Source organism: Leucopleurus acutus, assembly GCF_964270905.1.
Source record: "Leucopleurus acutus genome assembly, chromosome: 14".
NCBI lineage: Eukaryota > Metazoa > Chordata > Mammalia > Artiodactyla > Delphinidae > Leucopleurus > Leucopleurus acutus.
The window spans coordinates 36,689,608-36,832,403 of NC_139156.1; the positions used below are offsets into that span (position 1 = coordinate 36,689,608).

The 142,796-nt window shown below is 42.2% G+C and overlaps 5 protein-coding genes across 6 annotated transcripts; 2 read left to right on the forward strand and 3 right to left on the reverse strand.

Annotated features, from left to right (window-relative positions):
- Positions 1–7,945: 7,945 nt before the first annotated feature.
- IFIT5 (interferon induced protein with tetratricopeptide repeats 5) lies at positions 7,946–19,696 on the reverse strand. Its single transcript, XM_082854139.1, has 2 exons — positions 19,628–19,696; positions 7,946–11,986 (listed from the first exon to the last, which is right to left on the reverse strand). Exons 1-2 carry the CDS (start codon positions 19,630–19,632, stop codon positions 10,543–10,545), a joined length of 1,449 nt encoding a protein of 482 aa, XP_082710265.1. The 5' UTR covers positions 19,633–19,696; the 3' UTR covers positions 7,946–10,542.
- Positions 19,697–19,836: 140 nt separating this feature from the next.
- LIPA (lipase A, lysosomal acid type) lies at positions 19,837–121,577 on the forward strand. 2 transcript variants are annotated; one of them, XM_082854142.1, is made up of 10 exons: positions 19,837–19,935; positions 88,491–88,602; positions 90,662–90,779; positions 106,421–106,619; positions 107,742–107,851; positions 109,392–109,528; positions 112,263–112,409; positions 113,294–113,365; positions 119,819–119,890; positions 120,765–121,577. In XM_082854142.1, the coding sequence occupies exons 2-10, from the start codon at positions 88,492–88,494 to the stop codon at positions 120,996–120,998; spliced, it is 1,200 nt and encodes a 399-aa protein (XP_082710268.1). In that variant the 5' UTR covers positions 19,837–19,935; position 88,491; the 3' UTR covers positions 120,999–121,577. The 2 variants fall into 2 exon arrangements, with proteins under 2 accessions (XP_082710268.1, XP_082710267.1); XM_082854141.1 differs by lacking the exon at positions 19,837–19,935 and adding an exon at positions 85,698–85,775.
- Positions 26,548–50,244, reverse strand: LOC309971251 (interferon-induced protein with tetratricopeptide repeats 1-like). The gene is made up of 2 exons (XM_082854140.1): positions 50,101–50,244; positions 26,548–28,152 (listed from the first exon to the last, which is right to left on the reverse strand). Exons 1-2 carry the CDS (start codon positions 50,103–50,105, stop codon positions 26,715–26,717), a joined length of 1,443 nt encoding a protein of 480 aa, XP_082710266.1. The 5' UTR covers positions 50,106–50,244; the 3' UTR covers positions 26,548–26,714.
- LOC309971781 (interferon-induced protein with tetratricopeptide repeats 2-like) lies at positions 57,077–60,541 on the reverse strand (the record flags this gene model as incomplete). Its single annotated transcript, XM_082855165.1, is given in 4 exon segments — positions 57,077–57,526; positions 57,530–57,597; positions 57,600–58,279; positions 60,495–60,541. Coding segments are annotated over 4 exon segments (1,245 nt in total).
- Positions 121,578–127,013: 5,436 nt separating the features above from the next.
- CH25H (cholesterol 25-hydroxylase) lies at positions 127,014–129,227 on the forward strand. Its single transcript, XM_082853832.1, has 2 exons — positions 127,014–127,299; positions 127,706–129,227. Exon 2 carries the CDS (start codon positions 127,824–127,826, stop codon positions 128,634–128,636), a length of 813 nt encoding a protein of 270 aa, XP_082709958.1. The 5' UTR covers positions 127,014–127,299; positions 127,706–127,823; the 3' UTR covers positions 128,637–129,227.
- Positions 129,228–142,796: the final 13,569 nt, after the last annotated feature.

Below are 142,796 nucleotides of genomic sequence, written 5' to 3' on the forward strand. Positions count from 1 at the left end.
CTTTGGGCGTCTGAATTGCAGGCTAAAACTCTTCCTGCTTCGTTCCCAGCCCCGATGTGGTCTATCTACCTGAAGCTTAAGGAGGTGTCAAATAAGTGAAAAGTGCTTCTGAATTCTGGGAGAGAGTGATCACTATTACTTTCATTATTCCTCGTAATTATTTAAGTGTCAGAGCCCTCTTTGAGGGGTCCAGGACCTAGGATTGGTCTAAAATTAAATACAAAGCACTTTTTTTTTTTTTTTTTTTTTTTGCGGTACGCGGGCCTCTCACTGTTATGGCCTCTCCCGTTGCGGAGCACAGGCTCCGGACGCGCAGGTTCAGCGGCCATGGCTCACGGGCCCAGCCGCTCCGCGGCATGTGGGATCCTCCCAGACCGGGGCACTTACCACTGAGTCCAGTGCCTAATTCATAGACACTCAATAAACACTTGGTGAATGAGTGAAAACAATAAGTGAGCAAATGAAAAAAAGAACGAAGGAAGAAACGGCTAAAGAGCATTATACTGCAGCAAGGGTAGGGCTGACTGAAGGTCAGGTTTGCTTGAAGTCGCTCTTGCACCCAGAATGCATAGGAAATGTTAGATGTTCCCAATTCAGTGGCCCTAAATAGGACACCTGGTAAGAAGTGTCACGTAAATAGCAGGAGCTCCAGAGCACTGAGTATCATGGGGCAGGTTTGGGAAAGGGAATAAAGGTGGCAAAGAGAAGAGTTGGTAGAAATATATTAATTAAAACTTTAGATTAAGGCCTGAATGTAAAAATGATACAACTGTGTTGAACCCAGACAGACGTAATTAAATAGCTCTGTTGTGATCAAATTGAGTGGGAGGCCTGGGCAAGAGGCACTGCCCGTGCAAAGGAGCCCTGGAATATTGGGAAAAGGTGGAGCGCAGGAGTCTCATCGTGAAAAGATGGGGTTTCAGTTACAGGGACCACACAAGCTGCTTTTACTTTACATGAAAACCCTGCTCCAGGATTTGGCCGGGAGCAGAAGCCCCTGACTGGCGTCTTGCCCGGTACTGTGGCTGGCCTCTAACTCACAGGGCATGACTGAAAATCAGATGGCGTACTGGCTAACTTTTTTAAGAGTTGGTGAGAGGAGTTAATCAACCAAAACTATTTATTAAGCACCTCCTTGGAATCTGGCACCATGTTATATATGGTGGGGAATTCAAAATACACGTACCACCCCTTCCATGATCTCAGGTGTACTTCCTAATTGGTAAATTGAAACTAACTCAGGTGAGAATAATCCCAAGAGGTGTTTAAACGCTGACTGAGGCTAAGGGCGTTGGTTCTCTGGGCGTCAGGAGAGGAAGAATTCGCGCTCTGCCAGAGAAATTTGAGATGATTCCGAGGAACTCAGGTATGGAATTGAGTGGGTTGGAAACAGCCTCTACTCTTTTCAGGGGTAGAAGCTGGGGAGTAAGGGAAGAGGATGTGGGGAAGCCTCTTTATGTGGCTACCTGAAGTTCTAGTCGATTCCTAAGGCCAATGCAAAATCAAACACAAGCTGACACTAATAAATGTTCTGGTGAGGGGATCCACAAAGGTGTCTGGAACTTTGGGGACTGCTGGGATTTGGGGCTGCATTTGGCTAAATTAAAAACAGGGATTTTCAGGGCCTGGGGTTATACTTTAACAATTACCTCTCAACTCTAAAAAGGAATCATGTAGGGCTTCCCTGGTGGTGCAGTGGTTGAGAGTCCGCCCGCTGATGCAGGGGACACGGGTTCGTGCCGCGGTCCGGGAAGATCCCACATGCTGCGGAGCGGCTGGGCCGGTGAGCCATGGCCGCTGAGCCTGCGTGTCCGGAGCCTGTGCTCCGCAACGGGAGAGGCCACAACAGTGAGAGGCCCGCGTACCGAAAAAAAAAAAAAAAGGAATTATTTGTAAGTTTTTTCTTCTTAAATAGTCCAGAGATTCAAGAAAATTTTTGTTTTGGTTTGTTTTGTTTGTTTTGTTTTGTTTTTCAAATAACTACATGTTATGCAGCGCTGCCATCTGCTGGAATTAGACCACTTCCCAAAAGTTGGTGATGCCTCCAATTACAGTTTAATTGGACAAGGCCAGCCTTAGAACAAAGTTTGTTGTTCCTTTCTCTTCCCTCCCCTAGTCCCTGCTCACTACCCATCCCACATGTATCCTCTTCCTCTTGCAAGTACAAATATAGGGATAAAGATGCTGTGTTGTATTTTTCAGGATATATTTTCATTGCCTAGGTCACTTCTCTATGTAGAATATCAAAGTTAATATGAGTGATAATTTTAATTGACTTAACTAGGGCTAACCATAGGTAAAATTTAATGTGAAAAAAAATATTTTGAGCCCTCTGTGGCCTTCTTTGGGAATTCAGATTGCCATCCTGGGTCCCATTCTTGGTCCCCTACTATTGTGTTAATTGATTTGAGTTGAAAAAGGATTAAGTTAAAGTGTAAGATGAAATCTCAAACACATACCAGAAGTCAAATTTTGAGAAATGTTGAAACCAAATGACATAGGGGAGTGTATTCTGTATAATTTGGAAACATAAAATGTCATGCTGGTTATACTGTATACCAATTATGACAGATTTAGTGATTGAATTTACTTTTAAATGTGTAGTTCCCATGAAATTGTGAAGGGATGCTATTTATAGCAACAATTGCCTTCAAAGAGAGTGTATCATGTTAAAATGAAAGACTCTTTTGTTGAACTAAGCAACTAAATGAATTTGGTTATGCATAAGTGTGTCTGTGGCTGTATATGAGGATAAGAGAAAACTGAATTACTCTGTTTCAGGAAAACGGTGGAATTGTTTTTTTTTCAGGAGAAGAGTAGAGATAGGGAAGGAGATAAGGCCCAGAATCACGGCAAGAGGCAGGAATATCAAGAAATGGTTGAGGGTGTTTCCTTCTTTCTTTCTCTTTTCCCTTCAATCCATCTCTCTCTTTTCTTTCTTTCCTTCTTTCTTTCTCCCCATCTCCTCTCCTCTCCTTCCTTCTATGCTTTCTCCTGCTCTCTTCCTTAAAAAAGTGATTATATAATATTAAATTACTAAGTTGTGGATTCTCCTCTCCTAAACTTTATCAATAAAGTGTTTTTATATACAAATGGCCTGTAAATGGCTTTCATTTTTGGTGTTTGTTTGGTTTTTATGTTTGTTGTTTGTTTTGGTGAGATTGAGGTGTAAGGTTACCGGTGTTAAGGTGGTATGGAAAAGGGAAATCATGTGAAGAGGTGAAGTGCCTCTTAAACTAAATTAGTATTCAGTGGAATTAGGGGCTCAGAGCTACTTTCCAAAGTCCATGGCTTGGAGGCTCAAGGCAAACTCAGGGGATATTAAGGGGCAGGTGATCCCAGCCTACTTCTTGTCGTTTCATGAGTTACAGCACCCTCCTTCCTTGCCTTCTTGTGTTGTTCTCCACACTGGGTAAAGTTCTGATTCTGGTTGGTATGTGCATGGGAGATATATCCTACTTCCCAAGGGCAAAGAATGGGATATTCTGGCTTCTAATTGTTTACTGGTTTTTCAACCTTCCAAAGTAGGTTTGCTTCCTTTTTCGAGGAATTTATTCCAAATCTCTGATTTCTAACATCCAACTCTTAAGCCCCTCCCTTAGACTGAGTCCCTTGATTTCTCAGGCCATTCTCTCCAGGGGTTTCAGAGCAGCTTTTTTTTTTTTTTTTTTTTCGGTACGCGGGCCTCTCACTGTTGTGGCCTCTCCCGTTGCGGGGCACAGGCTCCGGACGTGCAGGCTCAGCAGCCACGGCTCACGGGCCCAGCCGCTCCGCGGCATGTGGGATCTTCCCGGACCAGGGCACGAACCCGTGTCCCCTGCATCAGCAGGTGGACTCTCAACCACTGTGCCACCAGGGAAGCCCTCGGAGCAGCTTTTAATCCCTTTCACAATTCCTTCCAGGGAGTTCTGGGACTCTGTGAAAGTGTTGGGTGACCTATGATTGTAGAATGTCTGTGCTTTGTGTGATTCTCTGTAGCATTCTCCTACAGTTTCTGTAAAGATTGGTCCTATCGTCCCATATCCTTCATTACAAATTTTAAAGCTATTTAGAAAATATTGATTAGTGGTTAAATGTTAGATTCTAGAACCAGATACCCAGGGTTTGAATCTCTTTCTACCTCTTATTAGCTACGTGACCTTGGGCTTACTTAATCTCTCTCAATTTCAGTGTACTCATATGCAAAAGGAAATAACAAAAATGCTTATCTATAGAGATTTTGTGAGGATTTTATAAGTTTAATACATGTAATGCACTTAAAACAGCACCTAGTACATATTATATTCTATGTAGCTATGAGTTAGCTATGGCTATTCACATGACACTATAGTCTATATATGTGGCTGAACTAGGATTCCCTCCTTCCTAGGGCTTTGCTCCAATCTGGTGGTGAGTTAGGGACATGTTTGGAGGAATTTGACCTATAGGCTCACTTTTGAACTCTTGGGTATTCATCTCTTTCTTCCTCACCCCATTTTACCCTTTATCAAATTGGAATGGAAGAAGTTTCAACAGGAATGGCTTTTCCTGAAGAATAGGAAAGGCCAGTGTGTTCAGTGTCTTTGGTGTTAAATCCAAGTGACATCAATCCATGCTTGTCCTTCAGAGTTTATCCACGAGGCATCTGTGTGCTCCCATGAGATTTGGCTTTCCCAAAGCTTACACATCTCACCTTCATTATTTTGTTGTTTTCTCTTCCTAGAGCCCATCATGAAAGGAGATATTGAGAATTCTAGTTCATCACTTACAAAGGACCCCTAGGTTCTGAGCAGATAGAATATATACATGGCATTTCTGTGCATGTTCCTAGTAATTAGATCTGTTTTTTAATTCACTTAAAGTGAAGTACAACGAAACACTTAACAAATTTATCTTAGCAAATAAGACACTGCCAGAGAAGGTGGGAGTTTTGTTTGGGGTGGGATAGGTATGTGTGGCTTGATACAGGAAAAGAGGAAGCTAAGGCAGAAAAGAAACCACATCTCAGTGATCCAGAGAACTTTGGCTAAGAAGAGAATTGCAGAGGAATGGGAGGCTGTGGTCCTGGGAGAGAAGTGGGAGAGAAGAGTGGAGAGGTAAGATCCTCCCCAAACCTCTGATTCTACATTATTCTTGCTTATTCCTTGTTATTTCCCCTAACCTTTTTATTCAGAGAGCTTCCACATAACAGGGTAAAAGTTGTATCTAAACTTGGGCTGTTGTTAACTTTAACCTAACATATGTAGTTTCCCTTAGGATTTCTACTTACAAATGGAATGCATAGGATGTAGAGCAGACAAGGCCATCCCCCCAAAGTTATTACAGTCGTTTCCTTACCTAGATGATCCTCAGAATCCCTTTGGGTGCTTTACAAATATATAGGCCCCACCCCTGGAGGTTCTAGTTTAGTAGGTCTTTCATGGGACCTGGGAATTTGATATTTAAAAAACTTCACCAGTGGTTCTGATTTAGGGTTAGGTTTATGAACCACTGATACAATGCAGAGAGAGTGGACTGTAAATGAGGTCAGATCTGGTCCTAGCGCTACCACTTAGTAACTAAGTAGCCTGTGTGATTCTGATAATGTTAACTAACTTCTGAGCGTTGCTCTATTTATTTGCAGTGTTGAAATAGTTAAATAAGGTATAATATTAAAGTATCTTATAATTAATGCAAAGCAGTTATTTTTATATGGGCCTTTACCATTACATATACATATATATATATATATATATACACACACACACACACACACACACACACACACACACATATAGCTGTACATATATATGTACAAGCTGACCACGTGGGTAATCTGGCTGTCCTTTGATGTCTAGGTCATCCCATACTCACTTTTATCATCTACCTTTTCCACTTTGAATTTGGACAAGTCCAGTTCAAGGCCTGTAGACCTCACAGCAGCTGTGAATAAGCTGGTGATGGCTTCTTCAGCCTCTGCTCAGCTTTATTGGATATAAGTCATTATTTCAGTCAACACAGCCATCTTTGGTACTTCAGATACATTCACAGCCATAATTCTACCTATTTCTAAAAATTTTATTTATTTATTTATTTATTTATAGCTGCGTTGGGTCTTCGTTGCTGCACGCGGGCTTTCTCTAGTTGCAGTGAGCAGGGGCTACTCTTCGTTGCAGTGCGTGGGCTTCTCATTGCGGTGGCTTCTTTTGTTGTGGAGCACAGGCTCTAGGCACGCAGGTTTCAGTAGTTGTGGCACGCAGGCTTCAGTAGTTTTGGCTCGTGGGCTCTAGAGCGCAGGCTCAGTAGTTGTGGCGCACGGGCTTAGTTGCTCCGTGACATGTGGGATCTTCCTGGACCAGGGCTCAAACCTGTGTCCCCTACATTGGCAGGCGGGTTCTTAACCACTGCGCCACCGGTGAAGCCCATAATTCTACCTATTTTTTGAAGTTGTCTGAATTACAGTTGGTAGCAGTTGCTACAATGTGAGTATAACTTCTTCCCTTGCTCCACTTTCCATACCCCACTCCCCCTACCCATGATGCTGAGAACAGATCTGTAGGAATAAAGAGGAATAAGAGAACCAGACTGAAATCTCAACAGAAAAAGTTTACTGGGGGCTTCAGTAATGACTAGAGCTAGAATGACTACCTCCTTTTTGAAATACTTCACTTGCTATAGACATGTATGGAATGGGAAAGAAGACAAAATTTGAATCTACATGACTTTGGTATTTTTGGCTGCCAGTATCCAATCCCGATTTTCTCGATAATTCCATCCCTGCACCTTGCAGTCCATGCTTCTAAGGAAGTTAACTTTCTCCTCATTCCTGTCTTTCTGTGCCAGCTATGTCTCAGGCCTAACTAATGAACATGGTCTCTTCCTCTCTGGCCATGATGACTTATTTGAAAATGGTTCCATAACCTATGACAGTCCTATCACACTGCAAACCTGGACTTCTGAGATGGTTCAGGGAAGAGATGTGCTCTTTTCCACTGCATAGAGACAAGAGTGCATGTGGCAGCCATCTTAGGATCACAAAGGTAGTTTTCTCAGAATGGAGCCAAATTTGATAAATCAGTGCCGAGAAGTAGAGACAGTGATTGTGTCTCGGCCACAGTGCTTTGAAAAGATTAAGCCTTGTTTGAAAACACGATTTACTTTTGTTTCTTACTGGTTTAAAGACAGATTATGCCAGGTTTTCTATTTTCTGTCATTTACAGTGGATAGCATCTTATATACAAATATTTATACAATTTCTTTAAGAGATGTGGGTCATCTGAATTGAAGTACTGAATGCTACCAAGGAACATAAAACACTTTCAAAAGCCAAATGGTCAGGTATAGGATATGTAAGGCATGCCTTAAAACGGCATGTGTGGAAAAACCTACACATAAGTAGATAGGAAGTGGATGTTATTATTTTGGCTACATTAATATACATATAGTTCATAGAAAAGATAAGGGATAATTCTACCAGAGTCCTAAAACCTCACTTTAGGTATGAAGTTAAACCCTGTGCACAAACCCTTGCCAAAGGATAAAGACAATTTGGAGAGAATTCAAAATAACCATGATGGGGAGGAGACTGCAATATGTCTTATGGCGGTGGGTGAAAGGAAATGGAATGTTTAACTCAAGTTTCAGGGGACACAGGGCAATTGTCTTCAATTACTTTAAGATATGTGTAGTAGACATTTGGTTTTTGGCAACTCAGTGTCACGACTTCACATAACAGCCATATGTATTTGGTGATTCATTTGTTCCTTCAAATTTATCTGAAATTAGTGCTGCCCCTGGACTATTAAATTACATCATTCATTATATTTTCATTTTTGCTTAGGTCAGTTTAGCTGAGTTTTTTGATTTGCAATTAAGAGTTTTAACTAATACAAAATGTCATCTCTAAAAAGCATTAGATCTTTGAAGTCCCTAAGGACAGACCAAAATGTGTAAACTACACGCTAGAAGTCTTCAGTTAAATGGCAGAAACAAATTTTATTTTTTTAATAAATTTATTTTTGGCTGCATTGGGTCTTCGTCGCTGCGCGCGGGCTTTTTCTGGTTGTGGCGAGCGGGGGCTACTCTTCGCTGTGGTACGCAGGTTTCTCATTGCGGTGGCTTCTCTTGTTGCAGAGCTCAGGCTCTAGGCGTGCGGGATTCCGTAGTTGTGGCTCACGGGCTCTGGAGTACAGGCTCAGTAGTCGTGGCGCACAGGCTTAGTTGCTCCGCGGCATGTGGGATCTTTCTGGACCAGGGATCTAACCCGTGTCCCCTGCATTGGCAGGTGGATTCTTAACCACTGCACCACTAGGGAAGTCCCAAATTTCTAAGAATAAGGACTATCTGAAGACAAAAATTATCGTTTAGGAAGATAATTCAACCTTCAAATTTTGATGGTTAATTAATAAAGGTGAATTTTGAGGTCTTTTTTAAACTGAAGAGTCTATGAAAGTATCTCTAAATAAAGTTTAGGAAGGCAAGCACAATACTGACAAAATTTAAAGTTATTATAAATATTAATTTTAGTTCAACTTATATAGTTGTATTATTCATATGCTGATTTTATACTTTCTTAGTGTTATGCTTCTTATATATTTCAATATTTTAATATCTAGTGGATTTTAAAATCACTTAATAGACCTTAAAGTCTAATGTTTAAATAGAGAGGCTTGTATAGTTGTATCTTTGTTTTGATATCACAACTGTAATTTTATTGCATATGAAGTCTCTACTTGGGAACATAACCTTAATCGTAACATTATTCCCAATGGGAGAAAATGACTTGCTGCAAAATAAGCTATTTGCTGCAAAACAGGACAAATGCTTCTACTGATAGGTTAGGACTTCAGTCCTGAATTACTGAAATACTTAAAGATCATTCCCTTGCCTGTTCTTAATTCTTGAATAAACAAGTGAAATCAGCGAAATAAATAAAACCAGCAGGGAGATAAGTAAAACGAACCTTAAAAAAAATTTAATTCATGAGATACACTGCAGTATTTATGTATGTTTGAATATGCTGAGAAAAAAATATCTGGAGGGATACCTATCAAATTATTAACAGTTTACCTTGGGCATGTGGAACTGGGGTAGGGCGAAGGAAGTGCTCTTTTAAATTCATATACTTTAGTATTGTTTGAAATTTTACAATGAGAGTTCACTACTTCTATAATAATCAAAACTATAATAGAAATTTAAAAAATAAAAATAGTAACAAAAAGTAAAAAACACAGTAGTTTTAGGAGGTATGGAGAATATATACAGTATATATTACAGTAGTTTTAAGAGCTACATTGAAGGTATGGAAAATTAAATCATATGGCATATTTTTCCACTAACACTGTGGTGGTAAATATAACTGTGTAGTCTATAATCAAGGAAACAACATTAAAGAAGCCACTCTGAGCAACATCCCGATTTAAAAAGTCCTCTGGGGTAAAAGCCCTTAAGCAGTGACCCTTCAAAGTGGATATTAAAACTGAAAACAGGGCTTAACTATTCCTAGAGGATCTACAGGAAAACATGTCAATCTGAAAACTTCAGACAAAAGGAAAAGCTTCATAGAAGTAACTTTGGAATACTAAAACAGTTAACCAAAGGCCAGAAATTGTGTGGATGAGAATTCCAACCAGTCCAGACCCAAAACTAAATCACTGAAATCTTGGTAATCTGGGGATGTAGGTTAGGGGCATCTACTTTACCCATTTGTTTATCATTTCTCCCAACTTCTCAATTGGTCCGCTTTTTATCTCAATGATTTTAACCTAAAAATACTGCAATTTTAATTGGAAGGAATAAAATTAATTCCATCTAGATTAACTTTAGGTTTATTCTTCTAGTTAAAAGAACTAGAAAAATTTGAAACTAATGATTTTCCATTATCCATTTTTTTCCTCATCACTATTTCTAGCTACTTAATGAATATTTTGGGAGGTAATACTTTGGATTTCTCATGGGTCCCTGAAGTTCTGTATATGGGGAAATCTTTTTTCTCATGTTCTAGTGTTTTCTCCTTTTATTGAAGTCATCAGGGATGACAAACTTCTATTATAAACTTTTTTCTTCCAACAAAGAGGATTCGTTAGGTAACTATCATGTTGATGGTTAAATATCCTCAAAGTTGGAACATCTGTAACTAGAGGTTTCCGTCTTTTGCAAGCTACATAGTTAAGTGCTTAACTAATATAATTTTGCACTCCTTAAAAGACTGTTCCTGACGTAGGTGTCAAAGGCATGTGTAGGATTATACTCGCAGCATAAGGAAGTGATATGGAAAACTTCACAAAATCTAATCAGAAAATTATTATAAATAGCAGAGATAAAGGATATAAAGTCATAATGACCATACTTTATAAAGTTACAACAGCTGGAATTTTGCTGTTTCTCAATGGATTACTGTATTTTAATTAAAAAAAAAGATTCATCATAACTAAATATATAAAGTATTTAGCATGATGCCAGATACAAAATAACAATTCAATAAAACTTAGCTCTATAATGAACAATGGATTAAAACAATAAAGAAAAATATAAGAAACCAAAATGGAGGAAAAAAGCTTAGAACTAATTTCCTGGAGTATGTATTTAAATGGAAAGTCGAAGCTCACAGAGAGCAGTAAGAAATTCTGCATTTTCTGGATCTATCTTTTGGGCCCTTTCATAGTACTCAGCAGCTTGCCTCTTTTCTCCCTCCAGCTTGTAAACAAACCCTAGGGCACTTAAACTCTGCACATCTGAATCATTGTGACCAAGTCTCTTGGAAGCCAATTTCTTTAGAGCACTTGTCAGTTTAGTACGCAGAGATGACCTGTCTTTGACCTTTAAGGCTTCTAAATAATGGTGGATGGCAGTATTTTCTGATTTACAGTGAAATTCCTGAAAGCGGCCATAGTGGTAGTGGATCTGATGTTTGTGGTCATCAGTTATGTTCTCCAGACGAAGAGCTTTCTGAAAAATGTCTTCAGCGTTGCCATACTGGCCTCCCTCAGCATACATGTTGGCCAGGTCCGTGTAGGCAAATGCAAACATAGAATCTCGCTCCACAGCTTCTTTGAAATGAAATATAGCTGATGTAATCAGCTCATCAACTTTCAGTTTATCCTTTCCTTTAGGTCTGTTGCGAGTGGCCTTCTTGATTTGGATCATTTGTGCCCTATAGCAAAGTCCCATTTGGTGATGCAGGAAAGAAGAGGTTGGTGTTGCCTCTAAGGCCTTTTTCAAAAGTTCAAGAGCTTTGTCCCAGGAATTTTTTCTCCTATAGAATTTGGCTGCATAACGAAGAACGTAAGGTTGGGATGATATTTGGTCCAGGATTTCTTCAATATACTTTTCCCCTTCGGCTTCTGCATGTACATCTTGAAGCTTCAGCGCCAGAAAAACCTTAATATAGGAATTATCTGGGTTCAGGGTAACAGCTTTCCGCAGGGGGCCCAGAGAAAAGCTCTTTATAGACCCTTCTCTGTCAGAATCATCCAGGCGATACACTGTGATGGCATAGCCGATGTTAAATTCTGGATTGTCGGGTTCTGCTTCCAGAGCCTTCTCAAAAGCTGCTTTAGCCTTTTGGTAATACTTTCCTCCAAATTTCAAGAGTGCCCACCCTTTCTCACAGTCAATCTCTGGACGCTCCAACTTGTAGTCAGAAGGACTGGACAATTTCTTGCAGACGTTCCCTACCTTGTCTATATACTTCTGAGCTTCTTTAAGCTGGTCCATGTGATAATAAACCCAGGCGTAGTTTCCCCAAGTGACCAGACTTTGTACTTCTTCTTTGTCCGAGTGTTCTCGCTGTATTATTTCTTCTGCTTGTTTCAAGCACTCTAGAGCATCTTTATTTTGGCCCTTTAGGTGTTTCACATAGGCCAACAGGTTATAAAGAGTGAGTCTGGATTTTGTGGTAAGAAATTCAAGCTGTTGCCCAATTGTATCTTCTACATCAAACAGATCAATGTCTTCCTTAAGTAAGTTCCATGTGAAGTGACATTCTAACTCCAACAGAATGGCCTTCAATGAGTCCTTAGGAATTTCACTGTCAAAGATAAAATCCTTTTTAATTTTTGAAGAAATAAAGGAAATAATAAATTTTTAAAGCTTAAACAGGTTGTTAAGCAAAGAACTATATTTTATCTATTTGATCTTACAGTTAAAACACCAGGTTTCTATAACTCTATACACAGAGGAAACTAGTATAGTTATGTCCTAAAATATTTCATTAAATTCACATTATTTATTGCAAAACCAATTCTGGAGAGATGACAGCATTTTCTATGTTATAGGGTATCTATTTCCTTTTGGCAGTCACTAACCCACAAGGACCACCTATTTTTAGAGAGGGGAATTTAAAATATCGTATTTACTAGTTCTGAAAATTAATAATAATAGATATATACACAGTTAATAAACAACATAAAAATTTCTTTTCTGTATTATGAGTAGTGAAGGGAAAGAGGAGAAGGTGAGAAATAAGAAAAATAAGTACACTGAAGGAGAGAGAAGCCACATGAATATATAATTTTTGCAGAGAAATAAAGAAACAAACAAAGGAAACCCCACAGAGAAAAAAAAGACACAGAGTCAGAAAGGAACAGGAACAGGAACACCAAGAGACGGGAAGAAGTATAGGTTTGAGATATAACAAAGATGTAGAGAAAAAATGGGGAAAAAGCAAAAGGAGGGTTAGTAGGTTTTGATGTTATGTGGAATATCCTTCTGACCTTTAGGATTGTGGGCATAAATAAAGGCTACCACCTATTATTAACTTAACATGACCCTTAATGTTCACTTCACAAATATTTGTTGAACTCCCTTTGTGTGAAGCACAGTGTTCTCTCTGCAGGGCCTAGTTTCATCTCTGAAACTAGGAAGCTGAAAGGGAAAGGAAGGGACAGGAAGTATTTATTCATTACCGAAAGACTTTTATGTGCAAGATGTTCTGAATAACCCTGAGGATGTAACTGTGAATAAGACACAGCCCTGCTTATACAGAGCTTATAAGTACACTAAGTACACAGTCAATTACAACTCAGCATTCCAGTAAAGTTCCATGGAAGTGACTCAGGAAGGGCACATAGACCAGTGTTGTGGACATCTGGGGCCTTCATTTGGTGGAACATCTCCCCCTACTCTCAGTCCATGTGATCTGAGACAGGCTGTCTACACTTTCTTCCAGTCTGTAGGAAAGCACACATATTCCAGCCATTCCTTGGACCCAGTGATATATTCAGAGATAATCCAATTAAAATATAATTTTGCTGAAATGGGGCTTTGCTGGAACTCTCTTCCAAAAATTTTAAGCTTGTAGAATATAAGCTGGAGTTGCTGGTGGCCATCTTTCCAAACTCTTGGGGACAGCCTGCCTGAGAAAGAATCAAGCATAGAGGAAAGCAGGGCTTAGACAGGAATAAAGACAGACTGCTTGTGGTGCTGATTAAATACCTGGATCACCCACCCTGTCCATCCCTGGACCGCTACTTTTTTAAGGAAATAATCTCTCTTTTTGCTTAAGCCAGTTTGAACTGGGTTTCTCCTGTCTGCAACTGACAAAATCCTGATTAATAGACCTAGTTTTGCTGATGGTAGTGGCGAGGCAGTCAGGAAAGACTTTCTAAATCTACAATCGGCCACAATTAAGGGTTGAAAGAAATTTACAGAAAAAGAAAAGCTACTTAAGGCTTCTCTCAAAGAGGGAAATATTCTAATTATCGGATGAATAATGTACAGTGTGTGTGTATTTCCCTTTATGCTGTGCACAGGACTCTCCTCCTTATATGTATGTATGCATATTTGTATAAATGTTTATGGGAACTATAGTATTTCTATCAAGAAACATTTATTGGGGACTTTCCTGGTGGTCCAGTGGTTAATAATCCGCCTTCCAATGCAGGGGATGCGGGTTCGATCCCTGGTTGGGGAACTAAGATCTCACATGCCGCGGGGCAACTAAGCCCGCACGCCGCAGCTACTGAGCCCGCACCACAACCACTACTCTGGAGCCCACGCACCACAACTAGAGAGAAACCCGCACGCCGCAATAAAGAGCCCACGTGCCACAACGAAAGATCCCACATGCTGCAACGAGGATCCCGTGTGCCGCAACTAAGACCCAATGCAGCCAAATAAATGAAAAAAAGAAGGAAACATTTATTGATCACCTCATGTCATACGTGCCAGGCAATATGCTGGTTGTAGTGAATACAGTAATGAGCAAGATAGAAAAAGGCCTTTTCTTCATGGTAATTCTATTATAGGAGAGGAGGGAACAAAAGGGGTTGACAGAAAATAAACATGTAAACAAATCAACAGACAACATAATTCCAGACAGTAATAAGTGTTAAGAAAAAAAAAAATCAGAGTAATGGGATTATGTGGTGGTGGTGGTAGTGGTGGTGTACTTTAGTTATGATTGTCAAGGAATTCTTTTAGTTGGGGCTGACCTGTGCACTGCAGGATATTTAGTAGCATCCCTGGCCTTGACCCAGTAGATGTAACTAGCATTCCTCCGGTGGTGACAACCAAAACTGTCTCCAGACATCACCAAATGTCCCCTGGGGGAGCAAAAATCACCCTGGTTGAGAAGCACTGGCTTAGACCATTCTGCCCGCAGATCTTTTATGACTTCCTCCTTTTCATTGTTGAGATCTTACTTCAACTCAATTGCCCCTTTCTAATCTTAATAATCAGTAGGGGAGCAGATAAACCAAGAAATCTGGTGTCATGAAAGCCTAAGGAAGAAAATGTTGATTTCGAAAAAAGAGAGAGAAATGTTTAATGTGCACAATGATCCTAAGAGGTTGAGAAAATGAGGACAGAGATCACTGTTTGGGGAGGAGTAAAGTTGTGGGGGAACTTGTTTTAACAGAACGGTAGGGATGAAAATATTACTGGAGTGGGTTGAGGGGATAATGGGAAGAGGAGAAGAAGTGGATATGGGGAATATAGGTCACTCCTTCAAGGAATTTTACTATGAAGGGAGTAGAGAAACAGAGGCAAATCTGAGGAAACTGTCAAAAATTTTTTCATATTTTTAATGACTTAATGATATGTCAAAGGGAAATGATCCAGTATTAAGGGAGAAAATGATTCTTGTGGGAGAGATGGGGATAATTGTGAGAAGGACGGAATATGAAGCAGAGTGAAACTATACACTGTTAATACTACTCAAATCTTTATCTCCAGCCCCAAACTCCTAACCATGGTTACTATGCCCTTTACCATCTGGCCCATGTCTACTTCTCTAACCTCATTTTGTACCACTTTCCTCATGCTCACTGCACTCCAGTCATACAAGCCTTTACAAAATTTTATTGTTTATTATTTCTTATGCCAAGTATGCACCTACGTCAGGGCATTTGTACCTGCTTTTTATTCCCTCACTCTGTGAATTCTTCCTAAGAGAGTACTAGGGTTTAATTATTCTCATAATTCTGGGCTTGGCTCAAATCTCAGCTCTTGAAAGAAGGCTACCCCTGACCACTTTAGCTCAAGCTGCATCTCCACCTTGCCTGCCATCCTACAGTCTTGTCTATCACATTTTCCTATTCTTCACAGCACCTTTATCAATATTTTCTGGGAGTTGGGAAGGAAGAGAAGAGTGCTTTGAATCAAATATGAGATTGAGGTTTTAAAATGAATTGGGCTGAGTCTTCAGGAACTGGAAAGAGGCTGTCCTAATAGCCAAAAGTGGCAGAAGAGTCAGAGAACTGGACTAAGTACACAATTAGCAGTAGTGACTAGAAAAATAAAACCACTTCATATTTATAATCTAATCATATACTTCATGACATGTTTTCTAATTTTATAAATACTAAATTTAAACATTAATAGCTAACTTAGTATTATATTTAGTAGACATTTACATTCACTTATAATTACTAATTTTAATTTTATAAATTTTTCATATTTATTCTCTTGTGTGGTCTGTATATACATATAAACACATATATACAGGTCCCACATTTTAGTGATTGCAGGTTCTAGACCAGAGCTTTCTAACAGAACTTCCTGCCACGATGGGAATGTTCTTATCTGTGCTGCACAATGTGATAGACACTAGCCACACGTGACCACTGATCACATGCAATGTGGCTAGGATGACCAATGAACTGCTTTTTATATTTTATTTACTTTTAATTAATTTGAATAGTCACGTATGACTAGTGGTTACTGCATGGGACAGGACAGTTGAAGACACTGGGCCTATAGAGCTTAATGTATAAAAAAGCCTCAAGCCCAACAGGCTAGACCTCTACTCTAACTTGAAATTTTCCATATTTTATTCACAGTGAGGGCTAAATTAAATGGCAAACAAGGATATATATGAGAAAACAACTTTATGCATAAGACCTAGGTTCACTACAGATTCAGCTCAATAGTATAAATGTTACACTTGTACAATATATTTCTAGAATCAGATGAGAGGTCAAAAAAAACACCCCCCAAAACCATTCACTTGCCACACTGCACATGTCAGGCAGTCTGCCAAGCACTTTACACAAATTACATTTAATTTTTATAACAGTGTCTTATTATTTTCACAATTTTATGGATGAGGGCTGGGAAACAGGGTTTAAATTACATGTCCAAGGTTACACAGCTATAAAGTGTCCAAGCACAGATTCAAACCTAGTTCTGCCTGACTTAAACAAAAGGTTATGCCTTTTAACCATAATGCTATACTACCCCTTTCACATAAAAATTGGAGCTGTTTTTTTTTTTTTAAGAATAGTTTGCTTTAAAATATAGGATATGTCTAATGTGTGCAAAATTCACTTTGCCTGGGAAGGACTTAAAAGGAAACGAGATTTTAGAGCAGCTTAAAGAGCAGGTAAGAGGTTGTGTAACTGCCCATTGGAAAGGACATGTCAGACAGTTAAAGGTCTCAGGATAAGAAAACAGTGGTTTCAAATACGAGCCCTCAATCTAAAGTCATAGCATTCTGCATTGTTGGAGCTGTTTTGAGATGGAGCTGCTTCTCACTAGGACACGCTGTGGAGGGGCAGAGAGGGTGATTAATGATTCTTTCAAATAACAAAAGAGCTGGGTGGAAATGTATTAAAAATGATCTGAAGGAAGGACAAAAATCTTAGTTATCAAAGATATAATTATCATCATTATTCATGTAAGGGAATTAAAATACCTTTTTTTCCATAATCCAAAGATATGCTGATGATCTTCCAAGGTATTTCTTCTATCTCTGATCTCTCCCCTGAATTCCAGACTTATCTAACTTTTAGTTTACACCTTCAATTAGAAGTTCAGTTGGCATCTCAAGTAAATATAGAAATTATAGAAATCTGGGTTCCTTGAGCCTGTTCCTCCCTTGGTTTTCCCTTGTTCGGTACCTCTTAGTTCCACAGGCCAAATAACCTAGGAGTCATCTTTGATTCCTATTCTTCAATAGGAAGTCCTGTTAATTCTATCACCCAAATACATCTCAAATCCATCCACTTTTTTCCATTTCCACTGCTAGTCTAGGAAAATAGGAAAGACTATTACCTTTCCTCTGAGCTGTGGCAAAAATCTGGTATCTGTTTCCACTCTTGGTCCCCATACAGTATTAGTAAACTTTTGAAAATGTAAACCAGATTACGTCAGTCTTCTGGTTTAAAATCTCCCAATAGCTTCCCAACACCCTTAGATTTTAATCTAGCCTTTGCCATGTCTTACAAGTCCCTAAAGGAGCTGGACTTGTCTACCCACCCAACCTTGTCTTCTCCTACTCTCCTCCTCGTTAACTGTGTTTTAGACATACTGACCTTCTTCCTATCTTGAACATATCAAGTTCAAGGCCTTTTACACCTGTTGTTTTTACTCTACTTAAAAAGCTCTGCTCCTAAATCTTTGTATGACTAGCTCCTTCCTTTAACTCAGCTCAAATATTCCTTACCCAAGAGGCCGCCTGTGGTAGAGCTATCTAAAATCACCCCCTCCATTCTAGGTCACTCGCTTAGCACTATTTTATTTTCCTTATAGCTCTTATCACTTTCTGAATTATGTTGATTATTTACTCATTCATTCTTGGTTGTCTATTTCCCCCATTTAAATGAGAATAAGGACCTTACTCCAGTTTTATGTTTTTCACCTCTGTGTCCCCAGCATCTGTGATTGCAGGCATATAAGAGAAACTCAATAATAAATATTTGTTGAGTGAATGCAGTTATATACTGGTAGCTTCTGGCATTTCCAGCCCAGAGGCATGAGCCTAGCATTAAAAAAAAAAAAGCACCTGAATTTCAGATGAGGGAATTCCTGCTAGCTCTTCCCATCTTGCTAATGGCTCCAAACTTTCTGCCACTTCAGTCTCCCCTATCCAACATGGGCTTACCAGCCCTCTGCCCAACCACAGAGTAAAATGAACATCTGCCTCTGCACAAGGACGATGAGGACGGAGGGCTGCCCCAGGCATTATGATGTGGCTGTGAGATCTCCAAGGGACATTCAGTTAGCCGTGTAAGTGCTTTGCCCACACTCTGGAATTTATGCACAACTGGACACTTATGACAAGTTTTACTTTTTCAACTATGTCTACTTAATTTTTAAACTTTGTCTCTGGGGAGCTGGCAGAGAGAGGCTATTGTGGCTCAAGAGGCAACATCTATCTTCAGGTAATTTTGTGTGTGTGTGTGGGGGGGGGTGTTTTTTGTTTTTGTTTTTTGCCAGGAAGGAGTAGTCTTTCATTTTTCTTGGGAGACAGTTAGTGCCCAATGGGGTCCACCCCTCTTCCACACCAACCTGCATCTACACACTGTGCACCCGCCTTTCCTTCCCTATTTCTTCAGGCTCCTTCCTGATACTTCCCACCTCCCTCCCTTCTTACAAATGGTAGAAGTGAGGCATTTATTAAATATTTTTAGTCAACATTTGCAAATATTATGTGCCCCCTTCTACAGTCCTAAGAGATGGATGCTATCAATTTCTACAGGTAAGAAACAGACCCACCGAACTGAAGAAACTTTGCTTTGGGTCACCCAACTCGTAGGTGGTCAAAGTCAGGATTTAGAACAAAGGGCTCTACGGGCTTCAGGGGCCCAAGGTCGGAATCTCCCACTCCTCAGCTTCCCGATGGAGAGCGTTAACTACCCACGTGCAGGGCAGGGGACCGGATTACATGGGTCAGCCTAGGACCACCCACCACACGCCAGTCAAGGAGACGAGAAAGAAAGCCTCATAAAACGGTGGATGGGGTGGAACTAGAGCAATCTGTCCACGGTACAAAGGAGGGGGAGAAGTCAGACCCAGGATTCAGAAGGCAAAATGGCAGGAACGGACGCGTGTGACGCCGGGCGCTGAGGCCTGCAGGGACCGGCCACGCAGAAGCCGCCCGCACCGGTCCGGGGCCGGCGACGACCAAAGCCGCAGGGAGGTGACAGGCCCGCGGGACGCGTCGCCCGGCACCCCCAGCCCCGCCGCCCCCCGGCCCGACAGTCCCGACCGCGGACGCCCGGGGCTCCAAAGAAGGGTCCGCTCGGCCACCCTCCCCAGCAGGCCCGCCTTCAGCCGTCCCGGGCCCGGACGGGGCTCCCGGGGAGCGCCGCCAACGCAGATGCCTGGCGGCCGGGCTCGGCCCCTTCAAAGGCCGCAGCGCTGCGCTGGAAATGGAATACGCGAGAAACGCGGGTGTGCCACAAAGGCCCCACGGAGTTGGGGAGAAGAAGCGGGCAGAAGCCCTCACCTCATGGTGGCTGGGCTCTGCGTCCGTCTTGGGAGGCGCCGGTCCTCTCCGCTTCTCCCCTCCGCGCTCGGCTGCAGCGCGGACTGAGCGGCCCCCTGCGTGTGCGCGCGCGCGAGCAAGATGACCGCAGCGCTAGTCCGCGCGCGCGCGGGGGCGTCCGCTTTGTTCAAGGCAGGACCCGAGCGGGAAGAGGAAACTAGAAAGTGAATCTGATCCCCGACTAGGCGGAGTCCAGCCCCGGAAAACAGAAACTTCTGGAAGAGCTAGTTGAGTGGGCCCCGGAGCCGGCTGAGGAGTCTCAGTGAGAGGTTTGCGCAGCACGGGGTCGTTCGGGGTGGGATTTACAGCTGGGCCTCGAGACTTCGGTATTGGCTCTCACCTATCTCGCTGAGGCCACTTGCCTCAAGATTAGCTTTCTTGGGGGTGGTTGTTTGTTGTTGTTGTTGTTTTAACTAAAATGACAGGAGATTGCTCAGCGTTATTTTGGTTGGGTGGAGGCGATGCTCTTTACAGCTTTCTGCATCCTAGGCTGGAACTCAAGTCTTGATTCAGCCAACAGAGGTGCAGTGCCGTGCACTTGTGCCATGATTTCCATTGGGTAAATCTAGAGAAACTTGGGGGCCAAAATGTGTATACATTCAACATTTTGGTAGCTATTGCCGAATAGCTTTGAAAAGATGTTTATACACCCCCCACCCACAATTGTATGAAAGTTCCCTTGCCTTCCATGCCCTTGCCAACCGAGCTTCCTATAATAAGGTCCCAATAAAGATGAGGTGGTATTAGGAATCTAAGCAGAAAATAGCGAACGCCAATACACTAAAAATTTTGTCCCCTTCGAATTCAATCATTCATTTCTTCAACAAGTTTTATTAAATAACTGCTAAGAGCCAGACATTGCTGAAGGCCCTGTCAATATAGCTGGGAATAAAAGAGACAAGGGGCAAGCCCTAACCCGTGCACCGTCTTCTGCATTTTGTTCCTGGTTGTGCACAGAGAGGGGAGATAATTCTCAAACTTTGAGAAAACGTGTTCATCATCGAAACGTTTCAAAGGCACCAGCTTATCACTTTTATACCATCCTAGTCACTTTGCTTTCAAATGAATGGGCCGTGATGTACAGTTTTTACTATGTGGTCACTAGTTTTAAAAGTGCTGACTTTTTCATTCAGTTTTGCTGGAAAAAGGGGCCTGTAGATAAAGTCAGTTCTTGCTTCCCCAGAATCACGGCAAACATGGCTAACAGTGTAGGTACAGAAGTGTAGTTAGTTGTGCGTTTGTGATTTTATTGCTCTCCTATTTGTTTGGAGATAATTTCTAGTGTGAGAGGTAAAGATAAAGAACATATAAAACATTTTTTGTTAGGTGGTGCTATGGAGAAAAAGCAGAGAGAAGGTTGGAGTGCAAGGTGTTTTGCTGTTATAAATACCTTGGTGAGGGAAGGTTTCACTGAGAACGTGACAGTTGAGCAAAGATCTGAAGGGGGTGAACGAATGAGCACTGTAGATATGGGGCTAAGGAAGAGCGTTCCAGGCTGGGGGAACGGTAAGTGCAAGGCCTGGAGGTGCAAGCATACTTGGCAAGCGCAGATGGTGTGGTTGGAGTGCAGAGAGCAGGGAAAACGTCCTAAGAAATGAGGCCGGAGCGGTAATGTGGATGCAGTGGGTGTGTAGTCTGTTGTAATGTTTAAGTGGGAAGCCACATTTTAGAAAAAGTACTGAATGGTTTATTTGGAGGTAGAAAAATAAGCCCAGAATTTCCTCCTTCCTAAGGATGTAGAACATTTAATAGAGCTCTGTTTGAAAAAATTTCCAGTGCGTAGGTAGTGTTTTTTCTTCCTTGTTCGTACTCCTTTCCTTTCCTTTCTTTTAGCTGTATCTGGGCCAAGAGATAGTCTTTGCTTATTAAGGTTTGCGTGGACAGCAACTAAACAACCAATGATAAAAACCAAAAGGGAAAAAAGGATCCTGGTCATCACCTTATATTGTTTAGGAATTCAAATTCAGAAAGACAAAAACCGTCTATAAAAATTTTAAAGGAATATACACTTTCAGGATTGGGAAGAAGCAAAGACCCGACTGTTGAGTAGGTGTTGAACATGCTGAAAGTACTGGATGGAATTTGAATCTCAGTCTGTTTTTCACAGACTGTTGGATTGGGTGGATTCTTGGGAAAATTAATCGTGTATTACCTTCTGAATTTATTCTCATCAACCTGTGAAACACAGCAACTAGAGAAAAAGAGAAATAGAACATGAAACATGGCAGCTGATCAAAAATCTGCTTGGGAAACTGAAACTTAAGTAATAACTCTTCCAAGAAATAGATATAAGCCAGAGTTTCTCAACCTTGACACTATTGACAGTTTAGGATGTTTAAGCAGCAATCTTACATCTCTCCACTAGATGTCAGTAGCACCCTGCAGTTGTGACAAATGAAATTGTCTCCATATAATGCCAAATCCAACTTTTTTTGTTTTTTGTTTTTGTCCCGAGGGGCAAAATCCTCCTCTTCCCTCTTCCCCACAGTTGAGAATCATGTAAGTAATACCCTCATGTATATACCTAATTTATTTGAATTAGTCTTCCAGCACAGCCCGAAAGAAAGAGGAGGTGGACTTTAGGTAGGAGAGGGAAAGTGGATACAGATCAAGGGATGTTGGGGGTGATACTGGAGTTCAAGAGATGGCCTGGGTGAGAGGATTGATATCCAGGGGAATGGCAGTAAAGGCCTACTCCCTTCAGCATGGGCTTCAAAGTGGAGGTGCCTGTATCACATTTGGTCTGGCTGGGGACAAGATACAGAGCTATGGACACAGACTGAGGGTGGGCAGTTCAAGCTGGAGCAGGCTGTAGGGTAGAGGCTTTTAGTCCCAATGCAGTTCCAGCTCTAGCAGCATCGTGAGAATGGAGACATTGGTGGCCAGGATGATCCTCAAGGAGGCAGAGCCAGTGGTGGTGGGTAGACAGCAGTTAGCAAGGACTTGGGCTGGGGCACCTATAATAGTAGTGAATGGCAGGAGCTATGGCTTGGCTTGATTCAGGGTACATGAGAGACCCCCTCTGGGCACCTGGGGGGAACTCTAAATAAGGACACCGACTGATGTTCTGTCAGTCATTTCCATGGGAGTAACAAGCTCCTGAAATTCAGCTGTCAATCTAAAGCCATCAGTTACCGCTTGGTAATCCCTGGATATATTCATTTGTAAGCTTGGCAATAGTATCTTTAGTACCAAAGAGCATCTGTTTTCCTGGATTTGCTGCTTGTTGTTTTCCTCTGCAAACATCCAGGCTGTCACACATTTTAGTTTTACTGAGCTCCGGGAAGTGCAGAGATCTCTTCCAGAGTTGGGAAGGATGGGAGAGAGAGGTGGTATTAGGTTATAAGTTATACACACTTAAGTAAATGTGATCTCTGAAGGTTGTCAAACACATCTCACACAAACACCTTACATAATCCAGAGATTTATTTTACTTTATTTATTTTATTTTACTTTATTTATTTTATTTTATTTTATTTTATTTTTAATTTATTATTTAATTTTTAATTTATTTATTTTATTTTTAATTTATTTAATTATTTATTTTAATTTATTTTATTTTAATTTATTTTAATGAGCTCTGCTTTCTGGGTACAAATGATGTATAACAATACCTGGGAAAAACTGCCTAGTTGAGAATTGACCACTTATCCAATAATTATTTACTTTTAATATTTCTGACTCGGGGAGTTGGCAGTGAGTTAGACTTATTTTAGTACCTTACAGCCTCCTCCCACCAACACAAGCACTTTAAGTTATGTTTTTGTTAATCTAATAAATCTCTTGTTTTAGTGATAAGGAAATTGTGAAGATTGCTTCTATGTAACTCTGATGCCTGCCCCTCAATGATATAAATTTTGCTCACTTCATTTCCTACAGAATTTCAGTAGAAATCCAAAGCCTTGCCCAATATTTCTGGGAATTCCCTGGGGACTTGTATTTTCTGTGGATTAGGGGTCCGCACCAGGAAATACAGGCAGCCTCCAGAATCTGGAAAAGGTACCAAAAGAATTGTCCCCTAGAGCCTCTGGAGGGAATTTGTGCCAACACCTTGATTTCAGGCCAAGGAAACCAATTTCAGACTTCTCATCTCTAGAACCGTAAGATAATAAATTAGTGTGGTTTTAAGCCACCAAGTTTGTGGTAATTTATTAGAGCCACGACAGGAAATTAATACATCCTCCCCCCCAGACACACACAAGAATGAAAAAACAATAACATTGCTTCCTTAATTTTCCTTTTAAAAACATTATTTGTTGTGCATTGTCTATCAATAAAATGTCATAATCAAAGATGATTGCTACAGACGGTCTCTCAGATCCTTTAGCATCCTTTTAATATTTCTTTTTTCTTTTTTTTAACATCTTTATTGTTAAAGAGTATAATTGCTTATTGCTTATTGTTAAAGAGTATAATTGCTTTACAATGGTGTGTTAGTTTCTGCTTTATAACAAAGTGAATGAGCTATACATATACATATATCCCCATATCTCTTCCCTCTTGTGTCTCCCTCACTCCCACCCACCCTCCCTATCCCACCCCTCTAGGTGGTCACAAAGCACCGAGCTGATCTCCCTGTGCCATGCAACTGCTTCCCACTAGCTATCTATTTTACATTTGGTAGTGTATATATGTCAGTGCTACTCTCTCACTTCGTCCCAGCTTACCCTTCCCCCTCCCCATGTCCTCAGGTCCATTCTCTACATCTGAGTCTTTATTCCTGTCCTGCCCCTAGGTTCTTCAGAACCATTTTTTTGTTTTAGATTCCATATATATGTGTTAGAATATGGTATTTGTTTTTCTCTTTCTGACTGACTTCACTCTGTATGACAGACTCTAGGTCCATCCGCCTCACTACAAATAACTCAATTTCATTTCTTTTTATGGCTTAGTAATATTCCATTGTGTATATGTGCCACATCTTCTTTATCCATTCATCTGTCGATGGACACTTAGGTTGCTTGCATGTCCTGGCTCTTGTAAATAGACCTGCAATGAACATTGGGGTGCATGTGTCTTTGAATTATGGTTTTCTCTGAGTATATGCCCAGTAGTGTGATTCCTGGGTCATATGGTAGTTCTATTTTTAGTTTTTTAAGGAAACTCCACACTGTTCTCCATAGTGGCTGTATCAATTTACATTCCCACCAACAGTGCAAGAGGGTTCCCCTTTCTCCACACCCTCTCCAGCATTTATTGTTTGTAGATTTTTTGATGATGGCCATTCTGACAGGCGTGAGGTGATACCTTACTGCAGTTTTGATGTGCATTTCTCTAATGATTAGTGATGTTGAGCATCCTTTCATGTGTTTGTTGGTAATCTGTATATCTTCTTTGGAGAAAGGTCAATACCAGCAAATGACTGAATCAATAACACTTCAAACAAAATGGCATAAAACAAGAGAAACTACTTGGCACAGTTCGACAATGAATTAAATTTCAAACATCTTCATGGGGAAAGCTGACCTTTAATTGACTGTGTATTTGTTTTACTGTCTTTCTCACTAGATTGTAAGCTGCATGAGGTTTGGGGAAAATGTCTGCTTTGTTTCACTGAAGGGTAGCAGAATATGCCACCCCCAAATATGCCACCTTGCCATAGGATTATTTTGAGCTAAAGGCAGTTGAAAAGAAGCAGATATAAGGAAAGCTCTCTGCTCTCCCCCGTCTTCCTGAAAAAAATGTCTCTCCTCCTCTACGGGGAAGGAGAGAAGTTGATCACCTGAGACAACTCTAGTCCCTAATCAACCCAGAGACACAAACAGAAAAATATACATAACAAACCTTATAAGCAGGCTATTATCTTCCATTAGTTTCCCTCATATATTTGCCTTCCTATAATTTGCCACTTAGAAACTAAAGTTCTTTGCCTTTGCCTTATCACTTCTCTAAAAATGTATTGTTTGTTTGTTAGGATGCTATGTAAACCCACCCCTTTGAATTACTCATCACTGGGTACTCCCCTGGGTATGCCCAATGCATGTGTTAATAAACTTGTTTGTTTTTCTCTTGTTAATCTGTCTTTTTTCAGTTTAATTTAAGGCCCAAGCCAATGAACCTAAGATGGGTACAGGAAAAAGAATTTTCCCTCCCCTACATCACCATAGTATTTTTGGTATCTAGCACTGAAAACTATTTATTGATAAAATGAATGAATTGAACATTTTATTTTACGTAAGTCCAGTGGGTTTTTTTTTTAATAGATCTTTATTGGAGTATAATTGCTTCACAATACTGTGTTAGTTTCTGTTGTACACCAAAGTGAATCAGCCATATGCATACACATGTCCCCATATCCCCTCCCTCTTGAGCCTCCCTCCCATCCTCTGTATCCCACCCCTCTAGGTCATCACAAAGCACCGAGCTGATCTTCCTGTTCTCTGCAGCTGCTTCCCACTAGCTATTTTACAATCAGTGGTGTATATATGTCGATGCTACTCTCACTTTACCCCAGCTTCCCCCTCCCACCCCATGTCCTCAAGTCCATTCTCTATGTCTACATCTTTATTCCTGCCCTGCAACTAGGTTCATCAGTATCATTTTTTTGTTTTAGAGTCCATATATAGTTAGAATACAGTATTTGTTTTTCTCTTTCTTACTTACTTCACTCTATATGACAGACTCTAGGTCCATCCACCTCACTACAGATAACACAATTTCATTTCTTTTTATGGCTGAGTAATATTCCATTGTTTATATGTGCCACATCTTCTTTATCCATTCATCTGTCGATGGACATTTAGGTTGGTTCCATGTCAAGGCCAGTGTTTTACTTGCTACAAATCTACTCAACAAACTTTTTTTTTCTACTATATAACATTCACAGAGAAATGGTTCTTCTCTCTCTTCCTCTCTCTCTTTCACACACAGAGACCTGTATAGTCTGTTTCACTATTTTCCCAATACAACCAATGTTTTATCAGGTTTGACTAACTGTTCAAAGATTACATCATTGCAGTGAATTACATGTTTCTGAAAGCAGCAAGCAGAAAAGATGATTAGTATATGTTGATGTAAAATCAAATGATATGTAAGAGTGGTCCATATTTCAGTGCGTACAGGTCACAAACACAGAGTTCTCCAAGACAGGATCCAGCCTCAGGGCCTGCTCGTAGTACTCCAGGGCTTCATTCATTTCTCCTCGTACTTTGTGGATGAACCCAAGGATGCACAAGCTTTCTATATCGGATGCATCTCTCTGAAGTTTCTTTAAAGCAAATTTCTTCAAAGAACTGATACTTTTATTCCTTGCTAATGATGCCATTTCTATTTTTACTGCTTTTAAATAATGGCTGATTGCATCAACTTCAGATTTTTTGTGAAATTCCAGAAATTGGCCATAGTGGAAATGTACCTGTTGCAGCATATATTTGCTGAGTGATTCCATGCATAACACCTGTTGATAAGCATCTTCAGCTTTTTTGTGGTCACCTGCTTCTGTGTACATTTCTGCCAGGTCTATGTAAGCAAACTCAAATGTGGGCTTTTGTTGCACAGCAAATGCAAAATGAGATATGGCTGATTGTATTATTCTGTTGATGTTTTCTTTATCCTGTCCTTTAGGCTGCCAGTTTGTAGCTCTCTTTATTTGGATCATTTGTGACTTGTAGCAAAGCCCCATCTGGTGATGCAGCATGACAGAGGAGGGTGTTGCTTTCAAGGCCAGTTTTAAGAACTGAAGAGCTTCATCCGGAGAGCCTTTTCTTCGGTAAAACGTGGCAGTATATCGGAAGACATAGATCTTTGAGGACCTGTTGGTCAGTGCTTCTTTAATGTATTTTTCTCCTTCAGCTTGTCGTCCTGCACCTTGAAGCTCCAGGGCAAGGAGAGCCTTAATATATGCATCTTTTGGGTTTAGCCTGACAGCCTGTTGTAGGGTATTCAGACAAAATTCCCCAGTACGCTGTGCTGCTTTGTTAAAGCTCTCCAGGCGATAGACGGTGATTGCATACCCAGTGCTGAATTCAGGGTTTTCAGGGTCCACTTCCAGAGCCTTTTCAAAGCAGACCTTGGCCCGTTCATAATTCTTTCCTCCACATTTCAGCAAGGCCCATCCTTCCTCACAGTCCATATAAGGACACTCCATTCTATAGCTGGAGGAATTTGCAAGCTTCCTGCGAGTGTTCTTCACCTTGTCCAGGTAAATCTGGGCTTCTGCATGTCGGCCCATGTGGTAATGCAGCCAGGCATAGTCGCCCCAGGTAACCAGACTTCTCATGTCTGAGTGGTTGGCATGTTCTTGCTGGGTTAAGTCTTCAGCTTCTTTCAAACTCTTCAAGGCTTCCTCATTCTGGCCTCTCAGGTGTTTCACATAGGCCAGTAAGTTGTATATTCCCGCTTTGTATGTGTTGTCTAGGAACTCAATCTCCTCCAAGACCCTGTTTTCTAATTCAGGTATTTCAGTGTCGTCAATGACCAACTCCCATGTAAAGTGACATCTCAACTGTTCCAGTTTATCCTTGATCTGATCTTCATCAGCATTAGTACTATAAAAACAAAAGCAGATTTTCTTTGTTAGGTGACAAACAGCCAATAGAAATAAGCTAGACAAAACACTGCGTATTTAGAGCTTAGCCTTGAAAAGGGCACGCCTGCTTTGATCTTCCTTTGAGTTCCTGTATTTCTAAGATCCCTGTGGCCTTTAAATGCAGTTTGCTTGGCTTCATACACTGGCCCCAGCACTTTCTACCCATGCAGCCTCTCTGTGCTTCAGAGTCTCTTTTGTAAAGTGGGGAAAATAATAGACTTATCACACAGGATTTGGTGAGAATTAATAAGCCTATCTATGGAAAGCACTTAGAGCATACAGATTTCATGCTATGTAAGAGTTTCCTAGGAGACTGGTTCAAGATGGCAGAGTAGAAGGACATGCACTCACTCCCTCTCGCAAGAGCACCGGAATCACAACTAACTGCTGAACAATCATCGACAGGAGGACACTGGAACTCACCAAAAAAGACACCCCACACCCAAAGACAAGGGGGAAGCCACAGTGAGACGGTAGGAGGGCCACAATCACAATAAAGTAAAATCCCATAACCGCTGGGTGGGTGACTCAGAATCTGGAGAACAATTATACCACCGAAGTCCACCCACTGGAGTGAAGGTTCTGAGCCTCACGTCAGGCTTCCCAACCTGGGGGTCCGACAAGGGAGGAGGAATTCCCAGAGAATCAGACTTTGAAAGCTAGTGGGATTTGATTGCAGGACCTTGACAGGACTGGGGGAAACAGAGACTACACTCTTGGAGGGCACACACAAAGTAGTGTGTGCATCAGGACCCAGGGGAAGGAGCAGTGACCCCATAGGAGACTGAACCAGACCTACCTGCTAGTGTTGGAGGGTCTTCTGAAGAGCCCAGGGACAGCTGTGGCTCACCGGGGGAACAAGAACACTGACAGCAGAAGTTCTGGGAAGTACTCCTTGGCGTGAGCCCTCCCAGAGTCTGCCATTAGCCCCACCAAACAGCCGGTAGGCTCCAGTACTGGGTCACCTCAGGCCAAACAACCAACTGGGAGGGAACTCAGCCCCATTCATCAGCAGACAAGTAGATTAAAGTTTTACTGAGCTCTGCCCACCAGAGCAACACCCAGCTCTACCCCCCACCAGTCCCTCCCATCAGGAAACTTGCACAAGCCTCTTAGATAGCCTCATCCACCAGAGGACAGTCAGCAGAAGCAAGAAGAACTACAATCCTGCAACCTGTGAAAGGAAAACCACATTCACAGAAAGATAGACAAAATGAAAGGCAGAGGACTATGTACCAGATGAAGGAACAAGATAAAATCCCAGAAAAACAACTAAATGAAGTGGAGATAGGCAACTTTCCAGAAAAAGAATTCAGAATAATGATAGTGAAGGTGATCCAGGACCTTGGAAAAAGAATGGAGGCAAAGATCGAGAAGATGCAACAAATGTTTAACAAAGACCTAGACGAATTAACCAACCACTAGAAGAATTAAAGAACAAACAAACAGAGACGAACAATACAATAACTGAAATGAAAAATATACTAGAAGGAATCAGTAGCAGAATAACTGAGGCAGAAGAACGGATAAGTGACCTAGAAGACAGGTTGGTGGAATTCACTGCCATGGAACAGAATAAAGAAAAAAGAATGAAAAGAAATGAAGACAGCCTAAGAGACGTCTGGGACAACATTAAATGCACCAACATTCACATTATAGGGGTTGCAGAAGGAGAAGACAGAGAGAAAGGACCCAAGAAAATATTTGAAGAGATTATAGTCAGAGACTTCCCTAACATGGGAAAGGAAACAGCCACCCAAGTCCAGGAAGCGCAGAGAGTCCCAGGCAGGATAAACCCAAGGAGAAACACTCCGAGACACATAGTAATCAAATTGACAAAAATTAAAGACAAAGAAAAATTATTGAAAGCAACAAGGGAAAAACAACAAATAACATACAAGGGAACTCCCATAAAGTTAACAGCTGATTTCTCAGCAGAAACTCTACAGGCCAGAAGGGAGAGGCACAGTATATTTAAAGTAATGAAAGGGAAGAACCTACAACCAAGATTACTCTACCCAGCAAGGATCTCATTCAGATTTCATGGAGAAATCAAAAGCTTTACAGACAAGCAAAAGCTAACAGAATTCAGCACCACCAAACCAGCTCTACAACAAATGCTAAAGGAACTTCTCTAAGTGGGAAACACAAGAGAAGGAAAGGACCTACAAAAACAAGCCCATAACAATTAAGAAAATGGTAATAGGAACATACATATTGATAATTACCTTAAACATGAATGGATTAAAGGCTCCAATCAAAAGACACAGGCTCAGTGAATGGATACTAAAACAAGACCCATATACATGCTGTCTACAAGAGACCCACTTCAAGCCTAGGGACACATACAGACTGAAACTGAGGGGATGGAAAAAGATATTCCATGCAAATGGAAATCAAGAGAAAGCTGGAGTAGCAATACTCATATCAGATAAAATAGACTTTAAAATAAAGAATGTTACAAGAGACAAGGAAGGACACTATATAATGACCAAGGGATCAATCCAAGAAGAAGATACAACAATTATAAATATATACACACCCGACATAGGAGCACCTCAATACATAAGGCAACTTCTAACAGCTATAAAAGAGGAAATCAACAGAAACACAATAATAGTGAGGGACTTTAATACCTCACTTACACCAATGGACAGACCATCTAGACAGAAAATTAATAAGGAAACAGAAGCTTTAAATGACACAGTAAACCAGATAGATTTAATTGATATTTATAGGACATTCCATCCCAAAACAGCAGATTACACTTTCTTCTCAAGTGCACACGGAACATTCTTCAGGATAGATCACAACTTGGGTCACAAATCAAGCCTTAGTAAATTTAAGGAAATTGAAATCATATCAAGCAATTTTTCCGACCACAATGCTATGAGATTAGAAATCAATTACAGTGAAAAAAAACGTAAAAAACACAAACACATGGAGGCTAAACAATAGGTTACTAAATAACCAAGAGATCACTGAAGAAATCAAAGAGGAAATCAAAAAATACCTAGAGACAAGTGACAACGAGAACACGACAATCCAAAACCTATGGGATGCAGTGAAACTAGTCCTAAGAGGGAAGCTTACAGCAATACAATCCTAACTCAAGAAACAACAAATATCTCAAATAAAGAATCTAACTTTACACCTAAACGAACTAGAGAAAGAACAAACAAAACCCAAAGTTAGTAGACCTACGGACCTATGGACAAATTTAGTAGAAGGAAAGAAATCATAAAGATCAGAGCAGAAATAAATGAAATAGAAACAAAGGAAACAATAGCAAAGATCAATAAAACTAAACGCTGGTTCTTTGAGAAGATAAACAAAATTGATAAACCATTAGCCAGACTCATCAAGTAAAAGAGGGAGAGGACTCAAATCAATAAAATTGAAATGAAAAAGGAGAAGTTACAACAGACACTGCAGAAATACAAAGCATCCTAAGAAACTACTACAAGCAACTCTATGCCAATAAAATGGACAACCTGGAAGAAATGGACATATTCTTAGATGGGTATAACCTTCCAAGACTGAACCAGGAAGAAATAGAAAATATGAACAGACCAATCACAAGTAATGAAATTGAAACTGTGATTTAAAATCTTCCAACAAACAAAAGTCCAGGACCAGATGGCTTCACAGGTGAATTCTATCAAACATTTAGAGAAGAGCTAACAGCCATCCTTCTCAAACTCTTCCAAAAAATTGCAGAGGAAGGAACACTCCCAAACTCATTCTATGAGGCCCCCATCACCCTGATTAGAAAAACTGCACAAAGATACTACAAAAAAAGAAAATTACACACCAATATCACTGATGAATGTAGATGTAAAAATCCTCAACAAGATACTAGCAAACAGAATCCAACAGCACATTAAAAGGATCATACACCGTGATCAAGTGGGATTTATCCCAGGGATGCAAGGATTCTTCAATATATGCAAATCAATCAATGTGATACACCATATTAACAAACTGAAGAAGAAAAACCATATCATCATCTCAATAGATGCATAAAAATCTTTTGACAAAATTCAACACCCATTTAGGATAAAAACTCTCCAGAAAGTGGGCATAGAGGGAACCTACCTCAACATAATAAAGGCCATATATGACAAACCCACAGCAAACATCATTCTCAATGGTGAAAAACTGAAAGCATTTCCTCAAAGATCAGGAAAAAGACAAGGATGTCCACACTCGCCACTATTATTCAACACAGTTTTGGAAGTCCTAGCCATGGCAATCAGAAAAGAAGAAAGAAATAAAAGGAATACAAATTGGAAAAGAAGAAGTAAAACTGTCACTGTTTGCAGATGACATGATACTATATATAGAGAATCCTAAAGATGCCACCAGAAGACTACTAGAGCTAATCAATGAATTTGGTAAAGTTGCAGGATAAAAAATTAATGCACAGAAATTTCTTGCATTCCTGTACACTAACAACAAAAGATCAGAAAGAGAAATTAAGGTAACAATCCCATTCACCATTACAACAAAAAGAATAAAATACCTAGGAATAAACCTACCTAAGTAGGTGAAAGACTTGTACTCAGAAAACTATAAGACACTGATGAAAGAAATCAGAGATGACACAAACAGATGGAGATATATACCATGTTCTTGGATTGGAAGAATCAATATTGTGAAAATGACTGTACTACCCAAAGCAATCTACAGATTCAATGTAATCCCTATCAAACTACCAATGGCATTTTTTTCAGAACTAGAAAAAAATCTTAAAATTTGTATGGAGACACAAAAGACCCCAAATAGGCAAAGCAATCTTGAGGGAAAAAAACGGAGCTGGAGGAATCAGACTCCCTGACTTCAGACTATACTACAAAGCTACAGTAATCAAGACAATATGGTACTGGCACAAAAACAGAAATATAGATCAATGGAACAGAATAGAAAGCCCAGAGATAAACCCACACACCTATGGTCAACTAATCTATGACAAAGGGGACAAAGATATACAATGGAGAGAAGACAGTCTCTTCAATAAGTGGTGCTGGGAAAACTGGACAGCTACATGTAAAAGAATGAAATTAGAATGTTCCCTAACACTATACACAAAAATAAACTCAAAATGGATTAAAAACCTAAATGTAAGACTGGACACTATAAAACTCTTAGAGGAAAATTTAGGAAGAACACTCTTTGACATAAATCACAGCAAGATCTTTTTTGATCCACCTCCTAGAGTAATGGAAAGAAAAACAAAAATAAACAAATGGGACCTAATGAAACTTAAAAGCTTTTGCACAGCAGAGGAAACTACAAACAAGACAAAAAGACAACCCTCAGAATGGGAGAAAATATTTGCAAATGAATCAACGGACAAAGGATTAATCTCCAAAATATATAAACAGCTCATACAGCTCAATATCAAAAAGCAAACAAACCAGGCTTCCCTGGTGGCACAGTGGTTGAGAGTCCGCCTGCCAATGCAGGGGACACAGGTTCGTGTCCCGGTCCAGGAAGATCCCACATGCCGCGGAGCGGCTAGGCCTGTGAGCCATGGCCGCTGAACCTGTGTGTCCATAGCCTGTGCTCCGCAATGGGAGAGGCCACAACAGTGAGAGGCCTGCGTACCGCAAAAAAAAAAAAAGCAAACAACCCAATCAAAAAATGGGCAGAAGACCTAAATAGACATGTCTCCACAGAAGACATACAGATGGCCAAGAGGCACATGAAAAGTTGCTCAACATCACTAATTATCAGAGAAATGCAAATTAAAACTACAATGAGGTATCACCTCACACCAGTTAGAATGGGCATCATCAGAAAATCTACAAACAACAAATGCTGGAGAGGGTGTGGAGAAAATGGAACCCTCTTGCACTGTTGGTGGGAATGTAAATTGATACAGCCACTATGGAGAACAGTATGGATGTTCCTTAAAAAACTAAAAATAGAATTACCGTATGACCCAGCAATCCCACTACTGGACATATATACCCAGAGGAAACCATAATTCAAAAAGTCTCATGCACCCCCATGTTCACTGCAGCACTATTTACAATAACCAAGTCATGGAAGCAACCTAAATGCCCATCGACAGATGAATGGATAAAGAAGATGTGGTACATATTACTCAGCCATAGAAAGGAACGAAATTGGGTCATTTGTAGAGACGTGAATGGACCTAGAGATTGTCATACAGAGTGAAGTAAGTCAGAAGGAGAAAAACAAATATTGTATATTAACGCATATATGTGGAATCTAGTAAAATGGTACAGCTGAACCGGTTTGCAAGGCAGAAATAGAGACACAGATCTAGAGAGCAAACGTATGGACACCAAGGGGGGAAAGTGGGGGTGGGGGGGTGGCGGGGTGGGATGAATTGGGAGATTGGGATTGACATGCATATACTAATATGTATAAAAATAGGTAACTAATAAGAACCTGCTGTATAAAAAATAAAGTCAAAGCACAGGTTCCTGAGATCACACAGCTGCATGAGTGGCAAAATCAGGACTCAGGCCATTAAAAAAAAAAAAAAATGTTTCCTATTTTTGTGATTAGGATAGAGACCAGTAAGAAATGCAGAGCCTTAGGAAACATTATTGACCTTAGGAACTTAGTCTGCAGATTATGCAACAAATTAAGACCACCTAAAAGCAATAATATTTGGCCCATTTATTTGGAAATAATAATGGATTCACAGAAATTTGCAAAGATTGTACATAGGTCCAGTGTATCCTTCACCCAGTTTCTCCCAAAGATTATATCTTATCTAACTATGTCAAAACTAGGAAATTGGCAGTGGTACAATATGCATACAGTTCTGTCATTCTATCACATGTGTAAATCCATGGAACCATCATTTGATCAAGTTAGAGAACTACTCCATCATCACAAACATCTCTCTCATGCTGTTTCTTTAGAGTCAAAACTGTTGCCTCCCTCCATTTCCAAACATTTCTAGCCTCTGGTAACTACTAACATGTTTTTCATCTCTATAATTTTGTCATTTCATGAGTGTCATATACATGGAGTCATATATTATGTAATCTTTGGAGATTGCCCTTTTCACTCATCATAATGCCCTTGACATACATCCAAGGTGTTGAGTTTTATCAACAGTTCATTCCTTTCTACTGGGGGGTCATTTGCCATGGTATGGGAGTATCACAGTTAACTATTCATCTGTTGTAGGACATTTCAATTGTTTCTGGTTTTGGCTTATTACAAATAAAAGTGCTATGAAGAGTTGTATACAGGCCTTTACATGGACATACGTTTTCATTTCTCTGGGATAAATGTTGAGGAGTGCAATTGCTAGGTCATGTGGTAGGTGTATGCTTATGTTTTTAAGAAGCTGCCACACTGTTTTCCAGATGAATAGTATCATTTTTCATTCCTACTAGTAATGTATGAATGATCTAGTTCTTTGCATTCTTACCAGAATTTGGTATTTTCACTTTTTTTTTTAATGTTAGCCCTTTTAATAGACATGTAGTGGTATCTCCTTGTGGTCTTAATTTGCATTTCCCTAATGGCTAGTGGTGTTGAACATATTTTTATGTGCTTATTTGCCATCTACATATCCTCTTTCATGAAATATCTCTTCATATCCTTTGCCTATTTTCTAATTAGGTTTTTTTTATTGTTGGGTTTCAATAACTCTTTATAGGTTCTAGATATGAGTGCTTTGTGATGTTTTCAAATATTTTCTCTCAGTGTGTGGCTTGTCTTATTATCCTTTAATAAGGTCTTTTGAAGAGCAAAAGTTTTTACTTTTGATGAAGTATAATTTATTGATTTTTTTTCTCTTATGGGTCATGTGTTTGGTATCATGTCCAGGAACTCTTCACCAGGCCCTAAGTTCTGAAGATTTTCTCCTGTATTTTCTTCTACAAGTTTTATAATTTTACATTTAAATCTGTGATCCATTTTGAGTTAATTTTTGCATAATGTATGAAGATTAGGTCAGTGTCTCATTTTTCAGCCTAATGATATCCAGTTGCTCCAGCGGCATTTGTTGAAGACTGTTCATCCTCTATTGAATTACTTTTGCACCTTTGTCAAAAATCAGTTGGCTGTGCTCGTGTGGGATTATTTCTGGGTTCCTTATTCTGTTCCACTGATCTGTGTGTTTATCCTTCCACCAATACCATACAATCTTGTTTACTGTGTGTAATCAATCTTAAAACTGGGTAGGGTGATTCCTTTCTATTTTTCTTTTCCAAAATTGTTATTCTAGTTCCTTTGCTTTTCCATATAAATTTTAGATTAATATTTTCTATATCTATAAAAAATCTTGCTGGAGTTTTGATAGGAATTTTATATCAGTTGGGGGAGAATTGACATTGTTGCTATGCTGAGTCTTCTAATCCATGAACATTCTGTATCTGTTTATTTAGATATTCTTTAATTTCTTTCATTAGCATTTTAATAGTTTATAGGCATTGAAGTCCTATGCATGTTATGTTAGATTTACACTTAAGTACACTTATGTGTTTCTTTTTGTGCAATTTAAAATTATATTGTGTTTTTAACTTAATTTTTACATGTTCCTTGCTAGTATATAGAAATACAATTGACTTTTGTATGTAAATCTTGTATTCTGTAACCTCGATGAACCCACTTTTTAGTTCTAGGAATTGTTTTATAGATACCTTGGGATTTTCTATGTAGACCATCATGGCATCTATAAATAGGGACAGTTTTATTTTTTCTTTCTGATCTGTATACCTTTTATTTCCTTTTTTGCTCACTGGAAAAATTTCTTTAGCTATTCCTTAAGGGTAGGTCTGTTGGTGCCAAATTCTCTTAGCTTTCCTTCATTTGAGAATGTCTTAATTTCCTATTTATTCCAGAAGGATATTTTTGCTGGATATAGGATTCTAGGTTGAAAATTCTTTTCTTTCAGCACTTGAAAAATGTTATGCCCCTTTCTTCTCAACTCCATGGTTTCTAACGAGAAATAACTTGCCATTAGACTTGTGTGTATGTTTTTCCCTTCCTTATAGCTGAGGTGTCATTTCTCTCTACTGCTTTCATGGGTTTTCTTTTTGTCTTTAGTCTTCAGAATTTTAACTGTGACGTGTCTTGGATTTCTTTGGGTTTATCATCTTTGGACTTTGGTCAGCTACTTGAAATTAGAATCACATTGGATAATTTCTATCATTCTGTCTTCAAGTTCATGAATTCTTTCCTCTGTCCTTTCCATCCTGTTTTTGAGCCCACCCCCTGGGTTTTCATTTTGGTTATTGTACTTTTCAATTCTAAAATTCCCATTTGGTTCTTCTTTATATCTCCTTTTCTTTGCTGAGACTTTTTATATTTTCATTTGTTTCAAGTGTGTTTGCAATTGCCCATTGAACCATTTTTACGATGGCAGCTTTAAAATCCTGGTTAGACAATGCTAATATCTGTGTCATCTCAGTGTTGTTGTCTGATGATTATTCTTTCTCATTCAAGTTGAGATTTTCCTGGTTCTTGGCATGATAAGCAATTTTTAATGAAAACCTGGGCATTTGGGTATTATTATATATTATAGGACTCTGAGTTACATATAAATCTGTTTTAGCAGGCCTCCTCTAATACTGTTGTTCTAGGGAAAGGGGAAGGACACCTCATTCCACACTGCCAGATCAAGGTGGAATCCTGTTTACTCACTTGTCTTTCATTAACACTTTATGGGGAGCCTGGGCTCCTCATTACTGCTGGATGGGGGTGGGAGTTCAGGATCCCCCAGGCCTCTGCTGATACCACCCTGGCTTGAAGGGGTAGGTGTGCCTTGTTACTCTTCTCCATGTGGCCTTTACTGATGCTGGGAAGGGAGGTGAGTGGGGAAGAGTGACCTTATTACCTCTGGATGGTGGTGAAAGTCCTGAACTCCACTAGGCCTCTCTGATACCACCTCAGTGGGGAGTGGGAGGATACCTCATTACCACTAGGTGGGGGCTGATGTCCACACCTCCTTTGTGGTCTTCACTCCCTCACTGCAGAGAGAGGGACTCTTGTTACCACCCTGGTGGGGATGGAAGTCTTTGCATTCCACTTGCCCTTCTCTGGCATCATCCATGGGGGTAGGGGGAGGGTGAGAGTTGGGATGCCTAGCTATAGCCTGGTGAGGGTAGAAGTCTAGGCTACCCACTCAGCCTTTGCTGGCAAAGTTCGGAATGGGGCTTTAGTTTTTATTTGATTTTTTCCTGTGTATTTGGCTGGAGTAGAATGGTTGTTCATAAATTTTTTGTCTTGCTAGGCTGTCCCCTCCTTGGTCCTTTGGCTAGAGATAGCAGGCTTTTCATGGGACTTTTCTGTCTATGCCTGCTGGCATTTCTAGGTTGCTGGCTTCTCCAGCACTCAGTCTGGGATATATGCAGAAAAGAGGAATATCCATATACAAGAGAATGAAGTTGGACCCCTACCTTATACCGTATACAAAAAATGAAATCAAAATGCATCAAAGATCTAAATGTAAGACCTAAAACTATAAAACTCTTGAAAGAAACAGGGAAGAAACTCCATGACATTGGATTTGGCAACAATTTCTTGGATATGACACCAAAAGCACAAGTAACAAAAGTAAGAATAAATAAGTTGAACTTCATCAAAATTAAAAACTTTTGTGCCTCAAAGGGCACTATCAATAGAATGAAGAGACAACCCACAGAATGGGAGAAAATATTTGCAAATCATGTACCCGATAAGGAATTAATATCTAGACTATATAAGCAATTCCTACAACTCAACAGCAAGAAAAAAACAACTGATTAAAAAATGGGTAAAGGACTTGAATAGATATTTCCCCCCCAAAAATATACAAATGGCCGGTAAGCAGATGAAAAGATGTTCAACATCACCAATGTTAGTGAAATGCAAATCAAAACCATAAGATATCTCTTCACACCAATTGTGATAGCTGTTATCAAAAACACAGAAAATAACAAGTGTCGCTGAGGATGTGGAGAAATTAGAACCCTTGTGCACTTCTAGTGAGAATGTCAAATGGGGCAGCTGCTGAGGAAAATGGTGGTGATTCCTCAAAAAATTAAACATAGAATTACCATATTATTCAGCAATTCCACTTTTGGGTATATACCTAAAATAAATGAAAGCACAGACTTGAGTAGATATTCATAGCATTATTCACAATAGTCAAAAGGTGGAAGCAACCCAAGTGTCCATCAGTGGAAGAATGGATAAACAAAATGTGATCTATACATACAATGATATATTATTCAGCCTTAAAATGGAAGGACGTTCTGACACATGCTTCAAAATGGATGAACCTCGAAGACATTATGAAAAGTGAAATAAGCCAGCCACAAAAGGCCATGTGTTGTATGCTTCCATTTATATGAAATATCAATGATAGGCAAATCCATAGAGACAAAAAGCAGATTAATGGTTGCCAGGCCTAGGGTGAAGGATGAGTGGGGAATGGCTGCTCAGAGTGACAAAAATGTTCTTGAAGTAGATAGTGGTGATGGTTGCACAACACTGTGGTTGTATTAAATACCACAAAATTGTATACTTAAAAATAGTTAAAATGGTAAATTTTGTCTTACGTGTATTTTATCACACAAAAAATCATATTACTAACTTGAATAGAAATTCTACAAATTATATATGTCTGTGTGTGTATATATATATATATTTCTAGTACATGTTGAAATAAACACAAAAGCATTAAAACATAAAAGCTAATTACCATGCCATCTGAAATGAGCTCATGAACCTCCACTGGTACCCTTTAAGAAACATTTGTTTAAAGGTTAAATAAGATATCATTGAATAGAGACTCTGGTTCATGTCTCAGCTCTATCACTTATTATCTGTGTAGCCTCAACATTTCTTAATTTAAAATTCGTATTGCAAAATAAGTATAATAGGAGTACCTGCCTCATAGGTTTCTTTTGTAAATGTAGTAATTTACGTAATACTTTGGAAGCCAGGTTGGCCCTTGATAAGCATTCAGGAAGTGATATCTACTTTATCATTATTATTACTATTTTCTTAATTATCAGTGATAGTCCACTCTTATCTGTCTGTGGACCAAAGGAGGGGAGAAGGGTTGATAATAGGCCCATAATTATATGCATTTTCTGAAGCTGTTGCCCCTTCAAAATTTTGCCCACTGGAGCACTGAAGGGGAATTTGCAGGTTGATACAAATTAATGTTTTTTTGATCTGCTGATATCAAGAGTTATTTGAATGAAGATTCAGTTTGGGTAATATAGAAATGTTCACATTAGGCCCTTTACCTAAGGAAGATGAGGGAGTTCCCAAGCACAGAACTCTAGCCAAGCCAGGAGGCTGTCAAACATCTGCAGACCACATGGCTTCCCCAGAGGACACGTAATCTGCTAATCTTAAATCCAGTCAGGTTGAGAAGGCCCAACATAGGAACCCGGCAGTGCAGATAGTGAGACCAGAAGCCAACAGAGAAAGGTCTTATTCTCTAAGCAGTGAGCTTCTCCTACTCTTCCCACACAATATTTCCCTCAAGACATCTGAGCCATGACTATGGCTCACACAGCTGTGTGGGTCCTACTTTTTTCCCTGTTGTGGAGCCAGAGAGCAATATTTCTATCCAGACAAACTGTCCATTCCCTCCCTAGGTCAGACAGAAGTGAGGTTGGTGAAAAATTACTTCAGAGATTGGGATCATTTTCTCCTTTCCTCCCTTCCCATTTCCCTCCCCTTCTTTGGGTTTTAACATCTTCCTCAGGGAGTTGCTAAGAAAAATAAAGATGTCTGAACTAATAAAACAGTTTATGTGTGTGTATGAATGTGCATGTGTGTGAGCACACACGTGTGCGCGTGCGCGCGCGCACACACACACACACACACACACACATTCAGTCCAAAGCAGATGATCAGATAGAAGAATAAGGGAATGTCATCACTGAAACTAAGTTTGTTTAGATAGTATGATTAACGTGTTTTCTAGAAACTTTACACAGAAAGTAGAAAGTGAAATTAAAGTAGGCAGAGTGGTAGAAAACGAAACTTAAACAGTTATTGCTTCCTTTGTTCTGTATTGAAAACGGATTGAGAAAAGGCTGGTGGAAAGCAGTTTTATTGATGTGCTAATTCGTCTCTCAGACTCCATAAGGCCTTATAGAAACCCAGGAACCAAGAGATGCCAGTAATGTAGAGTCCACTGAACCTACAGCCAGGGAGACCCGTGAAAATTGGCTCTGTGAACTTGCCAAGGTCATGCACCCAATCTGTGCCTTTGTTTGCTCATCTGGAAACAGAAATTCTTCTTTTTATGGTATAAAATTCTGCAAATCACTAAACTAGAGCCTTAACTCAAATTTGTTCCAATTCTCTGAGAGGTTGTATCTTACTAATTATTTTGTGCCTTTGCATACCCTTCTTTCTGGAGAATGGTCAAGGATAAAAAGAGTTCTATAACTTCTTCTTTATTCATAGGAACAAAGAAAGTGTAAGTGCTAGCATCTTGAGACATCAAACAAAACATGTTGGGCCTTAACGAAAACATTTCCTTATTCTTAATGCTCTCTCTTGTAGTCATCTAAAGTGTTCTCATTAACCAGACATGATTACCATACCTGTGCAAGAGAGTATCCTCTTGGTGCCCGTGGCATCCAGTTCTACCCCATCCTGACCCATACAGTCTTCTGTAGTCGTGGTGCTTGTGTTAAGAGGTTGGGAAGAATAAGTGCTGAGACTATGGTCCTGGGTACAGATTACGCTCCTATTACTGGTGTTCTCTGAGCTCTTGTTTTCCCTACTTTGTATTGGAAATTGCCCTACTCTCCTGATACGTGTAGTAAAGTGGTGATTCCAGCAGATTTTGCAAAGCAAATTTCTCCCCAATCACAGTTAATTTAATCACTGGAAGGCCCCTTATTGAGAGGAGACAATTAGACTTGCTTCCCTGAGAAGCTGAATCTGTTGAGCTTGACATATATATATTTGGCTACCATTGTTAGCTATATTTTTCCATGGCACCTGACAATAATAAAAACAGAGGAAGTTTATTCACAGAGAAGAATATCAAGTGGTTGAGAGGAGTGAAACAGAATTTGAGATAAGCGATGGAAGGTTTTGATGACGCCTTCTGTCCATAGCTTCACCGTGAAGAGTCAAGAGGCAAGGAGTATCTTATGGGATTTCAGGGTGTGTACCGAGTTGTATGAACCCAGATTACCAACGACTGTGGACCTGGGACCATATTGAGGGTTGTTCCTAGTGCTGCAAAAACCCAGGGACTGGCAAGGGTTTGGAACCAGATCTGCCTCCTACCCTAAAGGAGAGCGTCAGCCCATTGTTACCTATCATGAAGGTTGGTGGCTAGGTTCTCGATGACTGCGTAGAAAAAGGAGAGTTGAGGGAGGTAGCCTCATTTTTAGTTACTCTCCTGTATATAGAAGGCTATGAAATATAAAAACCTACTCCTAATGAAGTGGCCAGGATTCTGGTCATTACTTTTGGTTTCAGATTGACAGAAATAAACAATCCACCTAGTTCAGAAACGAAGGAAATATGCCAGATACCAAGAAAGCCTCCTGATCTTTGATCACTTGAGCAGAAGGTAAAAGTAAGATGCTCTGGAATAGAGAGCTCTCTGATGCTGCAGAAGGACACCTCAGTCAAATTCCAACTCAACTGTAGTTCATGGAACTTGAATTTAAATACTTAGCAACTACCTGGCACATAGAAGCATGCAAATAAAAGGTGACTATTGGGAGATTGGGATTGACACATATATACTAATATGTATGAAATGGATAACTAATAAGAACCTTCTGTATAAAAGATAAAAAAATAAAATTCAAAAATTTTAAAAAAAGGTGACTGTTGGTGGTAGCAGTAGTAGCAGCAGCAGCTGCAGCAGTATTTTCAGTCATCAAGTTTAAATAGTGCTTTCTTTAAAAAAAAAAGCTTCCTATACTTTTTCTTTTAAAATAAGAAACAGAAAAGGAGCAGCTGCAAGAACGTTTTCCTCTTAGAAACACTTCATCAGACACCCTGTCAGATCCAAAAAGTTTCTGCTCAGCCCCTCCTGCCCAGCTCATCTCCCATGCCAGCCCTCACCAATGCTATAAGCTTCCACTGAGACATCCTGAACTGGTTAGAAAGTTCTACACAAATAAAAATTTCTGAATAAATAATACAGGTTTATCTGTGTGTTCTGATAAATGTTCAGGCTATAAGCAAACGCTGAAATAACTGAATTAGAAAAGCTCTCTTTTTGGGGAGCAGGGTGTCTTTGGAATCCTTGTGGAGAAAAGTAGTTGGGTTTGTAATTTTCCAATGTACTAGATAGAATGTAGAGAAGCAGACGAAGTGTTTATCTTGTCATTGCCATGAACTTGCCAGCAGTTCTGGTTCTATGGGGCTCTGGCTTGGGCTGATTAGGTATTCAGAATCTTGCCTACTGTCTCTGTGGATTAAACAGAGCTGTGAGCAATACAAGACAGAGCAGTAGAGAGGAAACAGCCAAGAGTGTGTGTGTGTGTGTGTGTGTGTGTGTGTGTGTGTGTGTGTGTGTGTGTGTGTCCCCAAACATGTGCTTACAGTTAGGAAAACAAAACAAGAACTGGAGAAAATGATGCTTATAGAAAATGAAATTTCAGCACTATGCTGTAAGTCCATCCCCAGGAGTCTAGGACCAGCTAGCTCCCTGAGTGATTGGCCAACTATGATAAGCTACTTCACCTCTATAAGCCTCAATTTCCTCAACTGATACATAAGTGATTTGGAATAGATTATCGAATCTCTACCCTCACTGCACACTAGAATCATCTAGGGAGGCTCCAAGAATAATGCCAATCAGGCCCTGTCCCAGACCAATTGAATACACCCCTGGGAATGGGCCCCGCCTCTCAGTATTAAAACGGAATGCTCAGGTGATTTTGATGTGCACCTGGGCTAGAACCAGGACCTTGATGATCCCTGGTGTCTGTTGTTTGACAGAAATTCTCTGACTGAGTGATCTGGGACTCAGTCCCTGGACCTACTTCCCTTTCTGTGAGTCCCGGGTTCAGTCTCTTCATTACTCTGCGCCTTGTTTCCCCACCTGCACGGTGGGCAATGAGCTCCTCAGTCTCTTCCTGATCCACAGGATGGATGGAAAAAGAATGGGATTCTGAGTGCTTTGGCCACTACCAGAGGGGAAGGGGGATCGGGGGAGGGCAAAATGGGTAAGGGGGGAACTCTGTGGTGACAGATGGAAACTAAACATTTGGTGGTGAGTACACTGTAGTATGTACAGAAGTTGAAATATAATATTGTACATATAAAACTTATATAATGTTATAAACCAACAACAAAAAAATGTGTGTTCCTTTTGAGATTATTTCTAAATACTTCTGATCACATCCATGGAGAAGAACTCAGAGACAACAGAAGTCCTTTGTAGTGAATGGTCTGATGATTTTCACATTTTCTCATGGGTTTTCAAGGGTCCACTCAGCCCACCTTAACCCACAGTTTGGCTTATTGCAACACAGTCAAGTACTGAGTTTTTATCATTTCCTCCTTTACATTTCAGGCTTATTTTGAAATAATTACAGACTCACAGGAAGTTGCAGGAAGAGTCTTGTGCAGCCAACCCCTGACCCCCCCAGTAGCAACATCTTGTGTAACTGTAGTACAATATCAAAACCAGGAAAATGACATTGGTACTGTGTGTATATTTTAAAGATAAAATATATTATGATTTCATCTTACAAATTCAAATTTACAGGATTTTTACTTAACCTAATTGATCCTACATCTGTGTATTTTTTCCTCCCAAATTGAATATCTCTTTTCTATGTGATACCAGCGTACATATGATCTATTCCACAATACACTGACAACAGTCTCAGAATAACAAACTCAGAACACCTTCAAAATGATTGCTGAGTAGAGTTTAGCGGTTTTGTTTTTGTTTTTGTTTTTTGCTGTTCTTTCATCGTAAGATATAACCTTCTAAAGATGTAGAGTCGAATTACAATGTATTAAAAAAATCACTTGGAATACTTCTCTGTGCGGTTTTATCCTTTATCTCACATATATTTTGGTTCATTTGCCTCATTTTGATTTACTTCTAGAATACTTCTTTTTTTTTACTTTTTTATCCTAACATTTTATTATGAACATTGTTAAACATAGAGTTCAGAGAATTTTCCAACAAACACTAATACACTCACCACCTAGATTCTACAGTTAACATTTTACCATATTTGCTTTATTACGTATCTATTCAGCCATCAATTTCTCTATCCACCCATGACTTTATCTTATTTTTTTGTTGTGTAAGAAGGTAATCAGTGCAATTAATTGATAAAACATTTCAGCATGCATATTGTTGTAACTTTAGTCAGACCTTGTTTACAAGGAAAAGACGATATTCCTGCTCTAGTAGTTTTCTTCTGGTTAAATCTAATAAATCTGCTCTTAGTTTAGTATCAAAGTTGAAATGGGTTTTGCTTGTGTGTTCCCCAGGTATCATCTGAATGACCCCACTCAAAACTCCCTTACCCTCTGCCATTGGTCAATTCCAGCTCTCAGGGATCAGGTAGCATAAGTCAACCTTTTAATTCCATGGCCTGTAGAAGTAAATCCACCCCCACTCCCAATATTTAAAAAAATTAGGGAGAGAAAGGAGAAGATTATATCACATACCACAAAGCAAACACTTAAAAGATACATGAAGGTATTTGTGTCATTTTTAGCTTGCACATCCTAAACAGGTTTTTCCCTTACTTTGCCTTTCCACAGTACATTTTAACTTTTCTTAGGTGTGAATAAATGTCCAGCCAAGTGTTTGGAGCACATAGGTCTCTCATGATTGCCAGTAGCTGGACAAATGTAAATTTTAAAGTTTGAATTTATTTTGAGGTTATAGACTTGGCTCACTAACCAGCAAATCTGGGAACTCAATCACATCTGAACCCTGTTTTCTAAATCAGATATTTGTGTCTTCAATTAGCAACTCCCATGTAAAGTGACATCTCAGTTGACCCAGGCTATGTTCCATGAGATTTCCATTTGATTCATCACTGTATTTGTATTTTTTAGGAGGATTCAATCTAATGGAAATGAAGCCAGTACTTTCAATACTCAAATATTATCCGTCCCCCGTGTCCTTGCCTTCTTTATCTGTTGCCTCCCAGGATTCTATGGTCACGTCATTAGGACAAAAAGCACGTTGGTGTAAAAACCCTGAGGAAATGCTAATTACTTCATGGTGCCAACAGGCAGGTAATATGAAGTCTAAAAGGCAGCTGGAAAGAAATTAATTCTGCGAATGTTAAAATAATTTCAGCATCACCCTCAACACTGCAAACCCCTTCTTTCCTTCTGCCCCCGCTCAGCATTGTAGTACACCACTAATGCTGTCAGAAGAAATGTGGAGAGAGGGTTCACAGAAGTGTAGATTCCTAACTCATCTTTTCCATATTCCCAACACATAAACATGTTTTGGTTTTCTCACTTCCCAGGAAGGGTTCTGAGTGAAACATGAGAGCCAAATATGCAGGGCCTAGTAATTTGCGTTCTAATAGAGCACTCAGGTCGGGTGTGGTGCGGGGAATATGCCACGCAGTTTGAGAGACTCTGTGACACTTACTCCCTGTTCATAGTTCACACGGGAGGTCTAGCAGGTAAGAAGACGGTTCACGTAGACAAATCCCCCAGTCCTGCCAGAGCATATTTCAAGGCAAAAGCGACTTCATTATGAAGTTTCATAGTTGCTGAACTAATCCTTAGCGCGTTTGCTGAGAAGTAAGCGTGCTTTTAAAATAACCACAGCAACCACAACAAAACACACAAAGCTCTGATTTTGTCCTTTCAAATATAAGAAACAAAAGGGGCACCGGGACCTGCAGCAACTTTCCTCCAGGCCCCAGCTCTCATTGACCAGATTTTGCCTGAAAGGATCTGAGCATGCCCTCCTGGGCTCTCTCAACATCCCTTCCCAGCTGCCCGCTCTGCTGGGAGCACATCCCTCAGCGCCTGACTCTGTAAATCGGGAAGAGCCACAGAAATAAAAGTGCATGAATTGGTAACATAGGTTAGATAGATGATTAGTGAAATGCACATTTAATCTACTAGCAAAAACTGACTCAGCATAATTCAGGAAGTTGCACTCAAGAACAAGATTTGGGAGAGATTCTCAACTTCCTATCAGAGAACCAGGGAACATTTACCTCATGATGGCTGTTTCCCTGCAATTCTGAAAAGCTGGGGTTCAGGCAGATTTTATTTTCTGCTGTGGGTTGCAAGCAGATGCAGAGGAGGTTTCCACTCAGGATGCTAGCTGTTAGGTCTGTGCTTTTATAAAATAGAAAAGGAAAACAAAACTGAGGGAATGCTATCAAGATTCCTGCTGAGGAGAAACTGCAACTGAACATGCAGAGCTGAGCTCAGTTCTCCACTGGGAGTACCATTCTACACAGATTCTGCAACTGTGCTTGAGAATTTGAAAGAAGGCATTGTCGATGCCATGCACATTATAGGCCCTCCTCCCAGAGATTCAGATGCAACCTAGGGGCGGGCTTGGGCTCCGGACTCTGCATTTTAACAAGCACCCTGGAAATTCTGTTGCAGAAGTCCCTGTATTGTGTTTTGAGAAGCATAGTCCTGGAGGTATTTTGTTTTCTGTTTTGTTTTGTTTTTTTTGGCAGTACAGTATGCGGGATCTTAGTTCCCCCACCAGGGGATTGGACTCATGCCCGCTGCAATGGAAGTGAAGAGTATTAACCACTGGACTGCCAGGGAAGTCCCTGGAGGTATTTTGAAAAGCAGTTTCCCATTTACTTGTAGGAGATCATGTAAGTATCAAACAGTGAGTCAGACATCTAGAAGAAAGGAAGATAACCACAGAAAGCCTGGACTTCGGTTTTCTCTTTGACCAGCTCTGGGGTATTTCTTGAATCACATCACAGCCTCATTTCCTCACTTCTAAAATGGCCTGGAATAAATTTCCTTTTTTCTTCCATCCAAATGATAGGAAACTGTGCTGTAGGGAGATGCACTTTTACCTTCATCTCAGGTGTGGCTCTGGGCACTCTAAGGACTGATCTTCCCTCTCCAAATGGGGACCCGAGGGTCCAGACCTCCCAGTCCCTGCCCCTCCTCTCTAATGTGAGCATAATTAAAAGCATTAATACATTTCACCCGTTTGGCCTTTGTACCCAGAAGAAGCCCAGCCCTGGAGTTTGGCACCTTAGTAACCACCCTGCTCTGACACACTTTCTATATGACTTCTTGGCCAAGTAATTTGCCCTCTGAGGCCCATTTTTCTCATCTAGAAAGTGAAGCTAATAAAAAATAATAGCGTTCCCTTCCTAGGGCTACTGGGAGGATGATGATAGATAATGCGTGTAGAGCCCTGGACAGAGTGCACTTCCAACTGCAAGGAAACTGTTACTGCCATGATAACTGGCATATCAGTGTTATCATTTTAAGTGAATTCTGAGTGTGCAAAGGGGCCAACAGATTTCCTCAGTGGATGGGGCAGAGGAGGGCACTCATTAGCCAGCCAGCAGGTATGAGGTGTTTCCCCAGGTGGCTTCCCCGTTTGGAAATTTTTAGCACAGCCGAGAAGGAACAGCCTAACTTGCCCCTGTCCCTACAGCCTCTGGGAACAGGGCACCTTGATGTGGGCCTCAGTCCAGCATAGTCCAGAGAGCCTCCCTCAGAATTCCTCAGGTCCGTGGCTCTGGACACACCCAAGCACAGATCACTGCCAAACTTCTTAGGCAGACTGGCTACCAAGGCACTGGGCAGGGCTAGGTTTTTCTGGTCAACTCACTCATGCAGACATGATTCACATCACTCATGCCTGGGAGCCCATCACATAGGGGAAGTGACCTGAGGCATTTAGCAGTGAATTCCTCATATCCACCCCATCCCCAGATACAAGCCTGCAGAGCATTTGGGAGCCCTTGGGTCGCCCTGTCCTCATTCCCTGAATGGTCACTAGGGTGCTCCCTCCCCAGCCAGTCAACCCCTCGATCCCTTCCCAGGTGTTTGATGGGAAAGTTTTCCTTTCCTCTCAGCTGTTTTTTTCCTGAGGCTCTAACTGATGTTAGAACTCAAGCAGGTCTATATGAATCTTTGAAAATCAAATTTACTAAGATTATGCTTTACATTTAATAAAATGAACCCATTTAAAGTGTAGTTTGATGAATTTTGACAAACATATATACCCATGTAACCACCACCACTATCTCTCTATAGACTATTTGCATCATCCCCTGTGTACCCTCCTCGTCAAGCCCAGTCTCACCCTCCACCAACCCCAGGCAACCGTTGCTCTGCTTTCCTTCATTAGAAATTAGATCAGTATTAGGAAAGAGATTAGGTCATTATGTTTTGAAGAGAAATTATTTTCTGCTGCTCACAAGTTCTCATTACAGCAATAAAAATAAACTCCCAGCTTCCGGTTTGTTTTCCTATAAGAAATGGAAAAAATGTCCATCTGTAAGGATTGTTTTTTCCACTTCTCACCTTGAAGTGATCAAACTTTCAGGGCAAAATTCCCAACATGAGTTGCCTTTTTACTACCAATTTCATCTTTAATAACATCTGCTGAAAAGAAATGCTTCCTTTTAAAATGACAAGAAGAAAGCCTCTTAGTTCTTTCCAAGAAAACAACAGAAAAAACCTCAAAAGAGTAATTTGCTTAGATCTGACTTTGAACCAGCAAACTTTGTAGCTGATTGGATCTAACCACTCCTGCCAAGCCTCCCTCACATCCGGCTCCTGGCTCCCAGCTCCACCGGTGAAGCTTAGGGAGTCGGAGTGCACACACCAGAAAAAGTCACAGAAATAAAAAGTACCCATATTGGTAAAGGCATGTTTAGTCCACAAGCAACAGGACAACTCTGGAACTTGCCTGCACCCAAGAAGCTCAGCTTACAATTTGGTTTCAAGATCGAGGGTGCTTGCAAGGTATCTCACTGACCTCATGATGGTGATCTGTTCTCTGCTGTTCTGAAAAGCTGGGGTCCAAGCTGATTTGCTCTTCAGAAATCTTTCACGTCTGCCTCAAGTAAATACTGAAGGGGCTATAAAAGAGGGATGTGGGGTAGGGAGAATGCATCAGCTGATATTTTCTCCCAATCTCTGAGTGACTGCCTTTATGAAACCGAAGAGGATTTGGAAAGTGAAACTGATTTAAAAATCAAGAGGAGGAAAAAGAAACTTAAGAATCTGTCATGACCCAGTAGAAGTAAATCGTTTAAAAATCATGACTGGGCACTTCCCTGGTGGTCCAGTTCTCCCAATCTCTGAGTGACTGCCTTTATGAAACGGAAGAGGATTTGGAAAGTGAAACTGATTTAAAATCAAGAGGAGGAAAAAGAAACTTAAGAATCTGTCATGACTCAGTAGAAGTAAATCGTTTAAAAATCATGACTGGGGACTTCCAGTGGCGGTCCAGTGGTTAAGACTCTGTGCTTCCACTGCAGGGGGCGTGGGTTCCATCCCTGGTGGGGGAACTAAGATCCCACAAGCCTCGGGGCACAGCAAAAAAAAAAAAAAAAAAATCGCACTCCCAGGAATCTGACCCTAACTCTAGGGTGGGTCCCAGGAAATTGCTTTTTTAATGAAGTCTGTAGGAGATTCTGGTGTAGGGGTTTCTGGGAGCACATATTGTGAAAGACTGCTCCAGAAATATGTTGTAAAAAGTAACTTCGTCAAGTCAATTTACTTGTGGGAGACAATTTGCACCTTGAGACCTGGATTTAATTCTGTGTGTTATTTACTAGCTCTGGGATTATCCATGAGTCAAATCACTGAGCCTGATTTTTTTTCCCCCGTGCTAAATGTAAGAAGCCAAGCCCTGGAGTAAACCCTGAGCACTTTCAATCTCTGAGGTCTAAGGCAATCGTTCAGTTCTTCCAGCTATAAAATGGGAAATAGTAACACATATAATATTGTTGGCAAGCTGCCTAGCTGATAAATTTACATATTTATGCTTTAAGCTCTGAAGAAGTGATAATACCCTGAGAGATTTTTTTAAATAAAATTTTCTATGATGTAAATATCCGTGAAAATATAGGGAATATAGTTCTCATGGCTGATTTGAAGATGCAAGAATTGTCAGTTGCGTAGGAGAAAGGCTCCCTCCATTCTGAAGCTGCAGAAGGTGAGAGAGAGAGATGCTTGTGTAACAAAACTGACACCTGTTTGTTTTTTCCCAACAATGGGAGCACCATAAGATACTTCGAGTTCAGAGACTGTGTTATGTCCAGCCAAAGTAACCTGCAACTGGGAAGGTCTGTAATTCTGTTGGTTGTCTGACTTAACAGTTTGTTATCCTGGTAGTGATAAAGTGACATCCCTTTATATCTTTTATAGTGTCACCCAGGTAAGAGGGGCCCCTGCTTTTGGCCCTGTGCTTTAGAGCGCCCACATACCACAGACACACAAGATGTAAATTTGTGAAGGAATACATGGCATCTCTGTTACTGAGAATCCAGTACTTAATCCTGGCATAGCGAGACTTGAAACCTTAAACGTCCCACATGCCACAGACATACAAAATGTAAATTTTTTAAGGAACACATGGCATCTCTGTTACTGAGAAACTGGTGCTTAATCCTGGCATAGCGAGACCTGAAACCTTAAACATCCAGCCCAGGGAAAATGTGTCTCTATCTCTTGCCTTCTTTGCTCAAAGAGAAAGGAAATTGTGTCATAAAAATGTCTGTGTGGTGAGGGTGCTGATTTTAGGGCTAGACACTGCTTTGAAGTGCGGAAATGATCGGAAGTGATTAGATCAGAGAAAAGGCAAAGTTACTGAACTGGCCAAAGCCTTCCTCTCAGCCTGAATGCAGTAGATCTTACATTATGAAGTTATTTTCCAGTACAGTTGCACCAGCTGCCCATTTCTTGCTGCTTTTCTTGTTCTAATTCCTGGCTTACGCAGCACTCATGAATTAGCATGGTATTTGCAACAGCTGCCTATGGTAGTTGAATAACATTCTGTGTGTGAAGAAATTCATAGTGTGCTTAAATTTGTACACATGTACATTTAGACTTACACGGTGAATCACATTTTCTTCTGCTTTTAAACTCTTCCTTTGTGCCAATTTGCTGATGAATGGTTCCTGAGAATGGGTATTTAAAAATAAAACAAGTGGGACCAGATTTTCATACCCACACCCTACTCAGAAAATAGAATATAGAATTTCTCCAGCATGTCTCTTGGGTGCAAAAGTAATGATGGTACTTAAAATGTTAGTAATAAGAAGGGCACAACACAGTGCCAACAAACTTAGAGGTTAAAAATAGAAGGTGATGAAAGGAAAGCTTGCTTTCTTTATATACATTTATAACAAGAGTACTCATTCTTTTTTTAAATAGCCATATTGAAATATAATCCACATACCATACAGTTCACCCATTTAAACTATACAGTTCAATAGTTTCAGCATTTCACAGAGCTGTGCAACCGTCACCACAGTCAATTTTACAATATTCTCATTACCCCAAAAAGAAGCCCTACCCCCCTTTGCTGTCACCTCCAGTCCTTCCATCCCTCCCAGGCCTAGGCAACCACCAATCTACTTTCTGTCTCTTATAGATTCACCTACTTTGGACATTTCGTATAAATAGAATCATACAATATGTGACCTTTTGTGACTGGCTTCTTTCATTTAGCATAATATTTTCAAATTTCATCCATGTTGTAGCATGTATCAGTAAGTACTTTATTTTTATTGCTGAATAATATTCCACTGTACGGAGATACTTTATTTAATACATCAGTTCATCAGTGGATGGATCCACCTTTCGGCTACTGTGAATACTACTATAAACATTCATGTACAGATTTATGTGAATGTGCGTTTCCATTTCTCTTGGGTATATACCTAGGAATAAAATGGCTGGGTCCTGTGGTAATTTTCTGTGTCTAACCATTTGAGGAGCTGCCAAACTGTTTTTCCAATGGCACTGTACCATTTTTACAGAGAAGATTTTAGTCAGTTTCCCTCTTTGTGGCCTCCCAAGAAGGTATAGATTACCTTCTTGGGAGGCAACTATGCTGTAAATCATAAGGAAATTTTGTAATTAGTCAAAGCAAGTTACTTCTCCCCAAAAGAGCTGATGGGGGAAATGGTGGAGGAAGGGAGGGAACAGGAGTGCGTGGTCTCTAGTTGGAACCCACATTTTTCCACACTGGCATCCAGGGTTGACCCTGCAATGTAGGGACCCTATCTGTGTTTATCTTCAGGATTCTCACACGTCCATGCTTCCAGCTGCCCTGGACACACATTGTGCAAGTCAGCTGACATGAAGTGGAAAGAAAGATGAAAGTTCTGTGGAAAAGGGGGCTGGGGGCAGAGGCTGATGAATCTTTTGCTGAGGACTCTGAGGCTGAGGCATAATTAGTATCACTTAGAACCCAAGCAGGATGAGAGAAATTCTCCTCATGCCTTCATGGGCATCAACACACTTGAGAACGTCTTTGGCAGGGATATCAGTACTCCCCAGGTGACAATCAAATACAGAGAATGACGAGCTGTATTGAAGCAGTTTTGTGGGCAGAGGACATTGTGGGTGCTGGAGCCATGCAAGAAGCAGATGTTATCAGATAAGTCTGACAGACTTGTTCATCCACACTTAGGAGACACCTGTTGGGGGCTTGTTATTTATCTGGTGAGTATCTGAGGGGAGGAAAATGCACTGAGAGAGACGGTTAAGAGCCAGGGAATTACAAGTCATTCCAATTAATGTGGCTCCATTTGTTATTTCTGGATACTGAGATTTCAGGAAACAAGAGCTACATACATAATTGTTCTGATTGTTTTCGAATCATGTCTCTTAGCTTTAAGTCCTCGAATAAATATTAAGTGTAATGTGACATACATCTCTTCCCTACCCTTTCTACCTTTTCTCATTTCGGGCTCCTGTTCCAGCTAGGGTTTTGGTGGCATGACATGCAAGGACAAGGTCACGTACACCTGGGGTACCTTCTTTAGCACTCTGCAGGCACCGATGGTCCTCTCTCAAGGTCAGCATGCCTGCCCATCTTACCCTCCACTCAGAACACTCGCAGTTTTTCTCCCCAGGCACCAGATCCGATAATAAGTTACTCAGGCCAAGTTAGCTAAATCTTCGCCTGCAACGGACACTTGTCCAAGTCAGTGCCATAGAATAAGTTTACCTTTGCGGCTGGTATGAATTGTATTTTCCACCGGAGGCCTCTTGAGAAACAAGAGAGACTTCACGGCTTCCTGTCTCTCTCTGTTCTTCACTTAACAGAAAAAATTCTCCCACGTGTGTTTAGATTGCCTCCAGGATGGGGCCTACCACAGAATTGGAGATACTCCTCCTTTCTCGTAATGGACATCAGAAGAGGAGAGAGAATGTGGGTGGAAGCACAATATGTTAACAAGATCTAGCAGAGAGAAGGGCAGCAGGCCACCTGCTTCCCTATGGGGGCAGGGTGTTTATGTACACGGGGTGCTTGGTGGTGGTGTCAGGGTGTAAGCTGAAGCCCTGGACTCTTAAAGCTGTAGAAGAAATGGTGGTTCTATTCAGTGGTCATGAAGTTAGACCAGTCCGTGTTACATGGAGCCAGTTCATGCTCAGTGTAACATTGTATTTATCAGTAGTTGAGTCTGGAAGATTTAAGGTACAGTAAAATTTCAGAAAAAACAGAACACGCCTTTATGTCCCATCGCACCTAAGTTATTTATTAATTAAATCGATGACTTTTTCAGGCATTCACACTATGTATACTGATGATCTCAAGTGCACACCGCGCTGTTTTTAAAACAAAAAATATTCACTATACTGTGCATTAAACCTCCAGGTCTTATTTATCTACCAGTTGGAAGCTTATACCCTTAAACTACATCTCTCCTCTGCCCCCCCACACCCCAGCCCCTGACAACCACCATGTAAATTTAAATTAATTCCAACAGGCAATCATTTTGCAACCCAGAGGGTGACGGGTGGTCTCATGCTGGGTCAGCTGACTGTTTTGATTCACACCAACCTTGATGTCTGTCCCTGGCCATTCAATATTTACCCAGAAAATCCCAACTGCCCCAGGCGTACCATGCCTTTTGTGATTTCCCTCAAGATTTTCAGGGTTAAATGACGTTTTATATCACCTAATATACAATATTTCTAATGGGGGAAAAAAACCTCCATTATTATTTCCTAAGACCTTTCACTAGGTCCTTAACCACCAAATAATTCCTCTGTCCAGCCGCTTTCCTATCATCTTGAACCTGCGCTCATCAAAGCATTTTTGAATAAAGCAAGTCTTCATGTTATAAAGAAATTTTCCCAATAGTGGCTAAGAAAATGAAATTCTCTCCATATGATTATAATGTACAATGACAACCCAGCATTCTTCTCTCCTTCTCTTCTGCCTACTCTTCCCCCATTCCTACTGGTAAGACATTTTTCCATATAAGTTTTAAAGAAAAGTATTTTTTTGGTTTCTAGCATATTGTACAGAATCTACTTTTTAATCCTTCACATGCTGTGTTATGATTACGGGGCGGGGGGCAGAAAGGAGGTGAAATCTCCCCACATGCCTCCTGAAACTCTTGTATTGTGGTTGCCTGACCCCATTTCTTTTAGATATGTTCCTTCTAGATTTGACCTGTTCTCTGCTCTCTTTTTCTAAAAACTCTCCTCCCCCTTCAGTGAATGGGACAGTTGAACTCATGTTGTTTGTAGAGTTTGTAGAGACAATCCTAGATGGAGGCTTTTCTGAGGAGATGGGGGGAAAAGGCAGAAGGTAGAGAGAGAGGACAACCAGCCCTCTCTAGGCTTTGGTCCCCCAGCCTTTGGATGGACACAACACATTCGTGTCTATGCAGGGTGTTGGGGAGGGGAAATTTCGCCTTACCCTTTGGGGTTCCTCTGGCTGATCTAATAATTAAATTGACACAAGACAAATGAACAGGAGAAAATCTAAGTTACTTTCATACATATGGAGGTCTCATAGATACAGCCTAAGAAGTGACCAAAGCAAGCAGCTTTTATATCTTTTAGGCAAAGAAAAAATAAACTTGTGAGGAATTGACAAGGCAAAGAAACTTGGGCTTGGGGACTAATTAGTGGAGAATCTAAGCAGACCTGGTTTACATAGCCTTCTCAGCCCTCAATTCCCTATCTCTGGCAACAAGGCTGTCTCGCTACCTCCTGCTACAGTGAGGGTACCTTTCACGTGGGAGATTTATTTCCTGCTTTCAGAGGAGGGTCAGAGTGTTCTTCTTGCACTGGCTGTTTTCTCAAGCAACAAATTCAAAATAATCAATATGCCACTGGCATATTTTGGGGCAGCCTGCGTTGAACTGTATCACAGGGCCAATCTGTACAGGATCTAAAATGACTCCAAGGATGGAAAAAACATTGCTAAAAAGGACCACAGTGTTACAGGTGTGAGGTATCTGACTGCTTTATAGAAACATAGAAAAAAACCCCAAGACATCACCCCACAGAGGGAATGTCACAGTGCCAACTGCTCCCAAGAGGTCAATCGGGAAATAGCCCCTTTACTGAGCCCCAGGACCTGCCCCCAGTCTAGTCCCCCTCCCAGAACTCCCTGAGCAATTCAAGTGTTAACACTTGCCTAGCAGAGTTCCTCCTTAACCCTGATCCAGTACTGTGGCCAGGGTCTAAGTCCATGCCTAGGCCACACCAGTTGTTAAATATTTTGAATACCAACTTGGTGGAAGGGTTTCAGCTCCCTTCCAGCAGTAGCCCTATGGGTACCACATTCCGATTCCTTATTCCTCAGCTAAAGATGCTAAAGGGATGAGGTTTCCAGAGTCCAAACCCCTCTCAGAGATTTTCTCTGCTGGCTGCATTTCTCCATTCAGTTCCTGAAGAAACGCCAAGAGATGCAAAGCCTGAGGATCTGCTCCGTTTTTTGAGAGCTTGATTTTGGCAAATTTTTGCAGTCTGTTTTACATTTTTTCTCTCTCCTTTGACTCCTGGTTTATTTTCACACCCGTCGTAAAATGGTGGATGGCCTTGTCTTCACACTTCATTTGATACAGCTGAAAGTTGCCATATCGCAGATGGAACGCTTGTTTGGCTACAGGAGGAAGCTCTTTGCTGAATTCTTTTTGAAAGTAATACTCTGCTTCTTCATACCAACCAGCTTGTGAAGAGAGGCAGGCGAGATAGAAGCAGATGTGGAAGAAATTTCCATCACTCTCATCCGCTCTCTTTAAATGACCTAGAGCGTGTCCTATTAGTTCCTGTAACTTCTCCCTTTTCCCACCCATTTTCTGTATTTCAAGGACTTTGGCCCTATAGTAGCACCCAATGTGGCAATGCAGGTAGGTGTTGTTTGGCACGCATTTTAGAGCCTTTCTCAGGAGTTCTATAGCTTGGTCCAGGTCACCTTTTCTTCAATACAGCTTTGCTGCCCCACGAAGCACATGTGTTGCCAATGGGGCTTTCTCCAAAGCTTCTTTGACCTCTCTCCTTCACCTTCTCTATTAATCTTTTGAAGTTTCAGGGCCAGGAGGACTTTGACATACTGGTTGTCAGGATTCAGCTGAATGGCTTGCCTCAAAGGGTCAACGGGATTCTGAGACGGTGGCCAGTTATCCAGATGGTAGCTCGCGATGGCCAGTCCAGAGGAGAATTCTGGGTTCTTGGGTTTCTTTTCCAGAGTCTTCTCAAAACACACCTTGGCCCTTTCATTTTGGTTTCCTCCACACCTTAACCGTGTCCACCCTCCCTCACAATCCATCTCAGGACTCTCAGTTCTGTAGGGGCTGAAATACTTCCGGCATACTTGTTGCACCTTGTCTACATAAACCTGAGCTTCTGAGAATCTTCCCAGGTGGTAGTAGACCCAGGCGTAGTTCCCCCAGGTGACCAGGCTTCTGATCTCTGCCTGGTCAGCGTGCTCTCGCTGGATGAACTCTTCAGCCTGCTGTAAGCATCCCAGGGCTGCCTTGTGCTGGCCTCTGCAGTGTTTTATGTAGGCCAATATGTTGCACATTGTGGCTTGGAATTCGCTGTTCTGAAACTCAATCAGGTTACACACTCTGTCTTCAAAATCATCCAAGGAATTTTCTCCCTCTACCAAGTTCCAGGTGAAATGGCATTTTAGTTGCCGTAGGCTGCTGTCCAAGGAGTTCTTTGTGGTCTCTCTGTGGGGGGAAAAAACAGAAAGATGAACACTCTGAGACATAGCACAGATTCACCAGACAAGAAATGGGGAGCATGACAAATAGCATTCTCCTTCTCCTAAAGGGTGTCAACCCCAATCAAAAAAGAATATTCTATTGGAAGACTGGGATTGAAACATATACACTATTGATACTATGTATAAGATAGACAACTGATGGGAACACACTGTATAGCACAGGGAACTCTACATAATGCACTGTGGTAACCTAAGTGGGAGGGAAGTCCAAAAGGGAGGGGATATCTGTATGTGTCTGGCTGATTCATTTTGTTGGGCAGTAGAGGCTAACACAACATTGTAAAGCAACCATACTCCAATAAAAGTTAATTTTAAAATTTTTTTTTAAGGAATATCCTTTCCAGGCTTCCCTGGTGGCGCAGTGGTTGAGAGTCCGCCTGCCGATGCAGGGGACACAGGTTCGTGCCCTGGTCCGGGAAGATCCCGCATGCCGCGGAGCGGCTGGGCCCATGAGCCGTGGCCGCTGAGCCTGCGCGTCCGGAGCCTGTGCTCCGCAATGGGAGAGGCCACAACAGTGAGAGGCCCGGGTACCACAAACAAACAAACAAAAGTGATGAAGTAAATGCTCCTTTGGGATGAGTTGAGAAAACAAGAAGTGAGGAGATAGTTCCTCTGAGAAGTTTCGCTGTAAAGGCAGGAAGTAGGGTGGCTATGGCTGGAGATGGCTGAGGGGAGATTATTTTTGAAAGTGGGTGGTATTAGTGAATGTTTATGTGCTGATGAGAGTGATGCAGTAGGGATGGAAAAACTGATACCAAAGAGCTGATAATTGCTGTAGAGAAGTCTTTAACGAGGTGAAATGGGATGTGAACTAGGACAAAATTATGATGCTCAACCATTTTTTTAAAAACACTAGGGATAATTCATCCAAACTATGGAGGGGAAGGCAGGCTGAAGGCATAGATTTAGGCAGGTAGAAGATTTGGTAGTGACATGTGAGGGTGGTTCTCTAAGTTTGCTTCTTAGGGAAGGTATACACCAAAATGTTAGCAATACTTTTTATCTTTATTTATTTCTCTGTGTTTCCTTCTCCTCTACCTCTAAGTTTTTGCTTTTGAGCATGCATTTTGTAAACCGAGAAATGTAAGCATTATGACTCCATGGAGTCAGGACTCAATAGTTTCCACTTGCCCCTTCAGATCCACTCTGCAACCTTCCCCACCAGACTGTCACCGTCAGAGAGGGAGCTCCATGGTCTCTGGCTTCCCAGTGGGTTTGGCCAAAGGGAGACACAAGAGCTCAGAGGGAGGGAGTGGTATCCTCGAGTATTCACTTCTGGGGCTTCCACCCTGCAGAACGTTCCTCTCCTGAAGCCCACAGGTGCTGTCAGTTGGCCTTCTGTTTACAATTCTTTTTTCAGGTTCCTATAACTTCTCCTTTCTCTTGTGGCTTGGGAACCTAGTGTGTTATTAGCCCCAGGGTATTACATCATCTCTTCTTATCTCTGAACCCAAACCACTTCTTATTCAACTTTCTTTAATTACTCAGCTTGAGTTCAACATCAGTTTCCTGCCAGGAACCTGATTTACACAGAAAATGAAAGGAAACCTTAAAAACCAGGACTCAGGACCTGAGAACTAATTGGCAGATGAAATTAGCACATTCTTTTTGTGACCTTGTGCAAGTTGTTTAGCCTTTCTGAGCTTAGATTTCTTGTATCTTTTGTGAGGATTAAATGAGATACATATGAAGTGCCTGTAACATTGCCTGGCACATGGAAAGCATCTGAAAATGTTATTTGTTACTACTGTTATCATTATGGGTAACAACAAGCTACATTAATCAAGTGAGGCCATTCACAGGGATCATCTTATTTGATATTCACAACAGGCCCAGGAGGTAGGTGGTCAATAACCCCATTTTCAGATGAGGAACTGAAAGAGCTAGTTTCTTACACAGTATCACACAGCAAATACACTGCCATTTCAGTCAACCAAATGTGTGTGTGTGTGTGTACAGGAAAAGAAACGTCATTGTTGAGCAATGCATTCTTGATTTCTGGGATGATGACAGAAGTCCTAGCACCAGAAGGCTCTGCTAATAATAGCAGCAGCACCAAGAAATGAAACCATTCTGCATCGATCCTCAGGGAAGTCACCTCCCTTCCATCAGACATAGAAATGACAGTTCTTGCTGGGAGCCCCAGACCCCATCCTTACCCATAGTCTCTTGTCATGGTCCAAGGATCAGGGGAAATTTTCTTCATCTTGCCAGATTTCAGTAGCATAAACAGTATTGTTGTTTGAGTCAATGAATACAAGATCCAGGATGCTAAGGGACAGACATCAGTCAAAAATGATTTTTTTAAAAAAATCCCTTTATTTCCTAATTAAGAATCTATGAAGACATGATCTGCCCTGGTTAGCTGTCCAACACAGAGGTCTCTCTTTTTAACTTGTGGGCTGCTTTTGGGGACTGAGCAGAGCAGAGACTTGAGCATCCCCCCTTTTAAGAGGACCCACACCAAAGGCTGCCTGGAATCAGGCACTGTGGACCTATCCTATGTCCGTGGATATGGTCCCTTCCCTCAAGATCATCTGTCTCCTTCTCTAATTATCCCCAAATGACTGGCAATGACGACGTCCATATATGTCTCTCATTTTCACTTGGGTTTCCATTCTCTCTTCTCTAACAAAGACAGTTCAAAGCAACAAGTGTGCAAATATTCTTACAGCAGAATGCAAGACCAGAGGCAATCCTTTGCTCTATTTTAGATTCCTGTTATTATTTAATTAAAGTATGTCTCATAGGAAGCATTGAAACATTTCAAATAACCAAAAAATACCCCAGAGGGTGTCTGCACTTTTGTCCAGGGGTCCCTGGCACACCATCAGCAGTTTCTACCATCTGGTGAGTCTCAAGGATCCCAGGAATGGTAATCACAGCTATAATAATGTTCTCTAGCAGAGATTGCTAACATTTTTAAAGGGCCAGATAGTAACTATTTTCAGCATTGTGGGCAACACAGTCTCTGTCTCAACCCCTTAACTCTGCTGTTACACGACAAAAGCAGTCATAGACAACACATGTTCCAGTAAGACATATTTATGAAAGCAACTGGCAGTAGGGTGTTAGTCCTTGCTCTATGGCCCAATACATTCTTCATATTCACAGAGCATCTTGAGGAAATGGCACATAGTGCTATTCACTCTACCTCCTTTTACTTCAAATTTCTGGTTTTTTTTAAATTTATTATTATTATTATTTTGGTAATTTTCGGCTGCGCTGCACGACATACAGGATGGTTCCCTGACCAGGGATCGAACCTGGGCCTCTGCAGTGAAAGCGCCACATCCTCACCACTAGGCCACCAGGGAACTCCCAAATTCCTGTAATTACAACAAATGACCTACAGGAATATCTCATTGAACATCCCAAACATACCATCTCCATCTATACATTGGCTAAATCTTTTGACTAAGTGATTGATAAAGTCCTGACAATTGTGGCCTGGTCCTCTCCTTAGCAGGCTCCTCGCTGCTCCCCACTTTACAGTATTTTTCTTAGCAGACTTCTTTCCTGGCTGTCAAAAATGTGATCTGATTGATACTTAGGTAAATTGGGGCAGACTTGGTTTCTTAAACAGGAAACAAAAAGCAGTAACCATGGAAGAAGTCTTGGTGGCAAAACACTTGCTAGGGTTTTACTAAAAGGTGCAGAGTGCTGTGAAGATTTAAATGAAGAAGTGATCACATAAAATTCTCTGAGGCATAAATGGTTAGAAGATTTGCTGCAGAAGCAGCTCTTGGATGCTTGCTGAAGGATGCTGGAATGTTATTGAGGTGGGAGCACTGCTGGAGACTTCCAAAGACTTACCAAGTAATACAAGAACAGTGAAGGCTTTATTGGGCAACAGAGAGCATTCCATTTGATGGCATGTCGTTGTTTAGAGCTAGAGAGAAAAGTTGGAGGCAAATGTGGGAAGCCTTGAATCAAAGGCATTATAAGAGGATTGTCCTCTCTAGAATGGGTATTATGGTTACGCCAAGATGAGCAGAAAGTTTCTTCTTGAGTATCAGCTCCCATGAATTGGTAGCTGATGTCTCCCGTGGTCACTGGAAGGAGTAGTGGTGTATTGATACATACATATATATATATAATAACAGCATGATTCCAGTGGTATATTTCTAGCATGACACAATAACCCAGCCAGATGTTTTCCTTTCCCCGGATTTCCAGGTATAGCTGACTCACCCCTGTCAACCCACCACAGACTGTCGATGTCCAAATGCCTGAAGTCCAAAGCTCCAGATTTCTGCAGCTTCACGTGGGTTTCTGTGTTCAGGGCCTCCTGAGTTCCCTCTTCCCAGACTCCATGTTTATGGTGTTTGTTTTGACCTAGATGTGAAATTAACACCTCCGCACAGCACCCCTAAAATACCCATTCACACAGTGCAACAAACGATTTTGCATTTGTTGCCAAAAAAAAAGCCAGGTCACCCAGCTTCCTCCCAGCTCTGAATCCCTTTTGTCAGAGGACACCGGTCCCCACACCCCACCTCTCTCCTTCCTGTATCCAGGGACAAGATGTCCTCCCACTCTGAACACAGAAAATGGACCAGTTTATTTTTCTCAAAAAAAGAAAAAAAAACATGAAGAAAGGAAATAGAACCACACACACACAAAAGGAATTGAGATGCCAGTTGCTACTTTAAAAAGGAAAAGTCAACTCATTCCACACTAAAATGCTAGTGGAATCCCAGTGTTCTGAGACTGTGGATAAATTTTCTTTGTGGTTTTCTATATTTTCTTAATTTTATGAGTAGTCCTTTTCAAGAACTACAAAAGAAAAATGGTGTTTCTCAAGCACTCACTTCTGAAGGGGCTGTGGAAACCTTTGCGGGGAAAGAAGATGGACAGGCCACCACCGCCCAGCTCACAAGGGGCCAGTGAGGTGGCCAAGCCCGCCCCCTAGTGGGGAAACCTGACAGTGCCCTCCACCCCTCCAGGGTCCGTTAAAATTGTCCTTGCAGAGAAAGCTCCTTGACATCCGTCTTGACAATGATTTTTTGGGATATGACACCAGAAGCACAAGCACTAAAAGCAAAAGTAAACAAATGAGGCTACATCAGGACATGAACACTACATGACACTGTCCTTCTGTTGCTTTCTTCTCTCTTCCTTTTCTAATTTCAGTGTGTTCACTCTCTCCAAACACTCCTAAGGGTGAAGGCGGTGTGTGGAGCCCTGCAGATTTCCCCACTCTGCCTAACACAGCGCCTTGCCCATGGTAACCACAGTACTTGATTGAAAAGCAGAACACTTCACCGCAATTAAAGGTGACCCAGTGGGAGTCCCTGATCCCCAGGATTCCTAGCTGCTCTTCCGGGAGAAGCTGCTGGGTGAGTGGAGGCCTGAGTGGAGATGCTGAGATGCTCCCAGATACTGGACACCTCCTGATTGACAGGCCTGACATGGCTAAGAGAGACTGAGGGGAGAGAGGAGGACCATACGACCACAAGTTTTTGATGCAAATAGGATATGATAGCCTTAATAGGTTCTAATCTTGGAGATTTTTTTCATTTGTTTGTTATCCACATCTATGCAAAGTAAATTCTTTTTATTGATCAATTTCACTAAATTATAACAAGTCTTACAAGTTCTTTTCATTGGCTTTGTAAAATAAGCTTGTTTTCAATGAGTTCCAGCAATGACATGCTTTCAATAAATGTAACTGGTTTCATACCCCTACTGTCACCAGTGATTCCCAGGTCATTCCAGCCTGGAGTCAAAACCGGCATCTCCATGAGAGAAACAGAAGAGTGAAGTAAAACCCTGTTTCTCTGGCTCCATTTCCACCCACAAGAGCAGAATCCAGCCCTGCCCTAGTCTACCCCCCACTCTCAAATATGTGTGGGAGCTCCATGGAATCTCCATGGTGCTTCTCCTCCCTGCTTCCCGTGCCATGGTGACACTCCTGCCACTGCTCTCTCCAAAGCCCAAGCTGAGCCTGGTGTCCTTGGCCAGGCCACGTGCTCCCCAGTGAACTGGCAGAAAGGTTTGCCTTGACTCCCTGCATGTAGCTGGGTTACCACATATGGAAACTGTAGTGACAGAAGAGCTTTAATGTACTTTTACCTACACAAGTAAGAGCCTAGGCTGGACAGGAAGGGAAGGCAGATCTAGAATGAAAAATACTCCCCAAACCTCCCCTCCCTTTCACACTGAGTCACGTTCCTCACACCAAATCTGTGTTCCCATTTTCTCTCCCCTTACCTTAAAATCTATCCAAGACACTCCTAGTCATTTCTGCAAATGGCCCCCAGAAGGGCACCACCCCATACAGCGACACACCAGTAACAATTAACCCCTGAATGCCCCCAGTGGCATGGTGGAGTCAGACTCAGCTTAGTACCACTTAAGTTTTTAAGCCACGATCCTGCTTCTCTTGCCTGGACGCACACACACTAATCATACACATCAGCCCACACACATACACACACGAGCACATACACATGTACACACACTGATTTGTCTCCTATTTGAAATATTTCTATCTCCAATCACTCTTTTTTTTTAAATTTTATGTTTTTATACAGCAGGTTCTTATTAGTTATCCATTTTATACATATCAGTGTATACATGTCAATCCCAATCTGCCAATTCATCTCACCCCCACCCCCACCACCCCCCACCACCACTTTCCCCCTTGCTGTCCGTATGTTTGTTCTCTACATCTGTGTCTCAATTTCTGTCCTGCACACTGGTTCATCTGTACCATTTTCCTAGGTTCCACATATATGCGTTAATAAACGATATTTGTTTTTCTCTTTCTGACTTACTTCACTCTGTATGACAGTCTCTAGATCCATCCACGTCCTACAGATGACCCAATTTCGTTACTTTTTAATGGCTGAGTAATATTCCATTGTATGCATGTACCATTTCTTCTTTATCCATTTGTCTGTCGATGGGCATTTAGGTTGCTTCCATGAACTGGCTATTGTAAATAGTGCTGCAATGAACATGGGGGTGCATGTGACTTTTTTTGTTTGTTTTTTTATGGTACACGGGCCTCTCACTGTTGTGGCCTCTCCCGTTGCGGAGCACAAGCTCCGGACGCGCAGGCTCAGTGGCCATGGCTCACGGGCCCAGCCGCTCCGTGGCATGTGGGATCTTCCTGGACCAGGACACGAACCCGTGTCCCCTGCATCGGCAGGCGGACTCTCAACCACTGCGCCACCAGGGAAGCCCTGCATGTGTCTTTTTGAATTAGGGTTTTCTCTGGGTATATGCCCAGTAGTGGGATTGCTGGGTCATATGGTAATTCTATTTTTAGCTTTTTAAGGAACCTCCATACTGTTCTCCATAGTGGCTGTATCAATTTACATTCCCACCAACAGTGCAAGAGGGTTCCCTTTTCTCCACACCTTCTCCAGCATTTGTCTTTTGTAGATTTTCTGTTGATGCCCATTCTGACTGGTGTGAGGTGATACCTCATTCTAGTTTTGATTTGCATTTCTGATAATTAGTGATGTTGAGCAGCTTTTCATGTGCTTCTTGGCCATCTGTATGTCTTCTTTGGAGAAATGTCTATTTAGGTCTTCTGCCCATTTTTGGATTGTGTTGTTTGTATTTTTAATATTGAGCTGCATGAGCTGTTTATATATTTTGGAGATTAATCCTTTGTCCATTAATTCATTTGCAAATATTTTCTCCCATTCTGAGGGTTGTCTTTTCATCTTGTTTGTAGTTTCCTTTGCTGTGCAAAAACTTTTAAGTTTCATTAGGTCCCATTTGTTTATTTTTGTTTTTCTTTCCATTACTCTAGGAGGTGGATCAAAAAAGATCTTGCTGTGTTTTATGTCAAAGAGTGTTCTTCCTATGTTTTCTTCTAAGAGTTTTATAGTGTCCGGTCTTACATTTAGGTTTTTAATCCATTTTGAGTTTATTTTTGTGTATAGTGTTACGGAACGTTCTAATTTCATTCTTTTACATGTAGCTGTCCAGTTTTCCCAGCACCACTTACTGAAGAGACTGTCTTGTCTCCATTGTATATCCTTGCCTCCTTTGTTATAGATTAGTTGACCATAGGTGTGTGGGTTTATCTCTGGGCTTTCTATCCTGTTCCATTGATCTATATTTCTGTTTTTGTGCCAGTACCATATTGTCTTGATTACTGTAGCTTTGTAGTATAGTTTGAAGTCAGGGAGTCTGATTCCTCCAGCTCTGTTTTTTTCCCTCAAGACCGCTTTGGCTATTCAGGGTCTTTTGTGTCTCCATACAAATCTTAAGACTTTTTGTTCTAGTTCTGTAAAAAATGCCATTGGTAATTTGATAGGGATTGCATTGAATCTGTAGATTGCTTTGGGTAGTATAGTCATTTTCACAATATTGATTCTTCCAATCCAAGAACATGGTATATCTCTCCATCTGTTTGTGTCATCTTTGATTTCTTTCATCAGTGTCTTATAGTTTTCTGCATACAGGTCTTTTGTCTCCCTAGGTAGGTTTATTCCTAGGTATTTTATTCTTTTTGTTGCAGTGGTAAATGAGAGTGTTTCCTTAATTTCTCTTTCAGATTTTTCATCATTCTTGCATAGGAATGCAAGAGATTTCTGTGCATTAATTTTGTAACCTGCAACTTTACCAAATTCATTGATTAGCTCTAGTAGTTTTCTGGTGGCATCTTTAGGATTCTCTATGTATAGTATCATGTCATCTGCAAACAGTGACAGTTTTACTTCTTCTTTTCCAATTTATATTCCTTTTATTTCTTTTTCTTCTCTGATTGCCATGGCTAGGAGTTCCAAAACTATGTTGAATAATAGTGGTGAGAGTGGACAACCTTGTCTTGTTCCTGATCTTAGGAATGCTTTCAGTTTTTCACTATTGAGAATGATGTTTGCTGTGGGTTTGTCATATATGGCCGTTATTATGTTGAGGTAGGTTCCCTTTATGCCCACATTCTGGAAAGCTTTTATCCTAAATGGGTGTTGAATTTTGTCAAAAGCTTTTTCTGCATCTATTGAGATGATGATATGGTTTTTCTTCTTCAGTTTGTTAATATGGTGTATCACATTGATTGATTTGCATATATTGAAGAATCCTTTCATCCCTGGGATAAATCCCACTTGATTGTGGTGTATGATCCTTTTAATGTGTTGTTGGATTCTGTTTGCTAGTATTTTGTTGAGAATTTTTGCATCTATATTCATCAGTGATATTGGTCTGTAATTTTCTTTTTTTGTAGTATCTTTGTCTGGTTTTGGGATCAGAGTGATGGTGGCCTCATAGAATGAGTTTGGGAGTCCTTCCTCTGCAATTTTTTGGAAGAGTTTGAGAAGGATGGGTGTTAGCTCTTCTCTAAATATTTGATAGAATTCACCTGTGAAGCCATCTGGTCCTGGACTTTTGTTTGCTGGAAGATTTTTAATCACAGTTTCAATTTCATTACTTGTGATTGGTCTGTTCATATTTTCTATTTCTTCCTGGTTCAGTCTTGGAAGGTTATACCTTTCTAAGAATTTGTCAGTTTCTTCCAGGTTGTCCTTTTTATTGGCATAGAGTTGCTTGTAGTAGTCTCTTAGGATGTTTTGTATTTCTGCGGTGTCCACTGTAACTTCTTTTTCATTTCTAATTTTATTGATTTGAGTCCTCTCCCTCTTTTTCTTGATGAGTCTGGCTAATGGTTTATCAATTTTGTTTATCTTCTCAAAGAACCAGCTTTTAGTTTTATTGATCTTTGCTATTGTTTTCTTTGTTTCTATTTCATTTATTTCTGCTCTGATCTTTATGATTTATTTCCTTCTACTAACTTTGGGGTTTTTTTTTTCTTCTTTCTCTAGTTCGTTTAGGTGTAAAGTTAGATTGTTTATTTGAGATGTTTGTTGTTTCTTTAGGTAGGATTGTATTTCTGTAAACTTCCCTCTTAGAACTGCTTTTTCTGCATCCCATAGGTTTTGGATCGTCGTGTTTTGTCCTTTGTCTCCAGGTATTTTTTGATTTACTCTTTGATTTCTTCAGTGATCTCTTGGTTATTTAGTAATATACTGTTTAGCCTCCATGTGCTTGTGTTTTTTATGTTTTTTTTCCTGTAATTGATTTCTAATCTCATAGCATTGTGGTCAGAAAAGATACTTGATATGATTTCAATTTTCTTAAATTTACTGAGGCTTGATTTGTGACCCAAGATGTGATCTATCCTGGAGAATATTCTGTGTGCACTTGAGAAGAAAGTGTAATCTGCTGTTCTGGGATGGAATGTCCTATTAATATCAATTAAATCTATCTGGTCTACTGTGTCATTTAAAGCTTCTGTTTCCTTATTAATTTTCTGTTTGGATGATCTGTCCATTGTTGTAAGTGAGGTGTTAAAGTCCCCCATTATAATTGTGTTACTGTCGATTTCCTCTTTTATAGCTGTTAGCATTTGCCTTATGTATTGAGGTGCTCCTATGTTGGGTGCATATATATTTCTAATAGTTATATCTTCCTCTTGGATTGATCCCTTGATCATTATGTAGTGTCCTTCCTGTCTGTTGTAACATTCTTTATTTTAAAGTCTATTTTATCTGATATGAGTATTGCTACCCCAGCTTTCTTTTGATTTCCATTTGCTTGGGATATCTTTTTCTATCCCCTCACTTTCAGTCTCTGTGTGTCTCTAGGTCTGAACTGGGTCTCTTGTAGGCAGCATATATATGAGTCTTGTTTTGGTATCCATTCAGTGAGCCTGTGTCTTTTGGTTGGAGCATTTAATCCATTCACGTTTAAGGTAATTATAGATATGTATGATCCTATTACCATTTTCTTAATTGTTTTGGGTTTGTTTTTGTAGGTCCTTTTCTTTTCTTGTGTTTCCCACTTAGAGAACTTACTTTAGCATTTGTTGTAGAGCTGGTTTGGTGGTGCTGAATTCTCTTAGCTTTTGCTTGTCTGTAAAGCTTTTGATTTTTCTGTCAAATCTTAATGAGATCCTTGCCAGGTAGAGTAATCTTGGTTGTAGATTCTTCCCTTTCATTACTTTAAATATATTGTGCCACTCCCTTCTGGCCTGTAGAGTTTCTGCTGAGAAATCAGCTGTTAACCTCATGGGAGTTCCCTTGTATGTTATTTGTCATTTTTCCGTTGTTGCTTTCAATAATTTTTCCTTGTCTTTATTTTTTGCCAATTTGATTACTATGTGTCTGGGCATATTTCTCCTTGGGTTTATCCTGCCTGGGACTCTTTGTGCTTCCTGGACTTGGGTGGCTATTTCCTTTCCCATGTTAGGGAAGTTTTCAACTATAATCTCTTCAAATATTTTCTCTGGTCCTTTCTCTCACTCTTCTCCTTCTGGAACCCCCTATAATGTGAATGTTGTTGTACTTAATGTTGTCTCAGAGGTTTCTTAGGCTGTCTTCATTTTCATTCTTTTTTCTTTATTATGTTCCAAGGCAGTGAATTCCACCATTCTGTCTTCCAGGTCACTTATCCGTTTTTCTGCCTCAGTTATTCTCCTGTTGATTCCTTCTAGTGTATTTTTCATTTCAGTTATTGTACTGTTCATCTCTGTTTGTTTGTTCTTTAATTCTTCTAGGTCTTTGTTAAGCATTTGTTGCATCTTCTAGATCTTTGCCTCCATTCTTTTTCCAAGGTCCCTGATCATCTTCACTATCATTATTCTGAATTCTTTTTCTGGAAGGTTGTCTATCTCCACTTCATTTAGTTGTTTTTCTGGGGGTTTATCTTGTTTCTTCATCTGGTACATAGCCCTCTGCCTTTTCATCTTGTCTGTCTTTCTGTGAATGTGGTTTTCGTTCCACAGGCTGCACGGTTGTAGTTCTTCTTGCTTCTGCTGTCTGCCCTTTCCTCATGCCTTTGTTAAATCATCCTCCAAACTCCAGAACTCCATACTCCAGAGGCCTTCCTTTCCACATGCTGCCTCTCCCATTCTGTGCAGGCCCTCTCCAATCACTCTTGATGTTTCTATTTGTCCCACCTTCCTGACCTTTCGTAGGATGATGGAAAATGTATTTGTACAGCATCAGATCACATAAGTAGAGACCCTCCAATTGATATTTGTCCCATTGTCACAACTCTCTGAACAAGCCAGAAATAAATCATTCGATCTTTTGGTGCCTCTGAGTTCATCATAAAAGTAGGAGAGTGGAGGTGGGAGTTGGGGGAGATATATTGAGAATAGTGACAGAGAGAGAGAGAGAGAGAGAGATAAATGAAGACGGAGAAGCAGTTTGGCCTGAACTTCAAATCCGTTGAAAATATGGTGAACATGCTCCAAACCATTGGATTGGTTGAGCCCAGGCACAGTACTCCCAAACTTGGTGTAAGACAGAAATCCCCAAACAACAGAAATTTGTTCTCCACTGTTCTGGAGGCTAGAAATCCAAAATCAACGTGTTGGCAGGGCACACTCCCTCTGAAGGCTGTAGGGGAGAATCTTTTCTTGCCTCTTCTAGCTTCTGATGGGTCCTGTGTTACTTGGTTTGTGGCTGCATTACTCTAGTCTCTGCTTCTGTCTTCAGATGGTCTTCTTACCTGTGTGTCCCTGTGTCTTCTTTTCTGTCATAAGGACACTGTCATAGGATTTAGGGCTAATCCTAATCCAGGATGATCTCATCTCAAGATCTGTAACTTAATGAAAGATATAAATAGTAGCCTCATTGAGGGTGTACTACATGCCAGGCACTGTACGCATATTTTCCCTGTTTCTCACAAGGCTGCAGCCCTGCAATCAGTTCTGCAAAGTGGGTGTTATTAGTCCTACTTTACAGATGGGGAAACCAAGGCTCAGAAAAGTTGCTCAAAGTTTTAGAGATAGAAACTAACAGATCTGACCAGGTTTAGACAGCATACCCCTCGATTGTCACATCCTTGTTGCCAATTCCATTCATTCATTCATTCCGCAAACATTTATTGAACGCCTACTGCATGTGAAAGCCATTCTAGGGGCTGAAGATACCTAGAACAAAGGACAAAACAAAAATCTCTGTTTGCTCAAAGTTGAAATTCTAATGGGAGATACAGACAGGAAGCAGATATGTAAAATATGTAGTATTTTAAGTGGTGACATAGCTATGGAAAAATTATAAAGCAATATATGTACCTTGTCAAACATATCAACTGTAACAAGACATCTTTGAGATAACCGGGAGACTTGAATATATACTGGTATATGATAATGTTAGTTTCTTAGATTTGATAATGGCATGGTAGCAGTGTTTCTAAAATACATTTATTTAAAGATGCAGACTGAAGTGTTTATGTATAAACTAAGATTGCAAAAATGTTGCAAATTATTGATATTGGATGATAGATACATGAGGAAGATACTTTAAAAATTTTTTGTATGTTTAAAAAATTTCCATGATACATAGTTTGGAATAGGGGTGGCAGATAAGACATGCAATGGGTTTTGTAAGACTAAACAGGTAAATCAGGGAAGGTCGCACTGAGAAGGTGACATTGGAGCAAAGACTTGAATGAGGTTGGGGAGGAAACCATATGGATCTCTGAGAATGGTCCAGGCAGAAGTAGGAGTTAGTACAGAGCCCTGAGGAAAGAGAGAAAGAGAGAAAGAGTGTGGAAAGAGAAATGTACTCCAAAGAAACTGGGCAGAACTGTGAATAAGAAATCAAACTATGATACCTGCTAGTTTCCCTTCAGCTTTAGAGTTATTAATAATGTTCTTTACTGTGTCTTATGCAACAGAACATTTCAGACAGTATCATAATGCCAATTAAGTTGTGACATTATTTTGAGCCGAATCATTCAGGTTTTAAAGGATATTGAATATTTTAAGTGTAGACATTATGAGGTTTTCAAAAGCCAGAAATGATCACACCTTTCCAAACTAGAAAAGCCCACTGAAGCATACTACAGGTTTCCATTTCTAATAAGGTAATGTCACTTGCTATAACCCATACAAAAAGCTCTCTGAGGCCCTTAATATTTTTTTTAAAAGAGTAAGGGGGTTTTGAGATCAAAAAGTGAGAAAATCACAATGGATTATCCCCAGCCTTGTTGGTAGAGTCATTTCTTCCCATGACCTCATGCAAAACTATTGCTTTGGAGTTCCTAGCACTTATCCAAGTCCCTGGCTGGGCCTAAATTGTCAGTCCTTCTGGCTCAGGAAGCTGCTTTTCAGTTACCTGAGAGACTTTGACCAAAGGTACCCTGTTTCCTCCTTGGCATTTTTGTGTATTTCATTTGTTACTTTCTTTTTCTCACTTTTTTCTTTTTCTCGTTTTTATTTTTTATTCTCTTTTTCTTTATTCTTTTTATCACTCCTTTTTCAGTTTTCTTATTAGTTTAGTTTCTTTTCATTTTTGCCTGGCCTTGTGTTTTGATTCAGTCATAAAGACCAGTTCATGGGGTGAACTTTGAACGGGTTTTCTTTTGATTGGGACCAAGCTTCTCACCAGCTCTTCCCAGATGTAAGCCGACGTCAGGACGCCTCGACTCCAAGCGCAGCAGTGAGTCCAGCGTGCTGCGGGGCCTCTGAGCCGTCTCTGTTGAGGAGAGACCCAGATTCACATGGTGTCCTCTAGACCCTCGAGACGGTCGGCAAGGAAGACTGGGCTACGGTGAAGTTGGCCGGCACATCCTAGATGGGAAGGCAAGAGCCGTGAAGATCACTGATGAGACTCAGCGGAACTCCTCCAGCCTCCGGAGACTGTCCCGCAAAGCAGGAATCATGAAGGTTTGGATCATCTCAACATAGTGAACTATTTGAAGTGACGGAGGCTGAGGAAACTCTCCGCCTTGTTAGGAGGATGCTAGTGGAGGAGACGTGTTTGAGTACCTCGTGGCTCACGGCAGTAGGAAAGCAAAGCAGCTGAAAGCAGAGTCCACCAGGAGGGTATTGTCCACAGAGATTTAAAGGCAGAAAACCTGCTCTTGGATGTGAACATCACACTTTGGCTTCAGCAACAAATGCACCTTTTACAACAAGCTGGACACCTTCTGAGGTGGTCCCCCTCATGCTGCCCGGAACTCTTCCAGGGAAGAAGCACAGGAAGTCATTCTGTCGACACTGGCCAATGGATTCCTGCCTCTTGATGGACAGAACTTCAAGGACTGCCAGACGGGTACTAGGACAGAATATATTATATTCTCTTCTGCATGTTTATGGAATGAAAATCTGTTTAAGAAATCTCTGATTCTCAGTAAGAAGTAAGAGCAAATCATGAAGGATCCGTGGATTACTGTGGGTCATGGATATGAGGAACTAAAGCTCTACATGGAGCCGCTCTCTGACTACCAGAAACCTCCAGCAGACTGAATTCATGGCGTCCATGGTTACACGTGGAGACAGAGATCCAGGACTCACTGACAGGCCGGAAAGACAAGGTAATGTTCCAATATCTGCTCCTGGGTTATAAGAGATCTGAGCCAGAGGGCTACCGGGTCACCCTGAAGCCTCAGCCTTCAGCGGATCTAACCGCAGCGCTCCTTCCCCGCCCCCAGGAACGGCACAGGGTCCCCGCCAGCTGCAAGCAGCACATTCCCACCTCTAACTGCTGCTCTGAGAATACTCCGCCGGGGAGGAACGCAGATGTGGCGGAGGATCAGGGCGCAGGGCGGAGGCCACAGCACAGCCAGCGAGCGGCAGGGGGAAGAAGACCGCCGCTGCCGCCCACCCCCAGCGCCCTCTCCACCGGCACAAATCAGAGCAGGAATCCCCCGCGCTGGGAGAGCTCCAGCCTCGACCAGCCTCCGTGCGGAACGACCAAGGCAGCCTAACCGTGCGGGTCTGGGGCCCCCTTGGCTTCGGCTTCGGCCACAGTCTAACCCGGCCCCGCCTGCACCAGGAATCCAAGTGCAGCCCACGGGGGCCTCCGGGCCCCGCCCTGCGGAGAGTACCTGTGAGGAGCCCAAGCCCAGCACAGCCCCCACCTGTCCCCGAGTCCACCCGTCTACCTGCAGTGTCAGTAGGGAGTGGAGCCCCGGCTGTGTCCAAAGGGAACTTCGCCCACAGGGGCAGCCCGACAGGTGCCAGACCCAGACATTCTGCCCTGAGGTGAGACCCCAGCCTCCGCCAGCGGCAAAAGCCACGATCGGCTCCACCGGGAGCTTCTTCAGGAAGTTCAAGTCCAAATCGACAGGAAGAAATCGAGGTTTGCCGGAGGAACCTGAATGAAGCTGAAAGCCGAGACAGAGGGATGACACTCCTCGCTCACGTGGTGAGCAGCCGAGGCAGAGATAAAACGTGAGCCGCGCTCACTACACTTGAGATGGACGATGGAGACCACGAGCTCCGTGGAGCGGGAGGAGAGGATGCGGGGACAGGAGAGGATGCGGGGCAAGGCGATGCTCCACGTGAGCAGCTGCCGGTGCAGCAGAACCAGGACCAGCCGCTGTGCGGGCAGCCGGGACTCGCGAGCAGGGAGGGCGGCCTCCCGACCTAGGGGATTGAAACGCGAACCCCCATCTCCACGCCTCCAGAAGTATCGCCTCCAGAACCCCCGCCCGAGGACTAGAGGAGGCCCTGTTCCAAGTTGAGGCCGCGCTCCCCGACCTGGAGCCAAACCGCAGCCAGGCCCGGCGCCTCCCTGGAACCCTGCTCTTCTTCTTTTCTACCTGCTGGGGAGGCGCGATGCCCTGTAAGATAAACACAGGCGACTCCAGTGAGAACACACAGCTGTTTACTCAGAGGTGCCCAGAGGAGTCGCCACCATCACTTGCATTTGGCGGGGACCCCAGGCAGGCAGAGCAGTGGGAAGCTCCCAGATGGAAAGGGAAGGCTCCAGGAGCCCAGACTGGGGGCTGCTGGCACCGGGAAGCTGGAGATGGACATCTTATGTGATTGGTTTAAGAAACGTATTTGGCTTTCTCTGCTTGGACCTGAGTTGGAAGGGGAGTATAGATGTGGGGAGGAAAAAAAAAAGGAAGCTGGCAATCATTGACCCAAGTTCTGATGCCTGTTGCATTACTGGAATAAGGAGCCCGAAGTGGTGACTTAAGTATTTCAGCTTCCAGGTTAAAGGAGCCACAGTCAACGTAGATCCATTAATTCTGGACATCTTTCCTTCTTGGAAAGATTAACATGCAGGTTAACTGTTCAAAGCTCTTCCACTGGGGGAAATTCCCATAACCACTGTCCTTTGGAACCACCCCTAAATGGGGCTACAGTGCTACAGTTGTCTACTTTGGGGAGGTACCAAGCATATCATACAGAACCATGTATAAACTGGTCCAAATAATCTCTTCCTCAGTCAGCTAGTCACATGGAACTCCCCATGAGGCCATAGGTGAGGACTGAGAGAGAAAAGGCAATGTAGAAAGAATACGGGTCATGGGAATCTTGCTTGTGGGACTTCCTTGTGTCTTTAGGTCCTACATGGGCTCAGTTTCATCTACAGAACTTCTTGATGATGGAGAGCTCCTGTGCACACCCAACTTTATAGTTTGATTGGTCAGGCTACACCCAATTCATCATGGGTAGTCAATCACATATAGCTTGATGGCCTATTGTCAAGTATTCATTCAATCTCTACTAAGAGTCCTGAACAAGCCAGACACTGTTCCTCAAAGGAGAATAGTAATTCGCAGAGGATGACATAGCTATGCTCCAAGATCCTAAAGGTGTGTTCTGTGATTCACCTGACAAAGGCTCCATAGAGCATCACTATCTGTCACAGGCACTTTGGGCCTCTCAAATCTGTTGGGTCATGTGGCACAAGTAGCAGAGCAGCTTGCCTGCAGCTCAGACCTGTTGCAGACCCTTCTCTTGCTCCGTGGGCACTCAAAACTGGCAGCCTTTAGGATAATTCAGAAAATGGGTCAAAGTAGCAGGCTCAAACGGGGTACACATTGTCTCAGACTCCAAGGAGGCCCACTAGGCTTGGTACCTCTTTATCAGTAGGAGAAGGGAGCAGATGCAACAACTTGTATTCCACATTGGAAAGTACATGTCAACATGCCCCAGACACTGGACTCCTAGAAACGTCACTAAGGTGGCAGACCTCTGAAATGTTAAGGGGCTTATTTCCACCCACTGATATACATGAGTCTTACCAAGGTGTCTAGAATGGTTGCAACTTCCTGCTTACCATGTCCTAATCAGCAGCATACCATCAGCATCACAGTGGACCAGCATGATGTCTTGGGAAATGAAGAAATATCAGTCTCTGTGAAGGAAACAGTGACAGAGGGCTGTATCCCTGAGATAAGACAGGGAAGGTGAATTTCCGGTCTGGCCAGCTGGAAGCAAACTGCTTCTATTGGTCTTTACTAACATGAATAGATAATACAGCATTTACCAGTTACATAGCTGCATACCACCTGCCCCAGAATGGGTCAATTTTCTCCAACAATGAAAAGCAGGAACAGCAGTTAAACTGAAGTGACCATCTCATTAAGTTGACTAAAATCCACTGTCCCCAAGATCCATCTGCCCTTTGCATAGACATAGTTAAGCAATCCTTTAAAGAGAAAGAAATTAGCACTGAGACCACACAACGAACAAATGACAGACCAAGAATTCTGACTCCAAAGTCTAAGCCCAGGTCCTCACATCTTAACACCTCAGCGACTCTGTAATCACATCCAGTCGCCATCACAAATTGGACCTGCAGATTCGTTACTAGGACTTAGTCTCAATTTTTGGTAAAGAAATTTTTAAAAATTCGTCCTCTCTCAAATATGAAATAGATTGCAAAATAGGTGCCCCAAATATGATCCAATCCTGCAATAACTGATCTCTGATGGAAGTTTAACTCGTGACTGGCTTTCTAGATGGCAGTTTTGTAATGAATCAACATCCTTTTTTTTTTAACATCTTTATTGGAGTATAATTGCTTTACAATGGTGTGTTAGTTTCTGCTTTATAACAAAGTGAATCAGTTATACATATACATATGTCCCCATATCTCTTCCCTCTTGCGTCTCCCTCCCTCCCACCCTCCCTATCCCACCCCTCTAGGTGGTCACAAAGCACCGAGCTGATCTCCCTGTGCTATGCAGCTGCTTCTCACTAGCTATCGATTTTACGTTTGGTAGTGTATACATGTCCATGCCACTCTCTCACCCCGTCACAGCTTACCCTTCCCCCTCCCCATATCCTCAAGTCCATTCTCCAGTAGGTCTGTGTCTTTATTCCCGTCTTACCCCTAGGTTCTTCATGACATTTTTTTTTTTTCTTAGATTCCATATATATGTGTTAGCATACGGTATTTGTCTTTCTCGGCAGCGATGGGCGCGAGCGGCGGGACCGCCGGGGGACCGAGTTGTACGTCGCCCTCCAGCCTCGCGCCCGTGTACCCGCTTGGAGCCCCAGCTCCTGGGACTCGGGCCGCCGAGTCCGGCAGAGCTCTGAGAGGCGCTGAAGCGCTAGGTGAGGCTTTGACAACGACAAGGTCACTTGCAAATTGCCCGCCGAGGGTGAAAAGAGCTTCAACTCTGTGGCCAAATTGCACAACGTGAGGAGCTTGGAGGAAACACGAACTGTTTCATCCCGTAGACCGTGCACCAAGGCGAAAAGCCACTGCGGGAGAGGATGTGGACCCGGCTAAGGCCCAGAATTCTGACAGTGATTCGCGACATTTTATGACCCGTTCCTGGCTGTTCCTCCGCAGATAACAGCAGGTCATCTAAAGCAACCTCACACAAACAGGGACCACTCGTCCCCTTCACGAACGGTGGAGAGACTTCAAAAGCGAGTCCTCAGCGGGAGAGAGCCGGCCTTCCAGCTGCAGGGACCGCGCGCCTTCCTCTTCCGAAGCTAGTGAGTTCCTCCCTCAGCATCGACATTCAGGTGAAGCAGGAGATACTCCAGCTCTGACAACCTGTTTATTGATAGGTTACAAAGGATCACAAGGTAAAAATCACTCAGAGGAAAACACAAGTACTGTACCTGTGGCTAGGCCTTCACAGTGGAACTCAGAAGGAGCCTCATTCATGGAAGTGCTAGGAATTTGGGCCAAAAACCCAGCGCCCTCACCACGAAAACTTAAAACAAATGTATTCCCTTTTGTCATTATGCGAGAAGAGGGCCTCCTGTTTCCTCTGAAGAAGGAGGCACAAGGATAAGAAGCATCTTAATGGCATCACAGCAGCTGGACATCTACCACGTCACTGTACACCTACACGGCTGCTTTCCTAGAAGGATATTTGGCACTTCAGAAAGAGCAGAAACAGTTGTGAGGAGATGCAAGCCAAGATCCCAGGACAAAGATTAGCTGAAAGACCGAATACTAAAATGCATACCTATAATCCAGAGGGTAGACTTTGGGGGAAATCCCAAGAAGTAAGGGATGAAGATGGTGATCAGCTCTCTGATGATGTATTCTGCAGACGGGCATTAGGAAGATCTCCTAAATCTCTCACTGTTGAGATGTGGTTGTCTTATATCAGACTTTTGAACAAGTATCAAGACACCAGACACTTTTGAAGACAAGAATTTTATAAAGTTACACTAAGGAAACTGTTGAAAAAATAAATGCCCAGTTCATCTGTCAGAAGATGACCTTCATGTGCTTGAATATTGTGTTTAACCACATTGTATTAAAATTTTGCACTGTATCATGCATTGGTCTGAGTATTGCTTATAATAGAGTGCTTTTTTTTTTCTTTAAGCCAGATGAAAGCAAGTGAGTCCTTTTTGTCTTATTCTCATCTCTATCAGATATTACTTATTACCTGTCTTTCAGTGAGATACTTAGTTGTGCCAGGAGTCACCTAAAATGAATTAGAAAGATATAACATCCTTCTTTTTTGGATAAAGAAGTGAGCAGTCTAGAGAATTTTATGCATATTTGCAAGGGGTTATTGAGATATTGGATGTGAAGTACTTAGGAAGACACTTACAGGAAATGCTTAACAAATGTGTTTCCTCCTTCTGCCTTCCCTTAGGAAGAATGTTATCTTTCATCTTGTTCGGAATAAGGAGTACTTTTAGCATGAGCTAGAGGTGAAGGGTCTTTCTAGGTGACCAGAATTTCCTGGAGCAGCCTGGGGTCTAAGAAAGGTCTACGATGATGCACGGAGGTGAAGGGAGTACCCATGCTTGTGCTTTTCCTGTGTTGAGTTCTTTGATCTAACAGGGGATATGTTCATTTACCGGATGTTAACGTTTGGAAAGGAAATATTTTCAAAAGCTACGGTTGAGGGACTTCCCTGGTGATCCAGTGGGTAAGACTCTGCGCTACCAATGCAGGGGGCCGGGGTTCAGTCCCTGGTCAGGGAACTAGATCTGCATGCATGCTGCAGCTAAGAGTTCGCATACCGCAACTAAAGATCCCGCGTGCTGCAACTGAGACCCAGCACAGCCAAAATAAATAAATAAAGTGCTTACCCATTAAAAAAAAAAAGCTACAGTTGAATTATTGTCTTGCCAATATGTTACTTTAAATTTACCCCCAAAGAGAGGGAAACCTCTAGGCTGCAGAAACCTCAGTCTCACTTATACACACTTTCATGTCATCTTAAAGGATTGTATGGTTGTCTCCAGAGAAGTTAACACTTACATTACCAAAGATTTGTTTGTCTAATATGTTGGCATCTCTTCTTTTCTGAATTAATTTATTTTTATTTATTTATTTTTGGCTGTGTTGGGTCTTCGTTGCTGTGCGCGGGCTTTCTCTAGTTGCGGTGAGTGGGGGCTACTCTTCGTTGCAGTGCACGGGCTCCTCATTGTGGTGGCTTCTCTTGTTGCGGAGCATGGGCTCTAGGCGCGCGGGCATCAGTAGTTGTGGCTCACAGGCTCTAGAGCACAGGCTCAGTAGTTGTGGCGCACGGGCTTAGTTGCTCCATGGCATGTGGGATCTCCCTGGACCAGGGATCGAACCTGTGTCCCTGGCATTGGCAGGTGGATTCTTAACCACTGTGCCATCAGGGAAGTCCCTATGTTGGCATCTTTAAACAATGTTGTTGAAAGAAGAATAAAATATTAGAACAAATAAGAAAAATCCTTAAAGGAGAACCTTTGTTAGACCTATAAATTTTATTTCAAAGACTTTATCCTAATGGAATTACCATGCATAATAGCTGATATTGTTTTTTTATAAATTTATTTATTTATTTGGCTGCGTTGGGTCTTCGTTGCTGCACGTGGGCCTTCTCTAGTTGCGGTGAGCGGGGACTACTCTTCGCTGCGGTGCACAGGCTTCTCATTGCGGTGGCTTCTCTTGTTGTGGAGGCTTCTCTTGTTGCGGAGCATGGGCTTTAGGCACGCGGGCTTCAGTAGTTGTGGCTTGTGGGCTCTCTAGTGCAGGCTCAGTAGTTGTGGTGCACGGGCTTAGTTGCTCCGTGGCATGTGGGATCTTCCCTGACCAGGGATCGAACCCGTGTCCCCGGCATTGGCAGGCGGATTCTTAACCACTGCGCCACCAGGGAAGTCCCTGATATTGGTTTTTAAAAATGGAAATAACTTAAACATCCAACAAAGGGGATTTGTTAGTAAATTATTGTACCTCCAAATGACAAAATCATACATGCAACCATTAAAAATGATTTTTAAAATGTTGAATGACATAGAAAGATTTCCAATATTAAGTGGGAATAAAGTAGACAACTAAATAATATGTATAGTATGAGGCCATTTTTGTAAAATTAGGTATACAGAGGAGAATAGTGTTAGATATATACACACCAAAGTGGGAATTATATTGAACCTATATGATAACGAAAAGCCATTAATAATAAGCAAATAAACTGAATTTATAGAAAGGAATTTACTGTAAGGAAAAATGTTAAAAAAAAAAACCAAACAATTAACCAACATTTATCGAGTGCTATATGCCAGACCTATTATAAGTGCTTTTTTTTTTTTAACATCTTTATTGGAGTATAATTGCTTTACAATGGTGTGTTAGTTTCTGCTTTATAACAAAGTGAATCAGTTATACATATACATATGTCCCCATATCTCTTCCCTCTTGCGTCTCCCTCCCTCCCACCCTCCCTATCCCACCCCTCTAGGTGGTCACAAAGCACCGAGCTGATCTCCCTGTGCTATGCGGCTGCTTCCCACTAGCTATCTATTTTACGTTTGGTAGTGTATATACGTCCATGCCACTCTCTCACTTTGTCCCAGCTTACCCTTCCCCCTCCCCATATCCTCAAGTCCATTCTCTAGTAGGTCTGCATCTTTATTCCCATCCTGCCCCTAGGTTCTTCATGACCAATTTTTTTTTTTTTTTTTAGATTCCGTATATATGTGTTAGCATACGGTATTTGTTTTTCTCTTTCTGACTTACTTCACTCTGTATGACAGACTCTAGGTCCATCGACCTCACTACAAATAACTCTTAAGTGCTTTTACACATTTTATCTTGTCTAAACTTTGAAATGGTCTTAGACACTACTAATTTTATTTTAGAGATGAGGAAACAGGCAGAAAGAAGTTAAAAATCTTCCCCAAGTTTGCATAGCTAACAAGTTGTAGATACTGGCTTGAACTTGGGAGGTCTGATCCCTAAGTCCGCATCGTTAACCACAATTCTGGCCTTCCTCCTACTTCCCTCTGCCAGCATAGAGTGTAGAAAGATCATGTGAACATTATCTTGAATTTCCCCAATCTAGCTCCATTTTTCATCTTTTTCCATCCTGCCCTGTGAAGTGGAAGGATTATGGAATAGACTATATTAACAGGCTCCTATGTCCTCCCGCTACTGATTGAGTTTTGTCAATGGGGAGCACTTTGGAGAAGAAGGGAGAGAGACAGTGATGGTAGAGGGTTTATTTCTCTGGTTCTCTCCCTGCTGAGAGGCTAAGTGCTATGTCAGTCTACTGAAGGGTACTATTCCTTTCAAGGGGCCTCCTATGAGACTCTTTCCTTCCGTTTTCCAGTAGCCATCTCATCTCTTTGGGCCTAGTGATGGCTAACTGCTGTGCTGTCTTGTGATTCCCCTACCCAACAACTGTTGAATAGTCCCTTTGTAAATCAGCTCTCTCAATCATCCCATTTTAAGTGTCCTAGTTAGAATCCAAACTGATACAAGTCGTGATACCTGTTTTCAAAAAGCTGACATTGAGCGTTTCGGGTATATACCACATGAACAGGAAGGTTGAAGCTAGTATAAGAATAGATTCTCTGTAGGAGTAAGGTTGATGGTTACAAACTAAGATATTTTAAGTTGCATGTTCATGGCCACCTGCACATTATTCTATTCTCCATTCCTTATTTTCCTCTTTTAGACAGATTAGCTGTAGAGATATCTGTAAAGCATGCTGCAGGGTGATCAAAATGCTCTCTGAAGTTTTGCAATCTTGCTGTCATAAGTAATTATATCAAAGTAATTCTCACAGAAGTTTTCAGAGCAATTTACAGACCTTGTGACACACATGGTCATAGAATCATAGAGCATTTTATAGACAGCTCTTTATCTGGAACAGATTTATGAGGTCATTAGATAGGCCCTCTATAGAAACTGAGAAACAGAAAATAGAAGCTGAGACAGACTTGAGTCAAAACATTTGTATAGGGCTTCCCTGGCAGTGCAGTGGTTGAGAGGCCGCCTGCCAATGCAGGGGACACTGGTTCGTGCCCAGGTCCGGGAGGATCCCACATGTCGCTGAGCGGCTGGGCCCGTGAGCCATGGGCGCTGAGCCTGAGTGTCCGGAGCCTGTGCTCCGCAACAGGAGAGGCCACAACAGTGAGAGGCCCGCGTACCGCAAAAACAAAAAAAAACAAAAACAAACAAACAAACAAAAACACTTGTATAGACTCCTTATCTTCCACTCAAGATAACATAAAGCATAATATAATAACACAGTTCTTTCCCTGCTTTCTCAGTCCTCTAATATTGAGGCCCTTCTCGTTAACTGTTGAACTATTTCACAAGTCTGAGCAGAACAGACATTTGAGGACTTGCAGAAAAGGTGTGTCTATAGTCAAGCATCACAAGTCATGACCGGGTCACTCTTCCACTCCCTTGAGGCAGCTGCCTTCTTCTTTTGTACCCAACATGATTGATGGTGATAACATATAAAAGTTTCATAAAAACAAAAAATAAATATATATTTTTCTAAATTTGAGGCAAGGAGAGAGGCTTTCATTTTCTGCTCTGACAGCTCAGTTCTGACTCACACAGGAAGGGAAAGGGTTGGAGGAGGAGGTGGAGAATAAGGAGAAATTCTAGAAAGTTGCCTACACAAAAAAGGAAAAAGCCAGCAGATATAAAGGTACAGAACATCTTTTAAAGCTAATGCTGCATCTGCTAGTTCTGTCTATAGTTGCTTCCTTAACTACATTCAGATCTGTGCTTTCTATAAAATGCAAATAAATTCTGCAATACTTGGAAAGACTGATCTTATGAGAGTAATTGTGAGACTGGCCTGGCTGTCTACAATTGGTTGGCACTTAGTATTGACACTGATTTCCATATTCCTAGGGTTTACAGGGTAACCAGGATCTTGTGGGAGAACCCAGCACTGCTGACCACTGTGGCCTTTACTCAGGTCTCAGTCTGCTCGCTTTCAGGCCTTCTTTTCTCCTAAAGATCCCAGGGATTTAGCCTGGTTCTTTTCTTCTTTGGAAGATTCCTTCTCTGTAATGAAATGAATGGTACTGACATAAAGTGTAATTGCCCTCTCTCTCTCTACTTTAATAGCTCCTCTGAGTTTTGTTTGTTTGTTTGTTTTTTCATTTGTCTGGTTTTTGTTTTGTTTTGAACCATAAATCATTTTTAAAATGATAATGTGTTATAGAACTCCAACAGAAATTTGTGGATTATAATGTTACAAGGGGTATAGAAGTCACTGCAAACAAATTGTTTAAAGACATAAGCACAATTTCATTGTTTTAAAATATCATGTAAGTGTATCACAGAACAACCACAAACTCAATAATAAGCAATATTAAAATAAAACAACAAAAGTATTTTCAAATCAGTAAAAGCCAAAGTTCTCGCAAGGATTTATGTAGCCATACCTGATGGACTTCCCCATCCTTACCTCTACCCCTGCCACCCTCTGAGTCTCCACCTGGAAGGCTCCCCTGTCCCAATATTGACAGGGCAAGCTCCCCCATTTCCTTCAGGACTCAATTGGCCCCTTCTTTGTGACAAAGTGAAAAACGGCCGGCTGGCAGTTAAACTATTAAGAGGGAATGGAATAGAGAGCCCAGAAATAAACCCACGCACCTATGGCCAATTAATCTATGACAAAGGAAGCAAAAATATACAATGGAAAAAAGACACTTCAACAAGTGGTGCTGGGAAAACTGGACAGCTATATGCAAAACAATGAGATTAGAACATTTCCTCACACCATATACAAAAATAAACTCAAAATGGATTGAAGACCTAAATGTAAGACCTGAAACCATAAAACTCCTAGAAGAGAACATAGGCAGAACATTCTTTGACATAAATCATAGTAATATATACATATATTTTTAGATCTGTCTCCAAAGGCAAAGGAAACAAAAGCAAAAAAAGGGGAGGGGGAATCTAGTTACACTTAAAAGCTTTTGCACAGCAAGGACATCACTGACAAAATAAAAAGACAACCTATGGAATGGGGAAAAATATTTACAAATGATATGACTGGCAAGGTTTTGTTGCCTTTCTCCTGAAAACCTTCCAATGGCTTCTTATCTTGGTCAGAAGAAATAGCAGAGCCGTTACAATTGGCCCCCAATTGGCCCCCTCTAGGACTTCATGTTCTACCACTCTCCGCCACGTGCATTCTGTTCCAGCCATGCTGACCGAATTTCGCTTACTAGAACCTACTAAGAATATTCCTGCCTCAGGACCTTTGCATTTGATATTCTCTCATCTCAGAATACTCCTTCCCCAGTATCCACATGGCTCTGAGTCACCTCCGTTTTGTTTGTGCTCCGGTGTCACTTCATCAGAGAGTCCTTTCCTGATTACCTTGCACATAACATAGCACCCACCTTCATTATCCCTTTAGTTTTTTATTGCTCTTCATAGCACTTTCCATTACCTCATTTTTTAATTTACTCATGGTGTTTCTTCCATTAGAATGTAAGCAGAAGAAGAGGGCTCTTGTTTGGCTACTATACCCCTAGTGTCTTAATAATGCTAGGCATCTTAGCAATAAAAATAAAATGTACAGTAAGATTACTTTGCAGCAGGCACACCGCTAAGAGCTTTATACGTAGCATATAATTTCTTTTCATCTGTAGAGCCTATGTTTTCCGTGCTAGGCGCAGAGAGTGGCGGCCCTGCAAGAGCCCCTGGGGCAGAGCCGGGGGCAGCCGCTAGGAGACCGGGCGGGTGCGGCCTGCAGGTGTAGCTGGTAATCGACTCCGCCGGGGAGGAGGCCGCAGGGCGCCGCACCTCTTGGTCCATGGCGCATGCTCCGCTTCAGCGGAGGCCCCTCTCAGAAGCGGCGGCGGCGCTAGGCCTGGGCGGTGTCTCCGCGGCACTTCCCGGCGGCCGGCTGCTCTGATTGGGGACGCTGGTAGCCGGAGGCGGGAGCGGGCCCTGGCGTCCAGCCGTCACCGCCCCCTCCAGGTCCCTGCCGGGGACCCAGCTCCGCGAGCTGGCACTGCGGCTGTGGACAGCGGCCCGGGAGCATTGCTCCAGGTGAGTGCCGGCCCCGTTGCGCTGCCAGGTGCGGGTGTCGCAGCTTCGGCTTCCCCCCAACGGGCTCTGAGGCCAGGGCCCCGCACCGCTTCCAAGGCTCATTCCAGCCGGCCCTGAGCCTCCGCACGCCGGCAGGACTCTCTGCGCTGGTCTCCGGCGCGTCTTACCTGGAGCACCTGTGGATGCCTCTTCTGCAGGTGGTTGCCCGAGGCATCTCGCGGTGACCCAGGAATTGAGGGCTTTCTTGAATTTACCTGCCCTTTCCCAGGTGCCCTCAGGTTTCCTGGGCAGGCGCGGTCACCTCTGGGCTGCAGCGACACCCAGGATTTCTGATTCCCAGCTTCCCTCACCTCCTTCCTCCTTGTCCTTTACTCCTATTAACTCCCCCAGGCAGCCTGCAGACCACTCTAACTTGTTAGTCAAGGTGTGGTCGATAACGGTTTGACATCGGTCCTGGTGGATATCTTGGCGATACTATTTAACCAGTTGGCATTTTGCTTCCAGTACTTAACTTGGGTGAGGCTCAGTTTCCTGGAAAAAGGACCTAACGGTACTGCAGAGAGTTGGCGGAGGCGTAATTAACATAGTAGATCGGAAGCGCTGCCTGCGGAAGTCTGGAGCATAGCAGGAGATTAAATGGGAGCGGAGATTATTAGTGGTGGTGTTATTATTAGAAAGCTGAATGACAAGCTGCTTTGGAGCTTTTCTTCAGCCACCGAACTCTGGACTGCCCCAATCCCATTTTTCAAAATCTGTCTTGTGCATCCACACTTTGCTAGGTCCTGGGGGTTCAGAGTTGACTCAGATGCTGACTCTGCCCTTGGGCTGGGGTAGAATGAAGACAGACAAGTACTTAATTGGATTGTTACAGTATAAAAAGGGTTGAGATAAAAGTTGCTAAGAGAGCCCAGCAAAGCACATTGCATGCATCCTGGAGGAGGCTTTTTCTCTTTTGAACTTCTCAATCCTCATCCTTATGACAATTACTGGACTAGTAGGTTGAAAAACTAGTGTTTTGTTGGAAGGAAAAATCAGCTGGGTGACATTTCCAGTTGAGTGGCTTCAGCTGTTATCTTCCTGGAGCTTCCATTGTGGACAGCTGGTCCAGGTCCCGGAGGATAGGCCTGAGTGGAAAGGCAGATACTGCCAGAGGCTTCACTGTTTCAAATTGTTACAGACTTTCACTTTTCTTTTCAATATACTCCTTATTCCCGAGTAATAATGGGCTTTTGGAAGGTTATATTTATAATAAAAGGTAGCCCGGAACAGAACAGCCCTTCCCAGCCACTGTAGAGAAATACAAACTTGTGAGTAAGCACAGTGGGCTTGCTTTGCCAGTAGAGACTCAAGATAACATCCCCTCCTGTCTAGAAGTTCCAGGTTCATCACTGCTGGGAGAAATCACTGTAGCACCATCAAGAAATGCACCGACAGAAGGGAGTCAGTTCACTTTTGCAATCTTCTGAGAACCAATTTCTTAAGACTTGTGGAATACTCAGTTTAAGTCCAAGACTTAAAAACAGCTGTATTGTGTTACTGACGTACAATAGCAGGGCATATTTAGAATGTACAATTTTATGTTTTGATATGTATACACATGTGAAACTGTGATACGTTCAATATCATTAACCTGTTCATCACCCCCAAAAGATTTCCCTTTGCAATGCTTAGCTCCTGGCCCTCATCTCCCCAGGCAGCCAGTGATCTGCTTTATGTCAATAGAGATAAGGTTGCATTTTCTAGAGTTTTATAGACATGAAATCGTACATATTTATTTATATGGTCTGGCTTCTTTCACTCACCATAATTGTTTTGAGATTCATCCATGTTATTTTATGTCCATTCCTTTTTATTGCTGAGTAGTATGTATATATCACAATATGTTGACCCTTTCACCCATTAGGGGCATTTGGGTTTTTCCAGTGTTTGGCTGTTGCACAAGTCTTTGTATGGGTATACACTCATGCATCTTTTTGAATGATTATATTTATTTTAAAAAATGTGGGAGGCCTGGGCTGTTGTCCCAGCTTTGCCTCTAACCATCTGGGTGTCCTTGGAAGAGTCACTTCATTTTGCCTTTAACATCCATCTTCAAGGTCTTTGCTACACTATGATTTTGTGCCATCACTGCCAGAAACTAGATGGTCTTTGGTGATGGCTGGAGGGTCTCAGAAGCAAAGAGGGGTGGTCTTCTTTCCCTCTATTTCTCTTGCAAGCTCTCCTTTCTTTCATGACACTTTTTCCCTTGGGTGTAATTTTATGCACGAAGGGAAGTGAATAGCTAGTGGGAGCAAGAACTCATATCGCTGAACTTAAAAGTGTTTAAATTACAATTAGGAAAAGGTGGGAGGTTAACAGGCTCTGGAATTTGGGGGATCTTCCTTTTTCTCAACCTATTCTCTTCTGAGTCCTTCTTTCTGCTATTTCTCTGGGAACATTATGTTTAACCACCTGGTGAGGAGGTGAGTGGGTGTTCTGGGCTCCAAATGTCACATGTTAACTGGGGGTGGCGGGTGGGAGGTTTCCCAGTAAAAGAGAATTGCTCAATTTTTGCTTCGAGGTATGGCTTGAGTCATTTGTTCTATATTTGCCCTTTACCTAACTTTTACCTGACCTAAACCTGATTCAGAACTTTGTATGGGAGCATTATTTACCAACATAATTTTGTGTAGTAAAACTTTGTGTAGACAAGTAACAACAGACTGTTTTATACAGAATGAAAATGTGGCTCTGGTGTTTGGTGGTCTGTTTGGTCCTTGGGACCCTGCATTCCGAGGTATCCAGAGGGAAGCTGGCACCTGTGGATCCTGAAACAAATATGAATGTGGTAAGTTTCTCAAAGTCATCTGTTTTTAAAAACGCATCTGTGATCAATGTTAATTATTTCCTGAAATCCAGTTATGTAGCTACACGAAGCCACAAACTCTATTCTCTTTATATCACATTATGTTTTTCCTGTTCTCCGAATCTTAGATTCAGCTAGCTGGACTTTACCTAAAAGGTAATGTGTATTTTACAAACCTCATTTGCTGTTAAAACATATACTTCTTAGTAAGATAAGTGATATTTTTATACATTCATTTCATTTTTAAGTCTCACTGAATTTCTTTAAACAACAATAAAAAAAAGTGTCAAAACTTTGAAAGAATGTTAATACTCAATGTGCTGAACAAGGACGGATTACCAATGTCCATAGTTCAGTACAAAAATCAAAGTATCTGAAAAAAAATTTGTTAAAACAAATAAGCAAAAATAGTCCCTCGAGTAATGAAAACATTTCAAAGTTATTAATCTTAAGTAAACAATTAAATCTGGCGATACCTTATTTAGGCATAAAATATCAGGAAAGTACATGTTGCTACAGAAAACAGCAGCTTTAAAACAGATGATGCAGTGACACAACTGAAGAATCAGGTAACCTTGGAGATGGAGATAAATTTATAGTCAGCCAAGAGAGTATGACCTGATATATGGGTCTTAAGGTTACATTTTATTTCTTGTCCCAAATCTTTTCTTTTTAAGTTTTTTTAAAATTAAAAGCATTTTTATTTTAACATTTTTTTCCTGTAAGAATGATAAACTTAAATCCTTTCAAGTGTTTGTGGTAGAGAGAATAATGAGTACTTATTTACACTAAGTCTTCTGGATAATTGAGTTATCCATATGCCACTGAGCTCCCAATTAACAATTGCCCCATGGATTAATTGGTACAAACTGTTATGTATAAAATAGATAAACGAGGGTATGTTGTACAACACAGGGAATGTAGCCAATATTTTATAATAACTATAAATGGAATTTAACCTTTAAAAATTGTGAATCACTGTGTTGTACACCTGAAATATGTAATATTGTACATCAGCTATAACCTCAGTTTAAAAAAAAAGAAAACAAAAAACAATTAATTGCCCCATGGATCTTTCCTTATGGAGTAGTGCATTTGGTCATAATTCCTTACTTTTCCTCTTTTCCCTCCAGTTTTATTGAGATATAATTGACATATAACATCGTATTAGTTTAAGGTGTACAACATAATGATTTGCACTTTGTATATATTGTAAAATGATTACCACAATCATTTAATTTATTTATTTAACATCTTTATTGGAATATAATTGCTTTACAATGGTGTGTTCGTTTCTGCTTTATAACAAAGTGAATCAGCTATACATATACGTATATCCCCATATCTCCTCCCTCTTGTGTCTCCCTCCCACCCTCCCTATCCCACCCCTATTTACAATAGCCAGGACATGGAAGCAACCTAAGCGTCCATCGACAGATGAATGGATAAAGAAGATGTGGCGCATATATACAATGGAACATTACTCAGCCATAAAAAGAAACGCAGTTGAGTTATTTGTAGTGAGGTGGATGGACGTAGAGTCTGTCATCCAGAGTGAAGTAAGTCAGAAAGAGAAAAACAAATAGCGTATGCTATCACAATCATTTTTTCTTTTCTTGTTCAACTCTACCTTGACATTCTAGTGTAGTTTTATTGGTCCATTGGTTAAAAACAGATTAAAACTTTTTATGCTTCATTTCCCAGGATGGGGTCTCTTAAAACAAGGAAAATGGTAGATTACAGTATTACCTGGCATATTTAGAAAAGAAAGAAAGAAGTGTTTATTTGTACCTGGGAGCCAGGATGGAAACAAAGAAGCCCAAAGCTATGGTAAAATAAGACACACTTGGTGTAGAACATGTTAAAATGGTTTAGCTGAACATCTATGAGTAGAACACAGAGGTAAAGCAAGGGGAGGATTTACTTTTGCGATGGGATGTTGGCTGCTAGATTGAGCAGACTGCAATTTCAGTAACAATTCATTTCTTAAGGAAAACCTGGAGAATGTCATTGACACTTTGTCTTCTCCTTTGCTCCACAGAGTGAAATTATCTCTCACTGGGGATTCCCTAGTGAGGAACACCTAGTTGTGACAGAAGATGGATATATTCTTTGCCTTAACCGAATCCCCCACGGGAGGAAGAACCATTCTGACAGAGGTACGGGTGTTTTCTGTGGTGAGAAAGGAAAGCTCTGAAAATTTAACAGCATTGCTGGAATTTGGTTCTTTTTTTAATGTCAGTAACCAAGTTCAGATTTAACTTGAAAACATTGAAATGGGATTATTTTTTAGACCAAAGTACTCAACATGTTACATTTATGCAAGGTGTATAAAAAACACTTCTTCGGGCTTCCCTGGTGGCGCAATGGTTGAGAATCTGCCTGCCAATGCAGGGGACACGGGTTCGAGCCCTGGTCTGGGAAGATCCCACATGCCGCAGAGCAACTAGCCCCGTGAGCCACAGTTACTGAGCCTGCGCATCTGGAGCCTGTGCTCTGCAACAAGAGAGGCCGCGATAGTGAGAGGCCCGCGCACCGCGTTGAGGAGTGGCCCCCACTTGCTGCAACTAGAGAAAGCCCTCGCACAGAAACGAAGAGCCAACACAGCCATAAATAAATAAATAATTTTTTTTTTAAAAAAGGCAAAATTCCTTTAAAAAAAACACTTCTTCTTTTAAAGAAATAAGGACAAGGGTCATCTAATTTCATATTTCGCTTAAAGTTTCGAAGGTCAGGTTTGTTTGAGGATATGCTAAAATCTCTGCTTTCTTTGTTATAAGGAAGCATTTCATTTAATAAAATGGTTTGAGCATTAAGTAGATAGCTCTTGCTGTTTGAAAATTACTTAATTTTTTGAATAGGTAATGTATTCCCATAGTTCAAAAATCAAAGAGAATAAAAAGATACACAGTGAAATACCTCCCTCCCATCTCATTCTCCACCTCCCCAGTTTTTTATGTTTCTTTCCAAAATCTCTTTATTTTAAATTTCTTTATCTCTAAAAAAATCTCTTTAGAAGCAAACATAAATTATTATTTTTCCTTGCTTCCCTTTTAATATAAAATGTGGCTTATAATGCACATTCTTTTGTTCCTTGAATTTTTTACTTAATATTTTGGAGATTTTTCCATACAATACAGAGAGCACTTCATCATTTATCTCTGCTGATACATAGTATTCCACTGTATAACTGTACCATGATTTATTTAACAAGTGTCCTATTGACGGGCATTTAGACTATTTCTAGTCTTCAATTAACAAATATTGCTGCTGTACGTAACCTTGTATGTGTGCAAGTTTATTTATAAGATACATTTTCAGAAATAGAATTTTGGGGTCAGAGGATATATGGATTTGTGATTTTGATAGATATTGTTAAATTGCTTTTCATGTGGTCTTGTTCTGGTAATTACTCATAAGCAATATATGAAAGTTCTTATAGTTTTGGCTTAAAATATATACATATTTTTTCTTTTTCTTATAACTCAAGCAAAACTGTGGTTTCCAATGCGGATTGAGGAATTTCTAGATAGATTACTTGAAATTGTTAGATATCAGAATAAGGATCTGATCCTTAGTCAATCATCTCTCCAGATGTAGCTTATTTTTTTTCTTTTAACATTTTCTGATTTTAGAAACTTAGGAAATTAAGGTGAGATTAAGGTAATTGGATAACTGTCTCTTCTTCAATTAAAATTTTATGTGAGTAGAAAATTTTTATTCAAAGCAAACTTAAAAGCCCTCTGTGTTAATGTGAGCTTTGTATCATTATCTGTTTTTCTCTTAATATAATCTGATTTATCCATGCTGTTCTGCCATAAATTCTAGCTATAATGAGCCTTTCAGTAATGTTACCTGGTCAAGACAGCCAATGCTGTTTTTGAAATTTAATTTCTAACTCTTGAGAGTTTTATGATTTACAGATCCTCTTAAAAGCATGTTACAAAATGAGCAATGGGTTACAGCAAGGGCTTCTATTTTTTCTTCTGCTCAAGACACACAAAACATATTTTATTTCAGAGTGAACATATGATCTTGATTTCCTTCCCTTTTTTTAAAAGAAGTAAACCCTGTATACAGATTTCGGATCCCATATAAAGAAAAATAGGTATTGATATTATTTCTCTTAAAAGTGGTTAGTTGACTAATAATTAGTAGTGTGAGCCATTGTTAAAAAATGCAGGGAACCACAGTAAAAACATGCTTAGAGAATGTGCCTCCTCTTCTTTTTCTATATCCACCTCTAGGCTTCTCTTTCCTACAACAATTAAAGCATATAGTGCCAGATGCCCTATGGTATGTATCTCAGCCACTGCAGGTGAAGGTGCCTGGGAAGTGAGCATCCTTTTTTTTTTTTTTGCGGTACGCGGGCCTCTCACTTTTGTGGCCTGTCCCGTTGCAGAGCACAGGCTCCGGACGCGCAGGCTCAGCAGCCATGGCTCACGGGCCCAGCCGCTGCGCGGCATGTGGGATCTCCCCGGACCAGGGCACGAACCTGTGTCCCCTGCATCGGCAGGCGGACTCTCAACCACTGCGCCACCAGGGAAGCCCTCACCACACAGCTTTAAACTAAGGTTCCACAAGGAATGTGGTACCTATAAATAAATAACGGAGGTGACATCGGCAAGATGGCAGAATAGGAGATCCCCAGCTCTAGCCCCCGCACAGAAACTCCAACTTAGCAACTATCCACAGACAAGAATGCCTTTGTTAGCACCCCTGAACCCAGGGGTAAGGTTACAGCATCACAGAAGAACACAAAAACTGAGAAAAACTACATTAAGAAGGGTAAGAGGAATAGCTTCACTTCATCCTTGATAAATGAATAATGTTTTAACGTATCTTGTAATGACTTATAAATAGTACAGATGTACGGCATTATTTTCTTAAAAGCATTAATTTCTTAAAAGATAAGCAGACTGAATTTCCCTATTCCTGTTTTGAAATTCTTTCTCTCTCTCAGGTTCTAAGCTTAATTTCAGATGGCCAAGTAAATGGTCACAAGAGCATAAGGTACGATGGTGGCCTGGCGAAGAGAAGAAAGGGCTGAACTGAAGCCTTATAACAGGGGAGCCTAGAGAGGACCTGACAGCTCCTCCAGGATGGGAGTCAAGAGTGACTATGCAGTTTCTGGTCTAGGTCCAGGAGGACAAGGGTGTGATTAATAGAGGGGGAGTCAGGAGGGGAAGGGGCATGGATGAGCTGGGTTCCATGTTGGGTGTGAAGGATTGTGTGTATTCTTTTTGTCTATCTGACTTAAATAAGCCAAATTAGTACCGCTGACAACACTGCTCCTGAATGGGAGTGAAGGACAGTGCAGAGCCTCAGCGCCGTGCTCTGCCTTGGACCATGGAAATGCAAACCATCAGAGAAACACCTATGCAGTTTTCAGGAGAATCACAAATTCCTTTAGATAAGTAAGTCACTTGTCACAGATTTCCTCCAAAACTCGCCTCTGAGCTTAGCTCACAGCAGGTGTTATATACATACCACTGATCCTCTACAGGGAGGCCTCGCAGAACAGAGGAAAAGGGTGGGGACTTAATGCTATCACCAGACTTGGTTTAGAGTGCATTCAGTCTGTTCCCCATTCTGAAAACCAAGGGTATCCACTGCCCCAATCCACACACCCCTGCCAATAAATGAATGAATATAGAATATAACCCGTAGAACCAGAGAGTGATAAAGACTAATGGGGAACTTTGAGATCATCCCAGCCAATCGACTGTTTTTACAGATGAAGAATCCAAGGCCTACAGAGGAGAAAGCACAGAAGTATTTAGGGGCAGGCGGAATTCTCCTGATTCTTCTTCCTACCACCTGAGAGCAAATCAAAAAGGATGCTTGGGCTTCCCTGGTGGCGCAGTGGTTGAGAGTCCGCCTGCCGATGCAGGGGACACGGGTTCGTGCCCTGGTTCGTGCCCGTGTACCGCAGGAAAAAAAAAAAAAAAGCTGTGTGGTGAGCATCTTTCAGTCCTGTCTCAGTGACCCCCTCTGATTGTATGTAGAGCCTCACTTGGGGATCACTGGAACTTTTTTATGATCACAGGACTTGGCCACATGGCTCCTCTACCCATGCCAACTGCTCTCCTTTCTGCCAACCTCCCTGTTCTCATCCATCTTACGTAGTTTTGCAGGATTAAGCTTTGTAGAGCCCAGGTATAATTATATGATATGGCCACTCAGCAATCTTCATGAGCCTCTTAAATGAAGATAACACCATTCCTTAATATTTTGTCCTAGCTGTTGTCTTTACTGTTCACCCTCATTTTATACAGCAGTGGCCCTTTGAAGTTCACCATGGATATGTGCAAGAACTTCATGATTCCTCAAACTAGTGATTACAGTTATGGGCTATGATGTCTACGGTGACTTCCTCTGTAGAATGGGATAGAATACCTCTTTCACAAGGTTTATGAGGAGTGCTTGAGAACCACTGGTTGCCAGCTGTGTTTACCCATCATCTAAGAAACATTTATCAACTGCACAGGTTTAAATTGGCACCATAGCCAAATTGCAAATGGTATAACTGAAGTTGTATCTGTGATAAGTATCAAAGAACTGCTCTCTCACATGCTGAAATCCAAATGAGTTATTTCCCTTTTGCTAAATTCTCCCTGGGCCTCAGCTGGTGACACAACCCTCTGGATTGGTGTTCACTCTGCCCACCATCTTTATTTCTATGCATTCCTAAAAACATTTTTTTTTTCTGTCCTTCCAGCCCCACCCAGCTTAACTGCCAACTCTCCATGCTGCTTGAGCATGAAGGAGACACACTTCCTCCAAACTCCCAGATGCCTTGCTAACACCCCTCCTGAGGTGTTTTTCTTCCTCTGCTTCGGGGTTAACTCACGTGTGTACTTCTCTCTCCCCGCCATCCCTCCCTGCAACAACTCTTTGAAGGCAGAGGCTGTGTCTTTGTCACCTCTGTGTTCCTCACAGCAACCAGCAGCACCAGGTTGCCTGCATGGGTGGCCTAATTAAGAGATATATCGGGCAGTCTTCAGAATTGGGATTCTGAAGTGCATGAAGGCAATGGATCCTCTCTCTAGTAAAATAAAATAGACATTTGTGCACACACAGATTTTATATTAAGATGCAGAGGTTGTGTGGACTCAGTAAAGGATCCCCTGATTTATTTTTATTTAAAAAATTTTTCTTTATTGAAGTAGAGTTGATTTACAGTGTTGTGCCAGTCTCTGCTGTACAGTGCAGTGACTCAGTTATACACATATAGACATTCTTTTTTCATATTCTTTTCCATTATGGTTTATCACAAGATACTGAATATAGTTCCCTGTGCTCTACAGTAGGTCCTTGTTGTTTATCCATTCTAAATGTAATAGTTTGCATCTGCCAACCCCGAAGTCCCAGTCCATCCCTTTCCCTCCCCTTCTCCCCCTTGGCAACCACAAGTCTGTTCTCTATGTCTATGAGTCTGTTTCTGTTTTGTAGACAGGTTCATTTGTGCCATATTTTAGATTCCACATGTAAGTGATATCATATGGTATTTGTCTTTCTCTTTCTGACTTACTTCACTTAGTATGATAATCTCTAGTCGCATCCATGTTGCTGCAAATGGCATTATTTCATTCTTTTTTATTCCATTGTATATATGTACCACATCTTCTTTATCCATTCATCTGTCGATGGACATTTAGGTTGTTTCCACGTTTTGGCTATTGTGAACAGTGCCGCTGTGAACATAGGGGTGCATGTATCTTTTTGAATTATAGTTTTGTCCGGGTATATTCCCAGGAGTGGGATTGCTGGGTCATATGGTAATTCTATTTTTAGTTTTCTGAGGAACCTCCATACTGTTTTCCATAGTGGCTCTACCAATTTACATTCCCACCAAGAGTGTAGGAGGGTTCCCTTTTCTCCACACCCTCTCCAGCACTTGTTATTTGTAGACTTTTTAATGATGGGCATTCTGACCGGTGTGAGGTGGTACCTCATTGTGGTTTTGATTTGCATTTCTCTAATAATTAGCGATGTTGAGCATCTTTTCATGTGCCTACTGGCCATCTGTATGTCTTCTTTGGAGAAATGTCTTATTAAGGTCTTCTGCCCATTTTTCAATTGGGTTGTTTGTTTTTTTGTTGTTGAGCTGTATGAGCTGTTTGTATATTTTGGAGATTAAGCCTTTGTCTGTTGCATCATTTGCAAATATTCTCTCCCATTCCGTAGGTTGTCTTTTCATTTTTTTATGGTTTCCTTTGCTGTGCAAAAGCTTGTAAGTTTGATTAGGTCCCATTTGTTTATTTTTGTTTTTAATTCTGTTGCCTTGGGAGACTGACGAAAGAAAACAGTGGTACAATTTATGTCAGAGAATGTTTTGCCTATGCTCTCTTCTAGGAGTTTTATGGTGTCATGTCTTGTGTTTACGTGTTTAAGCCATTTTGAGTTTATTTTTGTGTATGGTGTGAGGATGTGTTCTAAGTTCATCGATTTACATGCATCTGTCCAGCTTTCCCAATACCACTTGCTGAAGAGACGGTCTTTTTCCCATTTTATAATCTTGCTTCCTTTGTCAAAGATTAATTGACCATAGGTGTGTGGGTTTATTTCTGGGCTCTCTATTCTGTTCCATTGATCCATATGCCTGTTTTTGTACCAATTCCACACTGTTTTAAAGAATCCCCTGATTTAGGCAATCCTTTGTCTGTCTGGTCAGACCTCTACTAACTAGGAAGCTTGAAATGTGTATTTAGAAAACTGTTAGTGACCTGTGGAGTGTATTTGGGCTGTTTCTCAATGTTAAGCAAACTTCTCTATCAAGTGTTGAGCTACCCCTACTTTGCACTAACTCCAATAAGGGAATTGAAATTCAGAAATCCGTCCTTTATAGGGAAGTGGTTATATTTTAATCTGCTCAGCCTTATTTCAGAAGGTCACGGGATGCTGGCACTAGAAGGATCTCAGAGTCCTGCCTGGGCCGGCAGTTTGGAGAACTTGCATTTTTTTTTTTTGCGGTACACGGGCCTCTCACTGTTGTGGCCCCTCCTGTTGTGGAGCACAGGCTCCGGACACTCAGGCTCAGCGGCCATGGCTCACGGGCCCAGCCGCTCCGCGGCATGTGGGATCTTCCCAGACCAGGGCACGAACCCGTGTCCCCTGCATCGGCAGGCGGACTCTCAACCACTACGCCACCAGAGAAGCCCGAACTTGCATTTTTAACATAACTCTCTAGTGGATTCCAAGGGAAAATCCTTGGGTTTGGGAACCCAGGTTCTAGATCAACACTCTCATTTTACTGGGCATGACTGTTAGGTTCAAAGAGGGAAGGGGATTTGCTTTAGGTCAAAAGTTAGTGGCCCAGCCAGTTTGACTCCGGGTTCAGTGTCCTTTGAACTGTAGTGTGCGGCCTTATGTAGTAAGTATTGAGCAACTTGATCCTATGATAGTCAGCATATTTATTTGTTGGTTAAAACAAAGAAATAGAGAAAGGCCTTGCCTAAAATACATAAAATAGCAACAGTAACAGCGAGGCTGACTTACTTCTGCCTAACTAGGAAATAAACTGTAAAATAAAGCAATCATCAAAAAAAACACCAACCGTGGAACATTTATGTCTGAAAAGCAGTATGTGTCTGATAGCCTGGTGAGTGAGTTCATTCTGGAGTGTGAGTAATTGCCTTCGTGCACAAACAGGGTTTTTGAACTTTGCCGTGGGGTTGCCCATTGAACTTTTTGAGTCATAATTGAAAATTCACAACGTGGCTTGTGAGTTAGGTTTCGGGGGGAAAGACCATCAGGCTATGGTTTAAAAAAAACAACCTTGGTTTTGACTATACGTTTTAGGTTTCTGACCAATTTCTGGGTTTTCTGTTCTTCCCTTGTACGTGGTTCCTAAGGAAACCATTTCCTAAACACAGTGCTCTAACAAGCTAAACAGAGGCCTTGATCAGCTGGGATGTAATTCCTCGCCTCCCAGTGGCACTGGACAGACGTAGGGCCATTAATCAGTGCCCGGGCTTGTTGACTCTAGCTCCCTGAGCTCACTCCCAGGCTCACTTGGACCTTGATGGTACACGGGGCAGGGGGCTGTATTCAGACCCTCTGCGTAACGGAGCATCACGAGGCAGCGTCAGCTGCACAGCACAGCTTGTCTCGTAATGGCCGGTGGGAGCTGGGGCTAAGAGTCAGAGTGGAAGGGAAGAGAGCGCTGTGCCCGGCACCCCTCCCTCCTCCAGTACTCCCTCCCTGCCTGCTGCCTAACCTCGATGTCGCTTCAGGGAGGAGTTCCCCAGCTCTCACACCTGCTCAGGCTGACCCCTGGCCACGTATTCTCATAGCTCTTTGTGTTTCCTTCATAGCAGTTAAGACAGGTAAGACAATAAATAATAGCGTATTCTGTCAGGGGTGATGCTTATAACCTCGGTCCTCCCCACTAGACCATGAGCTCTCGGAGAGCCCAGACCTTTTCTGATTACTTGATGATCTCTCCCACCCAAGGCTTCAGTCTACCTGCTTCTACAGTCCTGGTCCTCCTGGGGACCGGGTTGACCAAAGCATCCGCACTTTCTAGTGTTCCTTGCCCAAGAGCACGTTGAATTAAGGATCCCCCTGAGCTCAGAGGCACCGTACCTCTGTTTGAAGGCAGGCTGTGGTAGCAGAGGAGGGCAGGGGAAGCAGAAAGGCAGTTTGGCATGGAGATAACAAGCACTTTGGTGTCACGTAATCACATGGTTCCCGGTTCCACCATATACTAATTGTATTTACATCCTTGGGCAAATCATTTCTTTTTTCTATGCCTCAGGGTCCCTGTCTGTAACGTAGGAAGGATAACATAAATGGCGTAGTGCCATCCTGGGTACACAGTAAACTCTAATTAAGGCAGTCCTGGAAAGCGCACATGGTATATGTGGGGTGGGTATCTCTCTGTGTGTGTGAATATGCGCTGTTGGGTGTTTTTTTATTTCTTTCCTTGCTTTATTCCTTCATTATTGCTTTCATTCATCAAATTTGCCTGGAGCGAGCACCACGTGGCAGACTCAGCATTGGGTGCCACGGAGGCTGCAGTGAATGAGACGGACCGATAGCTGCCTTCTTGTTGCTTAGCGATCAAAGTGACCACCACTGCGGCTGGTGGGGCGAATGGCATCCCGAGGATGGGGTGTTTTTCTTCCCTGCTCTGTGATCCCGGCACTATTGTGTTTCCTTCTGCCGAGGGTCACCCCCTTTCCAGCAGGGTGACTGTGAAGTGTGAGTGCAGTGATCTGGGCAGTGGCAAGGTCTGCATGCCTTTCTGAACACTTCCTGTGGTTGGGCCATGTGCTGCACTCTGTGTGAACTGTCACATGACTTGTCACACAGCTCTTGGATGTAAGGGCTCTTATTACCCCCTGTTACAGAGGAGGAAACCAAGGTTACAGAGGTTAATTAGCTTGCTTATTATAAAGTAGCTGGTGGTTGGTAGTAAAGGCAGGATTCCCATGGCTTGTGATGGCATGTCTGCCCCTTGGGCTCTTAGCACTGCAGCAATGTCTCTGATCAAGGGACAGCGTGCAAAGTGCTTGATTTAGATAACCTGTGTACCAGCTTCCATTGCTTAAGTTCCTGGTGATGAGTGCTTTGGAGATAAGCCTCTCCTTATTTCTCCCTCCAGTGAATATAAGGTGTTGTGGCCGAGCCTTCCCACTAATGTTATTTGTTGACAGTGTTTTGGGCTGTCTTTGAGGCCAAGTCTTCACATTAGAATTAGACTACAAAAATTCACCCAGTCGTCCCCTGTTGTGGATAAATAAAAGTCTGCTCTTGATTATTCTTGATTATTCTAGGAGGCCCTAGAGCTACCTTCAGGGGCCTCTTGGATGCTGGACCCGGGACCTTCGCATCTGGTTGGCCTCTTCTCTGGGCCAGCCTGGTGCAGCAGAGGACTGGACATGCTCCCCTTTTAATGAAGCCACTTTGAGCACAGCTATGGATGGGCTACATCAGAAGAGCTGAGGGAGCTTGCCGAAAATAAATATTTCCAGGCTCCGTCTCTGGACTTCCTGATTCCCTAAATCAGGACCAAGGGCAGAAATGTGCGTGGAGTGCCCCCAGACAATTTTGAGATGTAGCCACTTCTAGGAAATAGTGCTTGGCTTGATTTGAAGTGGCCACGTACACACGGCATATTTATAAGCGCTCCCCCTGTCCCCTACCTCTTTATCTTTGAATGAAGTTTTCTTTAGAGTCGTGGTTACAAGCAAGGACTTTAGAATGGGGCTGACTTGGGTTTCAGTTCTGGCTCACTGCTTAGGTGATTGTTTCAGAGCAGGTTACCTATCCTCTCTCTCCAGGCATCAGTTACCTCATCTGTAACATGGGGGTGGATCTTAACAGCTCTCTTTGCAACAGTGTAATCCATGTGAAACGTGGTGCATGATAGGTAGCTGTTACTGATGAATAGTAATAATAACAACAAATCCACCAGATGCCACAATGCTGGCTAGAGTTTGTCTTAAGTAGTCGGGGCAGATTCAGGAAGCCCCCTGGGCCCTGGCTCTTTGGGTGATCGACAGCCTATCTTTGGCGTGGTTGAACCAGCCCTTGGACTTTGGCTTTGTCCAGTCTCATGGCTGGCTGCAGGGAGGTCTAAAGTGAGGGGTGATCCCGACTTTGCATTACTCAGTATGGGGTGCCAGGGATGCGTGTGCACCATAAGCCAGGTCCTTGTTGCCATTTTGTCTAGAACCTGCCTTTGCAGAAGGAGATGGGGGGCCCTTATGCCACTTACAGCCCGTCTTCTAAGCTTTTCTAGAAGATTTTAGGTCATGCAGGCTCCTGCCAAACTAGCAAGCAGCCAGGTCTCTCTCTTCTTCAGGCCCAGGAGACATCCTGCCCGCCTCTGAGTCCTGGTTTGGGATTGGTGGCTGTGCAACTCTGCACAGGTTACTTAGCCACACTGCCTCAGAGTCCTTATCTGAAAAATGGGGGTGAAAACTCGTCCCCAAATGTGTTAGTTTCCTACTGCTGCTGTAACAAACTACCACGAACTTAGTGGCTGTAAACAGCATAAATTTATTACCTTACTCTTCTGGAGGCCAGAAGTCCTAAGATCAAGGTGTTCTTAGGGCTGCCTTTTGGAGGCACTTGGGGAAGATCCATTCACTTGCCTTTTCCAGCATCTGGACGCTGCCCACATTCCTCGGCTTCTGGCCCCATCCTCCATCTCCAAAGCCAGTAGGGTAGCATTTTCCAGTCTCTCTCTGATTCTGACCCTCTTAGAAGGGGCCTTGTGATTACACTGGGCCCACCGGATAATCTCGGATGCTACCCCATCTCAAGATCCTTAATCACGTCTGCCAAGTTCCTTTTGCCATTAGCCTTTTCTCGGCTAAAGAATGCCACTTCATGTTGTCTTTCTTCACAGAGCTTGCGTTCTAGTAATGATTTATTACGTTTGTACATTTATTATTATTGTGAGTCACTATTATTTATCAGCCATTGTACCATCCCCACTTTAGAAAAGGACATCGATACTCCAGAGATATTGAGTAAATTCTAAAGGGTTACATACCCAGTAAGAACCAAAGTCTATTTCATGCCAACGCGCGGATCTTTGTGGTCTCCTCCTCTCTTCCTCCTTCTTTTGGTTCTTTGTTGGACCTCAGCTGATTTCTCACACCATTTTTGAGCAAAGTGGAGGCCTGTCCAGACACTGCCCTGGTAGAGAAGGCCAGTGCTTGGGAGGCAGGAGGAACTTGCCCGTGCACCCAGTCATCTTCCTCTTGTGAGGCTGTGGGCTCAGCAGATTCATTTTTGGAGGCTGAGTAATCCCCTCCTGGCTTCCACCCACGTTTGGCCCCATCAGGCAGGCAGCGCCGTGGCGGCCTGTCACCGGGCTGCATTTCTTTGCTGGCTCTGTGCTAACTACGTAGGTGACTGTGAAGAAGTCACTTGCCCTCTCTGGGCCAAGGTAGTTTTAGGCCTTTCCCTCAGCCCCCAGCCCTCGTACAGCCAGTTTGGACAAGCTAATTGCAGGGCACAGCAGGAAAGGCAGCCCTTGTCCTGACCTGTTGGTTTGTTGCTCAAAGACAGACCAGGCTGCAGGTGCTGGAGTGTGTGGGCTAGGCTGGTCCTTGGAAGAATTGCCTGAGCGGGCAAGGTTGCATATCGTGGCCTGGCCTCCTGTTCTCTGTCTCCTCCATCCATCTACTGGAGATTCCTTTCTTCCAAGCACTTGGTCCAACTCCCTCCAAAATAGCTTTCTGTCTTTGGCTTGTCATTCCCTGAGGGCCTCTGTACGTTGTAGAATGACTCTGTTGTTAGCCTTTCCCGTAGCAAAACCGCTAAGAGCATGGACCCTGGCATTAGACTTACGTAGATTCGAATCCCAGCTCCCCCACTTTTTAGCTCTTATCCAATCTTGTGCAAATTACTTGACTTCTGTTGGCCACAATTTCTTGTTCTGTTAAATGGAGATAGTACTAACTTCATAGGATTTTCAGCACAGTGCCTTAGAGCACAGGGGTGCATCATAATATAGCTAGCTGTTAATTCAATCGGCTTCTCTCAGCAGGATGAAAAGAAATCTGATTAAAGTAATTCACTGGAAGGTGTGAATGGCAGTAGGTTTAACCCTCCTAGAGAGAAACCTCTTTTTCCTGCAAATCCTTAAATCCTTGATTGGTGGCCGGGATGGGAAAGATGACATAATGCCTTCCTTTCTCCCCACTCGCCCCCTCTTAGGAGCAGGTGGGAGAAGCTGGCAGACATGTGAGTAGGCCCGTCACAGTGCCCTTGTCTATTCTGCTGCCCTTTTGCATTCGCTAAATGCCAGAGGGAAGGGACGAGCAGTTTAGCACCCATTTTCCATCCCAGGACGGGATTTGTTAATATTTTCTCTTTGTTGGTGGCCCATCGTGTCTAATGGAATCACGGGCATGGGAAGCCCAGTGGGTTGTATCCTCTGCAGCTTCCTCCTTAGAGGCCCCTTTTGTTCTGGGAGGAAAGGGAGCTGGCCACACCTGCAAGGATGTGCAGCCCTGAAGGAAGTCCTTCATATCCCCTCTATGCGCAGGTCAGACAAGGCACCATGCCCTCCCAGCGGTTCCCCAAGCTGCCTGTGCATCAGACTCCTGGAGGGAGCGTTTACATTTTACAGTACACTCTGGGGTCCCATCGGGCTGAGGCCTGGGATGTGGTGCCAGTTCTCTGCCAATCCAGGCTGCCGTTTCTTCACCCGAACCCTTTGTGGGGCACTCTGTCTCTTACTTAAGAACCGGCTCGAATATTACTCCCCTGGCTGAGTACTTTTCTCTTTCCTCTGGGCTTTCCTGCGTGGTGGTCTGACCTTTTCCACACTGGGCTAGAAGGTAATCGTGTGTCTGTCTCCTTCACTAGAATGGAGCTCCGTGGGGGAGGGAGCATGGCTTACCCACTTTCGTGTCCCTGAATCTAACACAGTGACTAACACATAGTAGGTACCAGGACAGGTTTATACAAGATGTAACGTGTGTTCTGAATCACTCGATTTCTTTTGACTTCTAGTGCACTGCTTATTATACAGTAGAATTCTCAGTAAAAGCTCTTCCGATGAATGAGTAGGACGCAGCTGAGAGGCTGAGGTTGCCGAGATGCCATTTCTCAGCATGTGTCTTTCCATGCCAGCCCCTTTCCTCCCCTGCTGGCATTTCCCACGAGAAAGCCGTGCGGTCTGCCATATGCTTTGAGTTCTTGGCCCGGATCCTCCAGATTTGGAAACACCTGGCTTTCCAAGAACAGATTCACTGTTTTCTTCCTGGGTGCCACCTCTTCTGTCTGTTCCTTGAGCTTTTCATATTCAGCTGGAAGTGAGGGATGGGGGAATCCCAACAAACAAGAAGAGAATTAGAAAAACAAGCGACTTCGATCCGCTCCCTTCCCCCGTGACAGGTGTCTTAACAAATCCCTGAGTTTTCTCCACCATCCCCTCCCCCGACACACACTGGATGGCTTTGCTGTCACCCTGGGGTCTGCATGGTCTGGTTGTGCGCGCGCGCGTGCGTGTGTGTGTGTGTGTAGGTGTGTTTTCTTTGTCCTTGTGCAGTTACTTTCATTTTGTAGGTACCCAGCTGATTGTGGCATAGAGTTAATGGATGTCCACAGATTACCCTTTAATGTAAACAGTTTATTTAAATTCCAAAGTAATTAAACATATTTTCTTTGTTTCTTTTTCTATTAAACAGAGACTCTTTATAACCTGGATTGCAGTAGTGGTTGTTTTAGGCAAAGCCAAGTCCATGGAAGTTCAATGTCCAGGGAGAATATAGGAACTTTGGGAAACCCTTCAATGGAGTGTAGGGCGAGGGGTCTGGGAATGTTTTAAGCCTCGTGCAGGGGTGAATGGTAGGTACGGGCTGCAGTGGGGGTATTTGCAGGTATTGTTGGAAGCCCCTCAGCCACCATAATTGGCACATGTGCATGGTGGGCACACATGCATGGTGGGCACACATGCATGGTGGGCACATGCCTGAGTTGGCCGCCTGCACTTTCCTGGGCTTCACGCTCACCTCCTGGAAAAGTGTCAGTGGCTCCTAATTGCCTGTGGGAATCCAGAAGTTATTTGTTGGTGATGCTTAAAGAGTTTCCTGGTATATCTTCAACTTGCCAACTCCTAAATTTCTCCCTTGAAGCCTTCTGTGGGGTTAGGGAGGGAAGTGCAGAGAGATTTCAGGGGAATTTGAAATTTTCCCCATCAAGAAAAGGTAGGCAGAGAAAAACAAATACCGTGTGCTGACACGTATGTATGGCATCTAAAAAAAAAATGGTTCTGAAGAACCTAGGGGTAGGACAGGAATAAAGATGCAGATGTAGAGAATGGACTTGAGGACATGGGGAGGGGGAAGGGTAAGCTGGGACGAAGTGAGAGAGTGGCACGGACATATATACACTACCAAATGTAAAACAGATAGCTAGTGGGAAGCAGCCACCTAGCACAGGGAGATCAGCTCCGTGCTTTGTGACCACCTAGAGGGGTGGGATAGGGAGGGTGGGAGGGAGATGCAAGAGGGAGGGGATGTGGGGATATATGTATACATATAGCTGAAACTAACTTTGTGATACAGCAGAAAGTAACACGACATTGTAAAGCAATTATAATCCAATAAAGATGTTAAAGAAAAAAGAAAAAGAAAGAAAAGGTAGGCAGCTGACTCCTGGTCCCTGAAAACTGGCACCTGACCCCACTTCCAGCTCAGTCCTGGCCTGGCTGCCCCACTCTCTATCTTGCTCTCCCCTCCTCGGTTCTCCCACCCCCACCGAAACCCGTCCTCCTTTCTCAGGACTCTGTCCTGTGAAGTTGGCTGCACAGCCTCAGGTTTCACTAAGTGTCTGAAGAGGCACAGGTTGGAACCAGCAAAAGGAATCTGGCCCCCATCGTGCTCTCCTTCTGCCTCGCTCTAACTCTCCTTTCCCCAGCAGGGGCCACCGCAGTGCCCACGCTCCTTCTCTCTGACTGGTGACCAGCAGCAGCACCTCTTGGAACAAGGCAGTCCTGCCCCACTGCTCCCCATATGTTGCCAAGGTCTTTTCTTGCTTAGCCTGACTTCCTGGTCTTTTAAGGTCCAGTCTTCTTCCTCATGGCCCAGCCCCAGAGCACCTTGGGTGTGTGAGAAGTGTCTTAATGTGCCCAAGGAAGACATACAGCTCCCAAGCGCCCTTCACACAAGTACATATAGTACAGTTACCACGGAATGATAATGCTACCTCAGTCTTGTTTCTGTTTCCTTATTTGCTTTGTGATCTTTTGTGACTTTTCTGATTAGCAAGATATCATGTTTGTTTTGAAGCTTAGTGCTGCTAACTCCTAAACATGATTGCTTTCCAGGTCCCAAACCAGTTGTGTTCCTGCAGCATGGCTTGCTGGCAGATTCCAGTAACTGGGTCACAAACCTGCCCAACAGCAGCCTGGGCTTCATTCTGGCAGACGCGGGTTTTGATGTGTGGATGGGGAACAGCAGGGGAAACACCTGGTCTCGGAAACACAAGACCCTCTCCATAGACCAAGATGAGTTCTGGGCCTTCAGGTATCTTTGAATTGATTATGACGGGGGGGTCTTTTTCCTTGGTACCCTCAACATAGACACTGGGGAGGCAAATAGACAGGAAACTCAAGGTCATATGATGGGAAACTAATGGTTTATGAAAAGTTTTATGCCTTGTTAGGAATTTAATAAATAGCAGTAAGGTAAATTATAAATAAATGATTACATTTATGGGTTACATTCAATAAGGGATTTTTAGTTATTTTGACATTCCTGGTGGTGCGGGTGTCGCTGTGTAAATTGTGTACCATACCCTTCTCCCTTCCTCCATAAACACGTCCTGCAAGTATTCACTCCTCTTATTTCTAGAAGTTCTCCTCTTCTCTCTCTTACTTCTGGCTCTACCAGTTGATCACTGCATGATATTAGGCATGTGGCATAAGCCCTGTGTCTGTTGCCTTTTTGTAAAGTGGGGATAATAAATACCTTTCTCATAAGGTCACTGGGGGCTTAAAGGAGAGGATACAAGGAAAGAGGCTGGCACAGAGCCTGGCACAGCGCAAGTGGTGGTTACAGTCAGTACACATGCGTACAGGTTCAGGGCTGTGTCTCTGTACCAGGCATTAGAGAAAGTCAGCACCATGACTCCTTCAGGCTTGCTTCCCCATTTGTAAAACCAGAACCTACCCGAGGCCGTGAAACACAGGAATGAGAGCTTTTACCAAAGGCATCTCCAAGAATATACTCGTTGTTACACTGTTTGTAATAGCGAGAAATTGGAAACTACCAAATGCCCATCAGCAGTGAGTGAACAAATAAAGTGTCATGTATTTACACAATGACCAGCCGACAGCTGTATGTGACGGCAAAGATGAAGTCGGATGCAGAATGATACACGCTGTTTGATCCCATTCATAGAAAAGTTCCCAAATGGATCAAACTAACTTAGGGTTTAAGAAAGGAGGATAGTGGTTATTTTGGGGAGGCATGGTTAGCAAGGAGCCCAGGGAGGCTTCTGCAGCGCTGGTAACGTTCAGTTCCCTGTGCTCAGGGCTGGTTTACCCAGCTGTGTTCAGTTTGTGATAACTGATCAAGCAGCACACTTGTATGGTGTCGTAGTTGCATGCAATGTCTCAATGAAAAATTTCCTTGTTTGGATTACAGTTACGATGAGATGGCAAATTATGACCTACCAGCTTCAGTTAACTTCATTCTGAATAAAACTGGCCAAGAACAAGTGTATTATGTGGGCCATTCTCAAGGCACCACGATAGGTATGTATAAAATAAAGATGGGAGGTTGATATAATGTTTTGTTACAGTTTGTTCCTTCTTAAAAGTGAACTATAAAAAAAATAATGTTCAGATAGAATTTTGTGTTTGTTTTTTAATGCCAGGCAGAAATAATGAATAGGGCAAAGAATTTTGGTAATATTGAGTCTCCTCTGGAAATTCAGACAAACATAAATAGATGAACATGGTGTATGGTTCCCTTGATTGAAGGAATCAATGTAAACCACAGCCTATTACATGTTTTCCTAGTTAAGTGATATGGGGATGTGAGAGAGTGGAAAACAGAAAGTTGTATAAGTGCAGAGACTTTTATAAAGAAAACAAGGAAATACACTGATTTTTTAAAGTGAAGTGGAATAAAGCTAGCTCCAAGGATGCCATAGTACACTTTATTTACAAATAATTTTTTAAAGTCATATATATTTTTAATTTATGCTGATGATAAAAGTATTATGTGTTCATTGTAAACAGAAACAGAAAATTTAGCAAAGTTTTAAAAAAATAAAAATTGCCATGAGTTCTCTGGTGGCCTAGTGGTTAGGACTTTGAGCTTTCACTGCCTCGTCCTGGGTTCAATCCCTGGTCAGGCAACTGAGATCCTTCAAGCCACGCGTTGGCTTACCCCCCCCCCCCCAAAAATGCTCATAATTCGAGCAAACAAGAGTTCCTCTGATTAGGGACTAGAGACCTGTCCCGTAATTTATTTAATTCCCCTGTTAGTGTTTCCTATGACTCATATCTTTGTGTTCCTATCACACAGTCTGCTTAGAATACATTCCTAGAAGACAGCTATGATGTGAAAGGTAGGAATGCTTTGAAGTGTCTCCTTATGCGTGGTTAAGCTGCCTTGTCCTCACTACCACTCCTCTTGGTCACCTTGAGAGGCTTCAAGCAACAAGTAACATGGACGTAATTGCCCTCCTTATTAATGGACTTAAGCATTTCTTGCATCTATATTCGTTTTTCCATGACTTGTCCATTGGTGTCCTTTGCCCCACTGCTTTCAAAATTGACATTCTGGGGCCAAGTTTAAGGCAAGAAGTGACCTGAGAGGAAGCTAAAAGATATTTTAAAGCTAGAGGATTCTAAATGTGTAAGTTCCTTTTGAGTCCTTGGCGACTGCGTTGAGCACCTTTGTACATCATTCTTGGTGATGGGGGCGGGGGCAGTAGGCGATGGACACAGTGGGGTGGAGCTGTTAGGAATAGTCTTCGATTCCCTGGCTTACATCATTAAAGGAACGGAAAACATCTTCTAGTTCTAGCAACCCGGATTTCTTCCAGTGCATATGTAGGCTGAAAATCAAAACAAGCACTTAGCAAAACTTGATATACTGGTTTAACCAAATTCAGTGTTTTTGCACGTAGGAGTTCAGAGGCCCTTGTTTCAGGAGTTTTGCCTCCTGGCATTGCTTGCACAGGTCTCAGATTGCCACTAGAAGGCGACACGCATGCCTGCCCTTGCCTTTTCAGAGAAGAGTCCCAGAAGATGGAATTCTCTTATTTTCCTTTTGTTCCCACAGGTTTCATAGCATTTTCACGGATCCCGGAGCTGGCCAAAAAGATTAAAATGTTTTTTGCCCTGGCTCCCGTGACCTCAGCCCAGTTCGCTACTAGCCCTCTAGTTAAATTAGGACGATTTTCAGATCTTCTCATTAAGGTACTTGGATTCCCCCCACCTCCACTCCCTTCCCTCACAGATTTCCTTTCTGGTTCTGAAGAATTGGCCTTTAGAGGAAGAAGGTGTGTCTTCCTCCCCTGTGTTTTGCTATCAATGGAACAGTGGGTTTTCCTCTCTCTGTGGTTTTTCTTTCCCCTTTCACCCCTACTTCCAGATCCAGGGGAGCCAGGGAAGGTGTCCTTAACTCCACAATGGAGCTCCCTGTTCTCATGGCTAACACGTCAGTGCAGATCCCCACCCACCTTACAAAGAGAGCATAGCTTAAACCTTAAACCTCCCTGAAGTTGCCCTTTATTCCATAGGGTGGGTCTGTGCCTAGGAGTAGGCAGCAGATGGGAGACAGGCGATGTGCTATTCCACATGCCCGACCCTGACCACACTGAGGGTGATCTATTATATTTTATTATATGGCCCCTAAGCAGAGGCCAGTAACTTCATCGGAGCTCAATGTGTGAACCCTCCAGGATTTGCTCAAGGAGGAAGCAGGTTTTTTTTGTTTTCTTTGTTTTTTTGCGGTACGCGGGCCTCTCACTATTGCGGCCTCTCCCATTGCGGAGCACAGGCTCCGGACGCGCAGGCTCAGCGGCCATGGCTCATGGGCCCAGCCACTCCGCGGCATGTGGGATCTTCCTGGACCGGGGCACGAACCTGTGTCCCCTGCATCAGCAGGCAGACTCTCAGCCACTGCGCCCCCAGGGAAGCCCAAGAAGCAGTTTTTATGAGGAGTTGAGAGCCAGCTGAGGCCAGATGGTCCGTTACGCACGCACTATCTATGTTTTATGTATGATAGGTGTGTACACACACATATGAAATCCTATACAGAAATATATACTTAACTTATACATATCTCTTGGCCATTTAAGAAATATGTTCACAGGACATATAGACTATACTCTGACCTCAGAATCTGACTCTCACCTGAGATGGGATTCTCTGTACCAGTGATCAGACAGGCAAGTAAGATGTGGGCCCCTCTAACCACATTTATTTTAAATACCTTGGATAACAGAACCTTCGATTTTCATTATAAACAATTCAGAGATTACAAATAAAGTACCCTTCAACTACCAAGGCTTCTCCTAGCGCCTTCCTCAGAATTAAGCACCGTGCTCAGCCTGGGGTCTTTTCCTATAGACCTTGTGTGTGAATTTGTATACCTATATAGGTCCAGAGAGATATGTATTGTTTTGTTTCACTGTAGACAGTATCCAACTATGTAACTTGAGTACCTTGATAAAGACCCTATTTCCAAATAATGTCACATGCTGAGATACAGGGAATTAGGACTTCCACATATCTTTTTCGGGAGGGACACAATTCAACCCATAAAACTGTCTTTGTAGGCATTTGAATTTTTCACTCTGCTTGTCCCTCCAGAGGGTAGGCATCAGCGAAAGTGTAAATTATAAGGAGACAAATTTGGGTTCACTATAAAGAAGATCTTTTTCCTAGTTCCTATTACACATGTACACGACGATCTGCCTTGAGGGCATAGTGATTGCCCCAGAAATACTTGAGCACAGGTCCAGGGGCCATTGGTCAGGTCTGATGTACACCAGGAGTCAGCAGATGTTTTCTGTTAAAGGTCCAGATAATAAATATTTTTGGCTTTGTGGGTCATATGGTTTCTGTTTCAACTACTGAACTCTGCCTTTGTCTTCTTTTTTTTTTGGCTGCGTTGGGTCTCCGTTGCTGTGCGTGGGCTTTCTCTAGTTGCGGTGAGCGGGGACTACTCTTCGTTGCGGTGCCCGGGCTTTTCATCACGGTGGCTTCTCTTGTTGCGGAGCACGGGCTATAGGCGCGTGGCTTCAGTAGTTGTGGCACATGTGCTCAGTAGTTGTGGCTCGCGGGCCCTAGAGCACGTGGGCTTCAGTAGTTGTGGTGCACAGGCTTAGTTGCTCCGTGGCATGTGGGATCTTCCCGGACTAGGGCTCGAACCCATGTCCCCTGCATTGGCAGGTGGATTCTTAACCACTGCACCACCAGGGAAGTCCTCTGCCTTTGTCTTATGAAAACAGCCAGAGACAATGTGTCTAGAGAAAAGCATGGCCGTGTTCCAATAAACTTTATAAAAACAGGCAGTGCTGGCAGAGGAGGCATGGGGAGTTATTGTTTAAACGGGTACAGAGTTTCAGTCTGAGATGTTGAAAGAGTTCTGGAGATGGATGGATAGTAGTGATGGTTGCACAACAATGTGAATGTACTAATGCTGCTGATCTGAACCCTTAAAAATGGTTAAAATGGTAAATTTTGTATTAAGTATTAAAAAAACCCCAAAGGCAGTGGGCAGGATTTGGCCCACTGGCCAATAGCGTCGGATCAGATGTATGTGTCCTAAGCAGACACATTGCTGACCAACCACAGTTTCAACTCTTTCTCAGAAGTCACTAGCAATCCGTCAAAGTCAGATGAAACTCTGGGGATGGCCCTGGGATCAGGGATCATTCAGGCCCCCTCCCACTGTAAAAGTCTTCTGTGGACCTATGTGATTTTTTGCCTTCTTTTTTTCGTTTGAGACTTTAAATACACGTCTGTAACATCTGCTATTGCCTTAGTAAACGTATCACACAGGTGTCCTAGTTTGAATGCCCACTGGTTGCCATTTCTCTTCTGAGGCCATCCGTGGACACGGTTGGCATGTGTCTGCTTGTGAGGTGGGACGTGGAGGCCATACACCAGAAGGAAATGCTGAGATATTCTTTTTATTTTGCAGGACTTATTTGGGGTTAAAGAATTTCTTCCCCAGAGTATGTTTGTGAAGTGGCTGAGTACACATGTTTGTACTCATGTCATTCTGAAGGAGCTTTGCGGAAATGTCTTTTTTGTTATGTGTGGATTTAATGAGAGAAATTTAAATATGGTATGTATGTTTACAATAACACTTGCTTTAAACTGTCAGTGATTTTATTTTATCTGTGAATGTGCTTCTTTGTGTTGGAGGGTGTGGGAGAGGCAGGAATGACCTCATTAGAGCTCTAAAGGCTCTTTCATTTAACGGTATAAGAATCCACCTTGGCAGGTACCTGGAACACCATTTGCGGCTAGCCTCAGGCCAGCCATTGTCAGCTTCCTACATTGTACCTATGTGGAAACTATGGAATGAGGGAGATCGGTCATCATTTAAATTGCAATATTTATATTTATTATAGTGATCTTTTTCTTCAAAATAATTACTATAAATGTGTTTAAATTTGGAATGGCCATTTACACACACACACAGGCACATACCCACCCATGTATATATACATTTATTTATTTATTTTATAAAATGTAAACCCTTGGCCAGCAATGTGCTGGTGTTTCTAAATACATTCGTAGTTTGTCATGTTGTATTTTGAAAACAGGTCTTAAAATTCTGGAATGAAGGCTCTAGGGAATTTTTAAGGGATGTTAATTTTTCTTGTTTCTGATGAATAAAAGCAAGGTATGATTGTTACATAAAATTTTGGAAATTCAGAAAAATATGAAGAAGAAAATAGAAATGAGCAGTAATCTCAACCAATACAGCCCCACGGTTACCATGTTGCTGTATATCCTTCATGTGTATTCTGTGTGTGTATGTGTGGTTATTCATATTTTTACAGGACGTATTTGTAGTCAAAGAATTTTTTTTCCTGCTCTTAATCTCACGTATTTGAGATTGTGGCTCTGTAGTTTTTAATGCTTCAAGGTGCAAACTATGTTTTTTATCAATGCCTCCTTCAGGCTGTTTTCATTCTTTATTTCCATGTGTTTATTTTGCAGTCTAGAGTGGCTGTGTATGCCACACACTGTCCTGCCGGAACTTCTGTGCAAAATATGTTACACTGGAGCCAGGTACGCATTCCAGGAGTACAGTGGGGGGTTTGTGGAACATCGGCCTTAGAAAGTTCTGTGCATTCCATGAAGCAAATAGAAAGGTAGTCTGCTTACACATCTGAGCTGCTTTCCTTCCTGAGTCCTGGGCTCCTGTCACTATGTTTATCTGGCTTGTGTTATCCTCCCTGGGGCAGACTGTACTACGGTATGAGTTCACCAAACAGCTACTGGGGTTGACTTGTTTGTTCTTTTCTTCCCCCTCCCCTCTGTCAGTTTTTCATTGAGTCCCAGATTTATTTTATTTCTGTATTGCTCCAGAAAGCAAGATTTTAGAGCAGCTTTGGAGATAGAAGCTGCTATTTCAGCATTAACCTATGAACACTGTATGCCTGAAACATCAGTGGAGAAACAGAGCTAAATCAGTCAAGGATATAAGTAAGAGACACTAAATTTTAAAATAGAGTTTTGATTGTATGATCACACATCACGAAAGTATGCATGTTCATTCTAGAAAATGTATAAATTACATACGAGTATAATAATAAAAATTCTCATAAGGTGAAAAATAAAATTGTTCTGTAATCCCACACAGAGATAGAGAATGTGTACCAGGGATATAAAATGTCTCTGCATTCTACTCCATATCTCTTGCTGCGTATCATTTCAGAAAGAAGTGGTTAAAGATATAGATAGAAATCATAATTGTAGAAATAGGTTGTTTACTTTTCTTCTTACTCTTTTATAGCTGGTTTTTTTCACCTGACAATATGTCAGGGACTTTTTCTACCTCAGGACATGTTTTTGTATAACTTTTCCCCCCAAATTCTTTTTAAATATGAAATAACTCACCATTTAAGCGTCAGACCAAGATGCAGTGAGTGCCTTGGATAGCAATCTTCAAACAACTGGCAGTCACTGCCTGTATCAGAATCATGTGAGTTGCCTTTAAAAGTACACTTTCTAATATAATATTATTTTTAAACAGTAAGGGATATTGGGTTTGTGGTAGAGCTGTTGGATTAGCTACAATCCAGGCTTTTAAACACAAAGACTCCTGTGTCCCATCCCTAGAGATTCTAATTCATTCAGAATGCAGTGTGTATATCTTTACTTTTCTTAAACATCTTTGCCGAGGTATAAGTGACATACAATATTTGAAGTGTACAATGTAGTATGTTTTGCCATAGATATACACCTGCAAAGCCATCACCACAATCAAACCAGTGAACGTATCTGTCACCCCCAGAAGCCCCCTTGAGTACCCCCTCCACCCTCTGCCATCTGCAGCGACCCATCTGCTTTCTGTCACTATAGGTTACTTTGAATTTTCCAGAGTTTTGTCTAAATATAATCATACAGTATATATTTGTTTTTGTCTGGCTTCTCTCAGCATCATTATTTTGAGATTCACCCAAGTTGTCATGTGCATCAGTACTTCATTTCTTTCTGGTGCTGAGTGGTGAGAATTTATATTTTTTAAAAAATTCTGCCCATTAGATTCTTCTGCCCAACTGGATTTGGGAACCTCTGATCCGGGACATCACTGGTGCTTTGGTATCCTTCCTCAGTTGTCCCAGGAACGCTGTCAGTTGCGAGTGCTATCGGTTACCTCTCCTTGGGCTTATCCCTATGGAACCAGGCAGGACCCGGCCTGAGGCTTTTAGCCCCGTAGTGACTGTAAGGCCTAGTGTTAAGCGTCAGGGATTCAGTACCAGAGTTTGGCCTAGAAGAGGGGCATCTGGAAGGCAGGTAGCTCATGACATGCTGAGGAGCACACCTTTACCTCTGAAGGGATGTCCCGAAACCTTCAGAAGTCCTCAGATGTTCACCCCCAAGTGTCCCCTCAGTCCCCTACTTTTCTCCCCAGACACTTCTCCATCTAGAGCCGCTTGTTCTCTCTGTATGCCCTGCCGTCAGAAGAGCCTTATCTTTCTGAGCATTTTTACCCTCTTACCTAATGGACATTTTCCAGTAAGGTCCAGTTTCTGTCACCTCAAGAGTCAGTGCTCCCCTGTGTGGAGGACGACTGAGCCGAGCTGCAGGCTGATGCTGAGCGGCCCACGCTGGCAGCCCCATGCCTCAGCAGAGCACAGGGGACCGCCAGCCCTAGCCTTTCAGGTACCCTTGGGAATGTGGTGCATGTCACAGCACAGTAGTCCTCCAGCCTTCTGTGCTGCAGGCCCCCACTGGCGCTGGGTTTGCCTAGAGCTCTTGGATTGCCTGCAATCCAGGCTCCTGCTCTTGTTCCAGCCCTTTTTCTTTGTGGTACGCAGGCCTCTCACTGCTGTGGCCTCTCCCGTTGCGGAGCACAGGCTCCGGGCGTGCAGGCTCAGCGGCCACGGCTCACGGGCCCAGCCGCTCCGTGGCACGTGGGATCTTCCCGGACTGGGGCACGAACCCGCGTCCCCTGCATCGGCAGGCGGACTCTCAACCACTGCGCCACCAGGGAAGCCCATTCCAGCCCTTTTGTCAAGCAGCTGACTGGGGTCAGGGGCTGCTGGCTGTGGATCAGAGCACCGCTCTCAGGCCCAGTGGTGACCACGTGGTTTTAGGTCCTCACTGCATTGCAATGTGCACCACCAACGTTTCTGAAGGCCAGATTCCCTGCAGCAGTCAGCCCTGCCCTTTGTTCTTCTGCTCCCTGTGTCATCCCTTTGTTAAGAAAATGGTTGCTTTGTGCAGCTGTTTCATAGGATCTTCTTGACTCTCCCTCCTCTGGGCTGTTGGCCAAGGGCTGCCGGCCAGGGACTGCCACTCTCTGCCTACCCAGGACGTGCTGGGGCAGCAGCCCTGGTCCCTGCTGGGAGAGGCTTCCACTGAGGGTGTGCGGGGCCTGGATCCTGGTAGGCTTGAGGGCTACAATTCAGATGTGAAGTTGGGAGGTTTCCGTGGCAGGAGTTTGGGGGTGCCCTTAAAGGCCGTTCTATTCATAGTAAATTTTGAAATGGATCTTTTGTATAAGTAATTAGCATTCAGTTCTCGAAGTTCTAAAACCTAGTTCTTCACTGGTTTGTTTTAATTTAGCTTAGAAATCTTCTCCTTCTCTTATAAGCCTCACACGTTTCAGAGACCCTCCGGAATCTCTAGCCCCCTTGCCAGCTATGCCCAGAGCCCAGCTACTTACTCCTGTTTGAAGAAGGCCGGTCCTAACATATCTTTACAGCGCTGTTCAGAATTACTTAGGGTGCTATAAAAAAATACAGTTTCTTGGGTCTCCCCAAGACTTGTTGAGAATCAGAATTCCTGAGGGTATGGCTCTGGGATCTGCATTTTAATAAGCACCTTGTAAGATCTGATGTTCTCTATCGTTTGAAACCCTGCTGCTTAAAAAAAAAACTGCAAAATATACATTAGCTAGGCTCTTCAAAACACTCTAAGAGACATTTAGTAAAATTTTTGTTATACATATATGTTCATTATGAAATTTTAAAAATATGTGAGTACAAGAAGAAAATACATTACCTGTATGTCTACCACCAGGGATAATAACTGCGATTAGTATTTGCGTATTATAGGGGAGGTAAAATTTTTCCTTTACTCTCTTCGGGTTTCTGACTGGGACTGACATCGGACAAATTAACTGGAGAAAAGCGTGTGGATTTCATTTACGTGTACATGGGAGCCCTCACAAAAAATGAAGACCCAAAGAAGTAACTAGGCCTAAGTGCTTATATACTAGGTTGAACAAAGGGTAGCAGTTTCAGAAAAGTAACAAATATATGGGGAGACTTACAAGACACGAGAGTTATTTTCACAAGGTCTTTTTGTATAGATTTCTGTCAGCCTCCTCTTTTAGACTCTGGTGATGAGCACGCTTCTTCCTCCTGGTATAGGGAGGACTTCTTTCACATGGGAGTTTTGTGTTCTCCTTTTAGAAAGAAAAAGGAAGGTCAGCGTCCTCTTCACATCTTCTGTTTTTCAAGTGCCTTTAACTCAAAATAATCATTATGCCAAAGCGGCATATTTGGGGGTGGCATGTCCTGAACTCTTACACTGTAATCTTATAATTTTTTTGGGTATAATTGTTTCCATTACAGAAGGAGGATTACGCTACATGCACTTTTTAATAATTTTATTTTCTATTTGATCAAACAGCATTGTATTTCTGAGGTACAGGCTAAGTTGCTGTATCAAAGACCCTAAAATACAGCATCTAAATAAATAGTTTCCTTCCTCAGAATCCAGTCCAGACATCAGTGGCACACAGTTGTGGAGGAGTTGTGACCGCTTTGGGAAGTCATGCAGTGACCCAGTCCCCTCTGCACTATAGCTTGGCCATCTCTGGGGCGCTGGCCTCTTCTGCCTGGTTGAAACTGGGTCACGTTCATGGCAGTTCCAGCCCCCAGGAAGAAGGCACATGAGGGATATGGTTCCTACCCTGGCAGCCATGTGCTTAGCAAAAACTTTAGAAATTTTATTACTGAAAGGAAGAAGGCAGGAATGGGTACTGGGGGGCAGATAGCAGCCTCTGCCATGATCAGAAATGCTTTTCCAGGTCAGTAACTACACTTAAAAATATTTGTAACAGAGGACAACTTTTTATTGTTCGAATTTATTATTATTATTACTATGATAGGTTTTTTGGCAATAAAACATTCTGGGATAAATATTCTTGAATTAGAGATCTGTCCTTATACATTAGGCAGATGACTTCCTTAGGATACAGTGTTAGTAGACTTAGTGATCAGAGGGTAGGCATCTCTTTAAGACTTCCAAATATGTTTGGTACTTTAGAAAGGTTGAACCTATTTACATTTTCATTACCAACAAGATGTTAAAATAATTTTTTAAATAGTTTAAAATTAACTTAAAATATTCATATGTGGATAAAGGTCAGGTGGAAATGCTTATAATATTAGGAGAGACTAAAAACTCTCTCCTAGTATTATAAGCATTTCCACCTGACCTTTATCCACACAAGATTACCACTTAAGTATAGCCATAGTGCATGTTCAATTTTACTTTCTGACTTTTCTCCACTTAGTATTATTTATAAACAGTTTTTCTTTCTATTGTATTATATTTGTATTTACGACAGTGGCATACCATGTGTATATTGATGTAATATAATGTATTTAACCAAGTATCTGTCATTGGATGTTAGCTTATTCGCAGGTTTTTGTTACTGTGAATAGTCTTCTTCACATTTCCCTCCTTCTGAGATGCCCTTTCAAGGGCGTAGTTTGCAGTCCTATGAGGCTGAGCACAAAAGTCAAATCTGAAGTTTAGCCTGAACTCTCGGCACGTCTTTCCTTTGTTTCTACACTCACTCTGGGTGCTTTATATAAAAGCCAAAGACATATGTGAGAAAGTGACAAGCTGGTGTCTGTCTATGGGGGCAGAACAACTTGCACTGATATATTTTCACTGGCATTTAGAGCTAGGGAAGAGATGCACTAACAGGTGCTGTAAATTCATATCTTATTCTGCTTGTTAAATGTGCTGCAGGTATTAATATCTGTCATTTGCAATAGCAAATGCAGATGCTAAACATTCCCCCTGTAGTACCTCATCTCACACTGTTGTTTATTGTATAAACCAGTAGAATTTTATGCAATTGATAAGAACTGAAGCCAAAGGCAGTTCTGACAGAGAATGCCTAGGTTTTTCCTGTTTACCAGACGCCACCCTCTGGCCAAAGCTCATTAAACAGTTTCCAATTCATTTGGTTCACCAATTTTGGATTTAATTCTTGACATATTTTTAATTGGGGGATATAGAGGAGGTATGGATTTGCATTATTTAAAAATTTATGAATAAGTGACTTTTTGTTCATATTTTTCTATCATGCTATCCTAAATAAGCATACATTTAAATTTCATATACAATATCATTTCATGGCTCTAGTATCCTCAACTGATTAGAATTGTTCAGTGTACAGTACAATTTGGTGATTTTACTGGTACTGGTATTCAAGAAAAAGTGTTAAATGAATTAAATTTGTAAAATATTAAATAATATAACTAGTCAAATCGGATGGATATATAGGAAATATGATGGAGATTATATGTAATATAGTTACATATACAATTAATGTATTTACATACTAATATAAATACACATTACTATATTAATCCATTGTTATATGTAATATGTATTTCTTTCCCAAGTGAGATAGTGAACTCTTTGGAAAAGTTTAAGATTCAAATTCCAATAAAAAAACATCAGCGTAAAGTTTATCCAACGGGTGCAATGCTGATCCAGGATCGTTTACAGCACATATGTGTAGCTGCTTTATTGTGTCATGTAATAGCTACTTTCCAATCATACAGTGAGAAATTGAGTCATTTAGGAAAGGAGAGCAAAATTATGCCGTTTTATTTTAAATTGCAGTTTGGAAATTAAGAGTGAATCTGGGTATCGGTGTAAACTTGGTATCTGAGGGGGTGGCTTAACTCTTGCAACCTGTGATGCTATATCAGATTTCTGTGTTAGATAACTTTATTTCTCCCCCAATTATCTTCTGTCTAGCTTGTTAAATTGCAGAAGTTTCAAGCCTTCGACTGGGGAAGTAGTGCCAAGAATTATTTTCATTACAACCAGGTAAAGTCTTCAGAGTCTTTAGAATTAAAATGGGCCCTGAAAACTCATCAAGGAAGCCAGCCTGAGTTATGAGGATTCTGGCTGGGTTCAGGTGCCAGGGGAAATGGTCGGGAGGGTTGACTAGGTAGCCTTTGTTTCCCCCCAGTCAGTTCTAGAACAACCTAAGCATCCTGGTTCGTGCTTTGGACCTTGTCCTTTCCCTGGCTCTGTATAGTCATCTCTGTCATCGGTCATGGATAGTGATCAGGCAGGCACACAGACCTTAAGAGTCAGACAAGCCTATAGGGCTGTTATCTGGTGGTTGGGGGGCCTTGGCCAAATTACGTTGCCTAAACCTTTTCTTCCATATACACATGAATTGACCACTTTTTGGGTGCTAAGGGCTCTAAAATGGGAGGCACTCTGCTCATGTTTTTCTTATTTAATTCTCAGAATATCCCTGTGACATAGACGTGATGATGATTAAAGAGGAAGAAACAGAGGCTTAGGGAATTTCTATGACTTGGGTCACACCCCAGAGGGAAGGGAGGTGTGGCTATGACTCCAAAGCCCCTTCCCAACCACTTGGTTTGGTTCTACAGCTTGGCATCAACTACCTGGGAGAATGACGCCTTCCTCCCAGGGGATGAAACTCGTTACCTTGCCCAACACAGGGTAACAACTCGATAGCTAGCAGTGGTAACGGCTAGCATTCTTTTCTTGTGGGTTGGGCTTCTTTTTGTTCTGGTAATAGCAACCTGAAAAGTAACTAGAGTGATTTTCAAACTTTAGTCTTTGATTCTCAGATCAGATTGACTAATCAGTGTTTACTGGGGATTGTATTTTTGTCAATTAAAACAACAAAGACAAAGCTTTCTATGGGTTTTCATTACAGAGTTACCCTCCCTCTTACAATGTGAGAGACATGCTGGTGCGGACCGCTGTCTGGAGTGGGGGGCAGGACTGGCTCGCGGACGTCAGCGACGTCAGTGTCTTACTGACCCAGATCTCCAACTTGGTGTACCACAAGCACATTCCTGAGTGGGAGCATCTCGACTTCATCTGGGGCTTGGATGCCCCGTGGCGGCTCTATAATGAAATAATAAGTCTAATGAGGAAGTATCAGTGAACGCCAGGCTGGAGACATTTACTGTCAAGTCATGTTAAATCTGTTTGCTTAATTTCTCTAAATATACTTGTTTTCCTTTCCCAGGCGTTTTGTATTTTTATATTCAAGAAAATGATGCCGTTGAAGATGCCCAGTTCTCTCCAGTTAGGATAAGAAACGCTTTTGCTTTTTTTGTTTAATCAAACAAACTGCCCGCCAACCTTTGATCCTCTCCCATGGGGAGGAGAGTGGTCTTAAACCTAAGGAGGGGTGGGTGATGGTTTGGAAATCCGCAGTTTCCACTGAGCGAGGCTGTGAGTGGAGACTGAGCCCTGATTGACCCCATTTGCAGGTAGTGGCTGCAGGTGCGACCCTGGATTCAAGGACTGTCCATCCAATGCTCTCCTTGGACAAATGAAGCAACCAAAGCTGGCAGAGACAATGCCATAGGGCCCCCAAAACATAGATTTAGGAGTCTAATGTGATCTCTCCCACTACTCTGTAAGCTTGAAGATATATCTTACTTATCTCTGTATGCCCAGAATCTAACACAATACCTGGAATATTAGTGAGTTAATAAATATATGCGGACTGACAGAATGTGTGACAAGCGATGGACTTTGTCATTTAGCTATATGAAATTAGATGCACAAGTAACATCTGGGAGGGTCTGAAGTGGAATCTGATTTTTCATGGCAACTAAAGTGAAATTGTAAAGAAAAGAGTAAAATTGTACTAGATGCGAAGGATATACGTCCCCAGGAGGATGCCACTCTCCCCACTGGCCTTATGTCCCCCTCAAGAAAGAACAATGCTTTCTCCTTTGACCAAGGCAAACTGGTTTGGCCAACCAGGTACAAGATTCTTGGGTCAGGGCCAGAAAGAACAGGACAGTGAGTGGCTGTTTTTGTTTGTTGTTTTCCATCAGCAGTGGGAGAGAGCTCGTCAGAGAATGGCTTCTGTGTCCTGGGTGACTTGGTTTCCCTTCTTTGGTTGCTGCCACGGAGTCTCCTTCAGATGCCCTTGAGAACTTGTGGTCAGTAAATCTGCCACTCAGACCACGGGAATGAATGAGCAGGGGCTACATTCTATAGAGTCCACCTGTTGTTGGAGTGTTTTTCTCTTCACCTCCTTCCCAAACTCTTCTTTGGGGATTTTTCTTCAGTATGTGGGCCAGTCCAGAGGTGGAGATGTTGCATGGTGGTTTTTACTACAGTTGGGCTACCCGGTGCATTTGCCTTTGTTGCTGGCCTCTTGCTCCTGATGCAGCTGTGTAGGCTCTTATATCCTTACAACCCTAGCTGCATTCGTGTAGCTTTGTTTCACCGTTGGCTGACAGTGCAGAACAAGATTGGACCTTGTACCTTGAGAAGTCCTGTAACAGGTTGGGAGGAGTTCTGACTCTCTTCTTTTCTACTGGGTTTGCTATATATTCTTTTGAGCAGAGCACAGAGATCTCCACAGACCTCTAGGGCAAGGAGAAGACTAGTTAATATTCCGTCAACTTGGAACTCCAAGATCTTGTGTTTGCTTGGGTAAAGCCACTACATGAAGTCACAATTGAGAATGAAGTCATTTTTTTCATTCGCCATAAGGGGGCGCTCTTGGCTCTGCTTCTTAACCTTTTCTGGGCTAGGCAGAGAACTTTGCTGATTTAGGAGGCAACTGGTAATTTGAGGACTGATAAGACCAACCATGTCTGTGCTCATTTCTGTCCAGGATTATAACTAATTCTTGCCTAATTCGTAATATCTGAAAAATGTTCTCAAAGAATAACTGTGCCCCAAATGGGACATGAAAATAAAAACTTGCCTAATAGCTAAGAGTGGTCAGAACCTCAGACATGAGGAGGAAGTGGGGAATGCTTTAACCAAGGCTTCACACTTATTAAGACTGTTGATATTATCTCCAAACAATGATTATTTTGTGTTTGTGGGTATGAAATGTGTTAATTTGTTGAATGTATGCCTTTAAAGTATCCTGTAATTTTAACTCGTCATTTTTTTTTTTTTGATATATGGAGAGATTTTCAAAATGTGACCCCTGAAAGACAACATCAGGTTATCATAATTCTGATTTTAAAAAGTTTGTCAGTGATTCATTCAAGAGTATTTATTGAGTATTTATTGTACTGTGCAAGGTACAGATTTCAAGATCAATTCCAAACTAAACAAGTAAAACCTTCTCTACCAACTTGGTTTAGTAGTACTAAAACAAATACTTTGCATTTTTACACTGTGCCTTTCGGGGTTTTGAAGCCTTCTTATAAGGCTTTGATCTTTACAGCACCCCTTTGACGGGTAAGGTGAGTATTTTCTCTGCTTTACAGGCAACGGTATGCCTTTTAATGGGGATGATTTTATATGCTTTAAATATTTTAAGCAGGTTGTTGAGAGTTCCAACAATGTCAGTAGAAGCACCCACTTACATGTGACACAGATGGATCAAAATATAAAGAGAACACTTTTAAAACCAAGTATGTCTCAGCATCTGTGTCAAATAAGGCCATCAAGGACTCTCTTGGGGGAGCTTATACCCTCCCCCGCCACGTTCTTCATCAGCATCCCCTACTGTTTTGGTGTTGATAATTATTGTTTTCTGAGTCTCTCGTAAACTGCCCTATAAGTGGAACTTCGGTGCCGCACTCCAACACCAAACTCCTCCTGTAGAGGTACCTACCTTGAAATTGACACTGACCAAGTTCTGCTCTCAGTTTGGCTCTTACTTCCTATTGAACCCTAGCTAGTCTTGACTTTTCTGAGACTGAGTCTTCATGTTTACAAAGAGGGATTAGATTTTTATCTTTGAGTTTGCTCCACCCTCTATGAGTTTTACGTGTTACAGCTGTAAAACGTTAAAACGCTTCTCATCTCTGATACCCAGGAATAATCGTTTCGGTTAGATAGATGCCAACACAGTCTCACCTAATTATGGAAAGAAAAAATAATCGTAAAGGCCATGCAAAAAAAAGAAATTGTGTCATTGGTAAAGGGTTTTTCCAACTACATCTTCTATTTTTTTCTTGTGGGGTGGTGGGGGCATTACACGTTGTCTTTTGGTGAGTTGGTACCAAATAGCTTTGAGATTGTGTTAAACAGGCACAGACCTGATTGGTGTACTCTCAGAAAAGTGATTGGATCTCTGTCAGAAAGACCACGCCAAGATAAAAATACACAGAAGTCGAAACCAACTGGAGAAGCACAAGAAGTAGTGTGGCCAAAATCCTAATACCATCACAAGTCAGTAAACACCCCCTTCTATGGAAAACCATCCCAGTAATCCCAGTAAGTAAATAGACTTAAATGATATCAACCAGTGCCCCAGAAAAAATTCCTTTTTAAGCCTCTATTTAAAGCCAGTATCTTCTAAAATGAGCATTGAGTTCACAGATATCTTTTGAAACTCATATGATGCTTGACACTGTGGGAAAAAAATCCTAGACGATAGACTCCGTGCCCTAAAAAGACCTATTCATCTAGCAAGCCATTAACTCAATTTTGTGTAAGTTTAAAGTGTTTAAAGGTGCATGTTTGCCAGTGCAGGAAGTGGCACTACTTAAGGCTAAATAGGGCTCAATTTTATTTGGGTCCATTAAGTGGTGCTGGTTTTGATCGGTCAAAATGTTGTGCCTACTGTTTCAGCATCCTCCGTGAGAGAGAGTGGACAACTGATGAGATTTTAACTGACCACTTTCCCCGAGACAATTGCATTTGTAGATAGGAGGACACAGACTTCTGTCCTGGGGTGGGGGGTGCTTCATGGGCTGGAAAGGCAGAGAAGCTGGTGGCTATTCTTCAAAGTGCTGCTGCGAGTAAGAGGGGAGAGCCTGGGCCAAGCAGGCTGAAGCTGTGGCTTCAGGTCTTGCTGCTCAGGGTTTTATGGAGCATATTCTAACAGGCTTAGGGATAGAGGCTGGAAGAACCAAGTAAGGAAAAGAACGTGATGGTTGAGGCTGGGGTCTCAGAGGAGGCAGTCCTGATAGCAATCTATTAGCTAAATCCAAATTAAGCAAATGAAGCCACCCACTTAAATCTGAGAGATTCCAAAGCATTCAAGCATGAGAGCTGAAGCCAAAGAAAAGAACAGCATGTGCTGAACGGAAATTTGAAGGTTGACTTAATGTCTGTGGAGGGCAAATCTGAGTGACATCGTACTTCTGAGCAGAATTCATTTGTAAGTGTGAGAAAGTGAGCTTTGATGGTCCCTCTGGAGCACTGAGGAGCCCAAGAGTGAAGGCTTAGTAAATGGCATAAGAGACATTCAATAGTGTGGTGTAATTCTCAAACTTCTTCCTAAAAAATCACCCCCCCCCCAACACCCCCCAAAAAAAGTAAAGGAGAAAAAGCCCTCCTCTTCTCTCTGAGTTGCTGCATGAGTTATACAAAATTCAAAGGTAGGGTGATGTCTGCCAGGAATGGGAAAGAAGAAGTGCCTGGGTTGTCCTAAAGGTGAACTGCAAAGAGCAGTGGAGGAGGGGGAAGATTGAAGAGAAGCCTAGAAAGGACAGGCTGTCTAACTGGGAGAAACCCCCCCAGCAGGGAAGCCAAGGGCCTGCATGGTACCTGTCTCTGCTACCATCCAGATATCCAAGCAACATTAGAAAATTCACCCCCTTTCCTTTTTCGCATTGGCTGTGAAGAAGCTCAAAGCTGCTTCTGAACATTTATCTGATCAAGACACAAGCAGAATATCATAATATTCTTGTGGCCAACTGAATTTAAAAAAAATAAAAAAGGCTGCAGTAGGGCCAGAGGCTGGGAGTTCCAGAGAATGGGCATCTAAGGAATATCCATATTCCATTAGTGGCAGTTCAAGGAGGTTCTGAATTATGAATTGACCTGTTATAGGGGTGTGTGTGTGTATACATACACATAAAACATCCCATATATATCTTATATATTAATATATATGTTATGAATTGGACTATTACATATCATCTATTTTAGGCCCATATATTGGTCTATATTTTTGTTGTACTTATTTCCTCATAGTATACGGCTTTTTATCTTTTATTTCTCTTTACATAACTTTATTTGATGTTAAATGAAAACTTCCTCAATTATTCTTTAGGTAAAATGTGGGGTACACATTTAAAATAATATGTCTCATTCTGTAACTCTGTTCCAGGCACTATACTTTTCCTTCTGTAAGACCATGGCAATAATCATCTTGGCCGTGTGGCAAACCCGCTCTTCTAAGGACTGGATGAAATCACTTCAAGTAAAACACTTAGTTAATGCCTGGCAGACGTTACATGGTAACTTTAACATTATTGTTATTGTTTTCTGATTTAATGCTTGCAGTAGCCTCATGCGGCGGCTACTATTGTTATTTCCCTTTGGAAAGGAAGGGGTGATAAGAATACGCAAAGCTTCATGGAGAGAGGCGCTGGCCCCATCCTCATTGTCTGTGAGGCAAGAAGAGGCAAAGCTAGGGTTAGGAGCGATCCCTGGCTTCGAAGTTTCCGTCCCAAACTTCTATCCTCTAGGCGCCCCTTGTGTCTGGCCCCCGGGTCAAACGCGGAGGTTGCTTTTCATGCAAGTTCTGGGGTCACCCCCTGCCCCCGCCCCGACCCAGCGCAGCTCTCTTAGTACCGACTTCCTCAGGCTCAGTCCAGGCCAGTCGACTCCAGCTGATGGTGGAGAAACGCAGAGGTGAGCGTGGCCTCGCCGGTGGGCTCTCTGAGCCTGGGATGGTTTGGGGGAATAGGCGTCAAGGACGTGGGGCAAGTTGGCGTCGTGAAGCCAGCAAGGGAAAGGTAGGGAGGGCGTGACATCATCTGTTCAATCAACAGCCTCCCCTGAGGCTTCCAGAATGCAAAAATATTCCCTTGATTCTCAAAGTGGGTGGTTTACTGATTTCACTGCTTCCACCCCAAATTGAGATGCAGCGGCTTTTAGCCAGATCTGGGCAGGCTCTGGATGTTAAATCCAGCCCTTGACTTATTTTTTTCTTTGTTTTTGTAAAGTGAAGGATAACAGTCGCGGTCCCCTCTCATCCCTCCGTGCCTCCAGGTTCCCGTCGCTGGTCTGGGCGACCCCGGCGCGCCGCGAAGGGACGACCCGCCCGCCAGGTTTGGGGGCTCCTCCGGGGGAGTCTGCGTGAGGTGGGATCTGGAGCAGTCCGCGAGCTGGCGGGCACAGCTCCTCACCGGAGACACTGAAACTGGAGGAGGTTCCCGTCCCGCCAATCTGATTTCCTGCGCTGCTCGCCGCCGCGCGCCGCTCAAGACCCGCGGTTAACTGCAAAAGGGTAGTTTGCTGATCACTGCTGGTTAGATCAATACGGCGAGAGCAGAAAGAAAAGATCCGAAATACGAAAGGTACGTGGCTTTTAAAAGTTTTTTGTTTTTTAATGCAGTTACACTTGTATCTTTATTAAAACACATAGACGCAGTTTTACGTATGCATGAAAAAACACAAGTAATTCTGCACTGGTTGCAAAGGAGCTCTTTCTGGTGATGATGGAAATATTCTTCATCTTGTTTGGGAATGGTGATGATCCATGAATTGAGTTGTCAGAACTCGTAGAAACTCTACACTGAAGATCTGTGCATGGTATCGTGTGTAAATTGTACGTCAATTAGAAAATCAGAACGTAATCTTGCATGCATAGAAAGTACTGCGTGCCGTTGCGTAACTGCATACATGAATGCCGATTAAATGCAGCTGTAGATGAGTATTTATAGCAACTAAGCGCAACTCTGTTGGATTATTTAATTATGCAAGCTCCCCGAAGCCGGGAAGGGGAGAAAAACGGCGGCTGACATCACTCGGGGCGGGGCCGAAAGCCCTAAGAAAAGTCGGTAGGACCCGAGCGGCAGCCGCAGCCAGACACCACCTCATCATGAGCAGCCGCAACGGCTCCGAGCTCCACGTCCTCTGCAGCTCCGGCCAGCTGTTCTTGCAGCCCCTCTGGGACCGCCTCAGGACCTGGGAGGCCCTCATCCAATCGCCCTTCTTCCCCGTCTTCTTCTCCATCACCATCTACGTGGGCTTCTGCCTGCCCTTCGTGGTGCTGGACGTCCTGTGCCCCTGGGTGCCCGCGCTACGGCGCTACAAGATCCACCCGGACTTCTCGCCGTCGGCTTGGCAGCAGCTGCCCTGTCTGGGGCAGACGCTCTACCAGCACGTGGTGTTCGTGTTCCCCATGACACTGCTGCACTGGGCGGCCAGCCCCGCCCTCCTGCCCCCCGAAGCCCCCGAGCTGCTCCAGCTGGTCCGCCACGTCGTGCTCTGCCTGCTGCTCTTCGACACCGAGTTCTTCGTGTGGCACGTGCTGCACCACAAGGTGCCCTGGCTGTACCGGACCTTCCACAAGATGCACCACCAGAACTCGGCCCCGTTCGCGCTGGCCACGCAATACATGAGCGTCGGGGAGCTGTTTTCCTTGGGTTTCTTTGACATGATGAACGTCTTGCTGCTCCAGTGCCACCCGCTCACTGTCCTGACCTTCCACGTGGTCAACATCTGGCTGTCGGTGGAGGACCACTCGGGCTACGACTTCCCCTGGTCCACGCACAAACTGGTACCTTTCGGGTGGTATGGGGGCGTGGAACACCACGACCTGCATCACTCCCAGTTTACCTGCAACTTCGCCCCTTACTTCACACACTGGGACAAAATACTGGGAACTCTGAGGTCTGCTCGCGCCAAGTGACATGCAGGCAGCCCTCCCGGCGTAGTAGTGTGTGCTGTGGTGAGGGATGGGTGTACCTCAGACATTGTGCATTTCACCCTTGAATCGGGAGAGACGCCCTTGAGGTTGCTTTTTTGTTTTATTTGCTGGAAACTTACAGAGAAAATCTGATGTATTTTTCACAATCTAGTAATTTATGTAATGTTTGTATATCAACAATTATATTCATGATGTGGAATTTTAGCTCACTTCAATAGCCTTGATATCTGGGTACAAAGTATCCAAAATCACTGGCGTATTTAAATAATCTCTGAAAGGGTTTGTTTGAAGAACAAGGAGTTTTACTCTGTTTGAAGGTGTCCTAGAACTAGGCTAAAATAATATATTTTTATGGAGAATCTGATCTGTGACTCTGTAAACAATGAAACATGTTCCTGCTGGACAGTGACTAAGATTATTGTGCCTTTTTTCTTTGTTTTCATAGAGCTGTATATTTATATCGAAGGAAACGTTATTTATGTTTGAAAAAAAGTTAAAAAAGGACATAAACCAAACAAGTACTGGCTTCTGGCATTTTCACTGGCATTTTGACTGATAGAAACTGGAATGAGAAGAGGGAGCTGGGATGGCAGGTGCTCTTCGGAGTCTGCGTCAGCCCAGCTGTGGAAAGAGGAATCTGGTGGTGGCAGGTTTGGGGGAGGGGAAGCTTGTAGGAAAGGAGGTCAGAGAAGGGATCTGTTTGTTGGTTTGGGTCTAGAGATTTCACAGAGGGAAAAACACTGTTGTTCCGGATGTGTTTTAGTTGATTTCTGTGTAACAGAAAACTGATAAAACTTACTCTGTAAAGTTTTACAGAGAGATTAACACTGGGCCACCATTGCATTATTTGGGGGGGAAAGGGCGGTGTTGGGGGATGAGTAGAATTAGTGAAGTGCCTTGCTTTGCAAAACTGGTACGTCAAGTGTGTGCTTTAAAGGGGCTGATAGGTAGGGGAGGGATTATAAGTGAGCCCCCCTTTTCATAAAGCCATCTAATACAAATGACCATCACACATTGTCTCTGCAATCTGAGATTTTTGTATGTTCACTTTTCTTTATGAAGACTTACATGCATACTCGTTTCTCAAAGAAGGAAAAAAGTGAAATTTGGCCCTAGATCCCTAGTTCCTCACCTGCAAAAGGAGATTGATTGTGTCCCAGATGTTCTCATAGATTACTTGTGACAGTAAATGTGCCTATAACTGGCTGCACACCTGTCACCCATCATGTACCCCATTCTGCTGCTGCATAATTGTTTTAATTTTATCTTTGGAACACCGTTTAGATAGATAGGGTAAAGTTAAAAAATCAAGACACTGGGCTTCCCTGGTGGCGCAGTGGTTGAGAGTCCGCCTGCCGATGCAGGGGACACGGGTTCGTGCCCCGGTCCGGGAAGATCCCACATGCCGCGGAGCGGCTGGGCCCGTGAGCCATGGCCGCTGAGCCTGCGCGTCCGGAGCCTGTGCTCCGCAATGGGAGAGGCCACAGCAGTGAGAGGCCCGCGTACCGCAAAAAAAAAAAAAAAAAAAAAAAATCAAGACACTTTAGACAAAAGATCTAAAGAGAGGCAGCTTTGCATGGAATTCTAGGCTCATAATATATGCACCAAACTATCTTGTTTAAAGATGAAAAAAATCCATCTAAAGACTTGATATCCATACTCTGCCAAATGAACCTCCCTAGAAATATGTTGCGGTGCTCCAAACCTTTGCAAGATGCAATCAGAGTGCCTGGCTGCCCCTCTGATTTTCTCACATTCCCTCCCAATGGGCGTGCCCTCTTGGCTTCTGCTGAAGTCACCTCCTCCTCTGTCCGCAGCAGGACCATGCTGGGACTTAAAGATTATATCAAGAATAAAAAGTGAAATTCGCAAGCGCAGGTAGTGAGGGGAAAATGCCTCACTGGAGGTAGTGTGTTATTATCATGAGCCAAACGGTGAGCAGAGAAAGAAAAGGGGGATGAACAGGCTGGGATAGAATATATACTATTAGTTGCTTTGAGCATCTTTAGGCATGCAAAAGCAGTCTGCAAATCTTGGATAATGACAATTTGTTACAGCTCCCTCCCAGAGAATTTTTGAAATGGGTCATAATGCCTCACTGTGTAAGGGAATTTCCCATTTAGGACAAGTTGTACACATGGGAATTACTTGGGTTCAGAACACTTTCTCAGAGTTGGATGTCTTAGCAGTTTCTGATACCTTGGGGGGTGGAACTGGGGGGGTGAAGAGGATGAGCAACTTCTTGGATAGTTTTGAGAGAAGAAGAACAATGATAATAACGAAATAAGGCACATTTGCATGAATTTTCTCACATTGTTTCACTTGTTCCTTACACTCTAAGGGATGTAGAATAGTTATTATTTTTTAATTTTAATTATAATTAAAATAATATAAAAATATAATATATTTTATATAATATAATATATATATATAATAATATAATATAAAAAATAATTATCATTATTTTTTCATGTTATGGATGGAGACTTGGTATCTGCACCGGTCAAGTGACTTGCTCCGGATGATAAAGTACTAGGATTTGGAGCTGGTTCTCGAACTTAGGTCTTGTAGTGTATACTGTACCTGTCTTTGGGTGGCGCTTATGGTAATCTTCACAACTGCCAGTGAGCTACAAACCCTGCAACACCAACAAATGACCTCCCTCTGCTACTCCTCCCCTGTCAAACACAGCGTCCGCCATGAATTCAAAGCCTCTGCTTGGCAGGGGAGAAAGCCAGATTAATCTCAGCAGGGCTTGGGAAAGCATGAAGCAGGTCAGAGGCTCTGTTTTCTGTACCCCTCGTTGCACATCAGGGAAGAGTACACATGCTGAAGCCAGATTGCCCCGGGAGGGGTGTGGGGGGAAACTTGACTTGGGACTTAACAAACTGAGTGACTCTGGACAAGTTACTTAACCTCTCTGTGCTTGGCTTCCTCATCTGTAAAATGTAGTTAATTATAGAACCTACCTCCTAGAGCTGTTGTGAGAGATTTTGAGCTACTCTGTGTGAGTGCTAGGTGGGTTGGAGGTCTGGACTGTATTTGTGTTTGCTACAAATGATGCTTCACAATGTGAGCTCCAGGACTGTACCAGGATCGTAATCTTCTGTCCACACAGATGTTTGAGCTCTCCTGTCTATAGGGAACCAAAAAAAGTGTTGGAAAGAGCCAGAGGTCTGTGTTTGTCTGATTCTGTTTCCTCACCTCTGAGTCATCCCACTCCCACCTCTTCCTGAGACTTTCACTCCCTATTCACTGCTATCTTCCTAATGATCAAATCCAACGATTTCCCACCCTTGATTTTCCATCTCCTTGGCTTTTTTTTTTTTTTTTTTTTTTTTTGCGGTACGCGGGCCTCTCACTGTTGTGGCCTCTCCCGTTGCAGAGCACAGGCTCCAGACGCACAGGCCCAGCGGCCACGGCTCACGGGCCCAGCTTCTCCACGGCATGTGGGATCTTCCCGGACCGGGGCACGAACCCGTGACCCCTGCATCGGCAGGCGGACTCTCAACCACTGCACCACCAGGGAATCCCCTTGGCTTTGTTTTTAAGGTATTTGTTTCTGCTCACCAGCCTCTTAGAATGTGGTTCTTGCTTGGTTTTAGTGATGCTTCTCTATGTTGTTTTCCTTCCCAATTCTCCAGCTGTTTCTCCTTCCTTCAGTGGCTGCACGCTCTCCTCAGCAGGGAGGCCAGCCTCAAGGTGCTTCTCATTTTATTAAAAAGTATCTATGTTGTGTGTAATGACGATCCTTCCTACCATCTTCTGGTGCACCCTCTAAATCTCTGCTTGCATTGCATTCCAGTGCACACGTGGGCACTTCTACGTGCACAGGCCATGTGAATGTGTATAAGTGCACGACATATGTATACACACTGTCTATGTACCTACCACGTACAAACTATATGTCCACACACTGTTATACGGACACAGACATGCATTTGCCCAGTATATATGTGTATGTGAACATACACAGTATATGTATGAACACTATATATGTACAAACATACTTTATACACCCTATACATGTATATATGTACCCATAATATATATATACACTATATATATACATGTTCAAACGTGACATATATGTGTACATATATAGAGACATTATATACGTACATCTACCATATATTATATATGTGTATGTAATATGCATATGTATATATACAGATATATGTGTATATGTATACATATGTATATTCAGGTATATGTGTATATATACGGATATGTGTGTGTGTGTATATATATATATATATATATATATATACTCCTGTCTCTAACTACACACACACACTACTATTTCGGTCCTGTTTAATATTCATCTGTGCCCCTAGTACTATGCCTCATTCTTGATAAATACTGGTTCAGTGTTGTGTGAATCCTGGAAGCAGTAGAAACACAGATTTGCCATTAATCATGTTTTTCTTCATTTATTCCATCTTCCATCACTAGTCCATCCTAGCTTCCTAACTAAGGCCATGCCCACAACCCATAATCTCTGTTCTAGAGAAGTTCACAGTCTACTGGGAAGGAGCATCAGGCAAGCAAATGCATCTAATCTAATGTAGTTAGTGCCACACTGGGGGTGTGTTAACAGGTTGTTAAGGGAGCCCAAAGAAAGACAGGTCCTTTGGACACCAGAAATCATGAAAAATTTATATGCATTCACTGGGCGGGGTAAAGGGCATACGTGGAAGAAGAAACAGCACGTAAATCAGAGAGGGATGAAATAACAGAATATGCCAGAAACATGGCGGGAGGCTGCAAGCACTGGGTGACCAAGGAAGGAACGTCAAGGCGTGTTGTCTCACCACTTGACAAGCTATTGAAGCTGCTTCGAACCGCTTGCTCGTTTGCCTATGTCACAGGGGTTTGGGAGATGGTGTGGAAAATTGCTTTGAAATGAACATTAGGCCTTGCTATTATTTGTTGATTTATAATGAGTACATGGATGAATTGAAAACTGGACTTGGAAATGACATGCTAATAAGCTTAGGTTGTATTCTTTAGGCAATGGTGGGGGACAGGGGTGAGAGTTCCACAGACCTTAAGCAAAGGGGTGATGTGATCAGATCTGGTGGAAGAAGATAAGTGGCAGCAGAGAATGGTAGCGGTGATTCCAGTTAGGACCGTTGCAAGTTCTGCCTGGATTCTAATCCTGCCTCCACCATTGATGAACTTTGTGTGTTTGAGCAGATTACTTCATCTAAGGCTCAGATTCTTCATCTGGAAAAACAGGGTGATAATACCTACTTGTAGAATTATGGTGAGGAATAAGGAGGATATTTAGAGAATTTAGCACTCTGCCCCACATAGAGCAAAAACTGTAAATAGTAGCTCTTTTGTTAGAAGTTGTTACAAAAGGCTTATAATTGCAAGTGTGAGATGATAAGCCTGCAGCAAAACAAGCTGAGAGAGAGGTGGAGACTAAGACATAGATTTCTCTTTTAACATAAAGGTAACATACGGTCATGGAAAAATTTCAAACCTAGAGAACAGTGTAAGGTAAAAAGTAACAACCATCCCCATTCAATGAATTTACTTCCACCACAGATATAATCAAAGTTAACCGTTTTTTGGATGCCAAACGGAAAGTCAGCCATTCAGTGTCTTTTTCTCTCTTTCTCCCTTTCAGCTGGGATGCATTAGTAGTTTGCATTGAATGAATGCATTAAAATAAAAGGAAGTTAGTGTGAACAGAAGTTCTCTGGACAAAGGCCCAAGAGCATTTCCTCCTTCTAAATATCTTTTGCTTATTTCTTTTTTCTATTCCTTTTGATCACTACTCAAAACAAGAAGAGAAACTCAAGTTGTCTCTTCACAGCGCACAGAACTGCCCGGGGCCAGAGGAAAAGCGAGGTTTTCCTTGCTTCCCCTTCTCACGCCTAGAGGTTTCTTTGGTGCCGCTTACCGTGACTTTACTTTCTGCCTTCCGGCGAAGCAGTTGCCTTCTCTGCCGGGGAGAAAGATCTCTGGAAGAAGAGGTCATGTCTTACAGATCTTTGATTCCTTCAAGGATCTTGCACTTGAAAAATGCTCAATACACGTCTCTGGAGGGGAGGCTCCAGGGCTTGGAGGTTGAGCTGCCTGATTTTCTGTTTGGGGAGAAATCATTGAATCACGCTGAACATCAGTTTCTCTCTCTGTGAAATGGGTGGAGGTTGGAGTAATAATAACTGGCATTGCCTACTTCCTCAGGCTGCTGGGATGCCCCAATGAGATAGAGCAGCGAGTTGTTGAGTGGGTGTGGGACGATGTGGACCTTCGGCAGCTGGGGGGCACCAAGCTGCTATGGCTGCCATCTCCCTCCATCTCTGCCACGACCACACTCCTCCACGGATGGAGGGCTTCCTCCATCCAGCCCCTGCCTCTTGCGCTCCATACCTTCTGTGACTTGTATTCCCCTCTCTGCATGCCCTGGCTCTTGCTGCCCTGCTGAATCTCAGGAGAATATAGGAAGAGAGGCGAGCTGTAGAGGGACCAGGAGTGGAGGAAGCTGGCCCCAGGGTAGCGCAGTTTGCAGAAGTAGCCGGAGCGGTAGTATTTGTGCCAGTCAGAAGTCGTGTCAATCTGAGACACGCCAGGAGAGGGCTCTTCTTTCTGTACCAAGGACCGGCTCCAAGCCAGGAGCTGCAGCCTGCTGGATAAGTGGACTTTGGCCGCAAAAGGCTTTTGAAAGAAGAAGCCCCTTGGAGTTGGACAGTAACTGAAAAGAAGTCACCCTTCACTAGGCAGTTTGAGTTCCTTGTCATGAGGTGAAAAGGAAGAGTGACCCATGCTTGGCAGTGGGTTTGATCTGCCTGAGATCCAGCATCGCCTAGGGAGGATAGCTCACATGCTGACACTGTCAAGCTCGGAGATTCTACAAATGCTAAGGCTGAGACACCACTGTCCAGTTTCCCTATTTTATGAATAAGGAAACTGAGGCTCAGAGATGGGAAGTAACTTTCCCGGGGTCACACAGCTGGGTTAGAACTCAAAGACCCGTGCTCTTCCTGCTTTTCCCTTCTGCTTCCCTCCCACCCTCTGGGTCCTCAGAGCCACTGGGAGCTGTCTCCTGCTGAGTAGCAGAAATGCAGTTAGGGGACACTGCTTAGGAATTGTTGTGATCCATTAATCATTTGGATAAACACAACATAAACAGCTCTGCTGATTTGTAGGAACTTGAGTGAAGCATTTATTTCAAATTTTGCTGAGGTCTATTTTGCATACCTTCATGCAGAGCTGGTGTGAACTTTTCTTTCATTCCTGTGAACTCTGAAAATCTTGTTTTAGAAAATGTTTAAGAAAGCCTCCATGCAATGGACTACAACTCAGCAATAAGCAAAAATGAATTCGATGCATACAACAAAGATGAATCTTAAAATAATTATGCTGAGTAAAGGAAGCCAGACCAAAAAAATGTGTACTATATGGTTCCATGTATATAAAATTCCAGGAAATGTAAATGAATTCATATGACTGCAGTTGTTTGGGGAAGAGTGGCTGCAAAGATGGATCACTAAGGGGCATGAGAAAACTTTTAGGAATGATGAATATGTTCAGTACCTTTGGTTGTGGGACTGGTTTCATAGGTGTATACATATGTCAAAATTTATTGAATTTTATACTTTAAATATGTGTAGTTTATTGGATATCAGTTATACTAGATGATGACGATGATGGTGATAAGTTAATCCAGGACCTCATGTTTTTTTGTTGGTTTTGGTTTTTTTGGGTTTTTTTTTTTGCGGTACGCGGGCCTCTCACTGTTGTGGCCTCTCCCGTTGTGGAGCACAGGCTCTGGACGCGCAGGCTCAGCGGCCATGGCTCACGGGCCCAGCCGCTCCGCAACATGTGGGATCCTCCCGGACCGGGGCACGAACCCGTGTCCCCTGCATCGGCAGGCGGACTCTCAACCACTGCTCCACCAGGGAAGCCCTCAGTGTAGTTTTAATATATTATTCTTTTGTTATGAGTGAGGTTATGTGTTCTTTCATAGGCTTGAAAGTTATTTGTATCTTTATTCCCATAAACTGTTTGTATTCTTTATCCATTTTCTCTTGTGTTGTTGTTCTCTTTCTTAAAAATTTCTGGGGATTATATATTTTAGAGTGATTAGTCTTTTGCTGGGATGAATTGTTAATAGTTTTCCCAGCTTGTTAATTTATTTTTTGATTTGTTTATGGTGAGTTTTACCCAAGTAAAGTCATTGATTTTTTTTTAAAGAATTGAACTTAGTTTTTTAATGGTTTTTTGATTTTGAGTCAAATAATAAAGGCCTTCTCCACTACCCTAAGGTTATAAAGAATTCTTGTTTCTTGAGGCCATTTGTGGTTTAATATTTTATACATATATACATATAATATACACTGACATTTTGTGAGAGGTGAAGCCAATTATAGTTTTTTCCCAATAGCAATGCAGTTATCTGGACTCCACTTATTGAATTCATTATTTCCTTTATTTGCCTGTCAGCCTATTTAGTACCTGTTAGTTATTAGAGCTTCATAATATGTTTTATTATCTGGTAGGGCTAGTCACCTCTCATTGCTACTTTTTTTTTTTTCCCAAAGAATTTTTAACCAGTCTTGTTTGTTTATCTTTCTTTATAAACTTTCAAGTGATTTGTTCTGGGTCCCTTCAGTCTTCCCCAAACCCCGTTGGTTTTATTTACTGCTACTACAATAAATTTATAAATTAGCTTAATTAGAACCGATATCTTTATTATGTTGAACCTTTCTATTAAGAACATGGTGTAGGAGGACAAAATTTGCCACCCCAAAAAGTCTCTTTGGCATGTGGATTATTTGAGCTGAAAACAATCAAGGCCCAAAAGACTCAGGAAGAAACTTCAGTCTTCTAGTTCACTCTATGTCCTACTGTCTCTGCAGGCCCAGCAAACACTTGTTTACCAAACTTTTCTTCTTCCCTCTCCATGTGAATTACCTCCCTCCTCTGTGATGTCCTAAACCACTGCCCCCAAGGTTCCCCTTTGTCTTTAGCTGAAGATGGTATATTTCAGGTGAGGGTTTCAGCCATTTTGGTGAGTTACTCCATTTTACTGGGTCTTTTGTTTGATTTTCTCCTGTTAATCTGTCTCTCATCAGTTTAATTCTTAGACCAGCCAGAAGAACCTAGAAGGGTAGAGGAATGTTTCTTCCTGCCCAACAATGGTATGTCTTTCCAGTGTTTTACATCTCTCTTTACATAGAATTGATGAAATAAAAATCCACATTTTAAGGCAAGACAAGAAACATTTAAACATAAAGCTTTTTTCTCTGCCTTTTGACCTCTTCCTTCCCCTCTAGTGTGCATATCATGCATCTGCATTATGTGTTAACCAGACCTCCCCAATGGCAGGAATACCTACTCAACCATAAAGGTCAATTTTTCTTCTCTGGCGCCGACCATGTAACTCCTTAGAAGATAACATTCCTTTCTCAGTCTTTTAAGGCAGGATGACCCAGTCCTCATCTACATAAAGTTCACCAAAGATGTATGTGCAGACATCTTCAGTGAACTTTATGCACAATGCCAGTACATCATTCCCCTTAAAGATAACAATTGGGGGCTTCCCTGGTGGCGCAGTGGTTGAGAGTCCACCTGCCGATGCAGGGGACACGGGTTCGTGCCGCGGTCCGGGAAGATCCCACATGCCGCGGAGCGGCTGGGCCCGTGAGCCATGGCCGCTGAGCCTGCGCGTCTGGAGCCTGTGCTCCGCAACGGGAGAGGCCACAGCAGTGAGAGGCCCGCGTACCGCAAAAAAAAAAAAAAAAAAAAAGCAATTGGTGCAGAACAGATGGGTCAGACTACCTGGGAAAAAACTGTGCAGCACCTAATGGAAGTTCTTAGCTTAAATACTTACTTGTGACCTTATAAATGTACTCTGCCTATTTTATAAGATTATTGTTTCTTGCATTACCAAGTGTGTGACTGAGCCTCAGATAAAATCAGTGATGACTTGATACAATTGATCAAAAATATAGTTCTATAAGATTAATGATTATAATAGTGTAACTCTAAATATGGGAAGAAGCAACAAGAAGAAACCGTTTCCTGGACCATAACAGACTAGTAAGACGGGTGGCCCAGAGGCATTTGGTTGCTGTTAACAGGGTCTAGACCAGAGTGCACAGTGAATGGCCTATCAACGAAATCCTCACCTGACCTGGGAATGAGCATTCCTAGCTCCGTGGGACAAACTGGTTACAAAATGCCTCTCAAACTTTGGTTGAAATTAAGACAAAATGCCTCTCAAACTTTGGTTGAAATTAAGACAAAATGCCTCTCAAACTTTGGTTGAAATTAAGACAGAAGGGATCGTAGAATAAAGAATGTTTGCCACTGTCCAGTTCTACAAGATGATTCATTAGCCACTGAGTTGCTGACCTACCACATACCCTAACAGGAATTCAGGGCAAAGATCAGGATGAGGTACTTTGTTGTCTGGGAAAACTGACAGAACTGTTACTTAGATAATTAGATATTTCTAGAAGAAGATTTTGTAAACCCAGTTTCTTGCATCTTCCCATGCTCAGAAAAGCACTAAAACCATTAACCAAGGTATCTGTTCCTTGAGAAGAGCAGTAACTTTCCACCGAGATGTGTGCTTGACTTATGCACGCCTTCACTAAAATCACATATTTACTGGCCCGCCTTTTACCTCTTCAGAACAGTTCTCAGAGCTCTCTGAGAGACTGTCTCCTGGGTTATAATCCTCAGGTTGGCTCAAATCAAATGTTTCATTTCTTTCTTAGATTGACGACTGATGAATTATTTTGTTGACAAGATCATACACAATTTTTGTAATCTTATTCCTATTTTACCGTTTCTTTTGCTACTTTTAATGTTTTTTCCGCCTCTCTTTATATCTTTCTATGAGTCTTGTTTGTATTGATGAAAGATACTGATTTTTAAACAAATGCATCCCCATCGCTGTACCAAATTCTTATTTCTTATTCTTTTAGTTTTTTAATTTTTATTTATTTATTTACTTATTTATGGCCGTGTTGGGTCTTCGTCGCTGTGCGCGGGCTTTCTCTAGTTGTGGCGAGCGGGGGCTATTCTTCACTGCAGTGCGCAGGCTTCTCATTGCGGTGGCTTCTCTTGTTGCGAAGCACAGGTTCTAGGGCACGCAGGCTTCAGTAGTTGTGGCATGCGAGCTCAGTAATTGTGGCTTGCGGGCTCTAGAGCGCAGGCTCAGTAGTTGTGGCACATGGGCTTAGTTGCTCCATGGCATGTGGGATCTTCCGGGACCAGGGCTCGAACCTGTGTCCCCGTATTGGCAGGCAGATTCTTAACCACTGTGCCACCAGGGAAGTCCCTTATTTCTTATTCTTAAGCATGCATTTGCTTTTCAATTTATTCTCTTAGGTTTTTTAATATTTACAATGATATTATCTGCAAGTGACTATAGTTTTACCTCCTGCTTTCTAAATTTTCTGTAATTTTTCTTTGTATCATGGATTTACTGGTACCTCTAGTAAAATATTGAATAATAGTGGTGAAGGAAGACATTCTTGTCCACTTGCTGACTCTCGTAGGAAGTTCTCCAGTTTTCCTTACAATAAGCATGATACTAGTTGGCCTGAGATAGATTTTCTTTTATCATATTGAGGAATGATTCATCTTTTCCCATTATTATTTTTAATAAAGAAAGGTTATTGAATTTGTCAAATGCCCTTTAGTGTCTACAGAGATGATATGACCTATTAATGCGATCTATTAGAAACCCTTCATTAGTGTGATCTCATAGTCTGATAAATTAAATTAATAGATTTCATCATCAAACTAGTCTTACATAGCTGGAATAAAAACTATTTGGTACTCTTGGTATTATTCTTGCAGTATGCTGCTGGATTTGCTTTGCCAACATTTTTTTTTAGAATTTTCCCCCAATATTCATTACTGAGTTTGAATATTGTGGTGTGGATGCATGTCAGAATGGGGGAGGGGGGAGCAAGAGGAAAGAGAGAGAGACGGGAGGGAGAAAGGCAGAAGAAGGAGGAGACAGAGGAGGAGGTCAGTCAGGAGGTGTTTATCAAGTTTTTGTATTGAGGTTACATTCATTTCATAAAAAGAATATGAGAGCTTCCCTTCTCTCTCTGTGCTCTGAGACAAGTGACATTGAAAAACCCTGCTCTTTAAAATCATTGTACCCTGTGAAATGTCTGATCCTGGTGTATTTTGGGATGGAAGGTAGAGCAGTTCTTCTCTGCTTGCTGTATGCATACCTATCAATTTCCTAAATTATATTTTAAATTATATTTAAATTTATATTTTCCTAGAAAAATACTCATTTCAGCCATGTTTGCAAATTTATTTGTATTAAGTTCAGCAAAAAAAATTTTTTTGATTGTCTTACTGTTTCCGTACTTATTCTTTCTTATTTTGTATGTCAAACACCCCTTCTTATTTGGAAGGAAAGTTTGAATGGTTATAAAAATTTTGGTTCCCATTTTCTTAAACATCTTGCCATCTTGCTCTACCCTATCCTGGAGTTGAATGTCGCTATGGACAAATTTAAGGGCAAACTGATTTTTTTCTCTCTTAGGAACTTGATCTTGGCTGGGATGTCTGAAGGGATGTTTATCTTTCACATCCAAATAAATTCTGAGTCATTTTCCAGGGCATATGGTATTCTTTCAATATGAAGATTTGGAACTTCTTTTATTTCAGGAATTTTTTTAATTATAATTTTTATAATATATCTTTGTAAATATTTGTTCTGATCCATTGTTCCTGTCTTCTTTGGATTTCCTTCTCCTATTTCTATATCTATTTATCCCTCAGATCTTGTTGAAGACAAGGGATATAGCTTCTGCCTTTCAAAGTGAACTCTTCTCTTTTAGAGAATTTATTTGCTGGCATATTCTAAGATCTGCCACTGATCAGCTTTCCTACAATTCTTTATGCTTCCTTTTGTGTGACTTCTTACCGACCTCATGTATATTTCAAGACCCTACACATATGGAGTGTTTTAAAATCTCTTAGTTCTACTGAAAAGATACTTTTGTTGTTGTTATTCTTGTTGTCCTTTCTCCTCCTCCTCTTTTCTCTGTGTGATTTCAGGAGTAGAAGAAAATGCTGCCTTAACAATTCATTTTCATGTGGCAAAATTATATTAATTAAAAATACAATATACATACAATAATCTTCAAAACTGTCAAATATGGTTTTACTTTTCCATTTTAATCTTCTAGGGACATTTGTTGATAATGATGTGTCTCATATTGTGGCCTCTAACTTCACAAATTTCTCTTTTCTCTGCTTTCCTCCTTCTCCTCCTTCTTCTTCTTCTAAATCTTGTGTTCTGTTCACACCCTTCAGCCACATAGCCACTGAGATCTTGACTTTGGAGTAAGACAGACCTGGGTTCAAGGGCAAGTGCTTGCAGCCCTGACCCCTTACTGTCTCTGCTCTTCTTAGCCCCTTTCTCCTCTCTCCATCATCAAAGGCACCACAGTAGACATGCTATGTGGTTACCACTGTTGTTTGGTCCACCCAACAGTCATTCCCATTCCTTTTGGTTCCATGCGTACCTCTCACTATGAGGTTAAAAAAATTCTAGATGTTCACCTCTCTCTCTCTTTCTCTCTCAGCTGCTGCAAGTTGTTTTTCTAATAAGGTGATCATGCCAGAGATGGGAACTCTCTGACCTTTCCAGTAGTTGTTTTAACTTACATCCAAATTTTAAGAAAATACACAACCCATGTATGATTTCAATTTGCCTTACTCCTTTGATCCTTGTTTTTTATTGGCAAATAAAGGGTGTTATTCCTCTTCTTTTTGTGCAGTAATTACTCGAGAAACTCTGTTCTAGTCAGTGGTGAGTTCAAGAAGAGAAGGATATGAGCCCTAGGATTTAAAAAATCAGAGTTAAGCCATTTCCTTTGGAATCACCCACCAGCAGCCCTTCAGTAACTCATCAATAACCATGAGGGCTTTGTTTTCAAACCCTCAAAGAGAAAGGGTGGGGAGAGGCGGGGTTTTAAAACACCAGAACTGGGTGCCTGCAGTGAGTATGGTGGATTCCTGAAGCCATTTAGTTACATCCGTTTTCTTCACCTTCTCACCCCAGATGGGCTTGTGCTCTGCTGTAATTTTATTTCCAAAGGCTCCTGCACCCATGCTCTTGCCATCGTTGCAGATTTCTGC

Bases quoted from the DNA above. Each gene is read 5' to 3' on its own strand.
- LIPA (XM_082854142.1), top strand. From the start codon at position 88,492: ATGAAAATGTGGCTCTGGTGTTTGGTGGTCTGTTTGGTCCTTGGGACC. The intron at 88,603-90,661 runs GTAAGTTTCTCA...TTTGCTCCACAG, and splicing joins CTGAAACAAATATGAATGTG to AGTGAAATTATCTCTCACTG. The intron at 119,891-120,764 runs GTAAAGTCTTCA...TTTTCATTACAG, and splicing joins ATTATTTTCATTACAACCAG to AGTTACCCTCCCTCTTACAA.
- CH25H (XM_082853832.1), top strand. From the start codon at position 127,824: ATGAGCAGCCGCAACGGCTCCGAGCTCCACGTCCTCTGCAGCTCCGGC.